At 34.2% G+C, this 138,853-nt stretch overlaps 17 protein-coding genes and 4 non-coding genes across 27 annotated transcripts; 8 read left to right on the top strand and 13 right to left on the bottom strand.

Moving 5' to 3' along the window:
- Positions 1–6,467: 6,467 nt before the first annotated feature.
- Positions 6,468–7,142, top strand: LOC126681374 (uncharacterized). Its single transcript, XM_050376915.1, has one exon. It carries the CDS (start codon positions 6,468–6,470, stop codon positions 7,140–7,142), a length of 675 nt encoding a protein of 224 aa, XP_050232872.1.
- Positions 7,143–9,718: 2,576 nt separating this feature from the next.
- Positions 9,719–11,641, bottom strand: LOC126681375 (extensin-like). The gene is made up of 4 exons (XM_050376916.2): positions 11,519–11,641; positions 11,047–11,442; positions 10,583–10,972; positions 9,719–10,491 (listed from the first exon to the last, which is right to left on the bottom strand). The coding sequence occupies exons 1-4, from the start codon at positions 11,624–11,626 to the stop codon at positions 9,823–9,825; spliced, it is 1,563 nt and encodes a 520-aa protein (XP_050232873.2). The 5' UTR covers positions 11,627–11,641; the 3' UTR covers positions 9,719–9,822.
- A 1,011-nt stretch (positions 11,642–12,652) lies between these two features.
- On the bottom strand, positions 12,653–15,487 carry LOC126680787 (uncharacterized). Its single transcript, XM_050375972.2, has 3 exons — positions 14,235–15,487; positions 13,707–14,153; positions 12,653–13,630 (listed from the first exon to the last, which is right to left on the bottom strand). The coding sequence occupies exons 1-3, from the start codon at positions 15,331–15,333 to the stop codon at positions 12,786–12,788; spliced, it is 2,391 nt and encodes a 796-aa protein (XP_050231929.1). The 5' UTR covers positions 15,334–15,487; the 3' UTR covers positions 12,653–12,785.
- A 1,962-nt stretch (positions 15,488–17,449) lies between these two features.
- LOC126680791 (F-box/FBD/LRR-repeat protein At2g26030-like) lies at positions 17,450–19,550 on the top strand. Of its 4 annotated transcripts, none has more exons than XM_050375980.2 (3): positions 17,583–17,714; positions 17,858–18,501; positions 19,262–19,550. In XM_050375980.2, exons 1-3 carry the CDS (start codon positions 17,678–17,680, stop codon positions 19,442–19,444), a joined length of 864 nt encoding a protein of 287 aa, XP_050231937.1. In that variant the 5' UTR covers positions 17,583–17,677; the 3' UTR covers positions 19,445–19,550. The 4 variants fall into 4 exon arrangements, with proteins under 4 accessions (XP_050231936.1, XP_050231934.1, XP_050231937.1 ...); XM_050375981.2 differs by having other exon boundaries at positions 17,906–18,501; XM_050375979.2 differs by having other exon boundaries at positions 17,450–18,501; positions 19,233–19,464.
- Positions 19,551–22,826: 3,276 nt separating this feature from the next.
- On the bottom strand, positions 22,827–25,861 carry LOC126681376 (uncharacterized). Its single transcript, XM_050376917.2, has 2 exons — positions 25,643–25,861; positions 22,827–23,318 (listed from the first exon to the last, which is right to left on the bottom strand). Exons 1-2 carry the CDS (start codon positions 25,859–25,861, stop codon positions 22,827–22,829), a joined length of 711 nt encoding a protein of 236 aa, XP_050232874.1.
- A 4,035-nt stretch (positions 25,862–29,896) lies between these two features.
- Positions 29,897–36,678, bottom strand: LOC126681377 (serine/threonine-protein phosphatase 7 long form homolog). Its single transcript, XM_056105831.1, has 6 exons — positions 36,545–36,678; positions 36,379–36,472; positions 35,910–36,305; positions 35,672–35,825; positions 30,402–30,444; positions 29,897–30,053 (listed from the first exon to the last, which is right to left on the bottom strand). Exons 1-6 carry the CDS (start codon positions 36,676–36,678, stop codon positions 29,897–29,899), a joined length of 978 nt encoding a protein of 325 aa, XP_055961806.1.
- A 38-nt stretch (positions 36,679–36,716) lies between these two features.
- LOC126680797 (serine/threonine-protein phosphatase 7 long form homolog) lies at positions 36,717–40,909 on the bottom strand. Its single transcript, XM_050375989.2, has 3 exons — positions 40,569–40,909; positions 37,379–37,479; positions 36,717–37,296 (listed from the first exon to the last, which is right to left on the bottom strand). Exons 2-3 carry the CDS (start codon positions 37,475–37,477, stop codon positions 36,739–36,741), a joined length of 657 nt encoding a protein of 218 aa, XP_050231946.1. The 5' UTR covers positions 37,478–37,479; positions 40,569–40,909; the 3' UTR covers positions 36,717–36,738.
- Positions 37,661–40,207, bottom strand: LOC126681378 (uncharacterized). Its single transcript, XM_050376919.1, has 3 exons — positions 39,094–40,207; positions 38,572–39,018; positions 37,661–38,496 (listed from the first exon to the last, which is right to left on the bottom strand). The coding sequence occupies exons 1-3, from the start codon at positions 40,205–40,207 to the stop codon at positions 37,661–37,663; spliced, it is 2,397 nt and encodes a 798-aa protein (XP_050232876.1).
- Positions 40,910–42,656: 1,747 nt separating the features above from the next.
- On the top strand, positions 42,657–59,914 carry LOC126681281 (ABC transporter C family member 13). Of its 2 annotated transcripts, XM_050376795.2 has the most exons (36): positions 42,657–42,765; positions 43,254–43,294; positions 43,392–43,479; positions 44,056–44,211; positions 44,304–44,435; positions 44,715–44,815; positions 45,825–45,888; positions 46,162–46,407; positions 46,617–46,686; positions 47,093–47,153; positions 47,718–47,805; positions 48,411–48,529; positions 49,393–49,490; positions 50,130–50,196; positions 50,669–50,786; positions 50,899–51,015; positions 51,601–51,681; positions 51,772–52,017; positions 52,502–52,603; positions 52,689–52,756; positions 52,973–53,104; positions 53,311–53,458; positions 54,721–55,004; positions 55,140–55,296; positions 55,876–56,051; positions 56,128–56,239; positions 56,342–56,395; positions 56,695–56,817; positions 57,101–57,199; positions 57,320–57,412; positions 57,539–57,649; positions 57,741–57,902; positions 58,019–58,206; positions 58,370–58,559; positions 59,003–59,170; positions 59,522–59,914. In XM_050376795.2, exons 1-36 carry the CDS (start codon positions 42,721–42,723, stop codon positions 59,600–59,602), a joined length of 4,386 nt encoding a protein of 1,461 aa, XP_050232752.1. In that variant the 5' UTR covers positions 42,657–42,720; the 3' UTR covers positions 59,603–59,914. The 2 variants fall into 2 exon arrangements, with proteins under 2 accessions (XP_050232752.1, XP_050232753.1); XM_050376796.2 differs by lacking the exons at positions 42,657–42,765; positions 43,254–43,294; positions 43,392–43,479 and having other exon boundaries at positions 44,085–44,211; positions 44,304–44,374.
- A 1,131-nt stretch (positions 59,915–61,045) lies between these two features.
- LOC126680295 (probable N-acetyltransferase HLS1) lies at positions 61,046–63,847 on the bottom strand. Its single transcript, XM_050375395.1, has 3 exons — positions 63,562–63,847; positions 63,267–63,400; positions 61,046–61,967 (listed from the first exon to the last, which is right to left on the bottom strand). Exons 1-3 carry the CDS (start codon positions 63,778–63,780, stop codon positions 61,106–61,108), a joined length of 1,215 nt encoding a protein of 404 aa, XP_050231352.1. The 5' UTR covers positions 63,781–63,847; the 3' UTR covers positions 61,046–61,105.
- An 11,119-nt stretch (positions 63,848–74,966) lies between these two features.
- On the top strand, positions 74,967–77,921 carry LOC126681071 (phosphatidyl-N-methylethanolamine N-methyltransferase). 3 transcript variants are annotated; one of them, XR_007641318.2, is made up of 4 exons: positions 74,967–75,417; positions 76,270–76,571; positions 76,760–77,218; positions 77,604–77,921. XR_007641318.2 is itself a non-coding variant. In XM_050376448.2 (2 exons), the coding sequence occupies exons 1-2, from the start codon at positions 75,173–75,175 to the stop codon at positions 76,517–76,519; spliced, it is 495 nt and encodes a 164-aa protein (XP_050232405.1). In that variant the 5' UTR covers positions 74,968–75,172; the 3' UTR covers positions 76,520–76,731. The 3 variants fall into 3 exon arrangements, 1 of the variants encoding a protein (XP_050232405.1); XR_007641320.2 differs by lacking the exon at positions 76,760–77,218; XM_050376448.2 differs by lacking the exons at positions 76,760–77,218; positions 77,604–77,921 and having other exon boundaries at positions 74,968–75,417; positions 76,270–76,731.
- LOC126681070 (photosynthetic NDH subunit of subcomplex B 1, chloroplastic) lies at positions 76,792–79,490 on the bottom strand. Its single transcript, XM_050376447.2, has 7 exons — positions 79,057–79,490; positions 78,597–78,747; positions 78,329–78,519; positions 77,949–78,206; positions 77,692–77,797; positions 77,282–77,367; positions 76,792–77,190 (listed from the first exon to the last, which is right to left on the bottom strand). Exons 1-7 carry the CDS (start codon positions 79,488–79,490, stop codon positions 77,025–77,027), a joined length of 1,392 nt encoding a protein of 463 aa, XP_050232404.1. The 3' UTR covers positions 76,792–77,024.
- A 1,237-nt stretch (positions 79,491–80,727) lies between these two features.
- Positions 80,728–84,510, top strand: LOC126683202 (uncharacterized). The gene is made up of 5 exons (XM_050379046.2): positions 80,728–81,346; positions 83,257–83,314; positions 83,447–83,530; positions 83,675–83,816; positions 83,954–84,510. The coding sequence occupies exons 1-5, from the start codon at positions 80,908–80,910 to the stop codon at positions 84,308–84,310; spliced, it is 1,080 nt and encodes a 359-aa protein (XP_050235003.1). The 5' UTR covers positions 80,728–80,907; the 3' UTR covers positions 84,311–84,510.
- Positions 84,511–85,848: 1,338 nt separating this feature from the next.
- Positions 85,849–87,458, bottom strand: LOC126679850 (probable WRKY transcription factor 40). The gene is made up of 4 exons (XM_050374857.2): positions 87,198–87,458; positions 86,779–87,111; positions 86,550–86,666; positions 85,849–86,384 (listed from the first exon to the last, which is right to left on the bottom strand). The coding sequence occupies exons 1-4, from the start codon at positions 87,330–87,332 to the stop codon at positions 86,016–86,018; spliced, it is 954 nt and encodes a 317-aa protein (XP_050230814.1). The 5' UTR covers positions 87,333–87,458; the 3' UTR covers positions 85,849–86,015.
- A 16,293-nt stretch (positions 87,459–103,751) lies between these two features.
- On the top strand, positions 103,752–104,980 carry LOC126682704 (uncharacterized). Its single transcript, XM_050378452.2, has 2 exons — positions 103,752–104,334; positions 104,414–104,980. Exons 1-2 carry the CDS (start codon positions 103,753–103,755, stop codon positions 104,888–104,890), a joined length of 1,059 nt encoding a protein of 352 aa, XP_050234409.2. The 5' UTR covers position 103,752; the 3' UTR covers positions 104,891–104,980.
- Positions 104,981–114,365: 9,385 nt separating this feature from the next.
- Positions 114,366–115,869, top strand: LOC126681380 (dehydrogenase/reductase SDR family member FEY-like). The gene is made up of 2 exons (XM_050376920.1): positions 114,366–115,480; positions 115,722–115,869. The coding sequence occupies exons 1-2, from the start codon at positions 114,366–114,368 to the stop codon at positions 115,867–115,869; spliced, it is 1,263 nt and encodes a 420-aa protein (XP_050232877.1).
- A 364-nt stretch (positions 115,870–116,233) lies between these two features.
- Positions 116,234–116,338, bottom strand: LOC126685250 (small nucleolar RNA snoR97). The gene has a single exon (XR_007643361.1). It is a non-coding gene; the product is annotated as a small nucleolar RNA snoR97 (small nucleolar RNA).
- Positions 116,339–116,467: 129 nt separating this feature from the next.
- Positions 116,468–116,581, bottom strand: LOC126685245 (small nucleolar RNA Z278). The gene has a single exon (XR_007643356.1). It is a non-coding gene; the product is annotated as a small nucleolar RNA Z278 (small nucleolar RNA).
- Positions 116,582–116,669: 88 nt separating this feature from the next.
- LOC126685241 (small nucleolar RNA Z223) lies at positions 116,670–116,758 on the bottom strand. Its single transcript, XR_007643352.1, has one exon. It is a non-coding gene; the product is annotated as a small nucleolar RNA Z223 (small nucleolar RNA).
- Positions 116,759–116,952: 194 nt separating this feature from the next.
- On the bottom strand, positions 116,953–117,104 carry LOC126685267 (small nucleolar RNA snoR134). The gene has a single exon (XR_007643377.1). It is a non-coding gene; the product is annotated as a small nucleolar RNA snoR134 (small nucleolar RNA).
- Positions 117,105–120,074: 2,970 nt separating this feature from the next.
- On the top strand, positions 120,075–121,983 carry LOC126683487 (CBL-interacting serine/threonine-protein kinase 25-like). The gene has a single exon (XM_050379398.2). It carries the CDS (start codon positions 120,433–120,435, stop codon positions 121,723–121,725), a length of 1,293 nt encoding a protein of 430 aa, XP_050235355.1. The 5' UTR covers positions 120,075–120,432; the 3' UTR covers positions 121,726–121,983.
- Positions 121,984–138,853: the final 16,870 nt, after the last annotated feature.

Raw genomic sequence — 138,853 nt, forward strand, 5'->3', positions numbered from 1 at the left:
TAAAAAGATTTTATTCTAATTAACTTTAATTAATTATAATTACCTCTAATGGAAACTTAATTAAAATTTTAATTAACTATCATTACCCTTAATTATTCTAATTAACCTAATAATCTAGTCTATACTTTAAAAATTGTAAGAAGAAACATAACAGCGGAAACACAAAACAGAGAAAAATAAGTGTTTTGACATATTGTGATACGAAATGAAGGTTGTAGTTTTTTGGACCGATTTTTATTAAAATTGGGTTTTTTATACTTTGGCAGCGTGAATTAATCCTCAATTTATTTATTATTTCAAAAAATCGGATTTTTTTGATACTTCGACAGCACTGATTAATCCTATGTTTAATTATTACTTATTAACTCTTGTAAATTTTATTGAACAAAGGGTAACGCGGCCCTTAAACTTATGTCTCGAATCAAAAGATACATTTAACTTTTTAAGTCAATTAGATCCCGAACTGTGAGTTCAGAGTCAACTTGATCATTTTAGTCGATTAAATTTTTAGATTAGTGTATCGGGTTCAGATAAATCCACTTTTGTGGTATACATTTTGGGATTACGAGATCTAAATTTAGAGGGTTTGGAAATTTAATTGACCGATAAAATTTAAAATGATTAAAATGATCTTTTAAACTACCAAAACACAAATTTAGAATCTAATTGACCTAAAAATATCTTATTTGATCTCGTAAATACAAGTTTGGTATCTAATTGACTCAAAAATTTAAAATATATTTATTTAACTTCGAGATATAAGTTTGAAGCCTGCATTGATTTTTCTTTAAATTTTATTCGACTACGGATTATTATTTACATAATTTTTTTAACGGAGATAAATTCATATTAAGGAAGAAGATCAAAGTACAAATATGAAAGTCATATAACAACAAACAAATACATTATCTTTCAAATACTCTAATCTAATAAGAAAATAAGGAACAATGAAAAATACAAGTAAAAGATAATAATCGAAAAAGAAAAATTAAGAACCAAATCCCGCTAAGGTAACGCAATGAAGAACAAAATTCCGTTGGAGCGGCGTCTTAACTTGATTTTCGATCGACTATGCCATTAAACCGCTTGATCCTTTAAAGCTTCAAATCTCGTAGACATATTCTTCATCGTGAATTTAAAGTTAGAAAACCATCAAAACAAATATTAAAACAAACAAACAATTAAAATAAAATATTAAGAAAGATCTTCAATATTTAAAGGTTCATGAATCATCATCTAGACATGAAGTTTTTAACATGCAAACCAAAAAACTTCAAAAATAAAGTATGAATTTTTAAAGTAAAGTAAGAGACGATGAAAAAGGTAAAAATTCTGTTTGACTCTTATATATTTGAAAATAATAATAAAGTAAAATAAAGTCTATAGAAAAGTTCAGTCAAAAATAATCCAACACCCCAATTTTATGGGAGTGGCATATGAGTGAAGAGGGTTGTAAATTTTTTTTCAACCCTCTAATTTTTTTAAAAAGAAATTGAATAAAGGATCAGCGCTCTCCCTAAATTTGTAACACAAGATCATTTAATTCAATTTTAATTTGTTTGATCAACTAATCTAAACTTTTTTTATTTTTGAGTTAAATGGCCTTATAATTGTATTTTTAAAACGCATTAAATACAAATTGAAGGTGATGGGATGTTAAATTTTTTAGAAAGTTCACTAAGTCTTGCAATAAAATTATCATAAATTTATTTTTTATAATAAAAATATAAATTATGGAATAACTTAACTCAAAAATGAAGAGTTTTGGAGTTAATTGTTCAAACAAATTTAAATTGAATTAAATGATCCATGCTATAAATTTAAAGGAGCGTTGACCCTTTGTTCAATTTTTTTTTATCAAAAGTCATTTAAATTTTCAAATCTGTGTCGATCTTTACTAACCCTCGTCAACTCTCAATTCAAACATAGTGTTAGGGTTTATAGGATCAGTCTTTTACTGTCTTCGGATTCAGTGAGGAAAACGAAAATGGATAGATTGAGTGAATTACCGGATTGCCTTCTTCATCTCATCTTCTCTTTCTTGGACACAACTGCCTTTGTTAGAACTTGTGTTTTGTCGAAAAGATGGAGCTACTTATATATGGCCTTCTTCTCCCTATCTTAATTTCACTTTCGATTCCAATTATTATTTCTCACAAGATCAATCTTCCACCAACCTTATCCACCAAGTTCTTCTGCGTCGAAATTCTGTACCCATTACCACCTTTTTTTACAGTACACCTCTTTATGACGACGATGCTAGTAGGGTTGAATCTTTGATCTGTTATGCAGTTAATCATCAGGTTCAACATTTTACAATGGACCTTGTTTGTCATGGAAAACCCCTTCGGTTTCCTAAATGTTTTTATGGCTGTGCGTCATTAAAAACTCTCAAACTGGTTTCCTCTGTTTATGATTGTATAGTGTTGCCTAAAACTTTGGAGTTGCCTTCTTTGAAAAATTTGCACCTTGGTTATTTTAGCAATTTTGATGGAAGTATTTTTTCGAGTTTACCGAATCTCTCTTGAAAATACGTGGTTGGTAGACACGCATAGTTTCACTGTTTGTGCTCTAAATCTTGAGAAGTTTGATTTTGTAAATACTGAGGAACCAGATTGTTTTTCCGGTTGTGAATTTGTTATTGTCTGCTCTACCAAAAATCTCTCTTCTCTAGATCAAATTGAAATTGATTTGCCGAGATGTAGAGGAGTACTGAATCTCGTCTATGATACTGATGAGGAAAAGGAAGAGTTTGCTCTCAAAGTGCTCCAAATGCTTAATGCATTTCATATTGCAAAAACCATCACATTGTCCATGAATGTCATTCAGGTGAATGTTTGATCCTATTATGCAATTCAAGACATCTCTATATCTGGTTTAAGAGTAGTTTGATTCATACTTACTTGTCTTTGAAGTCTTTGAAGGTGAAGTGTCATAACTTTTCCAAGAACGGCAAGATACCAAACTTTATATTAGATCACTTTATTAAGGACTGTTCATTGCTGGAAATTGTTGGTAATAGTTGCAAAAATCGACGTTACTAGGATTATACACTGATCATTAAAGGAAACCCTTGTTCTTGTAAGTCATTTTAACTTGTTTTGCTCAAATTATCGACGTTACTAGGATTATGCACATCTCTGATGTAATTTATAGTGAATGATTATTATGACTCTGGTTTGTATTTTGTTAATTACTATAACATATATATAAGTTGTCTTACTATAGACTTAAGTCCTTATTGTTTTGAAGTTAATAAGAATCTTACTCCTTGAACTGTTTGTTGGTGAAAATTGATCGAAGGCACAAATTCGAGGTAAGCACTAAAATTTATGGACTAAACTGCAATTGAAATTAGTATTTTAGGGATTACAGGTAAATTGAAAAGATTATTTAATTTCCATGGAAATGCTTACAACTTTTCTCGTTGATGTAAAAATAATGTATCAGGCGGCTTATTCTGTTTCACTCCTGTACTCCATATTTTTCATGGAATTACTCCATTTTGCTTATTTGATTACTTATTAACCAGTAAATATTTTCTTGGCTAATGCTCTGAAAAAACCTCCACCTTTTACCCCCTTTTCGTTTGCACCCTGACGTTGTAAAATCACCGATTACACCCAAATCAGCATCTTTCGTTTTCAATTCCACCCTAACCTAAAAAAATTGACATTGTGGCAGCCATATCAGCTAATTTCGCTTACTCATCAGCTGACATGGCTGCCATATCAGCTAATTTCGGTAGTGAGATTTGATGGTGGCTGGAGAAGATGAGGAGATGGTGATTGCAGGTAGTTCCGGTGTCAAGAAGATGAAGTGAGGGTAAAGAGCCAAAACCGTCCTTATATGTTTAGAATTTTAGTTTTAGGTTATGGTTTTTAGGATTTGAAAATTTAAGGCATTTTTAACACCGTGGCAGCCATGTCAGCTGACGAGTAAGCATAATTGGCTGACATGGCTGTAATAGTATCAATTTTTTTAAGTTAGGGTGGAGTTGAGAACGAAAGATGTAAATTTAGGTGTGATCGGTGATTTTAAAACGTCAGGGTGCAAACGAAAAGGGGCTAAAAGGTGGAGGTTTTTTCAGACTATTAGCCTATTTTCTTGGATGTTGATAAATTTTTTTATTATTCATAAAACTATCAAGGGTTGCTATCATTAAAGGAGAAATTTTTAGGTGAACCTAATCCAACACGTAAAATTATAAACTATCTATAAAATATATGACACGTGGCGTGATTATTTAAGCAACCAATTAGTAAAAGGAACATTCTCATTAAACGGCATACTTTATGCATGAATTTATATTCCTCAAATTTATGAATTGAAAATGGTGTGAGTAAGTATATATTCTAAACATAATTTAATTGCAATGAATAAGTACATATTTTTATTCTAATAAAAGATTTTGTTAATTATTAAGATGATAATTACTTTAATATTTCAGATGAAATTTACGTTGCCTTCATTATTCATTTGGATGAACTTGGTTAAATAATTTTGGCCAGTTACATTATACTTGGTTGTGTCATTTATTATTTTATGGTAATTAATTTTTTATATTTTATTTTTACAAAAGAAACATTGAACAAATTACCCTGAAGTTCTCCATATTTATTATAATTCATATTTTAGTTCCTCTTATTTGAAATATAAACGATATGGTCCCTTACTCTTGTTTCCGTTAACGATTTAGTCATTTTGTCTATTTTCGGTGTTAGTCAACCGATTTCAAAGACTAAACAAAAAAATTAAATAATAATAATTTGTTCTTCCACTTTTATTTTTGTCTACGAATTCGTCCCTCAAATTTAAAATTAATCTACCTCTAAGTTCTTTGACTTGGTTGACTAATACCAAATATTGACAGAGGGACTAAATTTCTGATAAAATTAAAAGTGAGGGCCAAATCATTTGATTTTTAAATAAAAGAGACCAAAATGTGAATTATGACAAATATGAGGGGCATTAAAGTAATTTTCTCAAGAATATTTTAATAGTTTATGTGTATACATATTTGTTTTAATTAGATCTAATAATTTTTTTTTATTTTGGATTTTTTTTTTCATGTTATGAATTCTCATATTTTAAGCGGCGTTTTAAAAATAAGACTGGACCGGTTGGTTCAATCGGTTGAACTAAAAACTGGAAGTTAGTCCTGTTTAATTCCTACCTAAAACCTGGATTTCAGGTTGAACTGTTGTAAATCGGAAATAATTATAAAATTCGGAAACCTGTGAAACTAGTTAACCCTTAAAATTGCATGGTTCAATGTTGGAAAAAAGAGAAGAAAAACAACGATAGTAGTTCTTTTTCAAAATTAGAAAAGATAATACTAAATAATGAAAATTAATAAACACGCAAAGAAGAAATTAAACCACATGAACAAAGAACTAAGAAAAAAAATAAAGAACCAATTGTTAAATCAAATGATTTTAAAAAAGGCATAGTGGTGAAAAAAATCTCAATCTTTACGGTATTGTAGATGTTCTTTTAGATGATCTGAGATTATAGTTGAATTATACTCACATTCCATATCTTTGAATATCCGCATCAGATATATATCACTATCGAACCCTCTGGAATTCGGTCTTTGCTTACTTAGACGAACCTATATGAATTTTATTTTAAGTGGACAAGTCTCATAGAATTTGATCTCGATTAGCATGAACTAGGTTCTCTTTGTCTTAGCATTCTTCGTCAATGTCATGAGGCCGAGAAATTCTTATGTAGACTCGGTCTACCACGTCATCCGTAGACTAACCTATCACATTATGACACGTCATTAAAATGATGGCAATCTTGTAAATTCGTTTTTTACTTATTTACACCTTTGAATAGTAATATTACAAGATTGTCATCATTTTAATGATGTGTCATAATGTGATAGGTTTGGTCTACGGATGACGTGGTAGACCGAGTCTACCTAAGAATTTCTCCTTGAGGCCCGCTTTTGTGGGCGAACCCCCTAAAATTCGATTCATAATATTACTACGTGGAATTGATTTTCATCAATTAATATTCGCTTTAATGTTTAATATGATGTAACTTTTATGTTCAAATAAAATATCATGTTATTTAAATTTCATGTACAGTTTATTAAAATTTATTATACTTATTTATTATATTTTTATCAATTAAAATATTTTAAATTAAATTATTAAAATTTTAATCAGTATTCAACAAAAATTCGAATTACAATAAATAATTAACTGTATAATTGTAACAAAAAGTCAGGGTGCAAACGATATATAGAGTTTACTTTGGAGAAATTATTGTCTACTTAGTAAGATACACCTTCTTTTCTTATATAAATCAATTTGATCATATCAATCTACTACTAACATTCTTTCTTCTCCCAAACAAGAGAAAACTTATTACCTCTCGATTTGTAGAAACCCTAGCCGCGATTTCTCACGACAGTAAACCCTTCCAATTTCGTTACCTTTTTGATTGAGAGAGCAATGTCACGGTGCTATCCTTACCTGAGGAACGGTGAGGCCGTGAGCGAAACCATTAAGACGGACTTGAATAAACTGAAAAAGAAAGACAAAAAAGAGAAGAGATCTAAGATAGAACAGAAGAAATCCACTTCTTTGAGCAAACTGGAGAAGAGTCTTTTGAAGCGAAAGGATGATGACGAAGCTGAAAGAAGTAGCTTGACTGAGGAACATGGGCGACCAATCTGTCATCAGGGTCTTTCATCAGACAGTGCTCGGAGCCGCAATAAGAGAAAAAGTGACGACGTCGTGCATTCTGCTTCTAATGCCACCGAAAACAATGGGAATGTCATTCGAGTAATACCCTTTGAATCATGTTCTGATGCAGGTTCTGAAAAGAGAGAAAAATCTTCGCGGCACCATGTTTCCGGAGCTGAGAAGAAGCTATTAAAAGCAGAAGCTTTATACGAAACGTTGTTTGCGGATTGGACTGCACCGCCTGTTGTTTATGATCAGAATAACTTTGATGATCAGAGTTGGCTTTCTGGCACGAAAATGCAAGATATTTGCCGTGGCAAGAGAACCAAAGTTTATCAGCATGATAACGAACCAGGACATGAAGCATCTTCCTTTTGGCCCTGTGCCCGGAATCTACCACAGGCTGATATCTATGCGTTACCCTATACTCTTTCATTCTAATGCTTTATTGTTAGGCAGTCTGGCTTTACTTATTGTTAAAACTAACTGATATTATTACATAACTCATATATAGTAGGTTGGCACTTAAATGTTTCGCTTGTTTCTAGTATAATTATTTGGCATAATACTTAACTCGCTAATATAACTATTTGAATTCCCATGGAAACGTGGCAGAAGCTTTATGCAATCAAAATTTGTCAGCAGCGTGCTCTGTTCATCTTTGTACTCATACATATGAAATCTCCAAAGCACAATGAATCGGTTCGATAAATCATGCATCAAGAAGCAGACTCCGAAATTTTCATGTTGTACAATGCGCAGCAAAAACATACAGTACATGATCATCTTGCACCATGGCACGTACTAGCAGCTTTTTTAGGGTCATTAGCCAAAATGGTACCCAACCTTCGCACCTTGTATCAAAATGGTACCCAACCTTTAATTTGTATCAAAATGGTACCCAACCTTCTAACATTTGTTTCAAAATGATTTTTTTAACATTTTTCAGCCACTTTTGATGACGTGGCAACCGGAAAAATAATTTTTTATTAATATAAAATAAGAGTTCGTTTTAATTTTTTAAATTATATAAAATCTTATTTGTCATGGGATGTGAAAAAAATATAAAAAAATTAGTTTTCCGGTTGCCACATTATCAAAAGTGGCCGGAAATTGTTTAAAAAACCATTTTGATACAAACGTTAGAAGGTTGGGTACCATTTTGATATAAATTAAAGGTTGGGTACCATTTTGATACAAGGTGCAAAGGTTGGGTACCATTTTGGCTAATAACCCGCTTTTTTAACATGTTCCGTTACACGCTTTCTTACGGATAATTATTGTCTCTCATATAATCTCGAGACTTTAACCTCTCGCATTGGATCAGTCTTTTCATCTGTTCCGATTCAGAGAGGAAAAGGAAAATGGCAGCCAACAAGAGAATGAGAAGGAAAGAAAGATAGAATCAGTGAATTACCAGATTGTCTTCTTCATCAGATATTCTGTTTCTTGGACACAACTGATGTTGTTAGAACTTGTATTTTGTCTCTAAAAGATGGAGGTACTTATAGGAGTGTTTTTTCGTCCCAATCTCGAGACTTTAAAACTTGAAAACTTATGCTCCGATGCAATTCAAAATTTCAGTGTTTCTGCTCTAAATCTGAAAAGCTTTGATTTTGAAAATGATGTGGAACAAGGTTATTTTTCCCATTGTGAATTTGTTATTGTGGCTCCAAAACTTAGGAAATTCAAGTTTGATGGTCATCCTCCTTTTGTCTGCTCACCAAAAATCTTTCTTCTCTAGACCTGTTTGAAATTGATCTGCCGCACCACTTTGAACTGGATATTGTCTACTCTACGGATGAGCGAATGCAGGAGTTTGCTCGCAAAGCGCTCCAAATGTTGAATGCATTTCATGTTGCAAAATCCATGACACTGTCCATGAATGTCATTTGGGTGAGTGCTTCATTCTATTATGCTATTTAAGGCATCTATATATGTGGTTTTGGAGTAGTTTGATGCATACTAACTTGTCAATTCATATATATAGTATTCATCTTAACTTATATGCATGCAGTTTCCCATCTTTGCAATTTTAGAATGGATTTCTGTTCGTTTTTTGTTCACATGTTTTGGTATATTGCAACTGTCCGATTGCTACTCTTAGTTAGACAGTTATAATTAAGCACTTTTGTTTATATGTTCTAAATGAAGGTTTGCAGCAGGTTCATTTGGCAATTTCTGAAGTTTCAATTGATTATTTTTTAAAGTTCTCCATTTATGATATAATTAATCATATCGAGCACAGATCAAAGGTATTATGATGTTCATATGGAGTGAAGATTTGTTTTTGTTTATATATATAATATAAATTATATATTTTCTTATAAAATTCATATCTTGGATTACTTTCTTAAGGACTCTTCATTGCTGAAAATATGTTGGCAATAGTTAAAAAAGGTAATTACAGAAACCCTTGTTCCCGTAAATTATGTGCACCAGCTGGTCTTGCATCAGCAGACCTGACGTGTTGTTCACGTCATATAATAGGGTTTTTGATATTTGGGTGCCTCAAAGGCACCCAAAAATCCAGTCTAGTGCCTCTTCTGGAATTAATTCCAGAAGAGTGCCTGGGACCACCGGTTCCGCATTCTAGGAATGCGGAACAGGTGGTGTTCCGCATTCCTAGAATGCGGAACGCTTTAATCAGCTGATTAATTAATAATCAGCTGATTAAAGCGTGTACCGCATTCTAGGAATGCGGAACACGCTTCCCCAATGATTGGGGAGACAGTTTTGTCTCCCCAATCATTGGGGCAGCAATGATTGGGCACTAAAATGCCCAATCATTGCTGATTATTAAATTTTTAAAAACAAAAAATTGTTTAAATAATTATAAACTAAAAATTAATATAAAATAATTTTATTTTATTTAACTAATGATTTTAACAGACGATATTAACTAATGATTTTAACAGACGATACTGAATTTAACAAACGCTTATAAATAAACGACAAAATTTAACAGACGATATAAATATTTATTTTATTTAACTAATGATTATAACAGACACTGATAACAAAATAACAATTATAACACACGAATATAATATACATAATATAGTAAACATACAACATATACTAAAATACAAAAATCGATAAATAAAGAAAAATATGAAATCTAATCCTCATATCTACGAGTCCTCGGTCTCTGTACCCTCAAACCGTGAGTCTCTCGTCGGTGCCGCGAGCTGTCTGTGATCGAGTGAAACTGTCTGGGTACCGGAGGGCTCTCGCCGCTGTCGGAGGCGTCCTCGTCCTGAGCTGAATGCTGAACGTCTGCTGCTGGTGGTGCAGTACCGGTCTCCTCCTGTGTGGGCGGTAGAAGTCTAAAAGATGGAGGTGTGAGATCCGGTCGTGATAAAAGCTCCTCGTACGCCTCTGAACCGATCTCCGGACCGAATAACCATGACTCTGACAGTGTAAAATGTAGCTGTGATGGATCTTGGGCCTGGTGAGAAGAAGATGGCCGCGAATGTGACGTCGACGGCTGATCATCCGAAGGCATCGTGGGACGGTAACACTGATCGAAAGACGTGAACGGTTGAGCATCTGTATATGGCGCTGGACGGTAATACTGATCTGATGCAGCAAACGGCGGTGGTGTGGTCTGCTGAAACGGAGACGCCGGTGGTGTGGTCTGCCGGAACTGAGACGCCGGTGGTGTGGCCTGCTGGAACTGAGACGCCGGTGATGTGCCCAGAGAAGTGGTATATGCTGTCTGTCCGTACGACGGCTCAAAAAACGGCATCGACGAAGGCGGGACCTGATACGATGATACCTGGGGTCCCTGAAATACAAAGTTAAAAACACAACATTTAAAATATATATTTAACTACGAGTTAAAAAAGCAATAAATTAAATTAGAAATGACATGAAACCTGTGGGAAATAGGTCTGATGCCACGGAGGCTGTGATGCTGAAGTGGAAGTGGAACCGTAGTACTGAGTCGGGCCATAGTACTCCCCCCGTCTGTCTGTAGTGGCTGTAGGATCAAAGTGGAAGTAGACCGGTGGGGGGATAGGGTCTGCCGGGCGCTCGCGAGGCGGGGCGGCTCTAGGCTGCCGTCTACGCGCTCCCCTGATGTGAGCCAGATCGATGGTCAGGGGAGGAAGAGGAGGTAGTACGTAAGCCGGAACTGCTGGCTCTGGTGGGGGCAGTGTGACGTCACGGCGCTCCTCTCCGTAAGCTAATTGAGAACTGCGTGCAGCAGTCCCAATCCTAGACGCACGCGCCTCTCTCTGAAGGGCGATCATCTCGAAAGTGTCGCGCTGTTTACATCAAAGAAACAAATTGTCAGTGTATACAATAATAAGAGAAATTTAATAATAAAATAAATACGTACACTCTGTCCGGCCGCTGCGCCCTCATGGGTAATCCAACGCCGGCTGCGGCTCCGAAACCACTCCATATACGCTGAATGGTAGTGAGGTGGACGCTGGAGCTGGTAACCCTGAACAACGTAAGCCGCTCTGTTGTTCCAAATCTGAATGTAATCTGAGAGCAGTTCATCAAAGTTGTAGTTCCCCTGATACTGGATGTTATGAAGGCGCCGATCTTGCATAGCAGGCAGGGGAATGGGCTGCTGTAAGCCGAACTGCTGCAGAACCCTATCCGGCTGGTGCCACTCCACGATGTGATAGTAGATCATTGGCACTCGGGCACGCCAAATATGTCGCCCTGTCAGGTACATCTGTGGGATGGACTGGAGAACGTCGTCGGAGTATGGCTGCCAAACGATCTGCGCACGTAAATTAGAAATTTAGTTAACATTTGTCAGGACGTTAGTTAAATTCAAAAAAAAAATTAAAACTTACATCGTCGTAACGCAGCCCGTCCAATAACAGTCTGAAGTGAGAAACTGAGTGTCTGGGAACTCGTGGTGTCCCCCGCTCCCGCTGTCTGGGACCCCCCCATCTGCACATATTATTAAATTATATTTTAAGTGTACTGAAAAACGTAAAATTAAGATAACTTCATACGAAAAATGTACCTGTCACCCAAAGGCAACCCCCCCGTGACGGTAAAGTCGGCCAAACGGGGTCGCAATGGCCTAAGTCGCTCGTAAGCCCAGAGCTGTAGAATCCACACGGCGCCCCCGATGTTCTGTCTGTCCGCCGAAGCAGATGCGCAGAGGCATAGCTCGTGGTACAAATACGCCAGAACAGCCGATCCCCAGCTAATATCGCGCAAGTGGCCTAAATCCGCCAGATGCGGAAGAATCCTCACGCCCAAGTGGCCACTGTTCAAGTCCGGAAAGCACAGACCCTGTAAAGCAGCCCAAAGGTAGCCTCGAACCGCCTGGTCAACCTGATCCTCTGTAGCACCCGCAGGCAATACCGTCCAACCACCAAACTGGGCTGACAACCAAGCACCACTGACCCACGAGGACCCCGGTTTACGGGGACGGCTGACCTCTAACTGCCCTGTCAGGATGGCCACGTCCTGCAGCGTGATAGTACACTCGCCCTCTGGAAACCAAAACGTGTGTGTCTCTGGTCTCCACCTCTCCACAAGAGCTGTGATAAGGCACAAGTCAACTGGAAACTGGCGCATCGCTAGAAAACCAGACATGCCAGTCTGAATAATCCCATTCCTGATGCGAGAATCTAGCTCGTGAAATGGAGTAAGTCTGGCGCTCGAACGTGACCCTAAGGAAGACTCGTCGCCCTGAAAATATAAAAATTATATAAAAATTAGGACACTAAAAATTATAACCAAATTAGGACAATAAAAAACAAGATTTTACCTGGTTATCCCAAATAACCGAGGATCTGTGATCGTCCTGCATTGTCAGAACGTCTGGCACCAACGGCCCAGGAGTGTAGTAGTCCCGACGTTCAGCCATAGCTGAAATAAAAAATACATACAACAGTTATTAAAAATTACAACAAACATTCATAAGAATAATACATTAGTGAATAATATTCGCAAGAATTACTAAAAGGAGATTCAAAAGAATAATACATTACTAAAGTAACATTCATTAAAACAATAACAATCATCACAAATACAATAACAGTCATCACAAATACAATAACAGTCATAACTACTTCCTGTCTATTACACGATAACAGTCATAATCTACTCATCTCGGATAGGATTGGTACAATCATTTGCATTGTGACCCCGGCGACAACATCTACTACACCAGTTAGGACTCGGATCTTCCCTGTATTCCTGATCCATCTCGTTCCTGAAGCGCTGGTTGACTGGACGCCCTCTTTTTCGACGCCATTCAGGGTTTGGAATGAAGTGGGGTTCGTCTACGCCGGACTTCTTCCAGTATGTGCCGGCACGTAACACTTTAAATGGAGTGTTCCAGCATTGAATTGCAAACTTGGTCTGGTAATGCCAATGCACAAACTCAAGAGGGTTCAGCTTCTCCTTTGCACAAACGGCCATAGCATGAGAGCAGGGCAACTTAAATTGCTGGAATTTACCGCACGTGCATTTCTTATGCTGAAGGTTTACCGTATGGGTATTTCCTCCTCTCCCATTTGAGCCGTTCTTCCTAGTTTCCACTTTGCATGTCATCGTAGAACGGTCGTACGTCTGACTTGTATGAAAACGGGCCTTCTCCCCCCTCTGCTTCAGTAGTTGGATGCATATTGGGGTGTAGTGAACGTTTGTAGCAATCAACTCCTCATACGTCTTCCAACGCGTGTCGAACATTTTAACCATCCGCGCAAAAATTGCCTCAAGCATTGATGTGATCGGAAGCCCCCTTATATTCTTCAGTGTCGCGTTGACAGACTCAGCATAGTTAGTTGTCATCACATTGTGTCGTTGCCCTTTTTTGTCATACACCCTTGTCCACTTTTCTTTAGGCCGCTTTTCTTGCTTAGTCAGCCATGCATACGCTTCTGGGCTTCTAACCTCGATCGCTGTCATGTAGCGTTTATACTTGTGCTTCTGATATGCTCGGCCTATGTGGCAAACCATAATATTAGCGCATAATAATAACCTATGTAGCGTTTATAATGACTCGTAAAAAATCATTACCTGCTTTATCTGCCAGCTTCTTCAAAACCTTGTTCCTAAACTTGGTCTGAAAATTACTACAGAAATGTCTGATGCAAAACTTGTGGGCGACACCGGCCCATTCAGGACGCTTCAGAACCGACAATATTCCAGCGTGCCGATCAGATATAATGGCCACCTTCCTTTCGCAAATCACGTGCTCACGCAAATGTTCAAAAAAGTACTCATAACTGGCAGTACTTTCAGATTCAACAAGTGCAAATGCCAGTGGCATGATGTGACTGTTCCCATCGATTGCCGACGCGATCAACAAGGTCATTTTGTATTTGCCATACAAATGAGTACCGTCGACGAACAAAACTGGCTTGCAAAAACGAAACCCTTCAATTGTCGGTTTGAAAGTCCAGAACATTCGGATGAACGTTACGACTTTCGGCTGAAGGATCCCGTCGGTGTACACCTCGGCGCCTACAAATCACAAGTTCAACAAAATTAGAATTATTACTTGAAGCAACTCGTTATATAACAAATTAGAGTTATTACGTATACCTTCTGCATCCCAGAAAGATCCAGGGTTGACATGCATCATCTCGTTCATGAACTTGTGAACCATACCAAATGATTCATACCAGCCACCGTAAACATCAGCTATTGCCTTTTCCTTTGCATTCCAGGTTCGTTTATACGGAGGCCTAACTCCAACTTGTTGCCAAATTCCAGCTCTGAGGGTATCGATCCGTATATCACGTTGCAGCTTTACTTGACCCTTGATATAGTCTGCGATTGCAACAGACCCAAAATTCCGATGGTTTGGATCAGGTAACAGCTGATTGCACGTGTGCGGGCCAATATATTTTGTCAACGTCCACGTCTGAGTTGCTTGCAGAAGTGTAGCGCGCAGCCACCATTTACATACAGGGTTCTGCCTGCAAGCCAACACTATTGTGGAGTTGGTAGTCCGGCGACCCTTGAACTCTCTTCCCACCCCGACCGAATAAGTAGTCGCACAAGCTCGGACGGCATCGCGATTTGGGAATACCATCCCTACTCGGAATTCCATCCCAGGATCCCACATAATCTTTTCATCAGCCTCCGGGGCGACGTCAAAGTCGCAAAGATCCGCCGTTCTTACATGCTCAGGAAGTTGCGACTCATATTGTGAATCTGCTCCTAAGTCTTCCTCGACATCCTCTTCGTTGCTGTCGTAGAAATCCTCTTCTTCCTCTTCTTCCTCTTCACCACTACCCCTCTCAGACCCGCTTGAATCACCTAAGACCAACTGATCGAGTAAAGTCTTGTTGCGAACCACGGCCTCGTATTCCACGTACAATTCCAAAATCTCCAGTTGCGGATACCGCACGACCTCGTTCAGAATTCCAAACACATGCTCGTTATTCTCCACAGAAAACAACGAGTACGACCGTATCGCACCCTCAACTATTCTTGGAAGCCGGAAGTAGATTTTTGAAATTTCTACTTCCCCGTCGGTAGAAACTGCTCTTCTACAAATATTTTGTAATTCTTCGAAACTCATTCTCTCGCTAAGCGCCATATTAACCGGACGACCCCCGTGGTATTCTATTCCACACGGAGAACTCACAATACGGCCATCACACCATATCAACAAAGATATATTTGGACTCGTCATTTCTAATTAATAAACAGCAAATTTTGACACCGTTATATTTAAAATGCAAATCTTAAACTTATAGCGTTAACATATCAATCGTAATTACCATTACTTTATTTCTAATATTTTTTTCAAATAAAAATAAATTAAACATATCCTAATATAATTGTATGAAATTTCTAATTATACACTTCCTTATTACATGTCATTTTTAATTATATACGTTCTAATTATATCCTAATATAATTATATTAAACATATTCTATTTTTTTTATATTATACATGCATTTCTAAATTACAATTAAAGTCTAATATTTTGCTATATTAAAATTAATTTTATAACAATTTTACATATTATTAAATTTCTAATATTTATTAACACTAAAATTATTTAAAGCAATAATTAAAAAAATTACATGTACTAACCTCTTGTAGTCCTTTAAAATAATTAGTATCGAATAAAAAATATAACACTTCACGAAGAGATCCGTTTAGCTCCGAAATATAATTTCTTCCAACTTTTTTCCGTTCAACTTCAAAATATAACACCTTGAAACTAATTTTTTTTCTGCCTATACTCTCATTTTTCACTCTCTTAAAATGTGATTCGGTTTTTTTTAGTAAGTAAAAATGGGGTTTTCAACCCTTTTTATAGGCAACCGTTGGGGCAGCTCCCAACGGTTACTTAAATGCGTTCCGCATTTCTAGAATGCGGAACGCATTTAATTTACCGTTGGGAGCTGGTCTCCCAACGGTAATGCGTCAGTGTTCCGCATTCTAGGAATGCGGAACACTGCTAATCAGATTAATTAATCTGATTAGCATGTTCCGCATTCCTAGAATGCGGAACTCCACATGTTCCGCATTCTAGGAATGCGGTGGATTTTTGGGTGCCTTTGAGGCACCCAAATATCAAAAACCCCATATAATAGGTATTAGAGCATCTCCAATCCTTGTCACCTTATTTAAATTAGGTGACAAATAAACTTCAAGAAGTCACCTAATTTAAATTAGATGACAAGGGTACTCCATCTCTCATCAAAATAGGTAATTCACTATTTGGAGTCACCAAATTAATATTCATTATTTTAATATTTGATTAAAGTATAATTTTGATACTTATAGTTTGTTTTTATTTAAATCAACACATTTATAATTAAAGACTTAAATATATATATATATATATGAATGTTATTTATTTTTAATATTATAGAATAATTTTACACATGAGAATAAAATATTAAAATCATTTATGTTTTCATAAATTATTAAAATCAATATAAAAATATTATATAAATAATTTTACGAGACAATAATTTAAAAGTATACATTACTAATTTTACGAGAAAATAATTATTATATATATTAATTGAATTAATATGTAACGAAAATAAGTTTATGAGTGTAGTTGATAAAAGTGTATAAATATTAAAATAAAAAAATGATTAAAATATTGAAGATAAAAAGAATATATTTTTTGGTGTAAGAAAAGGTGATTGTGGGTTGGAGTGAATTTGATGACAAATCACCTAATTGATATTTGATGACAAAAATTTGGCGATTTAGGTTGGAGATAGTCTTAGATGAATTTTTTTTACAAAAATTCGTACCGCATGAAATTTTTTGTGGAAAAAAGTACCGCATGAAAAATAGACTATTTTTTAAAATACTTATAACTAACTCTAAATGTGAGGAGTATCATAGTAATTTTCTCAGGTGTATTTTTGATTGTTGAAATCAATAATTTGTACTAATGAGTTAATTTCGAAGGAAAATAGTCAAACTAACCCGCAATTTATCACTTTAACATCAAATTCACCCTTAATTAATTTAATTAATTATAATTAGTTTTAATTTAATCTCTAATTATAATCTAATTGAAGCCTTAATTAATTTAAATTCTAAATTTTAATCCTGCTACCACCTTCCTCTCACACTTCGATAAATGAATTTTTCAAATATTTCATTTAATGAAATAAATTTTCTCGTTGTTCCACTATAAAATATTTAAATAAAATGAGTGCTATATAGAAATAAAAATAAATAAAAAAATAAATAAGTACTTATATTATTTAAGTAAAATATATGTTAAAATACCATATTACTAAATAAACTGAAAAATAAAATTGCAATTTTCAAAAAAGAGATAGTACATGAGAGTGAACTTTTGAACTGAGGGGGCAAAAATTTACTTTCTTCTCGCATTTTAGGGTTTATAGAATCAGTATTTTCCTCTGTTCCAATTCGGAGAGGAAAAGGAAAATGGCAGCTAACAAGAGAATGAGAAGTAAAGAAATTGACAGGATCAGTGAGTTACCGGACTGTCTTCTTCATCAGATTTTCTGTTTCTTGGACTCAATTGATGTTGTCAAAACTTGTATTTTGTCTAAAAGATGGAGGTACTTATGGGCTTCTTCTCCCTATCTTAATTTCAAATTTATCAACTTTTATAGCTCAAAAAAGAAATATTTCATCAACTTTATCAATCAATTTCTTCTGCGTCGAAATTCAATACCTATTCATAGATTTATCTATCATGTAGATTTTCATGTTGAAGCTAGTATGGTTGAATCTTGGATATGTTATGCAGTTAAACATCAGGTTCAACACCTTACATTACAACCCTTTTATCCTAAATTGGGCACGCGGTTTCCTTTTTATTTTGGTGGTTGTACATCATTAACAACTCTCAAACTCGATGCCTCTCATTATGAAAGCAGACCATTGCCTGAAAGTTTGGAGTTACCCTCTTTGAAAAATTTGCACCTTATTGGTTTTGAACGTTGTGATGGGAGTATATTTTCGAGTTTTCTGAATTTGGAGACTTTAAAACTTGAAGACATGTGCTTTAAGGGTATTCAAATTTTTGGTCTTTGTGCTCTGAATCTGAAAAGCTTTGATTTTGTAAATAATCCAGAAGAGCCTTTTTCCCGTTGTGACTTTGTTATTGTGGCTCCGAAGCTTAGGAAATTCAGGTTTAACGGCTATCCTCCCTTTGTCTGCTCTACCAAAAATCTTTGTTCTCTAGATCTATTTGAAATTGATCTGCCATACAACTTTGAATTCGAATTGAAGGACGTCTATTTTACGGAAGAGCTAAAGCAAGTTTTTGCTTGCGAAGTGCTCCAAATGATTAATGCATTTCATATTGCGAAATCCATCACATTATCCATGAGGGTCATTCAGGTGAGTGCTTTATTCTAAGATGCAATTTATGATATCTATATTTGCGGTTTTACAGTAGATTCATTCATACAAACTTGTCAATAAAATTTTATAGAATTCATCTTAACATATATGCTTGTTGAGGTCTCTTTCTGAAGATATGCTGTTTTATGTCTTCTTCATACAAATAAAGACCATGCTTGCATATTGTCCTATTGAAGTAAAAATACGTTAGTTGTCTTAGTCTGCATACTTCTCTGTACTTCCGCATCTCCATGGAATTCACTTTTATAATCAATTTTAAATCAGCTGATCAATTATGTTATTGAATTTTGCTAGTAGTTCTATTAATTAAAATGGAGAAATTTTAGAGTGGATTCTGTTCTTCCGTTTTTAGCTCACATGTTCTGGTATATTTCCAGACTCTTAGACAGTTATAATTAACCACTTCAGTGTATATATGTTCTAAATGAATGCTTGCAGCAGGTTCGTTTGGTAATTGCTGAAGTTTCTATTGATTTCTCCATTTATGATATAATTAATCATATCGAGCACAAATCCAATGGTATTATGATGTACATATAGAGTCAAGATTCTTTTTTGTTTATATAGACAATATATCTTTTCTATATTTCTCAATTCACATTTTACCAGTTATCATCGTGTCAAGCAAACTTCTAATTTTACGAATATTTTCTGTTTACATATGTAGTTGCCGATGTTTTCTTGAATTCGTTGTTTTATGCTTTTAGCTTATTAGCTGACGGTTCTATGTTTGAAGGTTCTATCCCACATTCCTTCTTTGCTGAAAGAGCGCCGTTCACTGTTTCTAAATCTGAAGTCTCTGAAGGTGAAGAGTGATAATTTTTTCAAGTACGTCAAGATATCTAGCTTTATCTTAGATTACTTTCTTAAGGACTATTCATTGCTGCAAATTGTTGGTAATAGTTACAAAGGTTATTAAAGAAACCCTTGTTCCCGTAAGTCATTTTAATTGATTTTCGTCAAGTTATCGACGGTAATAGGATTATCACTTTTCTGATAAAAATTATGGTGAATGATTATTTTAACTGGGTTGTTATTTTGATTACTTACTATAACATATATGAAAATTGTCTTACTATAGACTTAAGCCTTATTGTTTTGAATTTGAAGTCAATAACTCTCTGACTCCTTAAACTGTGTGCTGGTAAATATTGATCAAATGCATGAGTTTGAGGCAAGTACTAAAACTTATGGACTAAACTGCAATTGAAATTAGAATTTTAGGATTACAAGTAAATTGAAATGATTATTAAATTTTCATGGAAATGCTTATAACTTTTCTTGTTGATGTAAAAATTCAGTATCAGTTGACTTAAGCATTATAATTAATAATTTTCATGGAATTTACTACATTTTTCTTCTTTGACCAGTTATCAACCAATATATATGTTCTTGGATGATGATAAAAATCTTCTTATGCATAAAACTATCAAGGATTGCGATCATTAAAAGGGCATATTTTTATCTCAAACTTATGAATTGAGGTGGAGTTTTTATATTTCCATTTTGAGTCACAGGTTGTCCAGTAATGATATTTTATCAGCCGATAAATTTTCAGTTGTTATTTGCTTTCTTTACACATACGCAAAATATATGCAAAATGAATTTGTTCTAGTTTCGAAACGTATGTATTATGTTTGTAGTAGGTTAGCTACTTGCTTGCATGTGTCTCGACTTTACTTCCGCAAGAGCTGACTTCGTTTTCGAAAGCACAAATTACTTAAGTGTTTGATAAAGTAATACAATTAGCAATTTTTGCCTCTCTTATTTATTTGTCTAAATATATTAATACTTATAAGATTGAGTTTTTTTTGGGAGGTGGGGGAGAATATAAAAAGCTTGAAGGGGTTTTTTTAAAGAAAAAGAAAGTTGAGGAGGGGCAATAGTGCAAAAACTCAAAGTCAGTAGTGTAATTTTTAATATAAGATAATATTTGAGGTACTTTTTTCTTAAAACAAAAGGTTGGGAGGGGCCAGGCCCCCCCTCGGGCGAGCCCTGCCTAGCATAATTGGGGGAACATCAGAATCATGAATTGAAAAGTGAATAGAAAACTTGCAAGACCTGCTGTGCTCTATTTTGTTTCTGCAATGTGTTTTTTTTTTTTTTTTTTTGAGAATAATGAAAATTTTATTAATAGAGAAATAAAAATACAACTTGATCAAATATTGAATATATCAATACATTCAAGAGGTACAATAATAGAACATCAGTAAAATAACAAAAAATCATATCTAATTTCTTCAATCGCATTGACGGAGCTCTTTGAATGTGCAACTCGGCGATCCGTCCGCTCCACTCGAAGGTTATTTTAAACCACAGATCGACTCTTTGGTCTTTGAATGAGTCCGATTGAGAGAATATTAGAAATAAGATTTCTACTGATAGCACTTCAGATCTACGTTCCGTAGATAATTCCATCAAGGAAATAGCAAAACCCATAAAGGGTAAGAGCCAGAACTCCATTAAGGAAGACAAAACATCCATAAAGGAAGAAAGAAAAAACCAACAGATCTCGGATCTGTGATTATTGACGTAAAATAAACTAAATACGAGATTTAAAGAGAAAACGAGAAGGTAGGGAGGTGATTTTGAACCAAACAATGGCCAAAATCACCTCCCTCTTGTTGCGGCTAGGGTTTCTGAAAAGAAAGAGAGAGTTTAGAGAGATGAGAGAGAAACGTTCTAATGCTTGCACTTTTCTGCAATGTGTTTTAAGAAGGCTTAATTGCACAAAAAAATCACCAACTTTAGCGTCTTTTGGATATTTAACATGGATTTTATTTTTGGCTATTTCGGACACGAAGTTTCACATTTTTGCAATTAAAACACCACTTGAATTCGAATTTACTTATAACAGCCTGAATTCAATTAATCTAGATAGTTTTAAGATGAATTAAAAAAAATTAGTTTTAAAATAGTACTTTTCGGAGCGGTGTATGGATTTTTCTTGATTTTTTATTAAACCGAGAATCCAATTTTCCGCTAATTAGGAAAATGATTATAGAAATTATGTAAGTTCGAGTTCTTTAGTTAATAGACCGTAAAAGATAATTATATTCCTAAAATAAATTGTCTTAATCAATTAGTAAAAATATGATTGTCTTCAACATTAAATGAACTGAAAATAAAATTTAACTTCATAAATTATTAAGTAACCAAGCAAGAATTTTATTTTTCAAATAATAACTTCCCAAATATATATTTTAGACGGTGTACTATAATTTTGCATCAAGCGAAGGACTAAATCAGTAAACTAAAATACTTAATTTAATAATTGAATGTTAAATAATATAAATAATATAAGTTCTCTTATGTTTTGAAATATAAATACATAATTTTTTGAAATAATTGAAAAAACAAGATGTATGGTACAGCTAAAGTATATAATGCTTTTATATCCAAAGAGTGGAGAACTGATGTGGAATGCAAAATGAAAAAAGTGCATATCTTTGGATGGTACAATCCTTTATTTATTCCTTCTTTTTCAGAACCAAAAAGGAATATGGAATCTATAGCATGGGATTGGTAATAATATATTTTTATTTTGTATTTTATGCTTTCCTAGAGAAAAGTTGCCATTATTCATTTTCAAAAGAAACCTTGTTACGAGGGGTTTTTTGACGGATCTGTGCCTATGGGCTTTTAAAAATTACATTTTGGTGCCTGTATGGGAATTAATCCCAAATTTGTGCCTGGGCCCACATCATCCGCGATTTAATATTGCGGATGACGTTGCCATCCGCGATATTAAATCGCGGATGATGTTAACAGCACTAATTGGGGTAATTAACCCCAATTAATGCCATCCGCGATTTAATATCGCGGATGGCATCTCTCCCCAATCATTGGGGAGACAGTAATCTGTCTTCCCAATGATTGGGGAGAGACAATAATTGGGTTACCCCATCATTTTCTTTAAATTTTTTTTATAAAATAAATTCCGTATTTTAATTTATGAAATAAATTCCGTAATTTAATAAAATTCTAATAAAACATAAAAACTGTTTTTTAGTAAGCATTATATATTATTTTGTATATTTTTACTAGTTTATACAAAAATTATAAATTGCACAAATAATATAATTACAAAGTCGATAAAATAAAGTAAAAATTATAAATTGCACAAATAATATAATTACAAAGTCGATAAAATAAAGTAGGATTACAAAGTTGATAGTGTTTTACTAAAAACAACAAAATCATAAATAATCTCGATATCTAGTGTTCTTCTCCAGTTGAGTCCTCATATCGTACCCCATATCTTACCTGCGGCGCAGACTGCTCTCAGTAAGATCGCGATACTATCTATCACCCGGTCTGTCACCTGGCGCGCCCTCGCTCTCGTGATCATCGTCTAGGGATAGCTCCTGATCATCTGCAGCCGGTGCAGTAGTCGGTGCCTCCTGTGACTGCGGAAGGAGGCTGAAGGACGGACCCGAAAACTGAATACTACCGGACTGTAACGCCTCGAAAGAGCCCCCCTCCCCGAGACCTGGACTGTTCAACCAAGCCTCTGATATCGAAAAAAACATCTGCGACGGATCCGCGACCGGGGTGGAAGGGGAGGGACGCGAATGTGACGCTGACGGTTGATCGAGCCAAGAAAACACGGGCCGGTAACCCTGATCAGAGGGGGTAGAAGGTTGACCATGCTGAGGTGCCTGAAATGGGGGTGGTGTAGCCTGTCGATACTGAGCCGGCTCTGTCAGAGGAGTGGTATACGGCGTCTGTTCAGAGGAGTAAAAGAACGGCCCGGATGACGGTGGTACCGGAAACGATGAGGTCGGAGGGACCTGTAATAAAGAATAAAATTAAAAATATAAGAATCAACATTTATTAACTTGTATTTTAAAATAAAGTGAAACTATTATGCAAAAAAACATAATAAAGTGTCACGACCCAATCTCAGGGCCGAGACCGGCACTAGGGAATGGGAGTGGTTGCTCCGAAACCCGTAGCAAGCCTAAAAACGTAAAATAATTTTTCGCAAATATAATCGTCATGCATGACATAAATAAACACGCGTCATGCAGAAGCACACATGCCAGGCACACATATCCTCTGGCAGTCACAAAATAAATAACGCCGCAAGCGTAAAACGTTTAAAACTTTAAAACGTTAAAGTTATATTTACAGAAAACTACACATACAAGCTGACTTGCAAAACACTTATCTACTGCAGCTCTAAGAGTAAAGTACTGTTTCTTTACATACTCAAAAATACAGACTTCTGGAAGTAGGATAGAAGTCCGTTGCTTCAAAGCGTCTTTATCCTGAAAGGAAATTTGTGAGGGGTCAGTATATTGGGATATACTGAGTGAGTTCATACATTTACTAATAAGTATTCAAATAAAACATAAAATCGTAATCAATCATATGCAGCCAAGTACAAGATCCGATTGAAACCTTAATCCTCAAACATACTAATAATCAATCGATCAACCCAATCATAAATATCAATTGCGAGTCCAACTCGCTGGTGGCCCAGCCACTAGATACGGGGACTTCCAGGCTACACAGTAGCCGAGTTCACTCTGCGTATCTAAATCATAACCCAATCGTAAATCTCATATTCATCATCAGCTCCCAGCTGAGTCATATCAAAACTGGTGATCACACAGTCCTATTGTCGCCCAATAGGTAGCACGTTCCATCGGATCAATACCGGTTTCAAATCAAACATATGCGCAATTCATAAAAGCGTTTCGCATATAAAACATGCAATTCCAATATAAAGCAATATAAAATAGTTGCTTTGATAAATACTTTAAAAGCAAATCGTATAAACTCACAGAAAACGCTTATCCAAAAATACGTCGGGGCTTTAGAAACGTCAAGCTTCCCGAGCTCCTGGTCCAGCTCCTTCTTGCCTCGCTGGATCTAAAACAATTTCAAAACATTTGACTCACATCAGAATCCTATTCTAAGATTGACTCTAGACTCAAGACTCGACACGTTTTACTTTCATTAGTCGTCGTGCTTCTCACGCATACTCCGATAAACGGTATCAAACTCGTTTATGGATCGCAATTTACTTCCAATTCAATCTTCTTATAACCTCATTAGGTTAACTACTATTCGATTTCCGATTCAATACGCGTAATTAATTCAATCGAAGTACGAAGACTCAGGGTGCGAGAATCGAAGGGTGCACGCTCGTGCAGGGAGGTACACGTTCGTGTACCTTGGTACACGTTCGTGTACCATATGATGGTACACGTTCGTGTACCTTAGTACACGTTCGTGTACCATTGATGGTACACGTTCGTGTACCTCAAGTACACGTTCGTGTACCACAGTACACGATCGTGTACAGTCGTGCACGATCCCCCGGAATCGATTTCCGGGGTTTCCGACCTGCTATATACGTAAAAACGCTCCAAACTCAGCCAAAACGCGTATTCTAAGCTCAAAACGCTATATATCAATCATATACTCGATAAAACGATAAAATCGTTTCGTGGCCTAAAACTTTGGATCGATATAACTTAAAATATAATCAACGAAACGGTAAAACGTCAAGCTTACCGTGATTCGCCTCGAGAGTACGATCAATTCGAGCTATTAAACGTCGAAAATGGACGAGAAACGGAATCGAGCGATGGAACCGTATGAAACGAGCGAGAGAATGAAAGAAGTGAAGGAAGAGAGAATGAAGTATCTGGATCCTTCATCTGAAGGAAATGTTATATATATAACGGCTAATTTGCACTTTGGTCCTTGAAACTTTTCAAAAGTTTCAATTTAATCCAAAACCTATTTAATTAATCTTTCTATTAATTCATATACGTATTATTTATCTTCGAATAAATAATACTAACTCAAAAATACATATTTCCATCGAAAATCCTCAAATCTCTATTTTCGGGCTTAATTGGCTAATTTGCACTTTAGCCCCTAAACTTTCAAAATTTACAATTTAGCCCCAAAATACCTCCACATCCAAATTTTCAACATTAACTCCTTAAATCCCGCTAATTGACTCATTAAATTTATTCTTGAATTTCCGATATAATTAAATTAAATTCTCCTTAATTTAATTTATCGAAAATCTCGACACGTGGCACGACTTAATTACCTTAAAATATTTTGGGGTATTACATAAAGTACGCAATACCTGCGAGTGCTGCTGAAACTGTGAACCGTCACCCTGAAACTGAGTAGGCCCGCAATAGTTCTGTCGCGTCTGCGAGCTCTCTCCTGCATCGTAATGATAGTACACAGGGGGCGGTATAGGCTGATCTGGCCGCTGGCGAGGCTGGCGTGGTGTAGGCCGTTGTCTACGACGACCGTGAATGGAATCCAAGTCAACCGTCAAAGGAGGGAGAGGAGGCATGTCACGACCCAAATTATTGAGCCGAGACCGGCGATAGGGAATGGGAGTGGTCGCTCCGAAACCCGTAGCAAGCCTAAAACCGTTATAAATTTTTCGCGATTAAAACATATTACTATATATAATACATTATCAGAAATCTTTCTAGAGTAATATAAATCAAATATCAAAATATCGCATTCCTTTCCTGAAAATGTTCGCAGCACAATTTTTAGAAACCAGGGTCTTACCGAGCGATATCTCATATCCAGCACCGCCCTGTTTCTAGTCGCAAACATAACCAATTCCTCTTAAGGCAATTGGTACACAATTCAAACGGATAAAACGTCATCTTAATAAACAACTTATTTATAAAATTATACCAGCGTTTACTTTTCAAATACCGTTTGAAATTAAATCATAAATCTTATACTGACACCTACTGACTACTGCAGCTCTATAAAAACTCGCACTTTGTGTAAGCCAAAAGGCTGCCGACACAAAGGAGATGGTCTGTCTGATCCGACTCCTGTCACCTGAAAGGAAACACTGTAAGGGGGTCAGTATTTTGGAAAATACTGAGTGAGCTTGCAAGTTACTAACAGTATTAATATAAAAATATAACATCGCATCTTAAGAAAACAATAATATAAAACATATAAACAGGTATTTGATCCGTACGAAACTAATGTCCTAGCATGCGACACATCTCTCGAATAATCATATATCATTCAACCCAATCGTAAATATCAATTGCGAGTCCAACTCGCTGGTGGCCCAGCCACTAGATACGGGGACTTCCAGGCTACACCGTAGCCGAGTTCACTCTGCGTATCTAAATCATAACCCAATCGTAAATATCATATTCATCATCAGCTTCCAGCTGAGTTATATCAATTCATCACTCATATGCAAACATACTAGACCGACTCGGTACTGGTGATCACACAGCCTATTGACACCCAATAGGTAGCTAGTTTCTTCGGATCGCATACTAGTTCTCGTATATAGAAATTAAGTAAACATATAACATTTCAATCAATTATAGGTAATGCGATGCGTATAAACAATATACGTATATATATGAAGATAACTTTTATACTAATAATACGCGAAAGTAAATTGCCACTCACAGTGACCGCTATCCAAAACTGCATTATTATAATCCCGCAAGCGTAAGCTCCATGCGTTGTCCAATCACGTATCCATTCCCGCTAACTGGCTTGATAGCTTGTCGGTACGTCAGTTACTTAATCGAGTTACCTATACGTTTAATCCATAAACGTTGACTTAGTATCAAAACCCTAAGTTATAAACTTAGGTTAACATAATCGTACTTCAAATACGATTCTTAACTTTGATAATCTCTTAATCACACTTCTCCTTTAAACGTCCTAGTTTACGTTTTGATATTCAATCGAATCACGATTGATTACACGACTTGAAATTGTTTGAAATCGAGTTTCCGCGTCGCGTCAGGGCCCAGAAAGCCCAAATCAGGAATCCTCACTCGGCGAAGGACTGCACGTTCATGCAGCAGGGTACTGCACGTTCGTGCAGTACGCTGCACGTTCGTGTGCTCCACGTTCGTGTAGTGTCCTACACGAACGTGTACTACACGTTCGTGCAGTCTGCTACACGAACGTGTACTGCACGTTCGTGCAGTCTGCTACACGAACGTGTACTGCACGTTCGTGCAGCAAACGGCTGCCGATGTGCAGCTCCGGGGTTCATTCCCCGGGCCAATTCCGACGTGCTTAAACGTCCAAAATCGATTCTAGCACGATTTCCATTAATAACCATCTCAAATATCATCAAAAACGCCAATAGAAACGCGATTACGATTCGTTTGATTCGTTAAAACGAAATAACCCTAATTTCCAATTCTTACAATAAAAACGTCAAGCTTACCTCGGTTTGAAGCTTAACGATGATAGAGAATTGAATTCTGTACGAATCGATATAAAGAACTCGCGATTTGGACGAGAAACGGCGAAACCGCGACGGATCGCATTTGATCGTCGAAACCTTCTGTAGGTTTCTTCTTTCTCTGATCACTTTTCCCCTTTTCCTTATTCATAAGGAAAGAAACATATATATCTTGGTTAACTAGCCACTTTGGTCCTTCATTTCTTTAATTTAAACCATTTCTCTTTTAAACTTTCTAATTTAACTAAATGGTTTAATTATCCTGTTAATTCGATTACTTACGTATTATTTATATCCGATAAATAATACTAACTCAATATTTTATTTTTCCGTCATTAATCTTCAAATTGCTATTCTCTAAGCTTAATTGGCTAATTTATACTTCGGCCCTTAAACTTCTCAAAAGTTGCAATTTAGCCCAAAACGCATCCGCGTCCAAATTTTCAAAGGTCTCCGATTGACCCGAAACTTTTACCACATATGCTATAAGACCTCTCGCGGACCTTGGCGAAATAATTTTCACTTCGAAATTTATATGGCTAAATTACCATTTTAGTCCCTGTACTTTATTTTGCAACTTTCTTAATATTTTTCTTTTCCAATTCTAATTCCAACTTTAGAACTGAAATATAATATTAAATCTTTCGCAATAATCCTTTCGAGTCCGTCCTGCTAAAATTTAATATTTATCCTAATCTCTCGGAAATCTTTCTGATATCGCCACTCTAGCGACTTAACACTGGACACGTGGTTCAATTAAATACTTAAATATTTTGGGGTATTACATTCTTCCCCCCTTATAAAAATTCGTCCTCGAATTTTCATACACTTTCTTAACTTATCTTAATCCATTAACATCTTAAATTCTCTTCATAATAGGTAACCGTGTTCATTTCACAACGCTTATTAGTGCGTGGAATTATCATTCCAGCTATCTGCTTTTTGTACCATAACGTCATTCGTCATTGATGATCTTCATGTTACTACCTTCTTCTATCGTGACGTCAGGTGTATTTTGCTACCTCGTGATCCCTCATCTTTAATCTTTTCGCTTTAATCTATATACATGACTCTTTCATCTGTTCTTTGTTTAACATGCAATACTATAGGCTCTTGTCCTTGTAATTGAACTTTCAGTTTATGACTGAGGTCCAATGATAGTTTATCTTAATGATGTCTTTTCACTAAAGGTGATAATACCCGTCGCTCAATTTCTTCATTCGTTATCGATTGATGCAGACAACCCATTCGCTCGCATCTCTTATTTGTCGCTGACTGATGTAGACAACTCATTAATTTACATTTACGACTCTTCGTTCTTAATTCCTTACGTTTGTCCAATATATCTCATCCTATCATCGTTCCTTGTTGAGTGATGTAAACACTTAAATGACTTGTACTTCACTCCTTACGTAGTCTCTTTCGCATTACTTTTACCGTTATTTAATTGATATTTATTGTGGGGTTGGGAACTTAATCCCATTTCTATTTTCCCCGAAGGTCTTGTATTCTTACCTTATGTACTGCTTCCTTTGTCGTATCCTTGTTGACTTGCTTCCTTGTCCCTAAATGCGATGCACTAAACGTTGAAATTTCTAATTATCTCTTCTTACTTTACATCAATATGTTTCATCTTTCATTCGTTACATTCTTGGGTAACTGTCTTTGTTATTCCGTCCTCTACTCTACTTTACGATCATTGCTAACATCTTTTAAAGATTGTTAGTCTTACGTGATGTTTCTTTACACCATAGTTGCATGTGCATCATTACTTGATATCCTATAGGAAAGAGATGTTTAATCTCTTTGTGAACCTTCTTGGTTCAGGCACAGTTGTTACGTATACGATCTCCTTACTAGGAGAGCAACAATTGTTGTCACATTGGAGTTTTTATTCCCGATTTATTTTAATGCACCTTGTTTAATCCTTTCCAATGAGGATCCTTGATTCTCTTAACTCTTGTCATCGTGGGTTGATTTTTAACAGTATCGTCACTGTCACCATCACCGTGTATCGTGTATACTCTTATTGATCTTCAGATTCGTTAATCTATTATCTCATCTATCCAATTGCGTCCTCGTGTTCTCATGGAGATCTTTGTCTATCCTTCTAGCAAGCGTAACCATTCCTTACGACTTTTGAGGAATGTTGATTCTTATGATCATTACTGTATTCAAATCCTTGTTGCCATATTTGGCACTATACAATCTCGTGACATCAATCTTCTCTTGATATCCATTTCTCCTTTTAGTGAGTTTCTCACTATGCGTCTCGTTATAATCCATCCTTTGGAATTCCGATAGTAACTTTTAAGTTATACTCGTCTTTAATTTCTCGTTTACCTTTTTGTTTCATCTTATCTATGTTCTTTCTTTCAACATCGTATCTTAGTTTGACCTTTAATTCCCAAACTATTTCTCTTTTCCATATCGCGGTGTAAGGTTTACTCTTTACTGTCCACAATCTTGTTATTTTCACTTGTTACTCCCTTGACTTCTTGTTTTTAATTAACTAATAGGATTAATAGTCTTAATGCTATAACCCTATGGTATCTTTCTTGTGTTCCATATTCATATTCTTATCATATACCTCAATTGTCTTTTATTGCATTCTTGTTATTCTTCTTCATTATACCTTGTATCTCTTGTATTTCTTATTTTAACATCTTTAACTTCAACTATCAATAGAGGTTTGCAATTTATTTCCTTCAAATTACTCGATATGTTACGCTCTCGACTACGCACATATCCACTTATTGTACTCTTACTGACAGTTTAACTGTCAGTGGATCCAATCCTATGTCTCTGTCCTCTTTATTCTTCTTTGTTCCTATATATCCGCGACTACATAGAATTCCATTTCTCTAATCTCCTTGTCAACTTTCTACGTGACTTTTCTCTTTTCTTTTCTTCGGTCACTCTTATTGAATTTCTTGCGACATACGCAGGTTATCCGTACTTTCTTAATACTTTTTACCTTAACTGGTCTCTTATTATCCATAACTGACTTTTAAATCCTTATATCTTATTATGCACACTTCATCTCTTCTTCCACATGGGTACTTTCTTGTAGGTATCTTACTTCTACCTTTTGTCTCATATTTCGATCCATCTGATGTTACTTTCTTTAGTATAGCCCAGTTCTGACATTAAGTCTCTTCTTTACATCCTTTCACGCATTTCAATACTTGAAGTCTCAATCACATACAAAACAGGTTATATAATGTATCTTAATCCTTCATATAGTGTTTGCGTCTTTACTAAAGGATTACTATTAATTCTCCAAATCGATCGCATTATGCATTTCACCTTTTAATCATTCGAGCTTAAAGCTTGAGACTCTACACTTCACATACGTTCGTTACGTTTATAACTTTCTTGGTTTACTAATCCGCTTCATAGTTGCAATCTTGTAATGAAAGTCCCAACTCCTAATTCACTTATTGCAGCACTTATCGTTTATCTCTCTTTCCATTTGCTTTCATGGGGGGTTAATGTTGGCAATACTTAGCTGATCAACTCTCATACTTTATACCATTCAATTCCATACTCCGTACTTTATATTCTTGTTGTATGTCTATTTGGCTCGTCGCTTTTATCCATTCACACATCCATCATCGATACTCTTATGAAATCTACTTCACGTTCTCGGTTTGCCGATCGTAAGGGTTATTGCTTAGGTAACCATCTTAGGGATATCGTATCCCAATAAGAACTTGATCCAACGGTCCAATCAGAAGTTATCACGGTTTTACTAACCTTCACGATTCGTAGATCATATCTATAGCTTATCATGTCGATGCATAGTAAACTATGCGTGTTCCTTGCACTATGATACGCATCCGTCAATCTTTCGATTATATCTTCTTATATACTTCCTTCCTTATGTCGTAGTTTAATATCTTTGACGTCCTGTCAAAGAGATACTTACTTCCTAGCTTACCACTAATCTGGTATGCGTCACTTTCCAATACATCTGTGATTTCTAGCTATATTCTAGCTCGTTAACTCGAAACTAAGTTCATATCCTAAAAGCATAACTCCTATGTTCTCGCAACTATACGTATTCAATCTTCTCGTGGCCTTGATCGTAGCTTGCTCGCGAGCACTTCACTTCCTTCACAGAGTTCTGGTCTAGGTATACTTACATAAAAACAAAACTCTTTGAAAACTTTTTCAAATAAAACATCTCATTTCGAGATTTAAATCAAAACTCCATTTAAACCTTAGCAAAATTGTGCACTAGGGTGATGACGTCTCTCATCCCCAAAGAGTTGCCACAACTCACCTTTTCGTCTGAGCATAATTGTAATACCCCAAAATATTTTAAGGTAATTAAGTCGTGCCACGTGTCGAGATTTTCGATAAATTAAATTAAGGAGAATTTAATTTAATTATATCGGAAATTCAAGAATAAATTTAATGAGTCAATTAGCGGGATTTAAGGAGTTAATGTTGAAAATTTGGATGTGGAGGTATTTTGGGGCTAAATTGTAAATTTTGAAAGTTTAGGGGCTAAAGTGCAAATTAGCCAATTAAGCCCGAAAATAGAGATTTGAGGATTTTCGATGGAAATATGTATTTTTGAGTTAGTATTATTTATTCGAAGATAAATAATACGTATATGAATTAATAGAAAGATTAATTAAATAGGTTTTGGATTAAATTGAAACTTTTGAAAAGTTTCAAGGACCAAAGTGCAAATTAGCCGTTATATATATAACATTTCCTTCAGATGAAGGATCCAGATACTTCATTCTCTCTTCCTTCACTTCTTTCATTCTCTCGCTCGTTTCATACGGTTCCATCGCTCGATTCCGTTTCTCGTCCATTTTCGACGTTTAATAGCTCGAATTGATCGTACTCTCGAGGCGAATCACGGTAAGCTTGACGTTTTACCGTTTCGTTGATTATATTTTAAGTTATATCGATCCAAAGTTTTAGGCCACGAAACGATTTTATCGTTTTATCGAGTATAGGATTGATATATAGCGTTTTGAGCTTAGAATACGCGTTTTGGCTGAGTTTGGAGCGTTTTTACGTATATAGCAGGTCGGAAACCCCGGAAATCGATTCCGGGGGATCGTGCACGACTGTACACGATCGTGTACTGTGGTACACGAACGTGTACTTGAGGTACACGAACGTGTACCATCAATGGTACACGAACGTGTACTAAGGTACACGAACGTGTACCATCATATGGTACACGAACGTGTACCAAGGTACACGAACGTGTACCTCCCTGCACGAGCGTGCACCCTTCGATTCTCGCACCCTGAGTCTTCGTACTTCGATTGAATTAATTACGCGTATTGAATCGGAAATCGAATAGTAGTTAACCTAATGAGGTTATAAGAAGATTGAATTGGAAGTAAATTGCGATCCATAAACGAGTTTGATACCGTTTATCGGAGTATGCGTGAGAAGCACGACGACTAATGAAAGTAAAACGTGTCGAGTCTTGAGTCTAGAGTCAATCTTAGAATAGGATTCTGATGTGAGTCAAATGTTTTGAAATTGTTTTAGATCCAGCGAGGCAAGAAGGAGCTGGACCAGGAGCTCGGGAAGCTTGACGTTTCTAAAGCCCCGACGTATTTTTGGATAAGCGTTTTCTGTGAGTTTATACGATTTGCTTTTAAAGTATTTATCAAAGCAACTATTTTATATTGCTTTATATTGGAATTGCATGTTTTATATGCGAAACGCTTTTATGAATTGCGCATATGTTTGATTTGAAACCGGTATTGATCCGATGGAACGTGCTACCTATTGGGCGACAATAGGACTGTGTGATCACCAGTTTTGATATGACTCAGCTGGGAGCTGATGATGAATATGAGATTTACGATTGGGTTATGATTTAGATACGCAGAGTGAACTCGGCTACGGTGTAGCCTGGAAGTCCCCGTATCTAGTGGCTGGGCCACCAGCGAGTTGGACTCGCAATTGATATTTATGATTGGGTTGATCGATTGATTATTAGTATGTTTGAGGATTAAGGTTTCAATCGGATCTTGTACTTGGCTGCATATGATTGATTACGATTTTATGTTTTATTTGAATACTTATTAGTAAATGTATGAACTCACTCAGTATATCCCAATATACTGACCCCTCACAAATTTCCTTTCAGGATAAAGACGCTTTGAAGCAACGGACTTCTATCCTACTTCCAGAAGTCTGTATTTTTGAGTATGTAAAGAAACAGTACTTTACTCTTAGAGCTGCAGTAGATAAGTGTTTTGCAAGTCAGCTTGTATGTGTAGTTTTCTGTAAATATAACTTTAACGTTTTAAAGTTTTAAACGTTTTACGCTTGCGGCGTTATTTATTTTGTGACTGCCAGAGGATATGTGTGCCTGGCATGTGTGCTTCTGCATGACGCGTGTTTATTTATGTCATGCATGACGATTATATTTGCGAAAAATTATTTTACGTTTTTAGGCTTGCTACGGGTTTCGGAGCAACCACTCCCATTCCCTAGTGCCGGTCTCGGCCCTGAGATTGGGTCGTGACAATAATGCATATGATGCATGTACTATTAATGCATGCATTCATTTATTGTTCTTTTCATTAATAATGTATGTAGTGATGCATTTCTATTAATGTCGTGGCAATCATACATCTCTATATCGGGTCTAGGCACGTTCTATTAATGTCGTGGCAATCATACATCTCTATATCGTATGCATCACTACATACGATATAGAGATGTATGTAGTGATATTTATGATTGGGTTCATCATCAGTGTCCTACACGAACGTGTACTGCACGTTCGTGCAGTCTGCTACACGAACGTGTACTGCACGTTCGTGCAGTCTGCTACACGAACGTGTACTGCACGTTCGTGCAGTCTCCTACACGAACGTGTACTGCACGTTCGTGCAGCAAACGGCTGCCGATGTGCAGCTCCGGGGTTCATTCCCCGGGCCAATTCCGACGTGCTTAAACGTCCAAAATCGATTCTAGCACGATTTCCATTAATAACCATCTCAAATATCATCAAAAACGCCAATAGAAACGCGATTATGATTCGTTTGATTCGTTAAAACGAAATAACCCTAATTTCCAATTCTTACAATAAAAAAGTCAAGCTTACCTCGGTTTGAAGCTTAACGATGATAGAGAATTGAATTCTGGACGAATCGATATAAAGAACTCGCGATTTGGACGAGAAACGGCGAAACCGCGACGGATCGCATTTGATCGTCGAAACCTTCTGTAGGTTTCTTCTTTCTCTGATCACTTTTCCCTTTTTCCTTATTCATAAGGAAAGAAACATATATATCTTGGTTAACTAGCCACTTTGGTCCTTCATTTCTTTAATTTAAACCATTTCTCTTTTAAACTTTCTAATTTAACTAAATGGTTTAATTATCCTGTTAATTCGATTACTTACGTATTATTTATATCCGATAAATAATACTAACTCAATATTTTATTTTTCCGTCATTAATCTTCAAATTGCTATTCTCTAAGCTTAATTGGCTAATTTACACTTCGGCCCTTAAACTTCTCAAAAGTTGCAATTTAGCCCAAAACGCATCCGCGTCCAAATTTTCAAAGGTCTCCGATTGACCCGAAACTTTTACCACATATGCTATAAGACCTCTCGCGGACCTTGGCGAAATAATTTTCACTTCAAAATTTATATGGCTAAATTACCGTTTTAGTCCCTGTACTTTATTTTGCAACTTTCTTAATATTTTTCTTTTCCAATTCTAATTCCAACTTTAGAACTGAAATATAATATTAAATCTTTCGCAATAATCCTTTCGAGTCCGTCCTGCTAAAATTTAATATTTATCCTAATCTCTCGGAAATCTTTCTGATATCGCCACTCTAGCGACTTAACACTGGACACGTGGTTCAATTAAATACTTAAATATTTTGGGGTATTACAAGGCAGTACAAATGCCGGGACTGCTGGCTCAGGCGGTGGAAGAGTGACATCCCGACGATCCTCCATGTACGCCATTTGTGAACTGCGTGCAGCGGACCCAATTATGGAGTCACGGCTAGATCTCCGGACGTGGACCATCTCCGCCAGATCACGCTATACAAGGGAAAACAGTAATCGGTAAATATATAGAAAGTAGAAAATGTAATTGTAAATTTGTAAAAAAAAAAAGTTACGTACACTCGAACCGTCAGCTGCACCCTGCCAGGTAATCCACCTCCGGGTGTGTCTCCGATACCACTCCATGTACTGGGAATGGTAGTGTGGTGGACGCTCAAAACGGTAACCGCCAACGACATGTGACTCCCTGTGGAGCCAAATCAGTACGTAATACCCGAGGATCTCCATGTAGTTGTTGCTGCTCTTGTAAAGGAGGGAATGGAGGCGGTGATCTTGCACTGGGGCCAGAGGGATAGGCTGAATAAGCCCAAACTGCTGCAATACTCTATCTGGCTGGTGCCACTCCACAATGTTGTAGTAAATCAAGGGTACCCGAGCACGCCAAACTTCTGAACCCGCAAGGTACTGGGAGGGTATGGATCTGAGGAGATCGTCGGTGTATGGCTGCCAAACAATCTGCACAGAAAGAATTAGGTCAAAACATAAAATAAATTAAAATGAAAAGTATTGTAAAAAAAAATAAACTTACATCACCGTAACGCAGCCTGTCAAGCAAGAGTCTAAAGTAAGACAAATCGTGTCTGGGGGCCCCTCGGACCCGACGCTCCCTAGGGCCCGCCCATCTGTCAATTAAAAAATTTAAATGTCAAATTCATATATAACTATCAAATTAAATTAAACGTTATAGTAAATACCTGTCGCCTAAAGGAAGATGCTGTGTGATGGGAAGCGCAGCGTAACGGGGACGTAACGGCGTCAAACGCTCAAAAGCCCAAAGCTGCAAAATCCAAAGGGCGCCACCGATGTTACGTCTGTGTTGTGAAGCCATAAAACAAATGCAAAGCTCGTGGTACAGGTGGGCAAGCACGGCTGATCCCCAACTGATGGATCACTGATCCTCCAAATCCTCCAAATGTGGTAAAATCCTCAACCCCAAATGTCCACTGTTCAAATCAGTGAAGCACAGCCCATCCAAAGCGGCCCAGAGATACGCCCGAACAGCCCACTCCACCTCCATATCTGAAACGTCGTCGTCTAACTCTCGAAAATGACGGAACTGCTCGAATAACCACCCAGTCCCTACCCACGAAGAACCAGAAGTCGTCCCGCTCAACTCTAACTCTCTCCCCAAAAGGGCTACGCCGACGCCCTGGTAGTCGTGCTGTGGACCTCCGATAACTGCAAATCCATCTACAGGCAGTCCTGTCAAGATGGCAACGTCCTGTAGTGTGACTGTGCACTCCCCCTCAAGTAACATAAAGGTATGGGTCTCCGGCCTCCACCTCTCCACTAAGGCAGTCACCAGAGACATATCTACCTGATACTGTCTCATCTCTATAAAACCAGACAACCCTGTCTGTACGACCCCCTCTCGGATACGAGGATGGATACTGTTGAAGGGCGTAAGTCCAAGACTCATACGCGATCCCAATGGTCTCAACTCCCCCTGTCAATAAGAAATGAGATGCAGTTAGATTGTGTTAACATAAAACGTTAAATGTAAATGTAAAATATAAAAATTTACTTACCGGGTTGTCCCAAACAACCGATGAAACGTGATCATCCTGCATGGTCAACAAATCGGTCTCTACAGGACCGGGATCGTAGTACTCCTGTCGGGCAGCCATAACTGCATTTCAAATTACAAAAATACGTAAACACATTTCATACTAAGTAAACACATTCCAAACTAAACAAAATAAACACATTTCATAAAAGATAACCATTCATTCAAGTTAAATAGTACACAAATTACATAAATTACAACCAACATGAAATTGAAAAGTTAAACATTACAACTAACTCTAATTTCATGGGTTCCTAGCAGCATTAATACAAACTTGTGCCTGGTGGCCGAAACTAGAACATCTACTACACCAAAGAGAACTTGGATCTTCTCTATACTCCTGATCCATCTCGTTCCTGAAGCGACGATTAACCGGTCGCCCCCTCTGTCTTTCCCATTGAAGATTTGGAACGAAAGAAGGCATGTTAGGGATCCTCCAGCACTCGCGGTCACGCAATGGAATGAAAGGGGTGTCCCAACATTGGATTGCATTCTTCGTTTCATAGTGCCAGCTGACGTAGTCGTGAGGGTTTAATTTCTCCTTTGCACACAGGGCAATCGCATGAGAGCAAGGCAACTTCAGCTGCTGGAACTTACCGCACGTGCATTTTTTTTGACTAAGGTTGACAGTATGTGTGTTTCCTCCTCTTCCGGTCCTGTGGTTCGTCCCAGTGACCACTTGGGCTGTCATGGTGGTACGGTCATATGTCTGACTGGTATGATGACAGGACTTCGCAACCCGTTTCTTCAATATGTGGTCCAGGATTGGAGTGTATTGAACCCCCTTAGCAATCAACTGTGAATAGGTCGTCCTACGCCTTACGAACATGTCGACAAGCTTTTTAATTAAAGTCTCAAGCATTGATGAAATTGGAAGCCCCCTAATGTTCCTTAGGGTCGCATTGACCGACTCGGCATAATTTGTTGTCATCACGTTGTGGCACTGTCCTCGATGGTCGTGGGCCCTTGACCATTTTTCTTTCGGTCGATGCTCGTCGGTTAACCATGCATAACCTTCTGGGCTTTTTATCCTCATGACTTCCATATATCTTTTGTATTTTTTCTTCTGATATGCCCGACCTACACATTATTTGACATCAATGTAAATGCACATTAAAATATTATCAAACTACAATCTTATGTTCGAAAAAATACCTGCTTTCTCCATCAATATTTTCAACGACTTGTCCCTAAAGTGAGTATTGAAATTACTGGCCAAGTGCCTTATGCAGAATTTGTGCGGAACATCAGCCCATTCAGGACGCCTCAGAACTGCTAAAATGCCAGCATGGCGATCAGAAATAATGGAAACCTTCCGTCCAAGGATGACCTGTTCCCGTAAATGCCCGAGAAAATATTCGTAACTTTCAGTACTTTCTGATTCCACAATTGCAAACGCTACTGGCATTATATGGCTGTTTCCATCTATCGCTGACGCTATCAACATCGTCATCTTGTATCTCCCATACAAATGGGTCCCATCGACAAACAGAACAGGTTTGCAGAATCGAAATCCAGCAACCATCGAAAAAAAAGTCCAAAACATTCTAACGAACGTTCTAATATTCGGCTGAAGCATCCCGTTAATGTAAACATCATCGCCTACGCCAAATAATATAGAAAGTTTTAGAGTTAGAATATAAAATGTTTAATTCACCGTTAAACATGATTACATACCTTCCGCATGCCAGAATGAGCCCGGATTTACGTGAACCATATTATGCATTATGTCATTGATACATCCGAAGGATTCATGCCAGTCCCCGTAAACAGAAGCAATTGCCTTCTCCTTTGCATACCACATTCTTTTATATGGAGGTCTCACTCTATGTTCATCCCAAATGCCAGCAATAAGGGTATTAACGCGTATGTCACGCTGCTCCATCACTTCCCTCCGCACGTATTTCGCAATTTCTCGTGCCCCAAAATTTCTATGATTAGCATTTGGCACCAGCTCATTGCACGTATGCGGCCCGATATATTTTGTGCATGTCCACGTATGAGTTGCTTGAAGCAGAGTTGCACGCAGCCACCATTTGCAAATAAGATTATACCTACATGCAAACACAACAGTATAGTTGGTTGTCCGGCGACTTTTGTGCTCCCTCCCATTCTCAACAGAATAAGCAGTAGCGCATGCCTGAACAGAAGCACGATTTGGGAAGATCATCCCAACTTGGAACTCCATCCCAGGATTCCACATAAGGTTCTCATCAGATTCTGGTGCCACATCAAAATCATCCAAATTGACATGGTTAAAACCTTCTGGGAGTTGTGATTGGTACACTGTGTCTTCTCCAGAATCATGATCATTGCAATCCTCTTGCTCTTCTGCCTCTTCCTCGCAACCAAAAAAATCCTCTTCATCATCTTCATCTTCATCACTCCCTATCTCCGACCCACTCGATTCACTCAGAACCAACTGATCCACAGAGACATCGTGACAAACGACAGTACGATACTCAACGTAAAATTCTAAAGTATCAAGCCCTCGGTACCGCATCGTCTCTCTCAAAATTCCAAAAATATGCTCGTTGTTTTCTACTGAGTACAACGAGTAGGAGACAATACGACCACTTTCAATTTTTGGAAGCCGAAAGTAGATTTTTGTAATCTCCACTTCCGAGTCCGTAGCGACTGCCCTTATACAAATATTTCTCAATTCTTCAAAATTCATCCTATCAATAATTGGCATATCCGCCCGACGGCCGCCCTGGTATTCTGCTCCAGCCGGAGAGCTTACCATACGACCATCGCACCATATCACAAACGATAGGTTTAAGGTCGCCATTGCTACAAATTTTATCAAAATAAATATACATACAACTTATTTTAGCATTTTTTCAAATTCATTAAATAGAGTTTAATTTTTTCAGCAATATTTTTTTTGTCATTTTTTCACAATTTATACTATTTTTTTAAAAAACTTAATATTTAACTAAATTACAATTTCTCAATAAACTAGAATAACACCTACATTTTTGCTAACAATGACTAATTGAAAAATATAACATATTAATAATTTATACTAACACCTCGTATTTTTAACAGGTACACATACTTAATAAATAGTTAAAAACCTAACATTTAAGTTATATTAATCTATTTTTTTCTAATTTAATATAAAAATAAAAAATGAAAAGTAAATTTACCTCTTGTAGTCCTCCTTCAATAGTGCTAAAATAATAAAATTCTTCAAAAATAAAAATAAAATCCGCTCCAAAACCGCTCCAAATCCGCTCTAAAACTGCTTGAGAGATAATAATTGAGAGAGTTTCTTAAAGTGTGAGGAAAATGAGGGCGCTGAGCCCCCATTTTATAGAATGCAATCCGCGATTTAATATCGCGGATTGCATTCAATTTTTGACCGTTGGAAGCTGTGCTTCCAACGGTCAACAGATTCCCTGCCAATGGCAGGGAATCTGTAAATGCCATCCGCGATATTGAATCGCGGATGGCATTTAAGTAAGGTTAATCGAGAGATTAACCTTACTTACTATCATCCGCGATTTAATATCGCGGATAGCAACATCATCCGCAATATTAAATCGCGGATGAGGTGGACCCAGGCACAAATCTGGGATTAATTCCCATACAGGCACGAAATTGTAATTTTCAAAAGTCCGTAGGCACATATCCGTCAAAAACCCTGTTACGAGGACTACAATATCATAAGATGATTGGAACAATACTATTCTCTTTTTCTTCTTGTTAGGGTGTGTTTTTTTAATAAATTTAACAAATAATCATAAAGTCGTATAATAAAATTTGAATGTATAACTTTTAAAATCTAGATCTATAATTCTCTTGTAAAATAACAACAAATATAAATAAAAAATTAATCGAAAACGGAAAATCAAACTGTAAATCTCGCTAAAAATATTATCTTAAATCATAATGATATAAAATTTTGTTAATGCGAGGTTCTTAGTTTTAAACACTTCTCGATCCATTAATTTTTTTTTTTTTTAATTATCATCTATAAGAGCGGATCAGGGGTCGAGGAGGGTCGGCCGACCTTCCTCCTCAGAGAAAATTTAAGAATTAATAATGCTACAGTGCATATATACATATATATCTATATCTATACATATACATATATGTATATACATATACATATACATATATGTATATACATATACATATACATATATGTATACGATGATTTAATAAAAACTTCAAACTAAGTCCAAACATTCTCTAAATAAGAATCATTGTATCATCACTTATTCATTCAATAAGTAGAATGAATAACATTAAGGTCATTTTTATATCATATTCCTATAAACTTCAGTTTAGTATTAAATAAAGGTTTTATAGTCATTACCTAATTAGTTATTTAATTAATCACTATTGTAATTAAAGTCCTAATTAGAATAGGTAGCTAACTTATCTCCAATTTAGTTTTAATATGTAAAAAATAACTAAATTGTCTTCAAATTAGTAGGAATACCTATCTTTTAGTTTGATTGAACTACAAAATTAAAATACTGTATTTGGTCAATATATTAATATTTAAATTTCTATCGTATTATTATTTTTAAAGATATTATTAATAAAATTAAATTAATTATTTTAATTATGGTTATTATAAAATCAAAAGAAGAATAAATTCAGTATGGAACAAATTTAATAACCGAATATATTATATTTACTTTTACAAAAATTCTTAACTAATTTAATATTAATTATAAATAAAATATTAATATAATTATAATAAATTTACTAATATATTCATTGACGTGTTACGTTACGAGCCACGTGCATAGCACGTAATGCGAAACTAGTATATATATATATATGAAGTTTATAGGAATATGATATAAAAATGACCTTAATGTTTACTCTATGACTCACCTAACCCCCTAATATTTTTTGAATCTCAAAAAATGACCTTATCATAGTGGAACAAATATATTCTTCACCGTTAGACGGAGGATACATTTGTTTCACTTTGCTAACTTTAGGGTTATATTTATTCCACTTTAGTAACGTTATAGTCATATTTGAGACTCGACAAATATTAGAGCAACGACTAATTGTACGACACATCGGCTAGAGGGTATATTTGTTCCATTTTGTTAACATTGGGGTCATTTTTGATACTCAAAAAATATTAAGGGGCCAGGTGAGCCACATAATAAACATTAGGGTCATTTTTGTACCTTAACCCAAGTTTATAACACAAAAAGTGCCACGTGGATAACTCTATAAAGGGTTGCACACTCCGCGCAGTGGAAGAACCAAAGTTGGAAACCGTTTTATTTGGAGTTAGCTGCTGTTTTACTGCAATTGCAAATAAGAATGGAATTGAAGAAGATGAATCTTTCTTGCCCTAATTCTCCATTTGTACGCATCCTCTCTCCCTTGTACATCACTTACATTTTCTTTTGTGTCAATTTTCAGAGTTAAATCAGTCTTATAGAAACTATGTAGCTCTACGCATGCTAATTTATGCACTATAGCTATTTTCGTAATTTTAATTGGAGCTTTAACTCACAGCACTGCTTTTAGGACTCGGTTTCTGTTTGGTTGCTGAGAAAGTGGAGGAATGTGAGAATAAAAAATTTAAGTTATGTGTGTGCTTTTCTTTAGACATTTTTGTACGTTTAAATGAATGTGGATGAATATCTTATTTAAGGAGAAAAAAACTAGAGAATTTTACTCTGTTCTAGCTTCTGCTATAATCTCCTCAGAAAGCTTGCATGATAATGTGGTTTAAATCGTTTAGAGTATGAATTTTTTTGTTCTACTTTTTGTTTTTTAATTTTGTTTTTGATATCTATGTGGTTTTTATCAAACTTTTTGTTTTTGTTTTTGTTTTTTTTGGCTTGCAGGTTTGGGATGGAAATAAATTCTCAGAGTGTTTTGATAACTTATATCCTTTTGTTGAATGTTGCGTGTTTGTTTTCTTTTCTTTTCTGTGAGGCGAAAATTGCTTTTGTTATGTTGTGTTTGTTCTTGACAATGCATACAGTTTTCGGATTTGGTGCAAACGCAGCTACTATTCTTATGATTTTAGTTCTTGCAATTACTCGAAGAAATGCTAGAAGGATATACAGGGTATACTCTTTGAGCCTTTTTTTATCTGCTAAATGATTCATGAAGGGACTCCGGATTGTATATGCCACTCTGATATGCACTAACCATTTATTTTTTAGAATTTCATGTCAGATGTCACCTTTCAATTTTTCATGTAGTATAATCTACCTAATTTAATGTCCTTTTAAGTAGCTTGGCAAGTTAAAAGTTAGTATTTTCTATGTTCTTGAACTTCACATAAAATTACAAGATGAGTTATGGCAAAATGTAAGTTAAGTACAAATGGATCCTTGATGCCTGTTCGAGGTTTATTACTATTCGTGCTTTCTTCGACCATCAAAAATTTAGATAATGTTTGCTACAGTGTACAGATTGGAGTCCTTGTTCATGTTCTAAAACTGCACATGCAGATTGGAGTTCGTAGCATGATAATTTATTAATTTCTGCTACAGTATACATACATATGTTACTATGCACTAAATGTATGAACATTATGCATAAAGGGTTAGTGCTAATTTTTCCTTACCAAAGTTAGGATGTATGTTTTTTGTTAAAACAAACTTTAAATATACTAATGATTTTATACGAATTGTACAGATGAACTTACCTGAGAGGGTTACATTACAATTTCTACCTGCCGTTGGCGCATGTATATCATTTATGGACATTCTTTTGCTTTTAAATAAAGAGCTTCATGGAGAATTTGTTGTGTATCATGAATGGCTTTTCAGAAGTTCTCAATTGATAGTCTGGGTAAGCTTCTCTATGCTGTTCGCAGTGCTGTCATCGTTTGTTGTGCTCATTCAAGATTATTAATTAGAGTTTCCCCTTTAACAAATGTGCAGACAATCATCATATTTTCTTCAAACTGGGTCTTCTTCAAAGATGTATTTTGTCATCGGCTTCTCTGTTTCTGGTGGGTCATGAAATTAATACTGGAAATCATCCATCTCCACAGAGCATTTGCTTCAGTGAAGGTGCTGATTTCATCTTCTTTCTCTCTGCATTTGGTTCTGAGATGCATCAAAACTCGATGTACTTTGGGAGAAATTTGTTCAATCCTTAACAATATAACCAAATCATATAGGTACCTTTAAGATGAGGATAATGGACATAGTATTCCTTTTGAAGAACAGAAATCATATTTATTTTAAAATTTACTGGATCATTTATGTTGTATAGACTTTTAATTGCAATATTTCATTGTTTCTTCCTGGGATGGTAATCTTTGTACCTTGTAAATTCCACATGCCCAGGTTTTTTCATGTTTGAAGGACAGTGTAATTATTTGTTTGGATATCACTTTTGGCATATCTATCAATATTATCAGCATGAAGGAGGCATCTTTAAAGAACAGGTATCGTATAATTACTTGATTGTTTGCTTACAATGCCTCTATTTCTTTTATTATAACTAGTTAGTGTTATTATAAACAAGGGAGGTGATGATGTTTATCATTGACTTGTTTGAATGGAGTTGTGTGAACCACTTAAGAATTTAGTCGTGAAACTTTATGCATAAAAGTAGCAATTTCCTGATCATGATTTGTTTCCTTATTACTGTTAGTACTAACTCTAGTTCATTTTAGCGATCATCCGTATGTTTTTTTTTAATGATTAGCTATTATTTTTTCAACTTTACCTCTTAGTTTCCCTGTCGATTACTTCATATGATGCCAGCATAGGCATTTTGCATTGAAAATGTAATAACATATGCCACAGTAGATATTATTTATTATAAGTTGCCAAAATTTTCTATTTCCTTAAAATTGAGGGAAATATTGTAAGCAATGTTCATTAGTTAAAATGGTTTAACAAATTATTGTCAAGTTATTTGTACTCTTGTTTTTAAATGGACTAAAGTAGATTTGAGAACTGACAAATTAGTACAACGTCGTATCACCATGGATATTCCCATTGTTGCAGAGTGTCATGATAACTGAAAGATGTTCTGCATGAAAGTAATACATCTATTTGAGTCGGTTATTAAGTAAGCATTGTCGTGAGTGTCCACCATCTCTGAAAGAGGTGCAAAGAGACACTTGCAAATGTGATTATGAATACAAGTTCTCAAGCGCATCTGTTATCAACAAGTATCATTTTTGAGCCACTTATATTTGTTATGTTGCTATTTGCTAATTACCCTAGTATAGCTGATCTTCTATGCTTCAAGTACTAAGGTTGAACCTCTTTTTGTTGAGAGTTTGTTTGCTGAAAGTTATCATTAGCATTTGAATTTGTCCTCTAATAAATACTTGTTTACTTGAGATTTGTATAACTGTAAATAAGTAAAAGGTAATGGTTTATATTCGGTATTCCTCTAATAATAAAATTTGCTGACTGTATTGTTAATTGCATGAGCTATAGCTCTGTAGAAGATCCACTTCTTCCTGCTGATATCGATGTTGAGGGAGGTTGTTCTGTGAAAAATGTAAGTAATATTTCACCATTTCTATATTTCTCTGTGAGATTTCTGTCTTCTTTACATATATATATCTTAAGAAAGGAAAGATCAATGTGGTAAACTGTTCTTGCCCTTATGAATCAGTTAATCATGGTTTCTCTTCTATTTCATGAGCATAATTTTTGTGTTTGAAATGAAACAAACAATTGCAGAAATATTATTTTCTGTTGCTGTTTCCTCAATTCTCTTTCTCTAAAATCTACAAAAAATTGACGGCAAATGATTGTGCCTTCTTTAAAGGGAAATATGCACAGCTGGTGGGATCTCATCACATTTAAACCTATCACCTCTGTGATGAAGTGTGGTGTTATAAAGCAGCTCGGCTTTGAAGATTTGCTTTGCCTACCTGATGATATGGATCCTTCAAACTGTCATGACAAATTGTCATGCTGCTGGCAAGCTCAAGAGACTAGCTCTAACCCATCCTTGTTCAAGGCAATCTGTTGTGCATATGGATGGCCTTATTTTCGTATTGGATTATTAAAGGTAATTTTTTTTTGGTATTTTATCTCATTTGCTTGTTAAATAATTTGCTTATGATAACAAAAATAAAGATGTTGGACTGGATGATACTTAGTACTCATTATAACAAATGCATCAATTCTGGAAAGAAATTGATTGTCTAGTCTCCATTGATTATTCTACTGCTTACTTAGATAACAATGTGCCAATAATATCTAGTTTTACTTTTATAGGTGTTCAATGATTGCATTGGTTTTGCGGGACCATTGCTTCTCAATAAGCTCATTCGGTTTCTTCAACAAGGTCTGAAACATTTTGATGGTTTTTAGTGGTTCTTCAAATGTTGAATTACCAGCCATAAGTTTTGGTAGATATAGAAATTAATAATTATTGATTATTCTACCCTCTTATATTGTTTGATTTAATCTATTCCCTGTTGAAAGGGTTCTTTATTTCACTGATCAGTAAGTTTTATGGTATTTTATGACAAACTTTGATGTAACTGGACGTGTGGATGTGCTGGAACAATGAATTTCAGTACTTGCATTTAATGTTTTTGTTAACTTTAGATTCTTATTTAAACCTCTGATGTTTATTTGCTGGTTTGAATGCATTCTGCCAATTTTAATTTTATGGTTGCTGCTTACTGCTTAGTGATTTCATTGTGCTGGCAAAACATATTTTTGAGAAATTTGGTGTGATGTTTTAGGTTCTGCACATTGGGATGGATTTATTCTTGCATTATGCTTAGGCTTTACTTCTATCTTGAAGTAAGTATCACTTCTAGTATCTAATAGCATATATATATTGGTCTCTTTTGCACTTCTCCTTTTGTTAGTTGCTGCCTTTTATTTTGTTCTTCTTAGTGCATTATGAGCATTGGTCTCCTTGATCGCAACTCTTTGTTGAAATTCTGACAAAAAAAGGTTTACATGTAAATTAAAAGAAGCCGGGAGAAACTAAAAGGCTCCCATAACCGTTTTTGTCTTGAGAAATTTCCTTTAAATTAAGATTGACGTGAGCCCAAAGGATGCAGAAAGGGCATATTAATCCCTATGTTAAAAACAAGGGAGACATTCAAAATTGCTCTAACTTTAGGAGAATTAAGCTCATGAGCACGCTATGAAGTTATGAGAGAGAGTGCTAAAATGTCATTTAAGGTGTATTACATTGGTTTCTAGTAACCAATTTGGTTTTATGCCTTGTCGATTAACCATGTTGACGGACTTACTGTTCTTGTCATTTGGAGATTATTTCTCTCTTTGCAGCAGTTGTAATTTGCTTGCTGACTTTTTAACAATAAATTTTGGCTGAGAGTACTTCCAAATTTGCAGATCTTTTTTAGATACACAATATACATTTCATCTTGCAAAGTTGAAGCTGAAGCTACGATCCAGTATAATGACTGTAATATATCAAAAGGTACATATATCACGTGTTCTATGTAACCTGCATGTGAAGTGCATTGACACTCGTTCTTTGATTATGCTGGAATCATTGTGTTGACACCTCTATTTACCATTTACATGAAATCTGGGTATTCACAAACTCCGTTTTTAACTAGTAATATTAATAACGGACTACTAGTCTGTGACATTCAATAGTCCCAATAGTTTTTTTGTCGAGCAATAAAAATTTCATTTACCTAAATTATATTTGAGTTTATGACTACATCTGGAATACCACTGTAGAATATATAGTAATGACAAAAAAATATATAGAAGGAAAAAACTATAATCGAAATTGTATGAAAAAGAAAATCATTTGACCACATTCCTTTGTAGTCTTCTGTCACCAGCCAAACAAAGAATAAGACATAAAGCTTAACTTTCCAATTTGTGCTTCACACTTTGAGTTAGTTTGCTGCACTACTTCTGCGTGTCATTTTTATTTTTTGATACTATGAACTTCTTATGGGTTCCATTTTTTATTCTTCTTTTTGTGACATAGGCCTTCAGTTTGCGCTGCATGAAATAAGTTTTCTATGCTTTATCATCATTATTACCTTACTAATACTTTTATCTTAGTGCCTTTGTGTTACCCTGGCAGAGCGATCCAAATTTTCTGAGGGGGAAATACAAACATTTATGTCTGTAGATGCTGATCGAACTGTCAATTTGTTCAACAGTCTCCATGATGCGTGGAGGTAAAAGTTTATCTTATATGCATTCAATGCTAGTTAAAGACAAAATTATCAAAAAAACCCTTATTTCTTATCATATGATCATTAAATATTAAAGAGTATTGTGGGAATATAATAATAAATTAACTATAATTAACCAAGTTCTTAATCTTGTGAAAGTGCAATTTTTCCTATCTTGGGACGGAGGAAGTATAATTTCTCCTCAAATTATCAACTTAGTGGAACAATGAATTTGAAAGTTTGTTCGGTTAGCGAAGTTCTTACTTTTATATGGTCTTCATTGGTATTCGATGTTTTTATTGATGTTATATCATTTATCAATTATATGGAACTGCCTCTCAAAGAAATTGGAAAGAGGCTGTAGCTATCTGTTAAGCTGCCAAGGAAAGGATGCCTGTTAACTAGTTATTGATGGCTGTTGCATGGAAAAAGTGTTCTTGATAATTGGTACTGCAAACGAAATGACTTTCGCTATGGAGTGATACCCACTTAAATATAAACAAGTACTAAAGGTGGAAATTTATTAATTGTATTAAGCGGAGTTAGTGCCCTTTAAGTGTATAGTTTTCTGTCTCTTTAGGTATCAGCTGGAAAGTTAGTTTTTTCGTTTTTACTCAGCATTTGGTAGCACAAACATGGCAGGTAGATATTCACCCTGATGATAGGACAGAATCGTGAATATTTTTTTTGGTTTGAATCTATAAATTCATCTCATTGGATTTCTTAACAATGACATTTTGATTGTCTTTTCTCTATATTTGTAAAGAAAATAAAATTTCTTGGTAGCATTTTATTCACTTATCATGCCTCCAAAGGGGAACCTTTTCTGCATACTATAAACAATCCATTGCTTTTGATATTTTCAGCTTGCCTTTACAAATTGGAGTGGCACTCTACCTTTTATATACACAAGTTAAATTTGCTTTTCTATCTGGAATGGCAATAACCATTCTATTGATTCCAGGTATTTATGCTCTTAATATCTAAGCTGTTGCAAGAAATCTGCCATGTGAAGTGTTTTATAACAATGCTTCAATAAATATTAGTTGCTTATCATGAATGTGTACAAAGTTCGATATCATTGTATGCGTTGAACCTTAAGTTAAAATGTAGACTCATATAATGGTTGACTGTTTGTAATTCTCCATAGTCCTGATGAAGTGCATATTATAAGAGAATCATTCTGCCGTTTCTGTGCTATTGTCACTGTTTGATGGTGGGTGAAGATAAGGCTATTCAAATATATTATGTACAGCACGTGCCGTCACTATCCCCCTTTCCATAATCTTCTTTTCTCTATGTGAACATGTATTCTGGATGCTGATTTTATATTACGTAACATGCAAGTCCTACTTCTTTAAACGTTGTTATAGAACAAATATGCGGTTCTCTTATTCTGATTTTAGTCTCTTTGTTGTTTACCTTCGTCCCCTGGAAGTATGGTGTTAAGCAGTAAACTCCACAGGCATGCATATCTTCTTTTTTTCAACATAATCTTGCATTTTTATTTAAAAGATGGACACCTGCAGTATCAGACATTTGGATGCTCTTGATATTATCACCCATATGCTTTTATCTTATTATTAAAATGTTTTGCGTGCAGTGAATAAATGGATTTCTGAATTAATTGCAAGTGCTACTGAAAAAATGATGAAGCAAAAGGATGAGAGGTATATCTAACATATATGCATAATTATTTATCCTTTATTGCATCAACAAATTTCAAGAAACAAACTATGAAAACCAGAAGTGTGATTGCCATAACCTACCCCAATGGTGTTGCTTTCTTAGCTATATGCTTGATGGCTTTTATGCTGTACAATGATTTTTCTCCATGTAGGTCTAATGAAGTTAAGTGGTCTTTATTTTATATTAGTCGTAGTGCTTGGTGAGACTGTCTTTATGTGCTTGCACACATTTTTCTTGTACTCTAAATATATTCTTTAACAGAAATAAGAATTGCTCTCATACGCAACTATCCTTCATGAAAACTTGTTCTCATCAAATGGTTACATCAAGAGCAAGAACAGTTAACTGTGATACTTCTTGAAATGACATGTCAGATTATGAGAACAAAAAGGTTCGCCTTTGAACTCAATCTTGATTGCCATTTACATAATAATATGTTTGTTCCCTACTCAGGATTAGCAAGACAGGAGAAATTTTGACACATATTCGCACTTTAAAAATGTATGGATGGGAGCATATTTTCTCTAGTCGGTTGATGGAGACCAGATCCTCAGAAGTGAAGCATTTAGCTGTATGCCACTGTACTTATATAATTTTGTGGTCTAAGAACTATGCAACATGCATTACTCCTTTTTTGAATTATTGAATAATTGTAAATCATTAAATTTTCCTTTTTTTGTTAGACACGGAAATATTTGGATGCGTGGTGTGTGTTCTTTTGGGCTACAACACCAACTCTCTTCTCTTTTTCCACTTTTGGCCTTTACACTTTGATGGGGCATCAACTTGAGGCTGCAACGGTATATGTGCTCACATCTTATGCCATATAAACAAAAGGCCTAATGTCTTAAAAAACCCCGACCTTTTAGCCCCTTTTCAATCATACCCTGACGTTGAAAAATTGTCAATTTTACCTTATTTTGCATTTTTGTGTTTCAATTGTACCCTGAAAAATTAAATTAACGTCTTTTGCGTTTGGAAATTTGTTTAAAACATTCTCCATGTCTCGCATATATTAATTGTATATTTTTAAAATTTATTTAAATTTAGTTAAATTAATTAAGAATTTAAATTAGTGTTAATTTGATTATGGTTTTTAGTTAGTTTTTAAAAATAAAGGACTTATTTGTACTTTTTTGAATAAAAAAGAATTTAATTTCATGTTTAGACTTAATTAATTGAATGATTTCATCATTTAAGTAAAAAAATTAACAAAAATTAAAATATTGGGGTACAATTGAAAACGGAAAATTCAAAAGTGGGTTAAATTGACAAATTTTCAACGTCGGGGTGGAATTGAAAAAAAGTTTAAAGGTGAGGGGTTTTTGAGTGATTAGGCCTAAACAAAAATACCTTTCATTCATTTACTGAGAAATTTTTTGCAGGTCTTCACTTGTCTTGCTCTGTTTAATAATTTAATCTCTCCTCTCAATTCATTTCCATGGGTCATCAATGGATTGATTGATGTGAGTTTTGCTTCTTACCTACTTGGTTTTTCAAGTAAAACTATTCGCCATATAGTAATAATAAAAAGCTGTGTTTTCTCTTGCAACCAGGCCTTTATATCAACCAGGAGATTGAGCAGATTTCTCTGCTGTTCAGAGTTCAAACATGAATTAGAGAAAAAAGTTCATTCTTTTTATCCTAATTATCAGCCTGATTTTGTATCTGATGACGCGGCTGTTATAATGCGTGATGCCTGTTGCACTTGGTCAAGCAGCGATGATGAGACACAAAATCTGGTGTTAAAGAATGTCACTTTCACGGTTCCAAAGGGTTCATTCATTGCAATAATTGGAGAGGTCATAATTCAAGTCCATGCCTGAGCTTTTACAGTTCTATATGATCTCAACCATACTTTGGAATATATTTTGTTATCTTAAAACAAAAGTAGGGCCCTCATCCATTCTTTCATTTAGGCAATCCAGAAACTATCGAATATTGATTATTTCCCCTCAGAATAAAAAAATTATGCTTGAATGCTGTTTGAAAGATACATATCAAGTACATTAAAAGGAGTTCTCCATTTGTTACATAGTTGCCCGCAAGTAAGTCATATTCACAACTTCAACTACAATTGACTGCATTGCTATTTGCTAATAACTTTTTCTGCTCCATGTCAAGTCTTGAAGTAACAAAAACACATGGTAACAAGAATAACTCATTGTAATTAGGCAAATAGGGGATAAGAAGATTTACATTTTACTGAAACTACAATGATGTCTCTTTGAAGGATTATATTTCCACATCTAGTCACGTGTCCTTTTGCTAATATTGTTTATGCAGGTTGGTTCAGGTAAATCATCCTTATTGGGCGCAATATTGGGGGAAATGCAGTTCATCCGTGGGTCAGTTCATTCCATCAGATCTTGTGCATATGTGCCACAGGTTTGTTCAACTTCTCCTTGGTAAGAGTTTTGTCACTAATGCATAATTGATGGTACACCTGTATTACTCTCTGCTAAAAATTCAGGTACCATGGATTTTGTCTGGAACAGTACGTGAAAACATTTTATTTGGGGAAAAATATGACTCAGAAAGGTATAAAATGATCCATATTTTAATTTACTTGACTTTATAAACTTAACTCCTTGTTCAACTACAAGATGTTTTAACATCATTTACAAGTCCATTGGGAGGGAGTTATAAAAGTATGGCTAAGTGAAAATTGTGGCTTTTTTCCAGAGCTTGCTGGGGGATTCTTTTGCTTTCCAATGTTATTTAAACATTTCTTATTAAGTTTTTACTGCTTGGCAGATATTTAGACACTATAAAAGCCTGTGCACTGGATGTTGATATTTCATTAATGGCTGGAGGTGACATGGCTTACATTGGCGAGAAAGGAGTCAATTTATCTGGCGGGCAGAGAGCTCGGCTTGCTTTGGCAAGGTTAAGATCCTCTCCGTATTTAAAATTTTAGCTGACCAGATTGAACTTTTTTGTCTTGTTATAGTGGTCCTATATCTCCATTACTTTTTTTCGTCTCAATTCATTTGATCGTTACTTCTGTCTATGATTAGAGCATACCTTTCTTCTTTGTAATTTTCCTCTTTCTATAATGATTTGCATCTAAAATTAGAATTGATGTGGAACAGGGCTATTTATCAGGGATCAGATGTATATATGCTTGATGATGTCCTCAGTGCAGTTGATGCAGAAGTTGCCAGGTGCATTTTGCAGAACGCTATTTTGGGTCCACTTTTGGTTGAAAAAACTCGTCTTCTTTGCACCCACAACGTTCAGGTAGTTTTCATGAATCCTTTTAGATGTCGTCATTTTCTTCAAAAAAAATACTTGATTTAAAAAAAAATATGAATTTTCTTGGATTTTTGGATGCTAATATTCTGAAAATAATTTCTACATTGTTAGGTGTCTGGTCACTGGATTGCATAGAAATTTTAGTCGAATGGAAAAGCAATTGAAATAAGTACCAAGCACTTTCTTGTAAAAAAAATCTCATGGATTTCTTTAATGAAGGAAAATCATTGCTTTCTGTATCCTGTTTCAAGACACCAGAAAATGATTAGTGATCGACTTTCAGTGTTACAACCAAACAACGAAAAGGGAATTCTCTTCTCAAAAACTACTATTTCAAGATTGGATAGGATGCCACATGAAACTTTTAGCTTTAATGCTTAGTTTAAGAATGAACTGTTGTGCAGATAATAGAAGAGACTTATATCTAAATGCAATTTAGAAGTAAAAAATACCTGGCTTATCCCCTTAAAAACCCCTCACCTTTTACCCCCAATTCATTTGCACCCTCACGTTGCAAAACCACCAAATATATCCAAATTACGACCTTTCACTTTCAATTGCACCCTCAAGCATTAAATTGATCTCTTTTCACTTGAAAAAATAGGTTTATTTTTGTTTTAAATAAAATATTAAGTCTTATTTTAAAATATATGCTAAAATTTAAAGTATTGATTTGAACATTTTTTAAGTGAAAAGATGTCAATTTAATGCTTGAGGGTGCAATTGAAAGTGAAAGGTCGTAATTTGGGTATATTTGGTGGTTTTACAACGTGAGGGTGCAAATGAATTGGGGGTAAAAGGTGGGGGGATTTTAAGGGGATAAGCCAAAATACTTACTGGATGAAGCCTATTTATGAGCAGGGTGATAACATAGGACTTAATCTAATACAAAATTATCGATTCAAAATTTATTTTTATTGAAGGAAGAAATTCTTGGTGTCCGGCTTATGTCTACTAGATGCTGAAATTGCTGCTGTTCATATTTTTAATCATTGCTCTGTTTAGTGTTTAAAATGGAAAGCTATTTCTTCACCCTTTAAAATTTACTGCACAAAACTTTAATCCACTCAACTTGCTAGAGGACCAAACCTTAATTGGTGTTTATCTCTCTAGAAGTAGGCGGCTTTGCATATGATAGTATTATCTGTTATGGAATTGAGGGTGTCATGGATTTGGTTATGGTTGTCTTACTGAACATTATTAGGAAGTATTTCATGAGTCTGAGTGGAAGTGGTAAACTCTGGCAGGCAATATCTTCTGCTGACATGGTAGTTATCATGGAGAAAGGACATGTGAAATGGATTGGAAGTTCAACTGACTTGGCTATGTCATCATATTCAGCATTCTCTCCACAAAATGAATTTGATACATTGTCTTATGTTCAAGAAAAGGAGCTCATCGCAAATACTTCTAGTGAAAGCAGAAAAAGCCCTTCACTGGACGAAGAATCTATTAAGGTTTCAGAAGGAGCACAAGAGATTTTTGAACCTGAGCAGAGGAAAGAGGGTAGAGTTGAACTTTCTGTATACAAGTATGGTCATATATTCCATAGCTTACAATAAATAACAGTTACAGCTTTTCAGTTTTCTTGCTGGTTGATAATTGACCTAGTTTCTCCTGACTTGCACTAAAAGTGTTTACAATTTAATTCTTTTTTTTTCCGCAGAAGTTATGCAACTTTTTCTGGCTGGTTCATCACGACTATAATATGCCTTTCAGCTATTTTAATGCAAGCTTCACGTAATGGTAATGACTTGTGGCTTTCATATTGGGTTGACACAACACGAAGTAGTCAGGAAGGATTCTCCACATCCTTCTATCTGGTAATTCAATTTCCTGTTTAATCATGATTTATTGTGTAAACCTACTACCTTATGGATAGCATGATCTTGTGAAACATTGGGGTTTCTTGTTTCTGTATACTACTATTTTTTTCTTTCTGATTCAAGAAGTATACTACTGTTAATCATTCATTTTAACTAACTAAACTTACAGGCCCGGAATATACCCCATATCCTTTCCTATTCACAGACTTTAATGCAATCAATGAGTAACGATATTAACAAAATTTGATCTGGCTTTCCAATCAATGGCTTTCCATAATCTTTAATAGGAAGCTCATATAGTGTATCAGGAGTTTGTTGAGACTGGGAAATTACAAAGTTGCATTTGTCCGTTCTTTGCTTTTTCCTTTTGAGCTGTAAACTTGTACCATATATTTTCCCAAATATACAATATATTGTGTAAGCTCATATAGTAGCTAAGCTAACTGCCTTAACTGCATCATGTCATGTAGTTTTAATATGACTTGTTGAGTGAATTTATTGGAACAAGAAAGTGCAACATATCTTTTCATGCGGGAATGGTTTCAGTCTTCATTGACTTGGCAACTGATGATGCAGGTTGTACTTTGCATCTTTTGTATTGTAAATTCATCTCTAACATTGGTGAGAGCATTCTCTTTTGCTTTCGGTGGCTTACGTGCTGCAGTTGAGGTGCACAATATGTTATTTTATAAGCTTGTTGATGCACCTGTACAGTTTTTTGACCAAACACCTACTGGAAGAATACTAAACAGGTTAGAATGAGTGCTTAATAATTACATTTGTAATGTTTATCTGCTCTTATGCCAACATATTTAGTACATCTTGCAGGTTGTCTTCAGATCTCTATACAATAGATGATTCTCTTCCATTCGTTCTCAATATTCTCCTTGCAAATTTTGTTGGCCTTCTGGGAATAGCAATAGTTTTGTCCTATGTTCAGGTATTGGCAAAAATCGTCATTTTGGTTTTTTGGTTTATGGAAATGTCTGATTCCTTTTCTGCTAGAAGATTACTGGTTATAATTGGCTTTATATATGTGCAGGTCACCTTCTTGCTTTTAATGGTGCCATTTTGGTTTATTTACAGCAAGTTACAGGTATATATTGATTTGGAGATACCAGTCTCTTAAATTTCATTATTTCATCAACAAGATGCACAAAATTTTCATGCTTTTACACATCAGGAATTTGGGATTGCAGAACTCAGTAAATTATATTGTCCATAATCTGAGGGGTGAGATGAATGACTGCAACGAAAAGGAAAAGAATAGCAATTTTCTTAATGAATTAATAATAACAGAATTAGGAGACTTTTCATTTTGTGTACATTGTTATACATCTAATTGTGGGGAACTATTTGAATTTGGAGCTTTGTACTTAGCAAAAAGTTCTGCAGTTCTTCTACAGATCAACATCCAGGGAACTGCGAAGGCTGGATAGCGTTTCTCGTTCTCCTATATATGCAACCTTTACAGAAACACTTGATGGATCGTCCACTATAAGGGCATTTAAGTCTGAGGTATATCATTTCTAAGAGTGATTTGTCTTAATTGTTGCTTGTTAAGTCTGCTTTTCTTCAGCTGACATACATTAGGATACAATCACTTTGGAGAGAACAATGATGTTCAGCATAATTATGGAGAAGTCATATATTATTGTTCTCTGTTAGAATGTGTAGCTTTACTATATCTTAATGTTAAAATGTGTAGCTTTACTATATCTTAATTCTTATTGATTACTGCTAAAAGAATATAATTAAGTGAGAAATCATATAGTCACTGACCGATGCTGGTTACAAACAGGAGTGTTTCTTGGCCAAGTTCACTGAGCTTGTGACCTTGTATCAACGAACTTCTTACTCGGAAACAATTGCGAGTTTGTGGCTTGCCCTGCGCCTCCAGGTATTTAGACAAGGGATGAGGGGACTATAATTTGGTACAAGATAGAGTTGTGTGAAACAAATCATTGCATGACTATACATTATTTTTCTAGTTATTCTACTGACCAGTGATATTTATTAGTTGTTAGGAGCATTTGTCATCTCATTTATTGCTGTGATGGCTGTTGTGGGATCCCGCGGTTATTTGCCAATTAGCTTTGGGACTCCTGGACTGGTGATTTCCTTATCTTCTATTTCGGCCTCTCTCTCTCCCCCCTCAAATACAAGATGTTTTAAGCATTTTATGAACTTCACTTGTTCTGGATCCAGGTAACAACAGAGGTTTTGTTTGCTTTTACAGGTTGGTTTGGCTCTATCATATGCAGCTCCAATTGTGTCGTTGTTGGGAAATTTTCTTACAAATTTTACTGAAATAGAGAAGGAAATGGTTTCTGTTGAAAGAGCTCTTCAAGTACTAATTTATTTTCTGATATCCTTTATTACTTTTCTATTTTCTCCATTCTTACATTTCTATCGCCACTTGTATTATTCACTCTTCATAGTACATGGATATTCCCCGAGAAAATCTTGAAGGATCGCAGTCACTGGATCCTAATTGGCCTTTTCAAGGATTGATCAAGTTTCAGAGTGTTACAATGAGATACAAGCCATCTTTGCCACCTGCTCTAAATGGTGTGAATTTCACTATCATAGGAGGAACACAGGTCAGTGCATGAAGCCTGTTGTTGACTAGAACTTAATTTCCATTTGATGAGTTGTTTTAGGAGTCGTAGATTTCCGGTAGCCAAATTTTCATATTGTAAAAGTTATATTCAAGTAGGTGGGAATTGTTGGAAGAACAGGGGCTGGAAAATCCAGTATCTTGAATGCCCTTTTCCACCTAACTCCAGTAAGCAGTGGTTGCATTCTGGTAGACGGCCTGAACATAGTTGATGTCCCTGTTAGAGATCTCCGAGCACACTTTTCTGTTGTGCCCCAGAGTCCCTTCCTGTTTGAAGGATCATTAAGGTATGCTTTTATTTGGTTATTTTGACAGCAACCATAATAGGATTCTACACTTTCTTGGCAGTTAAGTTTGATTGTTTACTTTGCAGCACGAAATCATTTGATAGTACAAAGTTGTTTAAAAGTTAGTTTTTGCCTTTTTCGTATTTTTCTTGCAAACTTCCAGGGATAACCTAGATCCTCTCCAGATGAGTAATGATTTGAAAATTTGGAGCATTCTAGAGAAATGTCATGTCAAGGAGGAAATAGAAATGGCAGGTGGACTGGATATTCATGTAAAGGGGTCTGGATCATCATTTTCCGTTGGGCAAAGGCAGCTTCTGTGCCTTGCTCGTGCTCTTCTCAAGTCATCTAAGGTAAAAGAATATTATCCATGTTGATCGATCATTCTTAATAATATGATCTACAACAGGACTGAGTAATTCTGCTATGCTTCTGAAACATGTTGTATTTAGTTTATTCATGAACAGGAATAATAATTTATTGATATTTGTCCAATGGAGTAATTTGTCTATTAAGGAATTGAAAATTTTATTAAAACATTATTTTTATAGCTTACATGAAATCACCAAATCATCTGATTTATTATATAGAACTAGCATTAAGTTCTCAATATTCCACTTATATCATATTGATAAACCATGCAGAAAAATACTTATTTCTGAGTTAGTAAAAATCTGTCAACTGAATAATTTTGAAATCAAACATTGATAAATGCATGGGAAAGAATGAATCTATATGTGTTGTGTGCGTGTGCATTTTCTTGCTGAAGGGTTACTAACACACTTTAAATTTTCAGGTACTTTGTTTAGATGAATGCACAGCTAATGTTGACACTCAAACAGCTTCAGCGCTACAAAATGTAATATCTACTGAATGCAAAGGCGTAACTGTGGTCACAATTGCTCATCGCATTTCCACTGTTGTGAATATGAACACCATCCTAGTTCTTGACCATGGCAATGTGGTATGGTTCTTCTTCTCTCATCCTTTCTTTCATGTGTTTTTTTTGCAGCTGGTTTATTCACCACTTGCTAATGAAAGCAAATTAATAACATTTTCCATAATCAATGGTCGGATAACATTGCAAATCTTCCACTTTGAGACCTTCTCAATGAACATAAAATGGAATCGAGGAGATAAAACTGTGAATTGAAATTGTGGAAATGTCATTTTTTTAGTACTGGTCCATCTATTGCTTCGTAAATATTACATTTGATCTAGAGGGACGTATTATTATAGTCGTGGCTGTTTGACAGTTCATTTCTACTTGACTCGAACCGCATGAACAATTAAAACTATTTTCTTGCCATGGTAGATTGAGCAAGGTAACCCACAAGCTCTTCTTCAAGACGAGTTCTCAAGATTTTCAAGTTTTGCGAAAGCTTCTACCATGTGATTCCTCGACTACTTTCATAGGTTGGTATAAACTCAATATTTTTCTGGATGTAATATCGTTTGTTCATTGTAATTTATCCCCGTCTTCAAACAAAGTTATCTCCTAGTCGTGCTAACTGCTAACAATGGACTTTGACCACTTATAGAAGCGTGACCAGCTAGCCGTCTGTAGTTAGGACTGATTCTCTAAATGATGCCTATAATTTAAATCAGGAAATGTTAACTTGTAGGTTTGTTGGAAATCTTATTGTAGTAATTCAATGATTTAACGTGATGTATTACCTATGTTGTGCATTTGTTTTCTTCTGTGAAATCTTGTAATCCTGAAAATCCTTCATACTGCCTGGGGTGACTGTCAATGACCATGTTAAGCTGATGAGTTTCAAATTTGAACCGAACACGTAAGGAATTATATAGCACGAAAACAGAAACGAAAAACGAAAAAATAGATAAATTAAAATATAGAATTCTGGAGTCTCAAATGCTTTCAAGAAATGAACATCGGACGTAGAATTTGGAAATTTTCCGTGCAACTTATGTGAGATGTTTGTTTTGCTTTTATCTTATAAATATGCGAATTTGGCGCAACGGATGTGTGAGATAATTTTTTGAAACAAAAATAAGAAAGTGAATAGTTGATGCATTGATTAAAACACAAATGTTAGGCTGGTAACTACTAGTGGGGATTAAAGTGGATGCTTGACTCGTAGGTAATGCCCATTTTCCAAAAATTTACATACTTCTACATAACTTTTAATAGCTAAAGTTGCAGAATTTGTGTTTTAAGCCGAAAGGATTAATGCCTTTTCCTCTTCAATGACTATGGTAGGGGACCATTAAAAAGGTTTACTTGTATAATGCCACGATTGCTATTCTATTTAATAGTTTCATTATGCATAATTGTACATATTAAAAGATCACAAACTATATATGATCTAAAATTTCTAATACATAGCATCTAAATGTAGATTATAGTATATGTTATTATTATAATTGATTTGTTAGAGAATAATGACACTACTTTTAACACTTTTTTTTTTAATTATTCTGTCAGATTTATTATGTAGTCTCTAGAATTATGTATTTTCAACGTGACAAAAGATGATGAGCCTTCTTATATCAATATCTTACTCAATGTTAAAGTTTGTTGATTTATGATGTTTCAGATCACTCGAACTAAGATTACATGCTAGCCATTAAACTTGGGAGAAACCCTTGACCCTTTCAAAAAAGAAATTGGCGATATGGAATTCTTGTTTAGACCGAGTTTCTTTTTTATGAATCACTCATAAAAAATTTGCTATCTTTGAATAGCGAAGTTCACTCATGTCAGACTGATACGCTATGAATTCGATTTAGGTAAGAATCTAAGTTTTCATAAAATGTTGTAAATGCCGCAAATGGATTATGGATTAATCTACAGTGTGTTAGAGAAAAAAAAGTGTACAACTAAACTGACTAGCTATTAACATTTATCATTTGCATTATAAAGAGCAAACATAGATCAAAGATCACGAGGGTCAACATAAATAACTTTTGAAGGTCTTGATTTCACCCAATCGGACGGCTCATGATCATCATCATCATCATTACTAATTTTCTTGATGCACCATAAATCTTCCGCCCAAGAAAATTTCCTCCAATGTGGGATCACATCTCTAACCGGGTCCCCGTGGCCCACTTCAGCCACCACAGCCCCACACCCATCATCATCTCTAGCCATATTATGTGCAAAGCCACATAGAGCCTTCATGAGCCGCGGTGCATGTTCACCTTCCATATGCAAGCCATGCAAGAAATAAACTCCAAATTGTCTAAAAACATCAGGAAATGAAGGCAACTTTAGCCATGGCATACATGAATCAAGAACCCTAGAACCTTTACAAAATGCATATGTTAGCTTTGAAACTCCTTTTACTTGTAATTTGAACACTTCCTTAGTGTTCCATACACTTAATATCGCAAAACATGACGGAAGACGATCAATTTCTGTGTTCGGATTCCATTTTGAGAGATTTTTTTTGGGTATGGCCATAAATGTGCCTAAATTTAGGTTATTTGATAAAATTGAACCAATGTCTTGAGGGAAAAATTCTGCGTTGGCAAATGCTCGACGATAAATTATTTCCGCCAGTTTCGGAGTTAGTCTGACGATGGTTATGTTGGAGTTTAATGGTTTGTAATGGGCGTGAACCGGTTGCACTAACATGGAAAGAGCACGGAATTTTGAGTAAGAGCATTTTCTAGTAAATAGATTGACGGAAGGCTCATTGGTGCAATCTGTTGCGATATATGTGTACTCAACGCCTTTTTTCTTACACCAATTTTCCGTCTCTTGCACTAATTTGATACCGATGCCTAGTCTCCTGCAATCAAAAATATTTTTGGTATATGAGAAACTAACAAAACTATAAAGTGAATGGCATAATTAGACGGACAATATATTAATTTAGATGATTAATTGTGATAAATTTTATGTACATTATAACATAATCAACAAATATATTTTGTTTTTGCTTTTAATGTTGGTTTTTGTCCAATGTACGTTGGATACGTACCTGAGGTACTTAATTAGGTTAATTGTAGATTGTTTTTGAAAAAAGCAAGGAACATTTTAGAAGATAATATAATAAAAAAGATTCTTTGAATTTGAAATGCTCATTCTTTGATCATGGTCACATCTAGAAAAGGCTTTTGCCTAATTTTTATTAGACAATCCAAAATAAATAACGTTAAATAAAAATAGTGGGGTTTTTTCTATTCATTTCTTTAAGAAAATATATCTTATATATACATATATAACTAAACATTTGATATACTTGTAACCTACTATTAAATTATAAGCAGTATGTTAATTAATAGACTCTCATAAATTTACATGTTATTTCAAAAACTTGCATGTCGTACTAATAGTGAAACCGAAAACGAAGGAAAATGTGAGAAAAACTACCGATAAAAAATTTAAAATAAAATCATTCAAAATAATATTAATAAAGAAAAATCGAAAACAATCAGTGATTGACGGCTAGAAGGACAGTGATTCACTTCGCACTTTAGTTCCGCCTCTTAGTAATAATATATTGTAATGTATTAGAATAAAAGTTGAAAATATTGGAAATAAAAACCTAGGTAGCATGAAAGTAGACAACAAGATACAAAGAACAAATAGTTTCTCTTTATGGTCGAATCTAATCGTGTTTTGTGAGGGTGAAAATGCATGAAATAAAAGAATTGTCGTTTCTTTTTTCTAAAAATAGAGGGACCACTCACATAAGCAACTTTTATACTAAAGATAAAAAAACATTTCGGAATTATGGATTTCAAATTTCAAATACACGTCACACTTTTATTCCTCAAAATGTAAATAATAAAATAGATATGATTCTTAAAATATGGTTGCAAAATGTAAGGAAACTGAAAACATTTTGTATGATAAGGTAATTATTGTCATGGAGAATTTTCTTGGAGAATATATGTAACGGCAAATCACTGAAAAGACTTTTAAAAATAATCATATAATAATAACCGAATTTAACCATCAAAAGGTCAAAAGAGATTGAATTAAATTAATGATTAATAAAAATGCAATGATAGGGCAAAAGTAGTTAAGAAACTAATTAAAACATTAAAATAATAATGAGAATAATAAAAAGAATAACAATAACCTGTGAGTAGGAGAGACCCTTAATCCCAAAATGTAAGCCATATTTACATAACCTAATGAATTTCCTCTTGTCACTGTTTTAATGCATACTCTTATTACTCCAACTATAGTTTTTTCTTCTCCATATTCTGCTATCTGAACACAATATATACATATACATATACATCATCTATCTCGCAAAATTATATTTATATAGCACGGAAATAAAATATTAAAATTAAAAACGTCTAAAACGAAGAAAAGAATAAAAAAATATATTACTTGAAAAGTTTACGTGTGCAATAATTAACAAGTACCATCATAACATGAGATGGAAAATGACGAATGCGACATATCGGGTCGCCCAAAAGATCAGTGACAAGAGAAGGTTTTCCTTTCTGACCAACTTCGCATCTCTTCTCCATCTCCTCCACCGCCGCCTTATCTCTTTCCTCATCGTATTCTCTCACCGTCACCGCCTCCTCAGCGTTGATCGGACAAATGGGAAAAGTCTGAGCAGCCACTTTAAACGACATGGCGTAAGCAATAGCTATAGAGAGTGAAGTGAATTAGTACGAAATAGCTACAGAGAATGAAGTGAAGTGAATTAGTTTATATGTATTTGTTATGTGCAACTATGCACTTGTATATATAGTAGGGGGATTGCTGACGTGGCATCTTCACTAGTCTAGGTGGAATTGTTTTTTGTGGCTCTTTAAATATTATATTCATTTATATGAGTGATATAGCCGTCAAGATGCTTAATTATATTAATGTAAATGTTGATTATGATTATAGTATTAGATATGGTTCTAATTATTGCTTCATATGAGATACTAAGGGTCTTTTTATCATGGGTAATATCATTAGCTCTCATGCCATATTGTATATAATAATGATTAGAATATGATTGCTATTATTTAACGATATCGTATATCTGCAATAAGAATATACATAACTGATCGATTAAAAAATATAAATCAAATTGAGTTAGAAATTAATATTTGATTTAGTTTGGCTTTTCATTTTACTAAAATATAAAGTATCTTTTTGAAATTTTAAATAAAAAATATAAAAATATTATGAAAATAAAATTAGTGCCCAAATCTATATACATGAGATGATTTTTAAAATATATTTAAAATAATTTATTTTGATAATTTTACCTTTAAAACAATTATTATAATTTTCACAATTATTTAATTGATATATGACATGTTGTATTGTTTAAAACTGTCAAAGTTAGAAGGAAATTTTAAAAGATGCATATTTAAATTCCTCTAATTCATTATTACAAATACAAAATATATATTGTTAATTGAATAAGAAGACAAAAAGTTTTAAGTCTTTTCACCATTAGACCTAAAATACAGATATTATAAAGAAACATGCATATAATTGGAAGTTAATTAAATGGAGTTTTTCTCTTATTGTATCCTTAAACTTTCCGCCTTCTTTCATAGAGGTTAAGTGAATGATTGAATTTGGGTAGTTACTAGAATTAACCTAATTATTACTTAGCCACTTAGTGGTAAATTGTAATTGAGCTAATAATGTATTTTTAATTTCTAAATTAGCCAATAATTTTAAAATTACCTTTAACTATCTATTCCGAGATAAAACAAATTGATTATTAATTTAATTTGTTTGAAAGATTGATCAGTCAAAAATAAATTATATATTTTTTTATTAAATCGGTTCAACTATTTAAAACGGTCAGATTTACTTTTTGAAATATCGATAGAAGCAATCAAATCCAATTAATAACTTTCTGACTTATTGATTTTTTTTTGTAAAGGTACATTTGGAACAAGAAACTTGAAACTTATTGAATGAATTATTAATAGCATGATAATTGTGATTATTAATTTAGGGTAGAATGGAAAAAATGATTAGTAGCTTGAAACTCTTTTGAATTGAGAAGCAAAAAAATGTGATACACCCAAGGCCAAGGACCAATTGAATTGCTCAAAAACGTTCACACCAATTATTGGTGAAGGTGGTGAGAATCATGATGATTTGTAGTCTGTAGGTAGCAGCGCACCACGTTTTCCTGTGAACATGTTTCTGATCATCACCATCACTAGGGGTGTAAATGAACCGAGCCGAGCCGAGCTTTGCAGTGTTCATGTTCGGCTCGTTTAGCGAACAAGGTGTTCATGTTCGGTTCATGTTCAGTCGAGCTTTGAACAGAGTGTTCATGTTCGGTTCGTTTAAATTTTATAGTGTTCATGTTCGGTTCGTGTTCAGCTCGTGTTCGTTCGTTTAGCCGCTAAACGAACAAGTTCACGAACGAGCTCACGAACGAGCTCGATAAGTACTAAACGAGCTCGTTCACGAACAAGCTCGCGAACGAACTCGATAAGTACTAAACGAGCTCGTTCGTGAGCCCGCTCGTTTAGCGGATAAACGAACGAACACGAACTTTTAAACGAACAAACACGAATATGAGCTGAATAAATTAAAAACAATCTAATCGAACTCGTTCACGAATATGAGCTGAATAAATTAGAAACATAATTGTACAAATTAATCTAGATATGAATTAGTTCACGAACACCTAATCGAGTTTCTAAACGAGCTTGTTCGTGAACTATATACGAGCTCGTTCACGAACTTGTTTACGAACTCTTAGTCGAGCTCGTTCACGAGCTTGTTCATGAACTCTTATTCGAGCTGTTCGCGAACATAAACGAGCTGAACACCACTATGTTCATGTTCGGCTCGTTTATATTAACGAACATAAAATCAAATTCGAGCTCGGTTCGTTTAGAATACGAACGAACATGAACCGAGCTCTTGTCGAGCCGAACACCGAGCTGCTCGCGAACGGCTCGGTTCATTTACACCCCTAACCATCACTTAGTAATACCAAGCTAGTGCATTTTTTCTTTTATTTTCACTTACTTTTCCTCTTTTTAATTTTCTAAAAATATTTAAAATTCATTAAACTATATATAAAATACAAACATAAAAATCATATTACAGATTTTCACATACAAGCTTCCAAATCAAATCAAAATAATAAACAATATGGGAAAAATTAATCAAAAGGATGGATTAAACCGTTGATATATAAAAAGTCATAGTGAATAAAATCCATTAGAAAAATAGAATCTAATTACTAATCAATGAAATGAATCACATTTCCGTTAAAAAAAATTACTAATCTCGTTCGATTTGATCGTTTCCGGAACTTAATCTATTATATTAACCATTTCGAATAAATAACCAAATAAAAGTTTTAAGAGGCAAAATACAACTAAGATTTTATCTAAATATCTACATAATTTCTATCTTTTAATTATCTATAGAATCTTGATCAAATTAAAAAACTATCTATAATTCAAATAAATCAATCAATCTAATGCAAATCTAAAAGACTTTGATTAAACTTTGATCAAAAATTTCACATTCTTTTCTTAATTATTAACCTAACTTTAAAATTTAAAACATCAAATAATTTTTTTCTAAAAGAATTGATGTGAAACATAAAAATATATATTATTGGTCCGTCCATCTTGCTTCCCCCTTGGTTCCCCCCTGAACATGTGTTGGATAAGCAGTAACTAAGACAAGTGGAAAAAGTACCGTTTTCAGTGAAATTTATTCGAATAAGGACAGACGTGTCCACTTGTGTTTTATTGTGGATTAAACTTTGCCCTAAATGGTCCAAACAATATAATGCAATTCTGCTCAATTTCTGTTTCTTTATCTCTTACATTTTATTTCAATTACTATTTTACATTTCTAGGAACCTCTACACTGTACATAAACACGCTTCTATTTTCAATCGAAGATTCTGAATTATCAAAAATGTGTTCACATTAAACTAAAAATATTAAAATATTATATTCTTTATTCAACTCATATTATCATATAGTCTTGATTCTGTTGAATATATGTCATATCGAATAATAGAATATAGTAATTGATTATTACCATAGATCTTATAACTTTAAATTAAACAAATCCACTATTGAAGACACCAAGTTAACAACTTAACATCATAATTAATTTAAAATTTTGAAGTCTTTTTCAATGAAAACAAACTTTATAAAAAGTAAAAGATAAAATAATTTTTATTCACAGTTTTAACAAAAATGTTAAAAGAAAACTTTTATATATATTTTCGCTACTGAAACCTATCATGTTAGAATTGATCCATCGATAAAAAGCAAGCGGCAAAGAATTTACCTGACAAAAAAATTTCCACGGCTAATTTTATTAATAAAATTGACTCCAAATTGATAATAAATTATACTCCATATAATTACAACTTAAACAATAGATCGATAATGGTTCTGATAAGTTATTAAATCATTTACTACTAGATGAATTAAAAATATTTTGAGTTTCTTCAAATTTAAGTTTATTGATAGTGTAAGTACTATTTTTAGCATACATTATTATTTGACGGTGTAAGTATTATTTTTAGAGCAAATTATTATGACATCCCTCACATTTGACATAATTCATAGTTTAGTCCCTCTTGTTAAAAATTGAACTACATAGCCTCTCACTTTTATTTTTGTCAACGTTTTAGTCCTTCCGTCCATTTTTGATGTTAGTCAACGAAGTCAACGAAACTATATGGTCCCTCATTTTTTATTTTTCTCAACGATTTTATCCCTCACTTTTGTTTTTGTCAACGATTTCGTCCCTCAATTTTGATCATTAATTTACGCATAAGTATTTTAACTTCGTTGATTAACACCAAAAATGGATGGAGGGACTAAAATATTGACAGAAGCAAAAGTGAGAGTCCACATAGTTTAATTTTCAAACAGGAGAGGCCACATAGTTTAGTCTCTCCTGTTTGAAAATTAAACTATATGGCCTCTCACTTTTGAAAATTAAACTATATCTTAGATAGAGGCCACATAGTTTAATTTTCATAGTAATTTGCTCTTACTTTTATTCGGCATTGCTACTTTATAAAAAAAAACTAGACAAACATCTATATAAAACAAGCTAACATATTGCTAAGCTAATTTTATTTTTTATTTTTGGCTTAATCACCAAAAAAATCCTCACCTTTTAGCCCTTTTTCAGTTGCACCCTGACGTTGCAATTTTGTCAGTTGCACCCTAATTCGCACCTTTGGATTTCAATTTCACCCTCAAAATCAAATTGGACTTTTTTTTACTCGGGAAAAAAATCATAAAAACCCTTATAAAGTACTCGTTTGAACTTTTTTCCACATAAAAAGTTAAAAATTGATGACTTATTTAAAATTTTTCAAATGAAAAAGAGATCAACTTAGTACTTGAGGGGGGAATTGAAAACCAAAGGTGCGAATTAGGGTGCAACTGATAAAATTGTAACGTCATGGTGCATTTGAAAAGGGGCTAAAAGGTGGGGTTTTTTTTTGGTGATGAAGCCTTTATTTTTCTATTATAATACTTTGCTATATTATATTTAGATTTATACCGGTTTAAATATTAGAATGATTTTAGATGATATAACCCGGGTTTCACCTATATCCTAAGTCTTTTCTTGTAAAAAGATTGTTCCTTCATTGAAAAGAGGATCGATTACAAAGTTTGAAATCTAACTACACCATTTGAAGGAGAGGATGATCTCGGATGTATTTGATAGGAGTATTTTTACTCCTATCTTTAGCGTCGTTTCCGCATGCTTTATTAACGTTTTATCACGGTTTTATGGTATTTCGTATGCCTTATTACGTGTTTTAGTATTTCAGGTACTTAGGAGCATTGCGGAAGCATTTTGGTGCAAAAGTTGGAAAAGACGACAAAAGCGATGCGGAAGCTCATTTGCAAATCTGAAAAGCTGACCCCGGGGCACTAATTGACCAATTTGGACTAGCTCGAAGCCTCAAATGAACTCGTGATCTTCATGAAAGTTAAAGTAGACGTCCTGAGATTTCCAACGGTTCAAGAATCGACTGAATCGGACATTTCTACACCGAGTTACGAAGGTTTGAAGATCGAGATTTGGAGCAGAAAATGGCAGCTCGAATCGGGCTTCTCATTTAGCCCAAGGAGCTCTATTCGAACTTGGGCTTGCTGGAATGAGGAAATCTTAATTCAAGATGCATTAAGGCTTTATTAATTTGCTATTTTGGGCCCAACACATGTGTAATTGAATGTTTGTCTTTTTTCTTCTTTTGTAAGTACTATATATATGGGGCCTTATCTCTATTTTAGGTATAGAAGATTTTGCTAGACATTATTCTATTTTGTACTTTTGAATCTTCTCCTAATTTTAGAAATCCCCAAGTGTAGTCCTTACCTTCTTCAATAGAATTTCCAGATTTTCATATTTTCCTCCATTGTTGAATACTTAAGCTTTTTCTATTGAAGATTTATTCTCATTTTATTATTGAAGTATTATCTTCTTGAATGTTATTGGCTTGGGTTTCTACAAAGGTAACTAGATCTATCTCTCAATGATTTATTATTCTATTTGCTTGATGTTTGTTGTTTTAGCCATGGTTGGCTAAACCCCATGTTTGGGGGTTAATTTGAATCTTAGTTGTGTATGATTGGGTTAGGGTTTTGGGGTTGTGTTGATTGTTCTAATTAAGGAACCTAAAGCTTGCTTAGATTAGCTACCTAAGTATTGTTCTTAAATTAATTCTCACCTTGAGAGAGGGTTTATTAGTTGGATTTGATTAATTAGAGACTTAATTAGTAACACCATGAGAGTGGGTTAGTAATTAGGTGGCCTATGAGTTGTGATTTATTTGTTAATTGCCTCTATTTGCGTTTGGTGCTACGAGAGTAGGTTAAGCTCGATTAGTTGCGGTTTTGTAGCTCCTTGAGGCTCGAGAGAGCGGGAGTTGCGGTCTAGAACACTCGGTCCTCGTTTAGAACCCTAAACCCGATACCCTTGATTGCATGACCTAAGAGGATTATTAGCTCCCAAACCTCTTTATCACTTGAATTTCGTTAATTATTATAGTGTTTACTCGTTTCTTTAAATTAGTAATTTGTTAATTCCTAGATAGCATAAGTTTTTAGTAGTTGGTTGATTGGTTCATTAAGAAAAACACTTATTCTCTTGCTAAACGAATTGAATCGCAACTAAGTTCATTCTCATCGATAATCACTCTTGAATTCACTCCTTGTGGGATCGATAACTCGGACTTAGGTCCACTCTATTACAAGTTGGGTTTTTTCTCAACAGTATTCCAAAAGCAATATAAACAAAACAAAATTATGAAAAAAACTTTTTTTATATAATATATTCTCCCCAATTCTTGGATTCTCTAGAGAAGTTAGTGATTTGGCTCATAAAAAGGGTTGCATACCAAAACAATGCGACACAGAACCTGCAAAACTGAAAAGCAAATAATGGCTGCAAACAGAAATGGAATCAATAGGATTGGAACATATATACGTATTAATTGGTAGGTAGATAAGAACAAGCTAGTAAATCATGCACCAACATGAAATGATAAACCCTAGTTGATGCATTGGATTTGACATGTGTTATAATTCTGCATTTTTATCCTGTGCATGTCGGATTCACTATTCGAAAAAAGATATAAAGTTTTCTTATCTTGTCTCAATAAATTCAGAAATTATTCACCCACATTCTTACTTATAATCATATCCAAGGATGAGTAAGCACTTTAGTTTAAAGGAATAGAAATATTAATGAAAACAATTGCAATGTGGTTATATGTTATTTCACATATAATTAGTAACCGACTTTCATTTTTTGACAAATTGATACACCGACCAATCATGCAATGACACGTGGCGATACATTATAATGTCCACATCAATGGTCTTTTAGATCGGTTTACCAATTTGCCCAAAAAATGAAAGTTGGTTACTGACATTGCCAAATTTTAAAGTTCGTGTCGTAATTACAAATTAGGATAAAGTTCGTGATTTAGTTTGTAATTAACCCTAAAATCTATTAGCTTAATGTACATTCAATGTTGGGTATCTAAGTTTGTGAGTCACTAAACTTTCATAACATTTCACCATGACTATGATACTCATTTTTAGTGATTAAACTCTTAATTTTCTTAAGACAATGAGATTTTGTTTGATTTTAGATTGAATATATGCGCATGCCATCAATGTTGAATTATTTTATAAGTGTTATGACTAGAATACAATATTATAAAAGTTCAGTGATTGTCACATATGCTATGTAGGTAATATTTGACTTACAAGTAGATAAATTTTATAAGTAAAATTAAAATTTAGTCACTAAATTGGCCTAAATCAAAATATTGTGATTAAAATGAAATATGATAAAAGTTCAGTGATTTCGAAAAGTAATTATCCCTCAATATTGGAAAGAGATAATAATAATAAGTGCAATCAAGCATATTCTTGTTTTCAATATCAACTTTTGTTGTAAAAATTGTATTCTAATATTTGTTCTTCTTAAAAAATTCATCATATATATACCCTTCTTTGCATCTAACTTTTGACATATATCTCTTGATTATCTTTTAAACTTTCCCAAGTGATAACAAGTTAATTAATTTAAGAGTTGCTTAGTGCAATCTTAGGTTCATTCTCATCCCTTACCCACTACTAAATATCACTCATGAATCCAAATCATATCTAAAAAGAAAACAACCTTTCTTCTTTTTATTCTTTAAACTTGTATCAATCTTGCTATTTTGTGTTTCATCCTTTCATTCTAACTTAAATTTTGACATAATCTCGATAAGTAAAATATAGCATATACTGAATTTAACATTAAATATAACATTGTATTAGAGTCAGAATTAGAAACAAAATACTAAATTCTAATACTAACATGTCATTTTAGTATTGTATTCGGAATGCTCTAACAGCTCACGTCAAATTTTTTTATAACTTTTATTGATATTACCTAAAACTAGATATCATTGTAAACTGGATTATTATCAATTTATATAGAAAAAATAACTAAATCTTAAGTATTCTTTGACCAAATGGATTTTTTTCAATTGAAGAATCAAACGTAGCTTTCTTAATCAAGAATAGATGCAAATTCCCTTACTGAACCTATACTTTGTATATGTATGGTTCATGATCCTACTTCTAAAATAAATAAGAGTTTAAAAGAAAAAAATCTAACCACTCAAAAATACTCCATCTTTTTAATTTTTTTATTTATATTTCAAATTTTTAAAATCGTCAATTCTATCAGATTTTTCAATTATCAATTTTAATTGTATCCATTTTTCACATTAGAGTTTTTTGCTCTGATAAAAGTTCAATTTTTTTTTCATATTTGACATTTAGTCTATATAAATTCTTAATATTCAAAAATGTACTAAAACTGAAACTATGTTTCAAATATAAAGGACATCTAAATCTTTTTTCCAATACTTAAAATTTAATTTAAAGAAATGAGTTCATTTGAAATTGGGAAATGAGGTAAATTTTCCGATTATATAAAGTTCACAAAATAAAGAAAAACTAAAAAATGTGTAGTATTTTAAAATAATTAAGCTTAAAAAAACTCTATGTTTTATGATGATATAGAATTTAGTCTTCTGAATACAATAGTCAATAGGTTCTTCATCTTTTTTTACACACATACGTGCGTGTGTGTTTTTATGAAGATATCCTTTATGTAATTTGGCTAGTTGGATTTTATAATATAATATGGTTATATATTTTCATTAGCATTATGCCGTTTGTCTAGATATTTATAATATAGTTCAATCCCTTAATTTATTTTTATTGGAGACCACTCGGCATTCTTTTATCTGTCTGTAATATTCTCTTGGAATCGTAATAAATTTCTTGTCAAAAACTTTAAATATGACATATGACCTTAAAATTTTATGAAAATAGCGGACTATGTTGTTGTGAAGTGACATTATTAGGTAACCAATTGTTTAAGAAGAACAAATATTTAGAATACAATTTTTAGTTATTAGTTATTGCTCTTAAAGTGTAATGGTGATCAATTTTATATTTAATAAATTTAAATTCTTAGATAATCTTATTAATTTAATTACTAATAAATATGTCATCTTAATTCTATTTTTTCTATCTTAAAATGATTATATAAATTTGGTTAGGACTATGCAAGAGTAGAGAAGTACATTCATCCTGGTCAAAAGTGGTTGGAAGCGCACTTTCAAAAAAATGCTCCAATTCTGAACTATGTAATTAGTATAAAAAAATCATCTATTGAAATTTAATGTTTTAACGTTCGTCACCGATTAAATTTCTTGACCATGCCACTGGAAATATTCATAAAATCTATAATTTATAATAGTTTTATTTTAAATATATAATTTGTTCTTAGTGACGATAACAACAACTAACACAAATCGACCCGAATAGCCTGAGAAGCTTCGATATATGATGATTATAAAATTTAAAGAGGATACCAAAATCCAATAAAATATGGTGGGAGAATAGATCCAATAAAATATGGTGGGAAAAGGATTTATGTGAATTTCTGTGCTTATTATTGAAGTAATTGTTTTCTTGTATTGTCTTATCATTTTATTGATGTCACTTGCTTGACATCAACTCCATGACATCTAAGTTGTAGCCAATCAAGAACGCAAATTCTAAATTTGTCCTAATTATTGAAGTTTTATAACTATAATTATTCCTTGAAAGTGTAGTTTAAGATTCTGTTTTAGTAAGACCAAAATCTTGGGTAGCTTCTTGACCCACTCTAAGGTTAAGTAATAAAAAAAATGAGTTGTGAAAAATGAAAATTAATTAGCAGAACACAACTCATAAATGGGCCAAGCCGAGATTGAATTAGACCAAGCGTGACTTCTGAGTGTGTTACACAGATTTTATTTATTTTAATTAATAAATTTTTAATATGCGTGAAAATAAAAAAAAAGGACGAAGAAAGCAATATACACTAACTTGAATTTTAAATAAAAGACAATATAAAGAGATTAATTTTAAGAATTATTATTAATAAAAAATGAACAAAATTTTGAAGAGTAAAAAATGAACAATATTAGCAGTGCGGAGGGAGTATTATTTACTGTTAAAATTTAAAGTAAATTATAAGATGTGATGTATCTGATTAGTAGTATCCTTGAAAATATTGAAATAGAAAATATTAAAAAGACAGAAAATAATAATTTATAAGATGATTAAGTATTTTCTAAAAAAAGAAATGAAGTGTCCAAATTGCAAATTCTATAAATTTCCGTAGCTGAATGGACCGTAGAAATTGAGATCTAAAGTTCAAAAGTCCAGCACTTATATAACATCTGTAGGCTCAGCCCATAATACCATCATCTAGTTCAATAAAAAGTGAACAGTCTAGGGTTCTGTATCGGTCGATTCGGTCTTAGAATCGGCCAAAACCGACAAACTGAAATTTGATAAAAATACAAACCAACTGAACAGAACTGTAAGTTCAGACCGCATCAAACCAAATGAAAACATTTCGATTTATTTTGGGTTGGTTAATAACTGAAGTTAATATTAATATTTTTTATTTTAATGTTAAAAAAAATATTGAAATTATTTAAAATTTGTTATTCATTTGTTGGTTATGTTTTTTTTATGACCATAAAGTGTACTAAACGAATTCCAATTATCAAACAGCATTTTTGAATCTTCCACATTTAGATAAATTCTCAATTGAGCCGGCTAGGTTCTTTAAAAAAAGAAAAACTCTAACCCTAATGGCTGTATATATAAATACGGTTTCAACCTATAATCTCATTTAACTTAGGAGAGCGCCTTACCGACTCACCTTGTCAGCGGACATTAAGTAGTATCAAAATAAAACCGAAAATCAAACTTTTATGTTAAGACAAACCTAACCAAGCTGTTACCAAGTTTTTTTTGTCGGAAGCTGTTACCAAGTAACTGAACTATTTTAGGATTTAGATTCAGTTTGGTTGGATTGAGTTTTTGCACACCCCTGAACACTAAGCATCATTACCAGAGGAAATCAGGAAAAGATTGAAACTTTCTCAATAAAATCAGCAAAAAGTACAGGAAAATGGGTGTTTTAGCAGCAATTGGAGTGTTAGTTCCATTCCCATATTACTACTGGCTATGGACAAACCCACAAAAATGGGTTAATCTGTGTGGAAAAGGGAGGGACCCATGTAAGGTTATGGCCTATGTTTCTCATTTCATGAAGCTGCTTCAGTTCATTTCACTCTACTCAGTTTCTTCTCTTTCTTGGCCCCCTTCTCCATATTTCTGGCCTTTCTTTGGATTTGGTCAGTTTCTTAACTTCAGGTCAGTCATCAAATCTTCCAATCATTTAAGGGTATTCTTCAAATTATCAAAAAGTTTTAATCTTTTAGCATTTTGAATATTTTGTTGTAATTTCTTTTTTTGGTGAGTGTAAATCTTGATTCATGGTAGCATGGCCATTTGTTTACTATTAGTTTACTATCGGTTTACTATTTATTTAGGTTAGACTCCCACACTCCGACCAAGTTGTCTTGTGCTCAAATGTTTAATTGACCAAATGTGAGTGTCAATGATTGAACTTTGGATTTTTCGATCATGGAGGCTCTGATATTTTATGTCGAATAGCCAATTAACTCGAAAAGTTTAAGTTGTTAGATGAGGATGTGACTTTTGTTTTATAATCTCAAACAATATGTGATCTTCAAATGGAACTTTACATGTGTTTGGAACTTTATTATTTTTCATTAACATCTCTGATAATATTTGATCACAAAAATGAAGCACAGATAGAAGCAATTTCAGTTAGTTTCTAGTCACATGACTTTCTGCTTTGTACTAGAAGAGCTAGCTTAAAACCATGAAAAAACCTGCTTCAGGAAACATAAGGAGTGTGCTCACTCTCATATTATTTTTTTGCTGATTTTTGTTGTCAAATCATTTGTTTAAAATTTCTTTCCGCGAGAGCTTTGCTTGTGCAACTCTCAAAATTATTCAGAAACTTGTGCCATTCAGTTTGGTGAGGTGAAACAACTGTGCAATTCTCGTTTTCATTTAGCAGAAATTCAATGAACTATGTTCACGTAAGTGTTTTAGCTGCTTCTGTTCTAAGTAATTTGTTTGTACATTGATGTGGATTATATGACCTCTATATGCAATTGATGGCTTTAACAACAGGGTATACCAATTGCTTGGTGAATCGGGTACTTATTATGGTGTGCGTTTTGGAAAGAACATCCCCTGGGTGACACAGTTTCCTTTTGGGTTTATAAGAGATCCTCAGTACGTTGGAAGCGTTTTGAGTCTTCTTGCCTGTCTTTGTTGGATCCCCTTCCCATACATTCTTCTGTGGTGTCTGGGATATGTGTTCATGATATATGTGGAATCAAAAGAGGATCCAGCTTCTCGCGCAAAGTTACTTTCTTGATTACAGTAGTCGCAGTTCACTACGAAAGCTAATGGCATAAACAAAAATGGAGGTTTTTTTTCCTTCTTTGTCTTGCCTTTTATCTAGTTTTGAAGCATTACTGAACAACACATTTTGTACCATTATCTTTCTTTTACAATAATTTGGATTGGATTGCCAATAATTTTGTTTTGATGGGAATTCAATAAAAAGGTTGTTCCTTGTTCCGCTTATGATTTGTTTTTTTCACGAGAATTGCAGAAAAGTAGACCTTATTTATGTGGATGAGGCACTTGCAGCAGCAATGCTTGGCTTCATCTGTTAAATAACTTGAGCATTAATATACGTTGGCCCTGTTCTCTGAGATCTTTTGTACAAATTGACATCTGTTGATATATCCTTCTAATGATTGGAGTGTCATGTACATATGGAGACTAAGATTGGGGAGAGGAGACAAAAGAAAATGGGAAAAGAGAAAAAAAAATTGAAATTGGAAAAATTAATATCGATTAGATCAAGTCCTCTGCTATGCAAGAGCTAGGGACAAATCCAAAATCTGCATTGCTTGTTTGATTTCTCCAAGATCAATGTCCTTTAATTTGCCAGTTTTAGACGAGACGATAGTGCATTTCTTCTCCTCTGCATTAGGAATAAATAATTTACCTTTCTCTTCAGAGCCGAACAGGGCAATGCTGCAAAAGATCCACCACAAACACCTAGGTGAGTATGACAAATTCCTAGTGCTTATACATAATTTTGAGCTTTTAGTAACTAAGAATTTACCTAGGTTTCTCTCTTGCATTCGCAAGTTGGATTGCTGCTGTATTTGTAGCGATTACACCAGCCGAGTCATTAATGAGTGCTGCCAGCTGGGACAAAAAAAATGCTTTAGTTTAATCTATTTTCCTAGTTGATTTCATGCATTTTCTACATCACACATGTTGGTGCCACTGCTTGTTTGACTGTAATCTTAAACTGATGATGCTGTTCTAAAATTTATGTGAGATGTGAAGTTAAAATAATCTGCAACCAATCGTTGAACAAACAATTGGTATCATTGGCCTTTTTAGTCTCTGAATTAATGATTAAACCTATTTTCTTGCAGCTACGTCTAACTGTCGCTTTTCTAACTTCTCCCCAACCTTTCTGCGAAACATCTTGATTATCAGAATATCAATAGAAGAACAACATACCTGTCCTGGAGTAGTGATGAAGACAATACTGGTTTTATCTCCTACTATTTCCTCCACGTTTTCTCTTTCTTTCTCATGTGGAATGACGAAAACAGGCTTATAACCCCTGCTTGCAAGTTAACCATTAATGTTTGTATCGACAGAATTCTATATCTATATCTCCCTTTAGACTATTTCTGCTGAAACTAATGGATACATTCCAAATGCAATTCCTGCACTTTTAACATCTATGTAATGAAACTGAGAGAAAAATTTACCTTATAGCTTCAGCTATTTCAGCCCATGTTTGTAGAGACAACAAGCTATCCATATCCCCTCTAGACTGCATTGACGCCTTTGAATCCGATTCTATCCCGTGAATTACAATGTATTTCCCTTTCTCTGCACCTGCTGCTCTATATTTTGCTTCTACAAACTCTTTCAGCTTTCTTGATATCGATACTTTTAGCGGAGGCACTGGTTGCCTAGGCACGCTTCGGAAAGGTCTTCCAAGCCAATCAAGCATCTGACGATACCTGAACGAACCATATCCGATTCATGAACGAAACTAGAACAAAACTATGTCCGATTCAAATTCGCTGAGGTAAAATTCTACTAATTTCCCATTTACCGTATTGATTTAATATCAAATACTTACATGTGAAATCCATCTTCTGAAAGATTCATCGTATTAGCAGTAAATGTTTGTGTTAAAAGTAATCCTGCCCCTGCTGAATTGACGTTGGGGTAAACATAGCTTAGTGTATCGCGAGCCGATGTCATAAACAGAAACGTTGCATGACCGAGACCTGCGAGTTTTGTCGACAACACCATGTCATAGTACCTATTCTGCAAGCAGAATATAGAATACCTGTTTAAACCCAGTCAAAATTAATACTGCCTGGAAATTTATCAGAAAAACTAACCTTAAGTACTCCAAGCATGTCGGTGTACTCTGCAGGCTCAGGCCAATCGTCGTCAAGGTCGTATTCATTAGCCCATCTCACATTCTTGTTCATCTCATAAGTCTGTTTCCCTCTTGCTGTTGCTATCACATCAATTTGAACACCAGGATACCTTCAACACATTGCTACACTAATTAACCAATAGCTTTTCTGCATGTTGGACGAAAACACCAAAACAAAAAACACGGAAACGAGAAACTACAAAACAACATTGTTCACAATAACAGAAAGTTTCAGATTTTCTTAAGCATTTCTGAAAACATGAAATGCTGATACATAGGGCAACCCTGAAACTGGAAACTTTCAAGTACAGTTTTCGTAGTATCCTGTTTCATGTTTTCAAGTTTCAGCATTTCCGAATCCGTGAACCTATCTATATAAGGAAGAGCTAAATAAAACCGATTGATGATGGTTGTAATACCTGTCCTTGATCAACTGAATGGTCGGAAAGAAAAGCAGGTTCTCATAAACACCACCATTAACGAGACAGCAACACCTCCGAACATCACCTCTAATTTTCAAAGGCAAAGAAGCAACTTCCACCATAAAGCCCTTAGGAAACTTGAGAAAGCCATAAGGATTGTCAGGACTATCGGGCGGTCTAGGATCCTCCTCTTGCTTGCCATCGGCAAACATTGAGCCGTATTCCATTTCAGGGTCATCTTGATCACCAAAAAGGTCAAGCCATGGGTTCTTTTTCTTTGCATAAGTGATGCTAGCGGTTAACCTTTTAGTGCATTGGTGATGGTGGTGGTGGTGGTCTGGTGATAATGATGATGGCTTGGTAAAGTGAGATGCAAATAGTGAATTGAGTAAGGGAGATATGGTTTTGGGCAGTAGAGAAGTTGAAGCCATCAAGTTTTAGGGAGTTGGTATGTTCTTTTTTTTAGTTAATGATAGATGGGATAATGGAAGCTTTGAGTTTGAATGGGTGGAAGCTAGGTGGGATAAGTGGGTCCATACTTCAATTTTTTTTTTCTTTGGTATTTTTGGTAATATGTGGTTACAGTTGGAATCAAAATATTTTAAAAATTGTCATCTACATTATGAAATTCATTTGTATGAATTATAGTTTTAATATATATACATTTTAAAAATTCAGCATAAACTATGGAAAAAGTATTTTAGATAAAACTTTTTTTTATTATCTTTTTTTTCCACCCATTTTTTTTTATTATCTAGTAGTATATTTTACAATGTAATCCATCCATACTCCAGAAATGAACAATCTCTATTTATATGTACAAATAAACGCAATTTTGCTATTTTTATTTGAAAATTTAAGTGTCGCCAAAAAATAATAATTGAATATTTAAGTTAAAATATTAATTTTATTTATTTTAATCATCATAAACTATTATTTTATTTAATAGTTGGTGCTTATAAATATATAATTAATAATAAATTAAAAAAACAGAAATTTATAGAAAAATATGTAATTTAACTATTAATTTCTATTTTTTTTTGCAAAAAAAACTTTAATAATATTTGTTGGACGGATGAAAGTAATATTGTTTACTGTTCTTCGCCATTTGTTTTAAGATTCAATGCCATATTAAATGTGATCACTTTTGACAAAAATATAATACTAAGAAATAAGCCTCAAATAGAATTTATCTTAAAGATATTTTAATTTTGTTTATTCAAATAATTGTTTTTGAATCCATTTATTCAAACGATTAATAAACATAATAACAATTTGTGAAAAATTAGGGAGATGCTTGCAAGTTTAAACAACATTTTTTTAATTTGTGAAAAACTTAACAATTAATGTATGCCGTAAAATATAAACGAGTTAGGATATCTTTAAGTTGATCGAACAATAATTTAAATTCAAAAAAGTTTAAACAATATTTTTTTAGATCATGTTCAATCAATTTGAAATAATTTTATCCAGACTCCAGTATAAACTTATAACTCAGATTTACATGGAGTTTCAAATTTATGATTTGGTTTCAGATAATCAATTGTTTTCAACAATAATACAAAAGAAAAAAAAAAGCAAAATCAAAGCTTTTAGCAAAGGCCAGCTCTTAAATGATGAGGTGGCAGTGTTTTGCTTGGCAATCTAACTCTCCTCTATTCTGATTCGTTACTTTCTTAAAACAATTAACCAAAGTCTACTTATTAATAAACTTTCCTACTTCACCAACATTTTCTCACTCACCAAACACACCCTTACTCTCACTCTAACTCACAAACCCGCCATACCCAAACCCACTCTCAGCTTCACACGAAGCTCAAATAAAATTACCAACCAAACCCATCAACAATGTCTGGCGGGCCACCGCGAGTTCGGCCGATGAACATCGCCGGGCCGGAGAACAAGGCGCCGCAGAAACCGGGGAAAAAGGCGGAAACTGAGGCCAAGAAAAATGGGAAAGTGACGGCGGTTTTGCGGCAGAAATCCATGAACGGTTCTTGCTCATCGGAAGCCTCATCGGACTCTTCGCACAGCCGAGCTTCGTCCTCGTCGTCTTCGAGGTCCGGTGGGAAATTGGCTGCGGCTGCGGCGGGGCGGAGGAATGGAGTGGTGAGGAAGAAGCAGTGTGAGGTGGCGATGAAGATAGAGAAGGGCGGCGGCGGCGATGATGCGGCGGCGGAGAATGGGAATGTGGTTGGTGGTGGTGGTGGTAATGGTGGAATGTTAGAGGATAAAGTTGGTTGCTTGGAAGTTAAAAAAAGATGTTCTTGGATTACACCTAGTACAGGTAATTTATTTTGTTTAGTTCAAAATTGTGATTTAATATTGTTGAATATTATTATTCTTGAAGTGTGAAAAAAATCATAATTTAGGGGAAAATTAGGAATTAGGGAACAAGTCATTACAAGTTGAAGTGGCTTTAGATCATATTTTGAAGTTCTGTTTTTACAGTTTAAACATTAGGCCATATAGTTGGCGAATGATCGTAAGTCGTTTCACTCGGTAATCTTTATTTTTGTGTTGTGAGTATCGAATTAGAGGCTTTAAAATGACAATTATGACATGTTGATCGCCTGATCGGAGAAATTAACTTCGTAAGCACACTTTAGCCACTGGCCAGGATATATAGTAGAAGTGTAGGGCTGCCTATGTTCATGTCATCTTGTGCACATGAGATGGATATAATCCATAGTGAGAATGCTTCTATTGCTATGTGAGTTGGTGCATTCTATTAACTGTTAGACTGAAATTTTTATTTAGTACAACTGATAAAACTCCTACTGCCCTTAGTTATGTAGCCAGTTTTGTGATAGTTATGGAAGAACTGTGGTTGATGTCTAAGGTGTAGTGAATTAGGATCCCCCAAAAGTGAAAGTTGAGCTGAAATTGACTGATGCATGATCCACCATTGTTGATGATTAGAAGGAAAGTGTAGTGTGATCATGAGGAAAAGAAGTAGATTGTGAATGTGCAATGTGTTTCGGAAAATGATGCAGAATAAATTATGGTATCATGAGGAGAAGAAATAGATAATGAGTGTGCAACGTGTTTCGGAAAATGATGCAGAATAAATTATGGTATCATGAGGAGAAGAAATAGATTATGAGTGCGAAACGTGTTTCGGAAAATGATGCAGAATAAATTACGGTATCATGAGGAGAATAAATTGTGGTATCATGAGGAGAAGAAATAGATTATGAGTGTGCAACGTGTTTCGGAAATGATGCATAATAAATTACGGTATCATGAGGAGAAGAAATAGATTATGAATGTGCAATATGTTTTAGAAAATGGTGCAGAATATATTACGGTACCTTGAGGAGAAGAACTAGTTACTAGAATATGAATGTGCAACGTGTTTCGGAAAACAATGCAGAATAAATTACGGTATCATGAGAAGAAGTAATAGATTATGAATATGCAACGTGTTTCGGAAAATGATGCAGAGTATACTACAGTATCATGAGGAGAAGAAATAGATTATGAAATGTGCAACGTGTTTCGGAAAATGATGCAGAATAAATTACGGTTTTCCTTAGGAAAATGGCAAGCAAGTGACAAAATTCTTCTGAACTCTGATACAGTACCTTGACAGAAAATGATAAGTAGCATTTTTATTAAACCACATAATGTTACTGTGCCGGTATTTATACTGTAACGTAATACAGTTTGATTACCTATTGTATTATTACCTCTCTTTCTCTGATTTTATCTAATGTAATTTCTATTAGACTAGGAAATGTTTAAAGCTTTATGTAATAACCTTGCTACACTTGTTAAAACTTAACCTCGATTCTAAAGACCATCACACATGAAAGTTCTTTCCTGGAAATAATAATCAGCAGAAATAATATTTATTGAAGCTTTTTCTAGTTTCTTTGGCAATATCTGTGGTGGAATTATGTAGTTGTGAACCTAGAAATGGTATTCGAATTGAGAATCTTTGGAATATCAGATTTAGTTTGGTAAATTCTGATGGTCTGTTTGCATTCAGCTGAAAAGACTGAAGAGTTATACTTGTGGTTGTGTAGCTTTGCATATGTCTCCTCTCTTGCATTCAGTTAGAGCTCCTTACCTTTATTTCTCTCACATGCAATTTTTGCTCTGTTGCTGTACTGCATGAGATACCGCCCCTGTCAATTTAAGTATTAACTACTAAATTGAGCTGACTTGATATGTTTCCACTTTCACCTACAGATCCATGCTATGCGACTTTTCATGATCAGGAATGGGGGGTCCCTGTACATGATGACTGGTAAGTTACTCCGAGAATAGTTTGATGAATATTTTAACTGCATAAGATTGTTATCTGAAAAAATAAGGGAAAAAGAAGAAGAACCTTCATCTGCTAGCTTCTTCAACCCTGATTACTCCTTTTAATATGCAGGAAACTGTTTGAATTGCTAAGCCTATCAGGTGCTTTGGCTGAACTTACCTGGCCTGTCATTCTTCACAAAAGGAACATGTTTAGGTAATGGTTATTTTCGAAGTATGTCCGTGAGTACATGAATGCAGTGCTCAATTTTTAATAATTTAAACAGAGTGTTAATTATGAAAGCTAAGATTTGATTGATTTATCATTTATTGATGCGGTAAGGTCTTTATCTGTGTCCAGGGAAGTTTTTTTCGATTTTGATCCAATTGCTGTGTCAAAATTAAATGATAAAAAAATAGCTGCGCCTGGAAGCCCTGCCAGCACACTATTGTCTGAACTGAAGCTACGATCCATCACTGAAAATGCCCGCCAAATTTGCAAGGTAAAGTTTTGAGCCTTTTATAAAACCCTTCTCCTTCTATTCATATTGCAAACAAAGGACTTGTACTGAATTGTAATGTTGTTGGAAAACTGCATACACCCATGATAATCTAACACTTGCGGTTCGTCATAATGCAGGTCGTAGAGGAGTTTGGATCGTTTGACAAGTATATTTGGAACTTTTTAAACCACAAACCCATAGTTAACCAATTCCGATACTCCCGTCAAGTTCCAGTCAAGACGTCAAAAGCAGAGTTCATAAGCAAAGATCTAATAAAAAGAGGATTTCGTAGCGTGGGGCCAACAGTTATTTATTCATTCATGCAAGTGGCGGGTTTGACAAATGACCATCTCATCGGTTGTTTCAGATACCAGGACTGTGTTTTTGGAACTGAAGTAAGAGAAAAGGATGATGGCCTTAAATTTAAGACGGAATCAAAGAATACAATCGATGTAGGATTACCAATAGTTTTGGATTGCTATAACTCCTCGTAATAATCAGGTAATGTTTGTTCAGTCGTTGTCTATATTATGGGTTGTTGAGTATTTTGTACAAAAGGTTACCACTATTAATGTAAGTAGCTGCAAACTCTGTATTTTTGGTATGCAATTATTATCTGAGATGGATTGACTGTCCTGCCATATACGATATTATTTTCTTCATTCAAGTTGATAATATGTTGAAAATTATTACATTTGTGAGTTGTACAATGTGAAAGTATCTTCTTTTGGCGGCTAAATATAAATCTATTAAAAAAATGAGGTGCATATGTTGAATATTATCCTTTTGCTTTTCATCTAGTAGCTGATTTGGTTTGATTTATAGCCTCATGTATGGTCAAGCCAAGAGGGTGAGCGCGACTGTGCATCCCAGTCTCCCGCTATTCCTGTATTCGGGGGCGGAACCAGGGCATTTTTCTCGTTTATAGTCTTCTCTCTTTAAATTGTTGGTTCTGCCACTAGAACCACTTGGTGAGCCAATTGAGCTATTTATTGTACCAGACGAAACTCCATTTTCGCTGGAGGATTAAAGTCTAACGTATACGACAACGGTTCACTATCACTTGCATGAACATAATTTAATATTCTTCTACTTGTAGATATGTCTGCTGCCATTTGCAATTTTCTAAAAGTGGTTTTTCATGCAAGCAATAGCCATTTGTTGCATCCAAAGTTCTTGGACTTGAATTTTCAGTGAATCTGAATCAATTCTTGGTGCATGAAATGAGAAAATTCAGAACAAGATCACTGATAACTTTAAAAATTGCTTAAAATGTAAAAACAGAGAGCTTCTAGGTTTCTTGACTCGATGAACACAAAGAATCTTGATAAGTCAAAAGTAGATAGCAGGTTCTACTTTGACTAGTGATACATTACGAGCAATAAAATTCAGAATTTGCAGCCTGTATGAATGGAATATTTCTACTTCCTGCAGAGCACAAATGCTTAATCTATCAACAATACAGCATTCAAAGTCTCTCATGGCTTAAAAATAATAATAGAAGTATATTACACGGGCCGTCAAATAAAGTTAAAATTCTCAGAAGACGTTTAATCTATCTGAACATACATAGTTTAAGTGATAGGAATGTTATATCTAATTTGACAGTTTTAAATTCGGTTTTCCCTTTCATTAAAAAGAAAACTCCTAGAGAAGTTCAATTTGTCTCCGTAGGCATATTAATATTTTAATTTGGGAGTTTCGGATTTGATTTTTCTTCCGAAAAGAGAAAAGGTTTGATCTAGTGGTCCAGTAAGCAATCAATCTCTTCAGTCATTTGGCAAACTAAACTCCTTGTAGTCAATTTTGGACAGCAATTTCTGGTGACCAAATTACCTTCCTTAATTATCAACTTGTGTTTGAAAATTACGTACTTGATCGGCATGCAAGAAAAGAAATCGACACACTAATCTTAATACTGGAATCAAATTCAATACAGAAAGAGGATCTTATTATCAACTCAAGAGAACTAATTGATCGAGTAGAGTTGAGTCGAATTCAACTGCGTAATATCTAAAATTGACGACAATCGTAAGGAAATTCAACTTTTTTCATTAATCTTTTGCTTCCACAAGTAACAAAAATCTAAAAAAATTGCTTTCTCACTTTGTATATACAACTACACTGCAAATCTCAAAATGGCCTAATGAAGATTACAATATTCTTCGTAACAACTCGAGCTAAACCGAAAAACAAAAATCACCACTTTTCTTTGTGATTCTGCTGCAACATTTTTCCTGAAATGGCAGCTGCTAATGCTGCCGTAAAATTCGGATCTTTCGTCAACGAAGACGCCATCTGTTCTACTAAAAACTGCTTTACTTCAGGAGAATTATCCATTCTTGGTTTTGAACTTCTGGCATCATTATTGGTGGTGGTTTTGGATTTCGTCAAGTCAAGAGTAATGGTCGGTCCGGATGATCCATGGGAGGCTGAGCACGGTACTGAACCAAGATTCAGACTCCGGCTCGCGCCTGATGTTGCCTCCATTTGTGATGGATGGGGATGATTGTGTTCTCCTTCATAAGTTGCAACTAATACTGATTGATCTTCAATGCTTCTTTGAACCTGAATAGCAACAAATTGTGAAACAAACTACATTAGAAACTAATAAACTACATGCCAATGCACGAAAACAGAAACGCTGAAACAGGAAACGTTTATAGTTTTCGAGTTTCGGAAGTATTTTCAGAAACAGAAACGAAACGCCAAAACGAAAAACTCGACAAGTACCTTCTTTTTGACAGGGCAGGTAGGAGCAAAAGAGCATTTGAAGTAAGCTCTTGGAGAAGGGTTATCTCTAGTAACCTTTTGTCCATATTTCCTCCATTGATATCCATCTTTCACTACCTGCAACAATCATTCACTCAACTGATAAGTTAACAGATCAAATCGATATGCTAACGCGTATAAACGCTCAAACAAACGTATAAATTCAACTTCAAATTAAGCCAAAACTTACAAGGGTGGTATGATCAGAAGCATCAGTTTTGCTATAAATTCTTGAAATCTTAGCTTTGATAACTTCTTCTCGTTGTTTCTTGCATGATTCTTCATCAGTTGAGCTACTTTCAGAATTACCAATGGTATTATTATTCAAATTATTAATAACATTATTACTGGTTTCGGATTTTCTTTTTCTTGAAGGGCTCAGCTCTTTCTCAGAATTCTTGTTCATGTAACCCATCAACTGACTTCTCAGAGCATTGTAATTCTCACACATAACAGTTAACATTTCCGTTAGTTTCTTGTTCTCTGCACTAACTCTGTTCAGTTCCTCCATTAAAGCTCCAGACTGAATCAAAACACAGCAAATTAATAACAATTTTGATGTCAAATAAACAAGAAAGTTCAAGGAATTAGAAGTTTATTAAAACTAACCTCTTCTTTAGCAGAAATATTTCTAATTCCTAACTCCATGAAATCATTTTCTTGAATGGAAACTTCATTTTTGATACGTTTGGGATTGAGATTAAGATCCAAGGAAGTGTCAACCCAAGAAGAAGAGTAATCCATAGGATAGAGTTATGAAGTTAAAAGTTGGAAATCTTGATGAAAATTATATGAAATCTTGATATGCAAGAAAGCAGAAATATATTTAAAGAAACTGAGGAACCCTAATCTTGAATTGAAGATGTGAAATTGATAAAAAAGAAGTTGGGACTATATAGAGAGGAAAAATAATTGAAAAGAGTTTGGATTGAATTTTGAGTAAGAGACAATGTCGGTTGGGTACAACAATTTTGTCAAAGTCAAGACTCAAAGCGCCCACCAAAATATCAATAAACTATGGGATGTTACATGTGCATATCTATCGTCATATATATTGTTATTATTGTGAAATTTATTATTTTATATATTTCTAATTTTAACTAGCTTTTTTTATATAATTAAAAGAAGGAGCGTTTGTGGGAGAAATTAAACTCACGACCTAACAAATTGCTGATAATTTAAAATGATTAAATTTTAACGAGTTAAGATTAAATACAGAATTTATTAAAAAGATAAAATAGAATACATATTTGTTAAAAGATTTAAATCTAATATGTTGCAACTATTAAGAGTATAATATTCTATTTAAAACATAATTACGTAATCGTGTTTGATTTTTTAAAGCTATTATTTAAGAAATAAAATATAAATGATTTAAATAAAATAAAAGTCAGGTAAAGTTATTTTTAAAATAAGGCCAAACTGTCAAAAAATACCAAACCTTTACGATTTTTGTCAGTTATGACCAAACCTTTTAAAAATTACAAATATAATCCGTTTTAGCAAATTATGTTCCTTTTATAGCCAAATTCGAATCAAATCGATTTTTTGGCAACATGACAACCATATATATAAGATTAAAAAAGATTTAATCACAATAAAATATCAAACATTTATGTGTTGTGTCATAATAAAAGGTTTAATTACAATAAAAATCAAACTGATTCAAAAAATGGCTATAAAAGGAACATATTTTTCTAAAACGGGTTATATTTGCAAGTTTTGAAAGGTTTGGTCATAACTGACAAAAATCGCAAAGGTTTGGTATTTTTTGAGGGTTTGGCCTTAAAATAAATTAGTTAATATTTATTAAAATATTATATTATTATGCCATTTCTGATCTATTTAGTTAATTTGTTACAGTATAAAATTGAGTTTTTCAAATAATTAATTTAATATTAATTGTGACAAATTAGTTTTAAATTTGGTCAACATACATTCCATTTTTACATATATAAAAAATTAATTAAGCCGATTTGAAATAATAATTTAATCTAATTAGATTTATTTTAGACTAAACTGATAAAAAAATAATAAATTAATATTATTTTAAAGTATAGTAATTGCTTCAGTTAAAAACAATTTATATATTAAATGGATATATCTGAAAAAATTCAATTTTTGATTATGAATGATATAAATATTAATTATTTTAATTTTAAAAATCCTCCATTATTATAAAAGTAAAAGCATATTGATGTCTTGCTAAAAAATTCAATTTTTTTTATCAATAAACTCTGGATATCTTGATATTATATTGAATTAGAGAAGATTAGAACTTTAAATGTTGACCAAATATGTGGGTAATGGGTAGATACCCTCCTCTCTCTAGAAATAAAATTAATATATACAATGTCCTTTTAATATTCTTTTGTTTTCTAATAATGGGGTCTACCAGTAAGTAATTTGAAGTCCTCATGTAGAAAAATGATTTCTTTGCAGTCACGTTTTCAAACATTTTCACGTTTTATTATATTGTGCATTCATTAATACGATTTAGTTTTCAAAACAATTAACAAAAAATGAAAAAGCCTTTGTTTTGTTTCTGTTCTGCATTTTCGTTTGAGAAAATGATTTGTCATTATTTACTATAATTCTAGTTCAACGAAATATTTACTACAAATGTCTTATTAAATTTTGAATTATTTTAAACTTTTATTTATGTCCTCGATTTTTTTCTCAGAAAATAGGCAGTACATTAATGTGATAAAAATTGCAAATATACTAAAGAGGTACAATTACAAAATTGTTATATTATACAATGTTTAACCTCTTGTGATTTTTTTCAGCAAAGTAAAAACTCTCTAAAAAAAAATTATTACCCCTTCTCTTTAAAAAAAAGCCTTCTTCATCTTCATCTTGTTGAGGGTGAGAGAAGGTGATTTTTCCAGTTATAGTCGAAAAATCACCTTCTCTCCGCCTATGTTACTATTTTAAAATCTTTATTTTATTTTCAATAAATCTTATTTAGAATGTTTATCTTGTTGTGGTTTTTTCTTTTAACTCTAATAAATCTTTAAAGATCTTATGCTCTTTTTTGTTCGATCTTTTAGATCCACCAAAAATCTTTAGTGTTTATTCGATCTTCAAAATCAAGTTCTTGTAGATCTAAAAGGAGATTTGTGGATCTAATTTTATAGATCTAGATGAAGATGATTTGTTGGCAAAATATTACGCTACAACGGACGAGCGGATCTTTCGTCTCATCGGAAGAATGAGATCGAAATACCCGTCCAACGAACTTTGTTCATCATTGTGTTAAATTTACGGGATCCACGCCTAGATTTCTTTTTAATCTTTGCTTATATCTTGGTTTGTTGCCTTTTATTTGGTTGTTCTAATCTTGAAAGATCATAAAGAAAATTCTTATTATATGACTTTCATCCTTATGCTGTAATCTAACACGGAATAACCGTCCATGGCTGCTGCTCCTATTACTGCCAGCTAGATTACAGCTGGATTACAGCTCATCAACTTCCTCCTCCTATGTCTATAAATACAACATTAGGTGTTAGTTTAATTCTAGTTTTTTGTAATTAAAAACTCATTCAATACAGTTTTAGTTTCCAGATTGTTTTCTGTTATAATCTTCATCAATGTTTATCTTTGAAAAAAAAAACCTTTTGTGCTTAGTTATATGCCTCTTTATTAAATTGTCTACTAGTATACACAATATTATATTTTTGAAGCTGTTGTTGGAGAGCAATATATCCAAACAAATTCTCCAAGCCTGATTGATTTGCACAAAAGAAGAAATAGACCGAGATACTTTAAAAGTGTCCGTTTTCAAAAATATATATAACTAACTTTTGAATTTCCCACATAAGAGGTTCTCTAACAGCAAGAAAATTCAAAAATAACAGAATTCCAAATCCATCAAAAAACGAAATAAAAACTACCAGTTTTGTCATCTGTATCAGATAAAGTCGTTGCAGCTACAATTCCAAACTTATTATTTATGGATGTAGTTGCGTCTACTTGAGTCGAACCGTACCAACTGGAATTTACAGGGACTGAGTATGATGATGATAATTCACATTAGTGGCATTAGAAAGCATAATTTAAGAGAGGCAAGGACTGAGCTATTCTGTATTCAACATGAGCTTGATAAACCTCACTTTCAAACCGTGTTTCATATTTAATTTTAGAAGTTAGGGCGAAACCTTGAAAACCGGATGGGCTTACCAAACAAAAAAAAGCATCCATTAATTTCAAATCAGAAGTTAGGTCTGATAAGAATGTATATAAATTTACCTGCGAAGCAACAATCTATCCAATGCCAAAAGAGAAGAAAACCGTATAAGTTGCACAAATGAACAGTTAAGCAGTAAATGTGGAATGGATTCTTCTTATGCACAGAATGAGAGCATAATAAAGTGGTATGTAATCTTGCATTTAAAACATGTCCTACAGATAAACCTTGACGAAATACATGCCATAAAAACTTTCTTTTTTTTGGAGTGATATCTAACTTCCACATATGTTTCCAATTAAGGCAAAAATTGTTCCAAAGAGGACCTGAGCAATAGGATGTGGCTGCCACATAGTAACTAGATTTAATATAATTGATAATTCAATAAGGGCGACGTAAATTCCAAAAATATATATAACCAACTCGCAAAAAATTTAATCCCGGATAAAGACTCTTCAGTCCGGGACTGTCTTATGTCTCAAACCAGACCACTATCACCAAAAGAGGGATTGAGCCATAAATCTCATTACTTGTAAAGTAAGACTGAAAGGCCACGTTAGTCAAGGTATCACATAAGATTCTATAACAAGAGAACACACACCACACCGGCCATGCTCAACACACATACGTTAAAATAACTGAAAAGACTAGTTCAACATATAATATAGGAGAACATCATAAAAGCCAGGGACGAAGCCATAATTTATTTTTGGAGGGGTGAAAAAAGAAAAATTTAGATAATTGGAGGGGCATAAAAATTTAAAGAAAAACTTAAAGGGTCAAAAAAAGTAAAAACAAATTTTTTCAAGGATGAAAAAGTAAAAAGTAAAAATTTGGGGGGGGGGCAAATGGCACTACAAACCCCCCCTTGTCTCCGTCCATGATAAAAGCACTAGTGAAGAAGAAAAAATATACTATATAAATAATTTTATCCTTAAACACGGGTGTTCCTTTTTAATGTCTTGAGTAGGGATGGCAATGGGGCGGGGTGGGGGTGGGGAAGCTATCCCCATCCCCGTCCCCACTTCTATGGGGAATCTCCATCCCCGTCCCCATTTATTTGATGGGATTAATTCATCCCCATCCCCATCCCCATCCCCGTAGATTCCCCGTCCCCATGGGGTTCTTCACCTCCCCGTATAATTCTAATATAAATATTTAAATATTTTTATTATTTTCATGAAATATTTGACAGTAGACCTTCTAATAATTAATACTCAATAAATTAATAATTATAATAATTAATAAAATTTTAGGGAACCAAATTCAAGATTACGTCCTATATAATATTCAATAAATTAATAATTCTTATATTTAATAATTTTTAAGTCACCATATATATATTAATTATTAGAGGTTTGACTGTATGATTTATTCAATATTAATAATAATAAAAAATTATAAATTAAATTATCCCAAAAATTAATTAGTCATCTAAAATATTCAGCAATTTTAAATATTAAAATAATATAATTAAAATAAAATAAAAAATCGTTAAAAGTCATTACTTAATATCCTGATAATTAAATAAAATTATAAACAATATATTAAAAATTGTAACAAATTATGTAAAAGTAGATCGGGTCCCCACGGGGACGGGGATGGGGATCCCCATGGGGTGGGGACTACACTCCCCGTCCCCTTCCCATCCTCGTGGATGGGACATAATCTTCCCCCATCCCCGTATCCATGGGGACAATTGGTGGGAATTCCCCGCCCCATTAGGGGCGGGTCCCCATGGGGATCGGAGAATCCCCTCCCCATTGCCATCCCTAGTCTTGAGCAACAATAGAAATTTATGCCCTATTGAAATAAAATATTTGAAATGCAATATTTCATCAAAAAGTATTTCAAAGACGAAGTTAAAATCGAGAGTTAATTCTAAGAAAAGATATATGGAAAAACATATGGGTTATACAAGAGTGGGTGGGTCTATGTGATAATATGAAGGCTATAAATGACTAAAAAATATTAAATTTTTCATGAATATTTCACAAAAATTTAAATCTTTCAGTTTTATCAAATTTGTCCTGAAATGTATGATTTCGTTTTAATTATATCCAATTACACAATTTTACTTATGTGGTGCAAAATTACATGTATTTGGTTATTTTTCTAATGAATAATTAAAGCTTTTTTATTTTTTAAACATTTTGATATAATTAATGAATATATATAAAAAATAAAAAAGATAAGTTACTGCTATGTTATATGAGAGTATAATACTAATTTATTTTATTTAGAAAAATTCTTTTTCTAATATATTTATTTATCATAAAAAAAATTGAATCGATTTGAGACGGATGAAGTATTATTTGAGATTACTGTTAAGCAATTTAGCATACTTTGAGTATCTTAGAATTAATTATTAAAATCTAATTTCTTGTCGACAAGATGGAGAGCATGTCAAAGTTGGTTGGCTTAACATTTAAATGAATAGAGAACCACAGAACAAGATTATTCTCTTCGTACACTTAATATTTCAACACTGCAGTTGGACATGAAGGCTTGAACCTTGGTTCAGGCACGCTCTTTTCATTTTTTTCTTTTCTTTTTCTTTTTTTATTGTCCATCCGATTTTTAAAGTTTTACTGTGACTAATTCGGATCCCTCATACCCGGCATGGTAAGTGTGTCTGCCAGCAAAAATTTTCTGCATTCACAAAACTCGAATCCGAAATTTTGTTTAAATGATATCAAGCCGTTTACTGTTTGAACCAACCCATTGGCTTAATTGTTTCTTTACAAGTACTATTTTGAAAGAATTTAGCCATAGGTGGATAGCTTTTAGTTATATTCATGATAAATAATTACGATTATTTGCTCGTGTGTGTTAACAATTCTTAAAATAATTAACTTACTACCCTAAAATTCACTTCTACAACACGAAGTTATTCGCCATAAATCTTAATCCTATGTATTGTGAAGTCTATATTGACTCTATCCACCACTCAGCAGTTACTCTCTCAATCTCATAAGTAGACAATTTTTTATTTTAGACGTTTCAAGGTGTAGATATTTTTATTTTATTTAAAATATCAATATTAATAATCATTTTTAATTATTATATTTGATATAATAATTAATATAATCTAGGGTTGCTCTTTTTTGGAGGCTCATAGTCGTAAATAGCAATAATAACGTAAATTACATAAAAGATAGTAATAATTTAATTTTCATATGCATCATTTCCACCTCCATTAATATTCATATATAAAAAAGGATTTCAGAATATTGTTATAAAGTAATATAATATTTTTATTATGTATTTTTATTTAGGTATATATTTATAAATAGAAACAATATTTATTAATTTGATTAAGTAAAATTAACTATAGTAAAATATATTTATTTAAATTTTTGTTAATTTGCTATCAATAAAAATTAATAATTAATAATTTTTAAATAAATATATATATATATATAATTATATTAAGATATGAATTGTTTAACATAATAAATAATACATAATGGTAATTCTTCTAAAAAAATTATAATAAAGTCTATAATTGAAAATTTTATTATAAATAAAATAACTTTAAAATGGAGATTAATTGAAGATAGAAACGAGAAAGAATTACTTTAAAGTTATTGAGAAAAAATATTGGCTTTACGTATATTTAGTTCATGTACTATCATATTTTTAATGAATGTGTCTATATACTAAAAACAGTTTGCATTTGACATTATAAATTTTATTCAAATTAATTTTTTTGCTTTTGTTATCTATATAAGCACATTGATTTCATTTTTAACAGAAATGGATTAAAAAATTAATGTGTTTATAATTAATATTATAAAGGCTTAATATAATTTTTTAATATATAAATCTAATCTTTAAAAATATAACAGTAAAAATATAAAATGCATTATAATAATAATATTATTAGGACGGTGGAGGTTCCATATGAAGGCAATGATGTCATGGCATTGCTCACTAAAAATCCCACAAAAATGTTGAGAAGTCAGTCACCTAACCTAATCAAGACTCGACTATTGCATTTTGAGACTCAGAAAATTGAAAAAGGGCAAGTTGGTGGGTCAGTCCAATGAACCTGAAATTCATAAATTCCAATATGTTCTCATTCATGTACATAATTCGGATTCGGATTTAGCTTTTCTTTTTGTTATTTTAATTACCATAATTTTAGTAAAGTACATGAATTTCTTTTTTTTTTTCTATAAAATAACATTTTCTGTACAAAAATTCAGAACTAAATTAATAGCAAATATTTTATTTTTTATTTTTAATTATGAACAATCATTTATTATATAAATTATTTATTATCATATATATCCTTGTTAATTACAGTAGAATGTATTAACAAAAAAATAAAAGTTAAAAGTTAATTTTTTTTACTACATTACATAATAATAAATGTAATAAATTTTTTATAAATTAATTTATTTATTTTTAAATAAACTTATTTTTGTTTTTATCTTTGATTGGTTATTGATTTAGGATGGAATGAGTATATAACTAGGAAAAAAATATTTATAGATAAATTAATAGTTTTATAATTCAAGTGAGACAATACAAAAGTCAAGATTGTATAAAAGAAAGATTAAAAACAAAATTATTATACTTAGAAGGAATTCTAATAATGTGGTCTTACTTCCAAAAGCACATGTTTAAGACTAGAACATGTACTTTTCAACCACTTGCGTTTCAATGTCAAGTCTGGGTGACATTAGAGTGACCCATTATGTCTCCAAATACTAAATGAAAAAGGCTGAATACATAGTTTGACCTCTGAATTTGTACCCTTTTATCCATTTAACCTCCAAACTTAACGTCTCACCTATCGAACCCCTGAACTTGTTAAATAACCCGATTTGACCCCCGAACTTGATAAATACGTAAACATTTAACCCCTCCGTACACAATTTCTTTTAAAACGTTTCAAGTGACAGGTGGACACGAAAGGTTCAATACTTACATATTTATCAAGTTCAGGGGTTAAATCGGATTATTTAACAACTTCAGAGGTTCGATAGGTGAGACGTTAAATTTAGGGGTTAGATGGGTAAAAGGGTAAAAGTTTAAGGGTCAAATTATGTATTAAGCCAAATGAAAAATAGAGACAATTACTAATTTTTTTCTCATCCACGTAACCATCATATGTGAACGAGCGGCCGTGGACTATAGGCTGAGCCCTAGTTATAAGTAGGGTGAATAAAAATCGAACCAAATTGTAAATCCGAAATAAACCTAACCGATTAAGTTTAATTAATTTAAATGAATTCCAAAATGATATTTTTAAGAACCGAATCAAACCAAACTGCAAATTTGAACTAAACCGAACCAAATAAGTTTAAAATGTTTGGTTTTAAAATGCAAACAAAAAATACTAATTAAATATTAATTTATAGTTCATTTCTTTCAATTATTTTTATATATTTATTTAAATATTATTAATAATCACTCTACTAATAGAATAATAGTGAATTTAATCTTTTAAGATATGATATAAATTTCAAATGATAACGTGTGAATGTACGACTGATAATTTTGAAAATGCTAATATAGTTGAATGGGGTGAAATCAGATTACTAAAACACTTTTCGATTCATAATATTCGTCATATAATGCTATTTTTAAATTTGACTAATATTTGTAGTCTTGATTTTTTTTTAAAATAGCAATAAATACTTCTTTGATAGTTTAAAGTGATAAAAAGTATGGACCATTTTTTTTAAAGACAAATATTACGCATAGGTGATTAGTAAATTAACTACTATTAATCACTAGAATCATACACGTGCACTAGGGTTAAATGGGTATGTAAAACCTAATGCTATCAAATTAGTAGTACTAGTAGATTAGTTAAGTAATCATTAAAATGATACACGTGCACATAGTGTTAAATGGATCATGAGAAAGTAAACAATATTTCTAAAACTTTTCTTGCTTGAAACGTCTCTTTCTTCTTTTTGATATGCTTTCTTCCTTCTCAATAGCACTTCATTTTCAACACGGTTTCCTCATTCAATATTCTATCATGAAATGGAGTTGCATGCATTTATTATAGTCAAGGAAAATCTCTTAATCAAAACTAGTAAGGTCTCACTTTGCTTCCCTTTTTTTTTTTTGATCTGATCATGAGGTGTCCTGAACGGATTCCAACTATGAAACGGCACCTTTAAGCCTTTCACATTCAGACTAATCCCCACTCGAGCCGGGTAGGTCCCTTGCGGGAGGCAAAGCTCTGGCCCCAAGTTTTAAACGGCTGCATACATGAGTACGGTTCGAACCCGCGACCTCACTTAAGCTAGAAGAGCGCCTTACCAACTCATCTACGCCTTGGGGTTACGCTTCCTTTCTATTAAGAACTAATTAATTGCTTAATTGTTAATGGATGGCACTATTAATTGTTAAAACAAAAATTGTTATTTCTTCCGATCTACAATATATATCGTATTTAAAAAATTGATATATACTACTCCCTCCGTCCCACTTTAGAAGTCCTATTTGACTTTACACACAGATTAAGAAAACATTAATTATTCTTATCTTTTCATGTTTTTTCATGTTTTACCTATTAATGATATTGGAATTTTCCATATAACTCTTTTAAGATAATTAAAATAAGGGTAAAATAGGGTATTCAATGGAAAAATATTTTAAAAATAGTAATGGGACTTTTTAAATTGGACATCCCAAAATAGAATATGGGACTTCTTAAACGGGACAGAGGGAGTAACATTTATCACTTTAGAGTTTTAAAAAAACATTAATTATTAGTTTTTTTAAATTTATTTTTAATACTCCCTCCGGTCCATAATATTTGTGGCATTTGTCGTTGACACAATAACTAAAAAACAATTAATATGTCTTTTATTAAATTAATCCTACGTTGAAATTTGTTTACACATATTCCAAAATGACAAATATTATGGATCAAACAAATTTTTCAAATAAGCGCTAAGCAGTAAACTGCTAGGTCGTGGGTTCGATTCCTCCCACAAACGCTCCCCCTCCCCAAATTATCAAAAAAAAATTAGTAGTAATTAATATGGACAATTTAATAAAATTATATACAAATCAAATATATTGGCCTAAATGCACCAAAAATTACAAATTTTTCGCGTGTTTTTGATATTTAATATAATCTTTTAATTTATATTTAACATAAAATTTCAATTTTTTTGCAATTAAAACTACAGTTGCGTTTTCTTTAAAAAATTGTGTTGTTTTACACCCAAATTGTGTCGTGTCACACCGAATCGGTGTCGTTTTACATTCAAAACAGTGTCGTTTTACATCCAAAATGGTCTCATGATTTTAATTGCAAAAAATTTGAAAGTTTATGTTAAATATGCTAAAATTAAAAAATTATGTTAAATACTAAAAACACGGAAAGTTGGTGATATTTGGTACATTTAAGGCAATATATATTTATTAGTTTCTTAATTTATGTGAAATAGACGAATGTAATAAATATTATGAAACAGAAGGAGTAATAACATAATAAAATAATTTTTTTATTGAGGAATCGCCCTTTACTATCAATAAAAAAAATACTAATAGACAAAAGAGGATTATTTTATCAGAATAAAAATAGGTCAAATCCATTCTCAGGTTCCTATACTTTTCACTTTTTTTTCATTAGATCCCTATGTTTTAACTTGCCATTTTTAAATTCATGTATTTTATTTTTTGTTGTTTTTATGCCCCCATACGCATGGAATGTGGAGAGTGTACCACACTTTCCGTTTAGTAGTAAACTCTGTTAAATAATGGCGTTTCAAAAAAATATGATTAAGATTGAAGGACCAAACAGTACCTTTTTTTAAAATTAAAAAAATGTCGGAAAAAATTGGCCAGCCGCCACTTTTTTGTGGTGGCTGGCTGAATATTTTTTTTCGACATTAAAAAAATTCGATATAAGTTAATATATAAATAAATTAAAATTAAATTTAAGTAAATAGAGATTTAATTAAATTAAATAAATTTATATGGTTACCGATCGGAATGCGGAGAGAAGAAGACAATGGGGGACTAAAATCACGGACTAAATTTTATTTTAAAATTAAATTAAATTTTAAAATAAATTAAAATAATAAATTAATTTTAATTAGTTAAACTACACTATTAATTATTTGTAAATATAAGAATTTATAATAATACAATTAATTATTTTAAGAAAAATTGGGATTGATTTTGATTTGTAGACTAAATATAAGGATTTTACTGTATTATAGATTAAATACAAGAATTTTATAAGTTAAAGTTACTGTATATATCTTTTTACACTCTCAATAACACTAAATTCCATTCATAAAAGGGTATAAAAACAACAAAATTAAAATTTAAGGGATCCGTAAACTTTAAATTAAAGTAGAGGGATTTATTAAAGAAAAAGTGAAGAATAGAAGGATTTTGAGGATGTTTTATGAACCTTAAGCAATTTGATTTGTCTTTTACGTGGGTACTGGTGCCATGATCTTCTTCTCGAAAGCTTGAGAATTTGAATTGTTTTGTGGTATTCATCCTTTCTCTGCTCTTTTTTATCGTCGGTGTTGGAAATAAGTATAAAGTAACCTCATAGATTTTATATGCTACTACTATCTATTTTATTAATAATATTATTTAAATAAAAGAAAATAATTACAAGTTTAATTAACAAACGCCTAAGAAAATACATTAAAAAATTATTATTATAAATAAAAAAACATAACCTAATAACTTGAGGTTTTCAATGAATTGATTATTTCACCGTCTAAACATATGCATAATAATAATAATGTAAAAGACTTAAAAAAGACATTTTAGCATTGAGCGTTGAATTATAATTTCTGATTTTAAAATTCAGTTTTGTAGGTTTTTTAATTGGCTTAATGGCAAAAAAAACTCAAACCTTTACGACTTGTTGCAATTATATCCAAACCTTTTAATTTTTGCAATGATATCCAAATTGTATTATTTTGTTGCAATAATATCCAAATTGCACTTTTTATGTGATTTTTTTTGAGTTTTTTGCCATTTTTTGGGACTTTTACTATATTATTATACATCAAAACATAATAATAGCCTAATATCTTAATTGAAAACAACAAGTTTAGCCATCAATTTGACTATTATTGCTATAAAAAATGCAATTTGGATATTATTGCAACAAAAAAAATGCAATTTGGATAGTATTGCAAAAATTAAAAGGTTTGGATATAATTGCAACAAGTCGTAAAGGTTTGGGTTTTTTTTACCATTAGGCTTTTTTAATTTAGGACTAATTGAGGACAAATAAAATGTAAACATGATTTTGTTACTGTAAACTGTAAATAGGCACGAAATTGTCAAGTGAGTTTTCTGGCTGAATTACAGACAAAATCACCTTTTTAAAGATATTTTAGGGCGCTAGTTTTTTTTTAAAAAATAGTGCAAAATACACTATCAACCATGCCATGTTCAAGACAAAACAACCATAACTACTAGTATTAATTTGTACCGCACTCTACTAAATCATCCCACTAACATCTGTACATAATTGTTAGAAAATTTTCAAAAATAAAAAATGCATAAAAAGTGTGTTATTTTTACAAGATACGTTAACAGTTATGAACGGATTTCAAGTAAATTAATTTTCATTTGAACCGTATAAGATTACTGGAGGGGGTAAATACACTTACTCAGACAATAATATTAACATTTAAAATTAAAACTAATTATAAATGTCAAATTAATCGGACAACGCGCGGATGCAGTAATTTGATAAGGGTGATAGTTAACTCTTCACCCCCTCAAAAAATTATGTATCCTTTGAATTTGAAGTCCAATCCAATTCAGATAATGCAAAGACAAATAAATTTTACAATTCATTAAAAAAACCAATAAAGTTCTGTCATCAAATTTATAAAATGTACCTGTGCCGTCTAAAATTGAAAATTAATCCCTAAGATGATGCTTGAAACATAATTTAATCTACTTTGTCTAAACAACAAAATGAGAAATTTGGATTAGTTTATGCAACTCGTGTGCTTTTGACCATTGTTCAAATGCTTGACATAAGAAGAAAATTATTTCATTAATTAATGTAGCATTCTAATGGTATTTTAAATTCTGCACATGTATATAGACTACTAGTATATCATTGTTCAAAGCTTCAAAACAATTACTTTGGGACTGATCTATTGACCTAAATATTAAATATTGACTAAATATATATAATTACTACAGGTCACGGCCTGCATTTAAGTCATGAACAGTTGAATATTCTTACAGTCTGACTATAGAGTAAATAGTAATAAATATACTGATCGTTCATTTACCCATTTATTTGACTCTAATACTAATTATAATTAGTCTTTTAATTACTATAAAAATTTAAACTCGCATATGTTCATTTAACTAAAATACTAAACATTTTAAAAAATCCCAGGGATTTTCTTTTTCCCTACTTTTTTATCAAAAAATTTAATCTTGCTATTGTAGAGGGTGATTCGTTTTTTCATTATTTTAGTACAAAAATTTTAATTATATAAATACAGATTTTATATTTGTTATACTTTTTTTTATAATTTTTTTATGGATTTCTATTTTCTAATGTGGAATTTTTCTTTTATGACTTTTCTACTTCATTAATATTAATGGATACATAGATGCAGCAAAAATATGAACTGTTTATCAGTAAAATTTTATTTATAGAGTAAGTAATCAATTTATAATTTAAAATAATTGTTGAGTAGAGTGGATGGATTGTCGAATTACACATTTAAATATCATTACGTGTACGATTGAAAAACATAAATATAAATTTTTGTTATCTAATTGAAATCTTCCTTTTTACTTGTGGAGAGTATGTTTTCATAGAATTTTTGATAAAATTGTACTTTAATTTTTTATTAATGACATATTTTTTATAAAAAAAAATAAACATTAAATAATGAATTTAATTAGTTTAACCCTACAGAGAATCTTGTACTTTATCACCTTTGTGTAAAAAGTATTTATCTCGGAAATGTTATCTTTCCGGTCATTCTATTTGTCATTTTGCAATTTTTATACTCTTTTCGGTGTTTTTCGGTCCTTTCTATTCATAATTTTTTTTCCTCTAGACACCAAAAAAGACATAAAAATCTCAAAATAACTGATGGAGTCTGCCTTCTGAACCGGTGAGTGAACCTGCAAAACAGGGTAGAAGCTAACCGGACGGTGGTTGTCCGATTAACTCTCCGATGCTAAAGTCAGTCTAGAGCTTTGAGCAGCGTTTTGAGTATATGAATGTAATTGTGATTCTAGGCATACCTCGTGCTCCTTTTATAGTAGTCGAATATACCTAGTAGAGTTGTATTAGGCAAGTGAATCCTACTTTATAGGGATTCGGCAATATCGTAGGGATTCTCCTGATTTGTCGTGATCTACCTTAATCTGATAAGAGTCCTATTTAGGAACGTCTTCCTAAATAGTCTTATCTTCCTAAAGTAGAGCTTATCCTTCCATATGTAGTGTTTGTGTCCAAATAGGACAATATTTCCATATTTAGTCGTTTACCCGAATCCCGGACTCGAAGCGCTCTCGGCGGGTCACGCGGGATTCGGTCTTTATGTCACCGAATCTAAGGAGATTCGGCATTTCCTTCATATCTTCGGATCTTCAGGGGGAGTCCGGTATCACCTGAGAGTAGATCTCCTGTAACTCGGCTCCATGATACTTTCAATAGGATTCGGTATCCATCATTAGCCCCCCCGCAAGTGAGCTGAAGTAGTTTGGCATTTATGCCTTAGTGGATTTTAGCTCTTTTGGAGTTGAGTTCTCTTATACGGGCGAGTCGTTTTGTATTCCGGGCGAGTCGTTTCATATGTTTGTGGGTGACGTTTCTTCTTTAGTAAGATTCTGTGTTGCCACGTGTCGGCATTTAATGATTCAACGGTTAATGATTCAAAAGCGTTTTGTATTTAATCTCTTTGCATTTCTTCTTTTCCCTCTTACTTACTTTTCGAATTTACTCTCATTTCTTGTAGCTATTTCCTTTTCGTTCTTCGTTTGATTATCTGATTCTTCGTGACTTGTTTTCTCCAGATTTTTCAGGTATGTTTTCTTTCGTCGTTTGGATGTTAATATGGCTTTCTTCTTTGTGTATATTCTCCATGGTTTATATTCTGGAAATTCCTTTTCTGTACTTGGTGTTCTTCGATGTGTTCTTCAACGTGTTCTTCAATATATTTTTTGTTTGATCCTTATTCTGTGTTTATGTTTGTGATTTCCTGTTCTAGGATGCCTCTTAGTCGAGTGGAAGATGCATGCGCTGCTATGGCTTTTACCCGATCAAAGCTTCGTAGGGATGAAGTCTTAGATATCTATTTTAAGTATAGCTTTCCTTTTGATTATAGGGTAATATTACCCGGGGCCGATATGGCTGCGTCCGATTCTCCAGGATCTTCTTGTAGGGCGGTTCTCTTCGAAGAGCAATTTGCTGCTGGTCTTAGGTTTCCTTTAGATTCATTTTTAGTAGAAGTGTGTAGGGATTTAAAGGTTGCTCTGGGGCAACTTTACCCTGGTACGATTAAAGTAGTGCTCGCCTTTTCGGAGGCATGTAGGCTCCGGGGCTGTGCCCCTTCTCTCAAAGTGTTATATCATTTTGTAGACTTTAGGAAGTGTGATGGTTGCTTCGTTTTCGCCCTTGGCAGAGAAGGGCGATCTCGTATTTATCTTCCTTGCCTAACCAGTCGCTGGCGAAGGCGTTTCTTTATTGTTTACCATAAATTTGCTTTTCTTCATTTTTCGGATGGTTTTTCTTCTCATCAAGTTCGGAGCTGTCCTTCTCCTTTAAGTTTATCCGAGTCAAAACTTGCTTTCGACATATCTTCCTGTAGTATTGAATCGCGTCCCATTCTAGATGTCTTGGTCAATAGTCGTCTTCGGCGTCGATGGTTTCCTTTGGAGGATCCTCCTCGAGGCTTGGCGGATCTTTGCTACTCTTTTGTTCAAGGTATATTAATTTGCTTAAGTTCTTTTTAATGTTTCTTTTGTAGGATGTCTTCTTCTTCTGACGATTTCCTTTCCGGATTTCAAGTAGATTTGGACGTTCCGATGGGTGGTCCTGACGTTTCTATTGCCAACATTATTCCTGGCGACATTGACGTGGATGGGGCTCCTGTTGATATTCCCATAGCTCCCGCCGAGATAGCGTTGCCTGAGGTTATTGTTGTAGATGATGATGATGACTTGGCTGATCCGGTAGGTGACGAGGCGGTTCCGTCACTACTTCCCCCTCTAGCATCATTTACCGTCTCGGGGGGAGTTGGGGGTGTGGCTTCAGAGGGGCCGGTTGTTGCTGATTTGGGAGAGATTTCTCTAGGTCGAGACCCGGATTCTCCGTCTAGGAAAAGACGTCGAGTTGGCGATGGTTCTCCATCGAGGGAGAGTTTTCCTGGAAACTCTTCTTCTGCTCCAGATTTGGTTCAGTGGGTCGAAGGTCAGGATCCTGCTAGTTTGCTGAATCCTAGAGTGTTGGCGGAATATATTCGAACTCTGGCGATTCCTGATGATGTCACGTGGTTCTGTGGTAGGCCGGGTCAGGAGCTTTCCGATCTGGCTTGTTTTCATGGTTTCTCTGTAAGTGCTTTCTTTCTTGAGTATAATATGTTTTTTGTATTCAGTTGTTTTCTCATTTGTTTATTTCTGGTGTGTGTAGGCTCTTCAATCTGTTCTGGTATTGAACGACCGCCGACAGTGTGCCGAGGAGGAGGTCGAGCGTCTGTCTTCTCTTTTGGCGACTTCCGAGTCTGAAAGGGCGAAATTGAAGGCCTCTTTGGAAGAGCATGATTCCCTTCTGGCGCAGCTCAAGGCGCAGGATGCGATTAATGATCGCCAAGTGAAAGTGATCGAGAAAAAGACCGATGATTTGACTCAAGAGATTGAGGAGCTCATTCGGATCAATTCCCTTGTTGGTGGGGAGAGGGACAGTCTTAGATCGGAGGTTGAAGGTCTTCACATCCGTCTGCTAGATACGAAGGCTTTTTACTCTGCTTTGATAAGCGAGTATCGCCTTGCGATTGGGAAGAAGCTTCTAGAGCAGAATCCTAATATTGATCTTTCTGGGGTTAACGGGTTGGATCCCCAGGCCATCGCCCGTGATCTCCTCGTCAAGATGTCTAAAGACCGCGTCTAGTAGTTTTTCTTTTGATTGTATTTGCTGATGTATTAATTTTGCTTTTTGTAATTCACAATTTATGAATATATTTTCTTCGTGTTTCTTCGAAATGTGCTTTCGCCTTATTTTTATGTACTTGTCTTGCCTCGAGGGTTATTCTAAACCCTGTTCTTGGCGTTGCTTTTTATAGAGTTAATTTAAACTCTTTTTATTTTTGTTTTTGTTTCGAGTTAATCTAAACTCTTTGTTGGCGATTTGCCTTTTCTGAGTTAATTTAAACTCATTTTTAGCCTTTTGTGGTGATTTGCCTGGTTCGGCGATTTTGCTTTGAGTTAATTTAAACTCATTTTCTTGGCTCTTAGCCTTTTGTGGCGATTTGCCTAGTTTGGCGATTTTGCCTTGAGTTAATTTAAACTCATTTTCTTGGCTTTTAGCTTTTCTTGAATTTGATCTTGAATTTATTTTTTCTTCTTTCGTCTTTGATTTAGCCATTCGTGGCTGTTCTTGATTTTTATTTCTTTATTGGTTCGTCTGGCTAATCAGATGGTAGCAAAATTGAATTTTTATTGATAAAAAGATGGCATACAAAATATTAAAGATAGATTTGACGCCATCTGGTAAGACGGAAAGTCGTTACCGGTGATGGGTCGTTTTCCGTTCCTATTCTTCCTTCTTTTCGGTCTTGTTTTCTTGGAGATCCACCACTGACTCGTCATAGCACTTCTTGGCTATTCCTTGGTCTCCTCTCAGCGTCACTACTCCCTTTTCGGTTGGTACTTTCATTGCCAACGCTCTTATGCTGGTTACTGCTGCCGAATCATGGAGGAAAGGCCTTCCTAGGATGGCATTGTATGTCAGTTCCATGTCCACTATGTTAAATAGTGACATGATTTTCTTATTTATTCCTCTTTCTGGGCCGATTATTACTTCCAAGGTGACTGCTCCCAGTGGAGTGATGGAGGGGCCGCCGAGTCCTGATAGCGGAATTGGGACTCGGCGTAGCCTTGACGCTGTTCCTCCCAGCATTTTGTATGTTGCGTTTGTCATCAGGTTTACCGCGCTTCCTTCGTCGATTAGGATCCGCTCCATGTTCCAATTTTCAATGATAGTAGTCACTACCAAAGCATCGTTGTGGGGTGCTTTGACGTGTTCATAGTCTTCTACATCGAAGATCACTGGCGGCATGTGAGTTTCTCGTATGTTCATTACTTCCTTCCTCTGCTTCCTCCTAATCGTAGAGCTGCTATGCCCTCCACCGTTAATCATGTGTATGGTTCCCAGAATTTTGGATGGGCGCTCGTCTTCCTTTTCTTTCGGCTTGTCTTCTCTGTTTCTTTTTTCTCCCTTGTCATTGCTCTTCTCTTTTCGGGCCACAAATTTCCTCAGCTCGCCTGTGTCGATCATTCTTTCGATCTCGACCTTCAAGTCCCTGCAGGTATCCGTTTCATGTCCGTAATCGTCGTGAAATTTGCAGTAATTTCTAGTGTCTCTTATCTCTGCTTTTATCTTTGGTGGCCATACCACGTTTTTGACGTTTTCTTTGATCCACATGAGGACATTAGTTCGGCTGGTGTTTAGCGGAGTGAAGTTATTCTCGTCATCTCTGGGATCGTATCTCGATTCATATCTTGTCTGGGGGGCGAATCGTCTGCTTTCTTCGGGTCTTCCTCTCCTGTCATCAGGTTTGGACTTGGTTTTTTCTCTGGATCTCTCTTTCGATTCTTTTCCTTTTGCTTCCTTTCCGCGAATCGCCCTTCGCCCTTCGTCTAACTCGAAGTATTTCTGGGCTATGCCCATTAGGTTCGAGAAAGTTGTGGGTTTATTGACTAGCAACTTGTCCACCAGCTTTCCGAATCGCGTCCCTTCTCGCAATGCTTCTGTCGCCATGTCGACGTTCAGGTTGTCTATCTTCATAGCTTGCTTGTTGAATCGTTCGATGTAGCTTCGCAGGGTTTCTCCTTCTTCTTGGATGCAGGCTCTCAGGATACTGGTAGTGGTTTTAGCTGGGATGTTCGTGAGATATCTATTAAGGAACTCCGTTGAGAGCGAAGCGAAGCTTTTGATCGAGCCTGGTTTTAATTTGTTATACCATCTCTGGGCCGTGCCCGTGAGAGTGGTGGGGAAAACCCTGCAAAGAATGGCGTCTGATACGCTGAGTAGCCCCATGGTCGCTGTGAACCTAGAAGTATGGTCTCGGGGGTCTCCTTCCCCATTGAAAATTGGCAGGATCGGCAACTTCATGCTGTGCGGGATAGTTTCCTCCATGATCTCGGGCGAGAGGGGTGATCCTTTCAACCTGAGGTCGTCTATATCCAATTCTTCAGATTTTAGTTTTTTGAGCGCTTTGGCGATCTTCTCTTCCAAATCTTCTTCCACCACATATGTGGCTTTGCTTTTTTGGGGTGTCTCTGACGATTCGCCCTCTCCTTCTTGGTGTTTTTTCTTAGTTTGCTCTTTCCCTGCATCTCTTTCCTGTCGCTTACTCTTTGGCGGGGCGTCTTCTTTTTCCTTCTCCCTTCGTTCGTCTCTCTTTGAATTCAGACCGCTCCGGGCGTCCTCCTGGTTGTGCTCATTTCTGGGTGTCTCCGGTGATTCCTCGTTAGATTTGTCTCTGTTCGGACTTTCCTCGTCGCTGGTTCTATTTTCTCGCTGGTTTCTTGCTTCGTTTCTTTCTCCGTTCCCTCTGGTTCGGGGTTCCTTGCTTTTATTGTTTTCTGCCCTTGCCTCTCGTCGGCCTGGGTTTGCATTTTCTGTTCTTTCTCTTCTTCTGGGAGCTGTAGGGCTGAAGTTTTCCCTTAGGATTTTCATAGTTTCTTCGTGCCTGTCGTTTGTTCTTTTGGCTTCGCTAGCCAACCTGTCAAGATTTGCCTGTACAGATTCCAGTATCTTCTTCAGCATTTCGTTGTGTGAATCTTGTGCTGCTGCATTTGGTGCTTGTTCTTCAGTGCCTAGGTTGAAAGCAATTGGGATGCTTCCCCTTATCGGATTAGTTTGGTACTGGGGTGTTGAGAAAGAGGGCCTTCCGGTGTTGCTTTTTTCCCCGGAGTTGTGAAGCCCGTCTTCCGTCACGTTGATTATCTCCGGAGTGCTTTTTGGGTCCATTGGTTGTTTGTCTTTCAGGTTTACTCTTTCAGAAGTCATCTTCTTCAATGAGATTTGTATTTGAGTTCAGAAAAGCTCCTTCTTTTGAAGTTTAGTTAAGCTTTTCCCACAGACGGCGCCAATTGATGGAGTCTGCCTTCTGAACCGGTGAGTGAACCTGCAAAACAGGGTAGAAGCTAACCGGACGGTGGTTGTCCGATTAACTCTCCGATGCTAAAGTTAGTCTAGAGCTTTGAGCAGCGTTTTGAGTACATGAATGTAATTGTGATTCTAGGCATACCTCGTGCTCCTTTTATAGTAGTCGAATATACCTAGTAGAGTTGTATTAGGCAAGTGAATCCTACTTTATAGGGATTCGGCAATATCGTAGGGATTCTCCTGATTTGTCGTGATCTACCTTAATCTGATAAGAGTCCTATTTAGGAACGTCTTCCTAAATAGTCTTATCTTCCTAAAGTAGAGCTTATCCTTCCATATGTAGTGTTTGTGTCCAAATAGGACAATATTTCCATATTTAGTCGTTTACCCGAATCCCGGACTCGAAGCGCTCTCGGCGGGTCACGCGGGATTCGGTCTTTATGTCACCGAATCTAAGGAGATTCGGCATTTCCTTCATATCTTCGGATCTTCAGGGGGAGTCCGGTATCACCTGAGAGTAGATCTCCTGTAACTCGGCTCCATGATACTTTCAATAGGATTCGGTATCCATCAATAACAAATAGATGACCAACAACATAATATTTTTGAAATAGGATTTGTGAAGAAAAAAAAAAAGTGTAGAGTATGAATTTGACTTTTTGATTAAATATAATATCAGTTCAGGATATCATAGTTTTATGTAAAAATTAAATATTCAAACTTAATAATGTTATCTAAAGTATTATTTATTCCATTATAATGAAAAAAATTAGTAATTTTTTTTTTATAGTATAACTTTCTTTGTAACAACTAAACCCTTAAAAAAAGGAAAAATTATTGCACACAACCGTTGCGCCACGTCATTCGTGCAACAAACCAATTGTGCGTTAGCTATATGGAAAATTGAATGATAAAAAAAATAAGTAATAATTAAAAGATTCCCTATCGCAAATGTTCATTGGCTTGATGTAAAAATGACGTGGCGCAACGGTTGCATGGGATAAACACTCTAAAAAAAGTCATACTTATGACCAAAAATTGATAAGATGTAGGAATAGCGTATGGATCGTGTGGTTGACTTCAAGACAAAGTCCATTGCCGCCAAGGAAGATGATGCCATCCATGATCTCATCTTCCCCACGAAATAATCGCTCATTAATGTTCATTATAAGACTTATTATAAAACAAAACTACTTATCACTTTCAAAATGTTTGTCAATTTTATTCGTAGAAGACATTATTACACTTTAAAAGAAAAAATTGTATATCATTGGTGTTTTTTGAAATTATTTTTCTACAATTAATATCATAATTTTCTAAAAAATTATCAGACAATTGTTTTTAGTTTTTATCTGATCTTCAGTGTACTAGAAATACAAAATAAGCTCATCGATATTTTTTTTTATAACTTAAAACGTTTACCTAAACGTTTCTAATTTATTCATGTTTATATCAACTAACTTTTTTGGCTTATAAGCTTTACCTCAAGCAGCATGTGTGTCGGACAATTTAAAAAAAAATTCAAAATCGAATTCCTCCAAATTATGCGCCAAGATATTAAATTATATAATAATAAATAATTTAGCAATTCATATTCACAAAAAAAATTATAAATTTCATATATAATTCTCATGACTTATAAATTCATAATTTTCATAAATCTTTATAAAAGTTTTTGATCTGCCAATTTTCTAATTAGCAACGCTAATAATTTTCAATCAAACATTTTATAATATTTGAAAATATTATAATTGAACTTGAAAGAAATTTTTAAATTTGTCTTTGATTAATATAGTACTAGCTACTAGGGGTGGGCATGGACCGGTTAACCGGTTCATGATGATAATTTGTAAACCGGTCCATTATAACACGGTTTTTAAAATTAAAAATATAAACCTAAAATTTTAAACGGTTAACCGGTAAATCGGTTAACCATAAAAAACGGTTCGGTTTTTCGGTTTTTAACCATATAAACATTAGAAAAATTAGAGACAAAAAAATAAAATTTATAGATAAAATTTTAATTCTATTTAATTTTGTTAGCAAACAAAAAGAAACTATAGAAATACAAACTATATTCAAAAGTATAAATTTTAAAAATTTATGAGTAATATTAAAGCTAGATTTGTATTTTTTGAATTGTTTGTTGTGTTGTTCATGTCCACTTTCTACTATTTATAATCTTAAATATTCCTATTTCTGTTAACTAAGTATTTTAATAAGGAAAACAAATTTCTTACAAAATATTTTCATATATAAATTCTCTTAAAATATATAAATATTCCTAAATAAAATATCCGTCATATATTCTTATATTTAGATTTTATTATGTATATATTATAAAATCCATATTATTTTCACAGAGTATAAAATATATTTTATTAATTATTAAGAAATGTATGAATATATATTATATAAGCCGGTTAACCGGTTAACCACGATTTTTAAAAATTCAAAATCTAAACCTAAACCATTAACCATAAAAATTAAAAATCAAAATCTAAACCTAAACCGTTGGACCGGTTAACCACATTTTTCGGTTCGGTTTTCCAGTTTCGGTTCGGTTAATCGGTTTGACCGGTTTATTTCACCACCCCTACTAGCTAGCTACTTTTAAACTCAAATATAATATAATTAAAGTAGGATGACTTGAATTTTCTTTATAAAACATAAATATTACCAATGAACGTATTTCAACATACCAAGTTTGCACTAAATGAAATTTTAAATAACTGAAAAGAAAAGTGAAACATATGACGAAGGCATTTTCAGCAATTAAATATGCATGTGTTGATCATTGAATCACACTTCCTACTTCTTTAATCAAGCTTTATAAAGAAGTTTTCTATTAAGATTGATTCAAATTCAAAAAATTGAATCTTATCATACATTTTTAGTAATTTGGTAGATAATTATTAAGAGTTTTTAAAAAATTATTATTAAAATAATTTTTTATTATTTACGTAAAAGTGCATGATACCCATACTATATTAATTTACTTATGTATTTTTAATAATAATACTAATAATAATAAGCTTTTAGTCAAAATGATTTCAAGAAAGTCTAGGTGATTTTCAAAATAAACTTCTGAATTTTAAAAATGGCTAAATGTATTTTGAAATGTGGTCTATAATAAATACAGCCGAAATAGGAACAGTAAGATAAGAATAGTTGGAAAATAAGATTGCGGTATTTTAATTGACAATTGCTAAAACAAAGTCTCCCCTATTGTTGGAGTTGACAAGACTATTTTACTTAAACTACACTTCAACCTTTTTTTAATTTATTTAGTTTTCCTATTTTTGGTTTGTTTTCCATGACAAAATATTTCATAAGCAGCATTGAAATGTTTTTTTTTTATTAAAGTTAATAGGCTGAAAAATTATCAATTTTTTAATAGCACCCCAACCTTATAAAACGGTCAATTTTATCATGTTTTGTGTTTTAACTTTCAATAACACCCTAAATCATCCAGTTGAACTATTTTATTTAGAACTTATTTGAATTTCATTTAAATTAAAGAATTTGTTTGAATTTATTTAAGTAGAAAACGTGTGATATGACCTTTAAATGTAGTTGCTTTAAATATTTTTATCCTCATAGTAATAAAATCATCTAATTTGTCCAAATTAGGGTGCTATTGAAAGTAATACATACAAAATAGGGAATTGCCGTTTTATAAGGTTAGGGTGCTATTGATAGAAAAAAAAAAGTAAAGGTCGGTAGTTTTTCAACCTATTAGCCTTTTATTAACGTAAGTATAATGAATGTTTGTATTTCTTAGTGCAATTTAGGGTTTTTGATGAACTACATTTATGAATTTATTATAATTAATTGTTTGATAAATTAAAAATTATGCAAAATCGTGATTCTTTTTTTAAATCACCATTGTTTATAATTCATCATTTAAAAATTCAGTTTCTAAGAGGGAGAATCTAAATCCATCATTTTTATTGTAATTGATTATAATAATATCTATTATTTTAAAATTGTTCTTATAAATTTATTTCATTATGTTTAATTTAAATAATTAAATTTTTAATCATGAGATTAATATTTTATAAGTTTTATTTAACCTGCAGATTAAAAAAATAAATTCAAATTGTGCTTTATTGATTTATTTCCCTTTCTTTTAAGTGTGATAAGCAAAATAATCAAATGGAGAGGTGGGCTCATTTCTGCCAGAAAATAGATGGATATTAGCCCAAAAAAGAAAAGGCCTAAGAAGGTTCAGAGTGGAGACTAGGGATAATTTCAAAAAGGTCAAATATACAATTTTAATACTTATGTTTGTTTTGAATTTTAATTTAAATAAAATTTACTTATTTTTTTATTGATTTTAAGATTTTAAGATTTTTTAGATTTTACCTAATTGATGTTTAATATTATTAATGTTATACACTAATTAATTTAATCAAAATTAGATTGTGTATATATTTAAAATATTATACCATATATATATATATATATATATATATATATATATATATATATATATATATATATAATTGCACGACATATAAATTTATAATTTTTTCGTTATTATTGTTATATTTTCAGCATCAATTTTAATTTTATTAACAATTGCAACATTTTAATAGAAGTATATCAATGAATATTAGACTTCGACAAAAAAACATGCCATAAGGTTTATTATTTTTGTATGCTATCAACATTATATATTTAATTTCTTAAAATTGGTTTTTGCAGGTTTAAATTTTATAGACATTATGTTTCTTCACCTTGAAAAAAAGCGCATGTACTCTGAGTCTTTAGCGGGACTAAAATAATTTTTTTATTTGAAAATTAAAATAAAGTAGTGCTAATTTTAGAAAGGAAAAAAAAACACATAGTAGTTGGAATTAGATTAGATTATTCATTTGTCTTCCTAAACTTGAATCTGAGAGGATAAATTTTAACCAAACCTAGTTCAGATAACAAATATTTCTAAGTTACATGTATTTTTATTTCAGGAAGAAATTGATCAGTTGAATTAAAAAATTAAACAAAATAAATTTGTCTACAGGAAAATACAATTTATGATGCCTTAATAAGAAAAGATTATGATATAAAATGGTGGAAGTTGTTGAACAGTACCTGTAGTCAATCATCGGTCTAGTTTCCCCCAAAAATCTCTCTTTCTGGTTAGATTAGACCCCGGTCATCTTGGAACCAACCAATTTCAGATGGATGCAATTGCTCAAATTAATTAAAATGTAACAAAATGAGACTTTGTTTTATCTTTCTTTTTTTCAAATAACAGAAAAGTACCAAATAAACCTATCATGTGGTTTGACTTCATTTCAAGAATAAATTTATAGTTTATTTTGCAACAATTTATTGACATTTTATTATCAAATATGTTTACAAAATCAGTTGGAACTAATTTAATTTATGTTTTTTTCACTTTAATACCTTATTTTTTGTTTTTGTAATATTTTCATACCCCGCCACAATTAATTTTAAAATTTTGATATCAAATATAAAGATAGAAAGTATTACCAAAACAAAATATTATATCACAAAAATTGTTTATGGAATGTTTGTGTTAAATTATAGAATATTAATGATACTATTCATCAAAAAATATTAATGATACTAAGTAAAGGTAAAAGGTAAAAAAAAAAGATTAAAGGGTCAGCTCGGTTTGCAAATTCGTGACTCCGGGTCAAATGACCCACTCTCAGCCATTTTGATAAATTAAGGACAATAATCTCTAATTTTAAATAAGGACAAAATTATACGATATGACAAGTCCATGGACAGAGATAATGCAATTTTTTTTTAATTGAACAAAAAAAAGAGAGCACTATCGTTAATCAACAAAAAAAATGAAGAGTGTTATCACTAATCGATTAAAACGACTAAAAGTGAGTTATCTGATTTGAAATTACAAATTTAAGTATCAAGATGACCTTTTACTTAAAAAAAGTAAATTCATGGTATAAATGTACAACAAGGTACCATTTAGAGCATACAGGAGTAACAACATTTTAGTTCTTATTTCTTGTTTCACATTCAAACTTATCAAACCGTAACTTAAATTTTCCAAGAAATGAGGAGACTACATCTGCCAATCTGTTACTTGTTTATTGAATTCATTTATTAACTCACCTTTTTGTGACTTCGTAATTCATAATCAAATTGCAAAAAACTCGGCGGATTGAATTTTACGATAAATATTTAGCTAAGTCGGACAAAAACTATATATAAAGATCGAGGATTCGGAATTATTAGAATCAAGTTGCAAATTATGAATTCGCTATTGGTCGGAAAGATGACGAAAAGACGGCCATGGTGGTTGGAAAGCTTTAAAGGATGGTCTTACGTCGCGTACGAAATGTTATTTCAGAAAATGTGTACATGGCATCTGAAGAATCCGTTGCCATTGCCTTGTCTGAAAAACATTAATAGTATTGTAACTGGTTGTACTAGCGGAATTGGACTTGAAATCGCCAAGCAATTAGCCTTTTCAGGAGCACATGTAGTTATGGCTGTCAGGAATATTTCTTCAGCCTACGAATTAGTTCAGAATTGGCACGACGAATTGCAGGAGGAATGGTATGGTACATCGACACTAAGTATCGAAGTATTGGAGCTGAATCTTCTCTCTCTGAACTCGGTTATTCATTTCGCGAAGAAATGGAATTCGAATTCGAAACCTTTGAATATTCTCGTCAATAATGCGGGTATTTTCTCCTTGGGAGAGGCTCAGAAATTTTCCAAAGATGGATTCGAAACGCATATGCAGGTTAACCATTTTGCGCCTGCATTGCTTTCGATTTTGCTATTACCATCTATGATATCTAATGGATCATCTCTGAGGAGGATTATCAACGTGAACTCGAGTTTGCATAAGATGGGATTTGTAAATATAGACGACATGAATTTCGTCCTGAATAAACCGAGATTCACTAGCACAAAGGCGTATTCAAATAGTAAACTTGCTCAAGTTATGTTTAGCGGTATCCTGCAGAGACACTTGACGTTCCAATCGGGTGTTAGCGTTGTATGCGTTTCGCCCGGAAGTGTACGGACCAATGTGACAAGGGGTCTTCCTGAAATAATAAAACTTGCTCACAATTGTATACCTTATTTTCCATTTAGTCCTCGGCAAGGTGCGAGAAGCGCGCTTTTTGCAGCTACGGATACAAAAATTCCGCAATACTGCAAGCAATTGAAGATTAAAGAGCCGCCATTCGGCGTTTATATTTCATTGAAATGTAATCTGGTAAGGCCTTCAAGAAAAGCTAGAAATTTATTTGTTGCTAATGCAGTGTGGAAGAGAACATTGGATATGATTGGCCTTCCTCTTGATGTTGTGGAAAGGATTCTAAAAGGGGAAAAAGTTATGTCTTGCTTATACAAGTAATAAAATATGATCTATGTGAGGTTGGTACCTGAACTAATTTTACATGTATTTAAATTTTTTGGTCGTGTCATGTAATCTTGTTATAAGGATGGTTACCATTTTTCTGAATCTAGCCTTCTAAACATTCTCATGGATAGCCATCTTATTGAATAAAAGCTGATGTATTAATCATGATTTATAAAATATACTTAAATATAGTTTTATATTCCGAATGATACTGCAAGTGTTTACATTCAGAAATGTATCTGCATGTGTTCATATTCAAAATGAATCTTCAAGTGTTCTTATTCGGAATGAATCTGCAAGTGTTCATATTCGGAATGAATCTGCAAGTGTTCACATGCTGAATGAATCTGTCCTGTACCAGTTAAGAATGAATCTGTAAATGTTCATGTTCACAATGAATCTGCATTATGTGACCTAGAAATTGAATTGAATTTCTAGATAGTAAAATGTATTGAAGATTGAAAAAAAAATAAGGAACTGAATTTTATCATTTCTCATTTACAATTTACATCATTTGATTAAGAACAGAGAAAGCAATTACAATGTCATTTCATTCCTTCTATCCTAATTTTCGGATCATTTGATGTCTAATCAATAATGAAAAAAGTATATTCTTCAAGGAAAATCCGCTTCCAAAAATCCATCACCACGAGCAATCTGAAGCATTCATAATCATACGTAAAACTAAGAAAAACAAAACCAGAATAAATCAAACAAACATGGTTCCAAAACAAATGGTTTGAGAATTAACTGCTGTTATTCAACTCCTAGCTCCTGAGCATGGGAGATGAAGCCTATGACAACACAAACTTTACGAGTTTTTTCAGACCATATTCCGATCACAAAGGTACGAGAAAATAGTTAAAACTCAAATTCAATGAACACTGATGCTAAAACATGAATAAACAGTTAATCTTATACAAAGACATTAAATGCAAACATTGCAAGTAATTAATCAAACAATCAACTAACACTTAGGCTCAGATAATCCAATAATTTCATGAACAATGCAGTGATCTCAAGTAGGTTCTTCCTGTAAACAGGAACTTAGTACCAACTACACCTCAAAACATGGATATCTCATCACCACCAAACTTGTTAGCCATTTCAGCAAAATAAATAGCAGAAATTATCTCACAATCTATCAAATTTAATGAACAAAAACATACTGAATCTACAAAAAGGCTCAGAGAGTCAACAGCTCTATCAATCAAGAATTTTCTGAAGCAGAACTGGCTAAAGCTGTGTATAGATCATCACAGCCAACTTAACAATTAGGACACCGTGAAACGGTGTTATTTTAAGGTTTCAATGTAAAAAATGAAGTTCCGTATCCAAAACGCAAGTGTCTTACTTACACGCTTCTAAAACGGGAAACGTTAATTGACCTAGCTTAACAAAGATGAACATATCAATACAAAAAAAAGTCAGTGAGGCAATTCAACAAACACTTAAAAGTATAAAATTTAGCAGTTGGTTTGACACAGATGAGCCATGGAGAGAAAGGTACAGAGGCTAAACTGCAACACTAAACGGCACAGTTTTAGCACGAGTTTTGGGGCTTTCAAAATCATTCAGAATTAACTTCAGAGAAGCCCGGGAGACTCTGTGCAGAGATTTATTTACACCAAGAACTAAAATTGATTGCTTAAAACATACAAAATTAACAATCTTTGTGACAATTTTGCTTATCTGTGAACTGTAACTCTGATTCTGGTTTATATAGAGAGAAATATTTTAGTTCTCTTAAAACCCTAATACTCTGGTTTTAGGCAATTTCGGATCAAATAATTAATGGGCCGGTTTCATGAATAACCCAAAACAATTTACAACTGATAGATAATGGCAAAAAGCCTCGCTCACAGTAGCCCACCTCAGTAATTTCCTCTTATGAAAAAGGAACTTGCTGTATATCGAGGTTGTGAACCCGATTCATAATTTTCGCTAACTTCTCGCTAACGATCAGATCTATTTTATATAGTACGGATATTTTATTCAATTAAAGTGTTTCGTTTCGGAAATTTTTCGGACACTTGATATTTCTGACATGAAACTTCATTCTCTACATAAGAAATCTTCAAATAACACCGTTTCGCCATATGTTTCGTTTTCCCATGTTCATATCATTTTCCATGTTACTTAGGCTATTTTTACTATAAAAAGAAGAAAGAAAAAATGTGGACCTATTGATAGTGAATGGGAAGTGAGGGATGCATCAACATTTGTAGTCCAACTATTATAGCCAATAGCAAGCATGCACCTAGCAATTTGGGGTTATTCCTAATAATTTTCTTATTTTTAATTCAATAGACTTATCCACTATTATAAAATCAATCAAATTAATCCAATACCCATTTACATTTTTTATTAGTTTAGACCGTTTGGTGATATAATATGAGAGAATTTTCAAGTGCAAACTTGTGTCCCATAATTAATTTGACCAATTAAAATTAAATTTTAAAAAACTCTAAAATAAATTTATATATCCAAATTTAAATAGAAATAAAATTCTTTCATTGATCTATAATTATAAATTATAAATTAATTTGATTTGAATTTTTTTTGGTATAAGAAAAAAGGCAAAGCCTAAATAAAATTATAGTTGAATAAACAAACTATAAAAACTCCGTAAAAATCATGAGAAATCCAAGGAATATACTATCCGGCATAGTATCAAAAGCAAAATTCCCTATCATATCTAGAGCTGTCTGAATATCAGGAGGAATCGGTTCAGAAGAACCAATCTCCATATCATCTCCTGTTGTAGGCAAACAAGCAGAGTTGTATGAATTGTTTGCAGAATCCTTCTGATACATGTTGTTGTACGTGACCGTTACGACGGAATGCTTAGTCCTATCCACATTGATTTGATTTTGATATAGCTAAATTTTAACCTAACTGATGGAAACCGAATTCTAGAATATATAATAAGCCGAGTCATATGGGATTTGCACGTCAAAGTGAACTCGGAGACTTGCCCAAGCAAGTTATAGGATTTCGTAGATCTTAGTAATCAAATCTAGCATGTCTAGCCAAAGATCTTGATTACGTGTACAATTCAAATACCATAAAAGGTTCTAAAAGATCTAGATCTCACAGATCTTTGAGATATTTTTCTATTTAGAAGTATGTTTCTATTTAGAAGTCTAATCCTATTTAAGAGTCCTCCTAAATAGGACTCTTCCTAAATAGGAATCTTTTTCCTATTTTGATTCACATACTGAATATAAATCACTTTTCTATTCCAACTCTATAATGTATCCTCCATACTTACTATAAAAGGACTAGAAGTTTGCCTACACACGCAGAATTACATGACGAGTTCCCTTAAACTTAATATAATACTGACTTAAGCATCAGAGTGCTCATCAGACAACTACTGTCCGGTCAACCATTTATCTTGTTTTGCAGGTCAATTACCATTGAGAAGGCTGACTCTATTAATTGATGTTATCTATGGAAAAAACTTGACAATTTCAATATTGAAGGAGATTTTCTGAACTCAAACAAATTTTATTAAAGGTTGATTTTCAAATGGAACTGACCCAAAAAAAACAACCAGCGAAAATTAGCAACTAAAAAAAAAAATTCTTTTGGAATGCAAAGGAGCAAAAAATAAGAAATAAAAGAATCATTATCAAAAATACATATGATAAACAATGTAAGTAGCAACCATCAAGGAAAAAGACAAAAAACAAAGATGTTGGGCATGAAAGAATCCCCCCTACCTACAATAACGTTAATGAAAAAGATTTCAGACGAAATAATGGGTTTATGTTTTGGTATTGAGTAATGAAATGCGGAGAGAATCTTAATAGATGAAGGAAGCGCGATAAATTTAATGCGCAAAAAATTCTATAAAAATCTCGAAAGAATAACTGTGGAAATAAAACGAATTACCATCCCACTCATGAGATTCGAAGGACTGCTCATCAAACCCCCGAGAACGATAACCCTAGACGTGAAAATTGGAAGAGAAAAGAAGGGTAAGGAAATGCCTACACTATTCAACATAGTGGACATTGATTTTTCTTACAATGTCATTTTGGGAAGACATGTTTCCCATGATTCGATGGCTGTCACCAGCGTAAAAGCAATCATGATGAAAATTCCAACTGACAAAAAAATCGTCACAACAAAAGAAGGCCGGAAGACAACCAAAAAAATGCTATGACCAATTAATAAAGGAATCTTTCGGACTGCCAATCGAAGAAATCCTAAATCATGACATTGAAAAGAAGTACTCTGAATCCAAAGACGAAATATATTTTATAATTAACGATTCAAATTTAATTCTATAAGAAATAGCTCATACGGTTGATTTTTTTATTAAAATTTAAAAAAGTTTAGAAGAGTTTAAAATAAGAATTATTTGTAAGAAAATAAATTTAAATTGAGAATAGAATATAATTTTCATAAATTATAAAATTGGTTGATCAAATTAGCATATAAATAATTTTTAAATATTTATTTTTTTATTTAGGTTAAAAATACAAATATATAAATCTTTTAATTATTATTATTTTTTAATTAAAATTGTTAATAATTCTATAATAAATCACTACCTGATATTTCTACACCTTGGTACATGCACCTCAACATCATAAATCATATCCACCAATCCCTACCAGACAAACCACTTCCTCCTCTCAATTTCCTACTTTTCCTCCTAGCCAAACACCAATTATTTTCCTGCACTTTCCCACGCTTTCTCCTTCTTCTCAATTAACCCCCTTAATTTTCTGTACTTTCTTTAATTTTCCAGGAAAATTCCTTTTCTTCAGTTCATCCATATAAACATTTTTTTCAACCAAAAAAAATGTTTCTTGGATCTTGCAGAATTTTCCTGGAAAATTCCTTTTCCTTGTCCTCATTCTCCTCCTCCTTCTTTGTTATATAAATTTAATAAAATAATCTTTAATTATTTTTTTCAGAAAGAATTATGAATAACAATGGAGCAAGACATATTCTTTTTGGGAAATATGAGATGGGGAGATTATTAGGTCAAGGTACCTTTGCAAAGGTGTATAAAGGGAGAAATCTTGCAACCCAAGAAAATGTTGCAATTAAAGTTGTGAATAAAGATCAAGTCAAGAAACAAGGTTTAATGGAGCAATTAAAGAGAGAAATTTCTGTTATGCATAATCTTGTCAAGCATCCAAATATTGTGGAGTTAAAAGAAGTTTTGGCTACAAAATTAAAAGTTTTCTTCATTATGGAATATGTAAAAGGTGGTGAATTATTTGCCAAGGTCAAGAAAGGAAAATTGAAAGAAGATATAGCAAGAAAGTATTTTCAACAATTGATTAGTGCTGTTGATTATTGCCATAGCCGCGGAGTTTCTCATCGCGATTTAAAGCCGGAGAATCTATTATTAGACGAGAATGGAGATTTAAAAGTTTCGGATTTCGGGTTATCGGCCTTGCCGGAGCAGAATTTGAATGATGGATTGTTGCATACTCAATGTGGGACCCCTGCTTATGTGGCTCCTGAAATCCTGAGGAAAAAAGGTTATGATGGTGCTAAAGCTGATATTTGGTCCTGTGGTGTTGTTCTGTTTGTTCTGCTTGCTGGGTATTTACCATTTCAGAATGAGAATTTAATGAAAATGTATTTGAAAATTTTCAAAGCGGATTACGAGATTCCGCCCTGGATTTCAAAGGATTCGAGAATTTTAATCTCCAAGCTCCTTGTTGTCGATCCTGAGAAGAGAATTTCAATTCCGAACATAATGGAAAACCGTTGGTTTCGGAAAGGTCGTCAGGAAAATAGTATTACAGAAGAGAGAAAATTGGTATCAGAAACTAAAAACAATAATCAGAATTCTCCACCATTCTACAATGCTTTTGAGTTCATTTCAGGAATGTCATCAGGATTTGATTTGTCAAGCTTATTCGAGACCAAGAAAAGATCAAGCTCTATGTTCACTTCAAAATCCCCTGCTCCTGAAATCCTGACGAAGTTGGAATCCGCAGCGAACGAGTTGAATTTGATTCGAGTAGCGAGTGACTCGGAATTTAAGGTGAAGTTGCAAAGGAAAGTACAAGGAAGAAAGGGGAAATTGGCTGTTATGGCGGAGGTTTACGAGGTGGCACCGCAGGTGGCGGTGGTTCAGTTTTCGAAGTCTGCCGGAGACAGCCTTGAGTACAGTAAGTTTTGTGAAGAGGGTTTTAAGCCTGCGCTCAAAGACATAGTTTGGAGTTGGCAAGGGGAAACTAATACATTCAATAATTAGATGATTAAGGAGAAATAAATTTAGATTAATTATTAGTTAATTAGTAGCAAAACTATAAAATTATATTGGCTAGGCTTGTTTGTTAATTATTTGGATTGGGATCCGAATCCTAATTATTATTTTTATGTTCTGTTGAGGTTATAGGCATTAGGTTGGGATGTTTTGTGTTGTTAATTCTTGATTTAGTATAAATGGGGGATTTATTAGGGAGAATTAGTTATTAGGGATTTCTTAAGTTAGTTTCATCTTGTTTTTCTGTTTTATTTTTCTATTTGGAAAAAAGTATTGGAAAAAAGTGAACTAATATTATTAATTTTAGGAACAATAATTTCTCTAATAGTGCTCGAATTCTTTCGTATCTACTAATTTAATGTTTGATTTAATTTTTAGGCACTTTAGTTATTACAAAAAAATTATGTCAATATAGTTATTTTAATTGATATATCATATAAAATTGAATCTCAACGCCCATTAATTGATTGTTTACTATATAAAATCGAGTTCTATTATCTCTCAATGTAGAGGTGATAGAGTAAAAGTAAATTGTAAATATAATAGATTAAATCACGATTTTGTATCATTAGCAATTCATGACGCTAAATCAGCCAAGAATATTTACGTTAAAAAATTTAGTAAGAGATGAATTTGCTAAAGAATGCAGATATTGAACTTCAAGGCACAGTTAATTGGTAAGGCTGAGGTTGCGTGTTCGAACTGCACTCATATATGCAGTCGTTTAAAATTTAAAGACAAAGTTTGTCTCCCGCAAAAGACCTACACTATTTGAATGGATATTAATTTCAATGTGGAAGGTTTAATATATCGTCTTATTATAGTTGAGAACCCTTTAAAATACCTCATACATTTTATACCGAAATAAAATGCAGACATTGTATTGGTAAATTTGGTAAATTGAGCTCTAACTAGATCAACATCTCCAATTTTGCATATTGAAAAGGCAAAATGAATTGGCAAAGAGCATCATATATTCATATTGGTACTTCAATTTTTAAAAACTTAATAATTGACTCGACTTAAAAATAATTCAGAGACTAAATGGATAAATTGGTAGAAGACATATATTCCATTATTAATGACCTAATTGGAGTCATCATAACGTATTGGGAATGCAAAAAAGAGGTGGTTGTGTGGATGCCTTGCCTTGTGTTAGTTATTTATTATCCATCATGTGTGATGATAGAGTGAAGGTTGGGATGATTGAATGATGAGGGGCTAAAAGGAGGCTTTTGCATGTGAAGAGTAGGAAATGGTGATATCAATCCCACCAAAAATGCCTATCTTTTTCAACCAACAATATATGTGGGGGATATGTCTTTACTTTATATGTTTTAGAGGTGATTATTACACGCAATCAAAAGCCATGCCAAAATTGAAAGAAAGTGAAAAATTTATAAAGCCCCTAAATGATGAATCAGCCGAGAATCATTTTTAAATCGAACAATCAAATGAAAACAAGAACTAATTAAAGATGCCTTGAGCCATCACATGAACTCACAACATTAAAACTACTCAAATGAACTCATTAGATGTTCAATTCTCAAAACATTTGATCTTTAAGACATGCTAATCCTTTATAAACAACGGTAAATGCAATTCAAATGAACAATGTTACAAGTGTATATAGTAAAATTACAAAAAATCAAATTAATCTCACAGAATTCTCTTTGGTTCACAAATGTTTAAATGGGTAAAAAGTAAACTCTTAAATCAACACATGCATATCCTACCATAAATTTGTCTTTAGTCCACAATTCTACTATTTAACTAATCAAATTACAAAAATCAAAATGGACTTAAAAGGGTGAAAATGAAGTTTTCTTTATTTTTTCTTTTCCATTCACTTGAATCTCTTCCGTTTCGTCGCTACAGTACATGTTGATTGGATGGATTATGTCATATTTAAATTTTTTTTTCCTTTCGTTTCAACTCATTTATATTTAATCTATTTTTTTCTAGCTCGGCTATGTAAGAGTATACTAGAAGGTAAAACAAATGTGTAAGTAGCTTGACAAAATCTGCAGTACAAAATAAATCGAAAACTAGAATATCAAATACATCTAACTCTATAATTAAATATTATCTATTTTCAACTTCTTATGCCTTAGAATATCATTCTCTTTTATTTTTTTATTTCTTTCTCTTTTTTTCTTTCTTTTTCTTTTATTATCAATAAGCACATTTTTCTATTTTTATTTTCTTATTTTTTCCCAACAATTTCATAAGGCAATTACACATACGTTCAAAACTGAAGAGATGTCCAAAAACACAAATTAGGATGTATTAGACATCCTCACGCTTGTTTTTAAAATTCATATTCACCATTGTTGCAAATTTGCTGCTATTTTTGCTGCAAAAATGCTGCTGTTTTGGGTGCAAAATTATGTACAAGTTGCTGACTTCAAGGCTGAAATGGTTCTCTCAATTGCTTTTGATGCCTGTAAACAGTTGGTCAAAATTGATATTTCTTACCGCTGTAACGTGCTTCATGATAACGTGATTGGTTAATTTGTTGTTCAATTTTTTTTTTGTTATGCTTTATTGCGAGATGAGAATGTGCAACAAGCGTATATTTTGAGCATTAAAAGCTAATATATAATTGTTTACTATGGTCTTGGGTTTGAAGAAGAGTATGACAAACTAAACTTCATCCATATTGATGTCGCTCTCTACTCCTCAAGTCAGCTGTTTTTGGTGCTTCTACAAAGTTGTTTCAAGCTGAATATATAAGATATATGTTCAGTTTGAGGGGGGATATTAGAACATATTGATGTTTTTGGTGCTTCTACAAAGTTTTACTGCTCAAGTCTGCTATTTTTGGTGCTGCTGTGTGCCTGCTCTAGATCATCAACAAATGTGTTGCTCCAGCTAAGGTACGGCTCAGCTCCAGTTAAGGTACAACTCAACAACATAAGTAGGCACGGTTATATTCTGTTTTGTATATAAATAGCTTTAGGCTTTATTTTTCAATCTAAGTTTTGTAATCTACAAACTTCAATCAAAGCTCCGTTATTCTGTCAAATTTTGATACATTTCGCAAATTTCAAATTTTCACCCGAGTCCTATTGATTTATGTCGGCTAAAATAAGCAAAATTACTCAATTATCATTCTCAAAAGTTGTTTATAAGTAAATGTAAATTCTTATCCAACTCATCAAATAGGAGAAAAGTGGAAAATAACATTCTAAGAACTTTGACATGGCAGTCAAATATGACAAAGGCATTGGTATACAGTTCATAAGTCAAGTATAAGAATATCGGAACAAGAAAACCAAAGCATACCCATAACATCCATATAAATCTCACCAAAATTTCACAAAATTAAAGACAAAAATAACCTAAATAAGATAAAATGAAAACAAAAGAAAACACACAAAAGTAAAAACAACCTAGGCTAAAAATAAAAAACAGAATGTTTTCTTCGTCTTCACACTCATCAATGTATTGTTTTATATTTGATTTAATGAAGTTTGATGAATAAAAAAAATTGAAAATAAATAGCGTGTTTAGAATTGTTTCGTAATTTTCCCGCATTTTGATTTTTTCTTTTTTTTCTTTTTTTCTTAGTTGTTGCTATTATATAAGGATTCCTAACATTATCTGCATATCCGATCTGGGCTCAAGCCCGTGTTGTACTGCACATAAGGCTTACAGAATTGTTTGATGCTTTCAGGTCCATGAACAAATAATTACGTCATGACCACAGAAGTTTTGCAGTTTTAAGAAGGAAAAAAGAAGAAGAATTGCTCGACTTTTTTGTTCAATAATTATCAATAAGAAATGTGTGAAATTCTGATTAGGGTTGGTAATGAGTAGGGTGATCAAAAATTTAATTGAACTGCATTAACCAATTTATTTTTAATTCGGTTGATTTTTTTAATTAATTTAGTTAATTAGATCGGTTTGGTTAATAACAAAATTCAGTTTTGTTAAGATTAAAAGTTTTAAAAAATTTGATTAACTAAAAAACAATTTGTTTTAATTTTTAATGATTATTCTTTATACTGTTATCGGTTTAACCTTATTAACCGAACTTACCGACAAATTTGGTCGGTTTGATTTTGTATTTAGAATTTTGGTTAAATTGATTAATTTGGTCCTTTCGAAATTGGGTTTGTTAAAAAACGTCTAATTTGGTAACAGATAATTCAATTCAATTTTAACCAATTAACAAATTGTTCACATCTAGTAATGTCTGTAAGTAATTGCTGACATTGTCTTATATATATAAATACGACCCTTTGAATTTATGTTATTACTAATAGATCGTACAATTATTTTAAAAAGTAAATTACATATGGGACCGTTTGGATTGAAAATTTTTGAATCCATAAATTTCACTAAAATTATGAATTTAAAATCCATAAAATGTAAAATCCATGGATCTAAAGTTCCACTATTTAGAATTAAAATAAATACATGAATTTTGAATTTTTTTTATAAATAATAAAAGTTTACAATAATAATAATAATACTGAATTTTAACTTTTCAACCTTTTATGTGGAAAGTCAAATGAAAATTTTTGAAGGATGAGAAATGTCAAAAATTTATGAATTTTTAAGATTTTTATTATCATGTCAAACAATAATTTGGTGAAATTCATAAATTTATGGTTTTTTCCCTTCTAAATCTATCACCCTATGTTATATGTTAACTTCATCAACGAGCTTATTTAATAAACAAAAAAATTTAACATAACCTCTCAATTTATTTTTTAATCTAAATTAATCTGAGATTATGGCAATAATTTTTTTTTTCATAATTCAATAATTTAATAAATGACGATTATTAAAACTAGTATAGTATCTGATAGGAGTAAAATACTCCTATATTACGAGTCTCTTTCGCATCGCTTTGTATACTTTTGTGCATGTTTCGAGTGATTATATCGCTTATTACGTGTTTTAGTGTTTCAGGATAAACGGAGCATATGTGAAGGGTTTTGAGTCCAAAAGAGCAAAGAATCGATGATATGTGGAAGTCGAGAGATGGATTGAAGCAAGGGGCGAGGTAAAAATCAAAGAAGCCCTTCTCATGCATGGTCTCGATCGAGAAGCACAATTACACCTTGCTTCTCGATCGAGAAGAAGAGCAAAAATCGGCAGAGTTTTTGGACATCAAGCTTCTCGATCGAGAAGCTGACTTTAATGAAGCTTCTCGATCGAGAAGGGCCAGAATTCAGCATCTCAAATCAGTTTTGGGTCTTGTGCTCTCTTGGCCCACTTCCACTTTTGGACAAACAAGCTTGTAATAGGATGTTTTTTATTTCCTTTTTGGGCTTTACTATATTAGGACACCTTATGTCACATTTTAGGGTAAGCCTCTTTTTGTAGCAACATTTATTACTCTAGCAATTATTCTCTTAGTTTTGTGTGACTTGTTCTTGGAGATTCCTCCATTGTTAAGGATTTGAAGCTTTTATTTCCAGATTTTGGGTTTTGAATTCATCTTTAATACAAGCTTAGTTATTGAATCTTCATTATCTTGTTCATGCTTTATTGTTCTTCATTGTTATTTGAGGTAAGCTTTCTCACTTTTATTATGTTGATTTACTATTGCTTAGTTGTTGTTTTTACTTTAATCATGAGTAGCTAAACTCCTAGTCTAGGGGTTGTTTATGATTGCTATGTTTGGTTGTTAGATGATTGGTTAGGGTTGTATGGGTTAGGGTTTTGTTGTGTTTAATGATCTTAATGCTTGGATTAAGTTAGCTCCTTAATTGATGATTTGTGTTTGATTAGTGAGGACGAGAGTTAAGCTAATTGAATAGACCTCGTTAAGCATAAGCTTAAGACCTAAATGCGCGAGAGTGATTTAGGGATTTAGCGGTTGTTGAGTTTGCGGATTAATCGGATTGATTGTTGTAGTCGACATCCACTTGTGCGAGAGTGATTTGGATTTCGACTCATTAATCAATTGTCGATTCGTCAAATCTCCGGCTCGAGAGAGCGGATTTAGATACCTTAGAATGGCTCGACCCGAACCAACACCCATTTACCCGACCTATTACCTAGGAATCTCAATGGCATGATTAGCAACCCTTAGGCGCTTTTAATTATCGTTTTTAATCCTTTGATCAATTAGTCGTTTAATTCTTAATTACTTCTTAGTCTAATCAGTGATTGTTTAATTTTAGTTCCGCTGTTATTAATCAAAAATCCAACTACTCTTTGCTTTCCGAATTGAAAATCAAAGTCAATTTCATTCACTTTAAACCCCTTGTCTCCGTGGGATCGACATCCGACTTCCGGATTACTACGAGCTGGCATTATTGCGTGAGCATTTTTGTCAACAAGTTTTTGGCGCCGTTGCCGGGGACTAGGTTGCGTTTAATTGATTGAAAGTATTTTGAAATTCGGTCAAGTTAGCGTTAATTTCTGTTTTTACTGTTATTGTTCGTTCTTGCGTTTTCGTGATTTACGCTCGGTTCTCTTGTCGTTGTTTGTGTAGGAATTTACCCTTTGTGTATGCATAATACAAGGCGTGCTAATCTCCCACTTGAACCTTTTCAAGAGGATCTCGGTAGTTACGAAAGAGGCGTGAGAAGAAGAGCCCGGATTCCTTTAGTTATGGAGGGTGACGGACATGATTATGAGGTAGAGGAAGGATTCCATCCTCTAGTGGATGAAGGGGAACAACAATATCCACCCCCTCCTCCACTTGAGAATGTGAATCAACAAAGGCAACAAGAGCGACCAAGGGAAGTTCGCCCTCGGGTGCAACCGCAAGTGCAAAATCAACCAAGGCAAACTTTGGGCGAATTCTTCTTGCCGGATGTGGATAATGCCACGTTTGGATGTTTTGCTATGCCGGTTCAAGCGGCGACTTTTGAGATCAAGCCGAGTACTATCCAACTCTTGGAGAACCGTTGTGCTTTCTTTGGGTTGAAGCATGAGGACCCAAATGCCCATATAGCCAAGTTCTTGGGGGTCCTTAACACGTTCAAGCTTCATGGGATAACCGCGGACCAAATCAAGCTCCGGATGTTCCCTTTTTCTTTGAGGGATAAAGCTAGTTTGTGGCTTCAATCTCTACCCAATGAATCGATCCATACCTGGCGGGAGTTGGCTCAAGCTTTCCTTAACAAGTACTTTCCACATGGCAAGACGACAAAGCTAACCAAAGACATTCTTGAGTTTGTGCAATTCGACGGGGAGTCGCTCTATGAAGCTTGGGAGCGTTTTAAGGATTTACAAAGGAGTGTTCCCCATCATAAGCTTAACAAGGAGCATGTGATTCAAATTTTCTATGATGCAACGAATGTCACCACTAGAGCCACTATTGATGCGGCTTCGGGGGGGTCTTTGATGCAAAAGACGTATGAAGAGGCTCTTGAGTTGGTAGAAAAGTTGGCCATGGTTAGTAGCACATGGGGGCCCACGGAAAGAAGGGCACCGGCTAGTCAAAAGTCGGTAATGACGCTTGACCAAGTTAGAGAGATGGAGGCCATCAAGGAAAAGAATGCTTCACTCCAAGCACAATTGGATGCTTTGAAAAAACAAGTTGCGCCTAGAAATGCTCCGGTGGCTTATGTTCAAGTCGGATGTGAGTTTTGTGGTGATTTCAACCATTCGGGGGGAGAATGTCTAGTTACGGGGCAAGCTTTGAGTGAGCAAGTAAACTATGTCGGGGGTCAAAGGCAAGCAAATGATCCTTATTCCAACACCTACAATCCCGGGTGGAGGAATCATCCAAACTTCGGGTGGAGAAATCAAGAGGGGCAAGGCAATGCTCAAGGGTCTAATCAAGCGGGTTCAAGCTTTCAAAGCAATAATAGGCCTCCACAACAACAAGGTCACTATCAAGGAACCCCAAACCATGGGAACAATTACGGTGGTAGACCACAACATCCTCCCGGTTTTCAACAACCACGGAATACGGATGAGGGAAATGTGCTTGCCAAGGTGCTTGAGAAATTAGAAAAAATGGAGCAAAGAGAGAAGAACCAAGCTTCCACTATTCACCATTTGGAAACTCAAATTTCTCAAATGGCTATCTCACTTCAAGGTAGAACTCAAGGAGGGTTGCCATCCACGACGGAAAATAATCCTAGAGAACATGTTAAGGCGGTAGAGCTCCGAAGTGGGAGAAACCTTGAGAAGCTCAGAATGGGGGAAGATGACGCAAGTTTCAAGGGTTGTCTTCCATTCCGATGATCTTAGTGATGCATACACCGAAGATGATGAACCTAAGCCGGAGAATTTGAGCAAGAACGATGGTGTGACTCCTCCATCCTCCGAGTTACCACCAATTGTTGAAATGAAGCCACTTCCGGCTCATCTCCGGTATACTTTTGTGGGGGAGAATGAAACTTTACCGATAATCATCTCCAACAAGCTTTCTACGGAACAAGAGAAGAGGGTTGTGCAAGTAGTGAAAGAGCATGTGTTAGCCATGGGGTGGCAAATTTCCGACATTCGAGGCATAAGTCCTCAAGTGGTGATGCACAAGATCCACCTTGAGGATGAAGCCAAGAATTGTACTCAAAGGCAAAGAAGATTGAACCCTAATATGAAGGAGGTTGTGCACAAGGAAATAGTAAAGCTTCTAGATGCCGGGATTATTTATCCGATCTCCGATAGTGGTTGGGTTAGTCCGGTTCAATGTGTACCTAAGAAGGGAGGAATGACGGTAGTGGAGAACGAGAAAGGGGAACAAATCTCTACACGAACGGTTACCGGGTGGAGAGTTTGTATTGACTATCGAAGGTTGAACGCGGAGACTCGGAAGGACCACTACCCGCTACCATTCATCGATCAAATGCTTGAAAGGGTGGCGGGTCACAAGTACTATTGCTTTCTCGATGGATATTCCGGCTACAACCAAATCTTGATCTTTCCGGATGACCAAGAGAAAACAACGTTCACATGTCCCTATGGTACCTTTGCGTACCGACGAATGCCCTTCGGTTTATGCAACGCACCCGCCACATTTCAAAGATGCATGACCTCGATATTCAATGATATGGTGGAAGATATAATGGAGGTATTCATGGACGATTTTTCCGTTTTTGGTGACTCGTTTGATGGTTGTTTGGCAAATCTTGAGCGTGTTCTAGCACGGTGTGAGGAGACCAACTTGGTGCTTAATTGGGAGAAATGCCATTTCATGGTAGAAGAGGGAATTGTGCTCGGGCATAGAATCTCGGAAGCGGGTATTGAGGTAGATAGGGCAAAGACGGAGGTTATAGAGAAGTTGGTGGCTCCGGTGACGGTTAAAGGAGTCCGGGCATTTTTGGGCCATGCGGGTTTCTATCGCCGGTTCATCAAGGATTTCTCATCCATTGCGAGGCCATTAACAAGTTTGCTAGTAAAGGATGCCCCGTTTGAGTTCACCAAGGAGTGTCAAGAGGCTTTTGAGAAATTGAAGGAGGCCCTTGTGACCGCTCCTATTATTTCATCTCCGGATTGGAACTTGCCTTTTGAGCTTATGTGTGATGCAAGCGATCAAGCCTTGGGATGTGTATTGGGTCAACGGAAGGACAAGAAAGTGCATGTGATCTATTATGCAAGCCGGACAATGGCGGGGGCCCAACTCAACTACACCACTACCGAAAAGGAAATGTTGGCGGTAGTTTTTGCTTTGGATAAATTTCGGCAATACTTGCTTGGGTCCAAGTGTGTCATCTACACCGACCATGCCGCTTTGAAATACCTCTTTACCAAGCAAGATGCCAAGCCAAGACTAATCCGATGGATCCTCCTAATGCAAGAATTCGACATCGAGATTCGGGATAAAAAGGGCACGGAGAATGTGGTGGCGGACCATTTGTCAAGATTCGAGAATCCGGAGCCAATTCCTCTCGGTATGGAAATCAACGAGTGGTTTCCGGACGAAACACTTATGGTGATCCGGGAAATGGAAACTCCATGGTATGCCGACATTGCTAACTTCCTTTCATCTAAGGTAATGCCTCCGGATTTGACGCACCATCAAAGGAAGAAGTTCCTTTCCGATGCTAAGAGGTTTCTTTGGGATGAGCCGTATTTGTTTAAGGAGTGTGGAGACGGAATGTTGCGGCGTTGTGTCGCTTTGAAGGAAATGATGTCCATCTTGGAGGCTTGTCATACATCCGATTACGTCGGTCATTATGGAGTGGCGAGGACCGCCGCCAAGGTGTTGGAGAGCGGATTCTTTTGGCCTACCTTATTCCGTGATGCTAAGGACTTTGTGAGCCATTGTGATAGGTGCCAACGGGTTGGGAACATTTCTAAAAGGGATGAGATGCCGTTGACTTCCGTGCAAGAGGTAGAGATCTTCGATGTTTGGGGGATTGACTTCATGGGTCCTTTTCCGATGTCGCATGGGAACTTATATATTTTAGTTGGCGTATGTTATGTATCGAAATGGGTGGAAGCGGAAGCTCTACCTACCAATGACGCCAAGGTAGTTTTGAAGTTCCTCAAGAGGTTGATGAATCGGTTCGGCACCCCACGAGTTATTATTAGCGACGGTGGATCTCATTTTTGCAACCGGCAATTCGATGCATTAATGAAAAAGTACAATGTGTATCACCGGGTTGCTACCCCCTATCATCCGCAAACAAGTGGGCAAGTTGAGGTCTCTAACCGGGAGTTGAAGCGGATATTGGAGAAGACGGTGAATGGGACTCGCAAGGATTGGAGTTTGAAGCTTGACGATGCATTATGGGCATATCGCACGGCATTCAAAACGCCATTAGGTATGACCCCTTATCGCATTGTGTATGGGAAAGCATGTCATCTACCCTTGGAATTAGAGCACCGGGCCTATTGGGCGATTAAAAAGTTGAATTTTGATCTAAAAGCGGCGGGGGAAAAACGCTTGTTGCAATTGAATGAATTGGAGGAATTCCGGTTCTTGGCTTATGAGAATGCGAAGCTCTACAAGGAGAAGACCAAGCGGTGGCACGATGCCCACATTTCCCCTAAAACTTTTGAAGTTGGAACGTATGTATTGGTGTATAATTCGAGGTTAAGATTGTTTCCGGGAAAGCTTAAGTCCCGATGGAGTGGACCATTTAAGATTCGGAGTGTGGCGAATCATGGTGCCATTGAGTTGGAGAATCAAGGAGGTGAAACGTTTAAGGTCAACGGACACCGTTGCAAGCCTTACTTGGGGCCTTTAACGGATCAAAAGGGGGAACAATGTTATCTCGACCCCGCCTCATGAGTTCTACAAGCAAGAACGGTCGAGCTTTTGACTTAAAACAAGCGCACTTGGGAGGCATTCCCAAGCGGTTAGATTTTCTTTCTCTTCACTTATTTCTTTCGTTTTAGTTATTTACTTTGAGAAAATTTTCATTTTTGAATTAGTTTAGTTTTGTTTATATCTTTTGTTCTCTTTAATGCCGGGGTGTTCATGTTGTTGATGTGTAGAAAATAGAAAAGCACGGAGCTCATTTGAGTTGGGAAGCATTGGACAAGACTTAATGAAGTTTTGAAAGAAGTTGTGCAGAAATCAGGGGCTTCTCGATCGAGAAGCCATTTTTGCCTATGCTTCTCGATCGAGAAGAGAAGGGAAAATTGGCAGGGAATTCCTTCAAGGAGCTTCTCGATCGAGAAGCCAGTTTAAATGGTGCTTCTCGATCGAGAAGCATGAAGAATCTGAATTTGAATTTCGAATTTTTTGCCAATTTTGTCTTCCCTAGGTCCAACATTTGCACATGGGGGTGTGAGGTGGTTCATTCTAGGCCCTTGGATACATCAAACACAAAGCACAAGAAAGGGAATGTCATTTTCAAGGAATATTCAAAATTCAAAGTTGAATTTCTATCTTTAAAAAACCCCAACACTTCATCTTCTTCCTTCATCTTTTCCATTTCAAGCAAAACACCATAACTTCTTCTCTCTTCAAGCAAAAATTCGGCCACCCCCTATCACCACCTAAACCACCACCAAACTTCAACCTAAACACATATTTACCCACCCTTTTGCCTATAGTTATCATGGCTGGAACCTCAAGGGCAAGCAAAGGAAAGTCCGCCGCCACCGCATCCGCCCCCGTTCCGAGACCTCTCCGAGGAAAGAAGAAGACCGCCTCCGGTGCATCAGTTGTGGGACCCAACACACCGGGTTCCCTCACAAGGAAATATGAAGCACCCTTCGAGATCCGCTCCGACGAGGAAGGCAAGCGTTTCCTAGAATTGAAGAGCCAAAAATTCGCCATTCCCTATCAAATTAATTGGGAAGATATGGGCCGTTTGGGGTTAATCGAAGAAGTGGAGCAATACTTGGAGCCGTTGGGTGTGCTCACACTCGCTAAAGCGCCGGAGGTAGGGTATGAGGAATTGACTTGGGAGTTTTTCACAAGTCTTAAAAAAGAGGAAGGGTACTCTAATTCGTTAATCGTAAGGTTGTTTGGAGTGGAATACGAATTAGGAGTATCCGCTCTAAAAAGGAAGCACGGAATGAAGGCGGATGGATTGCGCACCAACCCGAGGCAATTTGACTACAAAGGGGTGTGGAAAGAAGTATCGGATTTGGAGGGCTATCAAGCGAAGACGGCCAAGGTGAACGACATCAAGGACACCGCTCTTGTGGTGGCGGTGAAATGGCTTGGCCATACTTTCGGGGGGCGTCACGAGTACAACAAGGTGGGGGAAACCGAGGTTGTGATGATGAATGCTATGATGCATCCCGAGGTGGCCGATTATCGGATTGACTCCGCCAACCGCCTAATTACCACTTTTCTCGATGTTCCGGAGGCGGGCACAAAGCTCGGTTTTGGATGGTTGGTCACCCGAATAGCCAAAGAATTTGGCGTCCCCAATGAGAAGTTCGAAGGACTCACACCGATACCGTCTCGCTCCATTGATATCAAGCATCTTGACAAGGCCGGGTATGTTCACAAAGGGAATGTTGTTCCCTATTTCAAAAGAGGCCCATGGCTAAAGGCGCACGGGCAAGAAGCGGCGAGACAAGCGGAATTTGGAGGTCAAGGTGGAGAAGAAGAGCATGACGAGGAGGGTGATCAAGAGCTTGATCAAGAACAACCGGCACCTAGAAGAGAAAAGGAGCCGGTAAGAAGAAGAGAGAAAGCACCGGAGGAACCGGAAGTTCAAGAAGAAAGGGCCCAATGGGGCCAACCATGGGCCACTAGCTCACATGGGGGAAGTAGCTTTGAGGATGAACAACGCCAATTTATGGCGGAGCAAAGGAGAATTTGGAACGAAACTAGATATGAAATGAAGCGGCTCCGTCATAGGCAAAGAAGGGAAGCGGAAAAATTGCAAGCATACTTCAATGCCCAAGGAGGGCCCCACTACCCGTCACCTACTCCATCCCCCGAACCCCCGGCGTTCGACTAGCGAGATTTGCATTTTCTAACCCTATCTCTTACAATTTCTTGTTTTATTTTATTTCTTGCTTAAGGGACTAAGCTAGAAATAGTTTGAGGAGGGTAGTGAAATTGTATCTCGTTTCTATCTTTTATTGCTTTATGTTGTGTTTTATTTTTGTTAATTTTAGTTGCTAGAGTTTAGTTAGGTTGTTGTGTCGCCTCCACTAAAGCTCTTGTACTAAGCATGTGAAATGAATCGAAAATGAGAATTAGTCACTTGGCAACGTGTTGAACCATATCAATGTGTATTATCTCTTGTGCCTTATTGCCATAATGCATTTGTTTAGATTTAACAACTATGCTTAAATGCTTGCTTAATGGATGTAATTCGATATGACATGTGTGAAGGGATAGTGTTTAAATTGATCTTTAGTTATTAATCTTTGGATGTGATGGTTTAAACTTAATACGGTTGCATGATGTGCGAAATTGTGAAAAATTTGTGTTGGCATAATTTGGGCATAATTGGCATGAAAACATAGGGATTGAACAATAGGCATAACACCACATTTTTTCATATTGAGTTATTTCGAGCCTACTTGTCTTTGTGAGTGTTGCCTTGTCCGGAATTCCTAGAATTTGCTTGGTGTCCATTCAAAATTGCATTGTTGAGTGATTGATAATTAAATGACTATGGCATTAGGTGTAACCATTCTAGAGACCGCTTAAAAAACCTACCTTTAACCTTTAGATAGCCAATTTTGAGCTTAGACCTTTGTTGATTTTACCATGTTAACAACACAATCCCATTCTTAATTTTCCACTTTCATTCACCCAACTTGACTTGACAACTAGTGTGAGGAGGAGAGGGTAGTAGCTTGATGAATATAAAGAAGAGTGAACTTGAACTAAAAGTGAAATTAGTGCCTAAGAAAGAAAAAGAAAGAAAAAGAAAGAAAAATATAAAAATATGCAAGGGAAAGAAAAATCCAAAAAGAGAAAGATAAAAAAAAAAAAAAGATAAAAAAAAATAATAATAAAGGCATGAGATTGAGTTAAGCGTTCAAAAAGAGTTCAAAAATGTAAAAAGTCCAAGCTAGCCCAAGTTCTTATTAATGTTTTAACTAGTTTCAAGTCAAGTTTTAGCCTAAAGTATCAACTTTGATCTACCCCGACCTTGGCCACGTTACAAACCGTGCAAGCCCATGAGATAATTGTTGATCACCGAGCTAAGTAGTGGAGTTTAGGACTATGAGCAAACCTATGAGAATTCCGTGTTTGTGTGCTTAATTTTCTTATCTAAACACTTGTGTGTTAGAGTGATACCTAGTGAGGATTTTGATGCCTAGGTTCAATTGTTTATGTTTGATTATTGCCATGACTTGTCCTACATTGTTGCTTAACCAAATAATCGCATGTCCCGTAAACGATGGTGATAGCTTGAGTGTCCAAGATTAATGTTAAACTAATGCAATTGTGTTCTTTTTGCCTTCGCATTATGTCATTACAAATTGCATTGCTCATTTGTTTGCATTGATTATAGTTGTTGACATTAGACATTTGCATTTGTACAATTTGGTAATGGGAGTATGAGTATTGATGTGTGTTCAACCTTGCCAATGTCACTAAGTTAGTTGTGGTTTAATGCATTTCTTGCTTGAGGACAAGCAAGGTTTAGTGTGAGGAGGTTTGATAGGAGTAAAATACTCCTATATTACGAGTCTCTTTCGCATCGCTTTGTATATTTTTGTGCATGTTTCGAGTGATTATATCGCTTATTACGTGTTTTAGTGTTTCAGGATAAACGGAGCGTATGTGAAGGGTTTTGAGTCCAAAAGAGCAAAGAATCGATGATATGTGGAAGTCGAGAGATGGATTGAAGCAAGGGGCGAGGTAAAAATCAAAGAAGCCCTTCTCCTGCATGGTCTCGATCGAGAAGCACAATTACACCTTGCTTCTCGACCGAGAAGAAGAGCAAAAATCGGCAGAGTTTTTGGACATCAAGCTTCTCGATCGAGAAGCTGACTTTAATGAAGCTTCTCGATCGAGAAGGGCCAGAATTCAGCATCTCAAATGAGTTTTGGGTCTTGTGCTCTCTTGGCCCACTTCCACTTTTGGACAAACAAGCTTGTAATAGGATGTTTTTTATTTCCTTTTTGGGCTTTACTATATTAGGACACCTTATGTCACATTTTAGGGTAAGCCTCTTTTTGTAGCAACATTTATTACTCTAGCAATTATTCTCTTAGTTTTGTGTGACTTGTTCTTGGAGATTCCTCCATTGTTAAGGATTTGAAGCTTTTATTTCCAGATTTTGGGTTTTGAATTCATCTTTAATACAAGCTTAATTATTGAATCTTCATTATCTTGTTCATGCTTTATTGTTCTTCATTGTTATTTGAGGTAAGCTTTCTCACTTTTATTATGTTGATTTACTATTGCTTAGTTGTTGTTTTTACTTTAATCATGAGTAGCTAAACTCCTAGTCTAGGGGTTGTTTATGATTGCTATGTTTGGTTGTTAGATGATTGGTTAGGGTTGTATGGGTTAGGGTTTTGTTGTGTTTAATGATCTTAATGCTTGGATTAAGTTAGCTCCTTAATTGATGATTTGTGTTTGATTAGTGAGGACGAGAGTTAAGCTAATTGAATAGACCTCGTTAAGCATAAGCTTAAGACCTAAATGCGCGAGAGTGATTTAAGGATTTAGCGGTTGTTGAGTTTGCGGATTAATCGGATTGATTGTTGTAGTCGACATCCACTTGTGCGAGAGTGATTTGGATTTCGACTCATTAATCAATTGTCGATTCGTCAAATCTCCGGCTCGAGAGAGCGGATTTAGATACCTTAGAATGGCTCGACCCGAACCAACACCCATTTACCCGACCTATTACCTAGGAATCTCAATGGCATGATTAGCAACCCTTAGGCGCTTTTAATTATTGTTTTTAATCCTTTGATCAATTAGTCGTTTAATTCTTAATTACTTCTTAGTCTAATCAGTGATTGTTTAATTTTAGTTCCGCTGTTATTAATCAAAAATCCAACTACTCTTTGCTTTCCGAATTGAAAATCAAAGTCAATTTCATTCACTTTAAACCCCTTGTCTCCGTGGGATCGACATCCGACTTCCGGATTACTACGAGCTGGCATTATTGCGTGAGCATTTTTGTCAACAGTATCTTTAAAGATAACTAAATTTATTAATAATGATTATAAATCTTCGTAAAATATAAAGTAATAAAAAATTTAGCTATAATATTATTATACATAATTAAAAAAGACTACAAGGGTATATATTATTTTCTTAATTCGATTTTTTTTTATAGAAATCCGCTCATCAATTAGGATAATAAGAATATTTTTTCCCCAAGACTAAATTTTCCATTTATAATAACGAAAAATACATGAAAGGGTTCTCAGCACATTAAGTCAACTATTCTAGAGAAAATGACGAGAGCTTTAAAAATACAGTCATCGAATAGGGAAACTAACCACTAAGGGTCACCTAAATATATAGGCTAAAATAACTAGATCTAAAAATTAAATCTAGACTTAAATATATTTACTAAGAATATTACTAGTATTAAATATATGGGTTAATGTCAAAAAAATTCACGAACTTTACACGTTTTCTCATTTTAATCACGCAGTTTAAATTTTCTCATTTTCATGCACGAACTATCACTTTTTCTCAAATTCATGCACGGTGCTGAGGTGGCACTCATTCATTGGTGTAAAATAACCTCCACCTCAGCAAATTACACCAATAGAGCCGTGACACCTCAGCACCGTGCATGAAAATGAGAAAATTTAAACTGCGTGATTAAAATGAGATAACGTGTAAAGT

Source organism: Mercurialis annua, linkage group LG5 (assembly GCF_937616625.2).
Source record: "Mercurialis annua linkage group LG5, ddMerAnnu1.2, whole genome shotgun sequence".
In the NCBI taxonomy this organism is placed as follows: domain Eukaryota; kingdom Viridiplantae; phylum Streptophyta; class Magnoliopsida; order Malpighiales; family Euphorbiaceae; genus Mercurialis; species Mercurialis annua.

Coding starts and splice junctions, on each gene's coding strand:
- LOC126680791 (XM_050375977.2), top strand. CDS start 17,578: ATGGCAGCTAACAAGAGAATGAGAAGTAAAGAAATTGACAGGATCAGT. Junction 18,502..19,261: donor TATCCATGAGGGTCATTCAG/GTGAGTGCTTTA, acceptor CTATGTTTGAAG/GTTCTATCCCACATTCCTTC.
- LOC126681281 (XM_050376795.2), top strand. CDS start 42,721: ATGGAATTGAAGAAGATGAATCTTTCTTGCCCTAATTCTCCATTT. Junction 42,766..43,253: donor CTTGCCCTAATTCTCCATTT/GTACGCATCCTC, acceptor TTTGGCTTGCAG/GTTTGGGATGGAAATAAATT. Junction 44,212..44,303: donor GTTCTCAATTGATAGTCTGG/GTAAGCTTCTCT, acceptor ACAAATGTGCAG/ACAATCATCATATTTTCTTC.
- LOC126683202 (XM_050379046.2), top strand. CDS start 80,908: ATGTCTGGCGGGCCACCGCGAGTTCGGCCGATGAACATCGCCGGGCCG. Junction 83,531..83,674: donor CACAAAAGGAACATGTTTAG/GTAATGGTTATT, acceptor ATCTGTGTCCAG/GGAAGTTTTTTTCGATTTTG. Junction 83,817..83,953: donor ATGCCCGCCAAATTTGCAAG/GTAAAGTTTTGA, acceptor GTCATAATGCAG/GTCGTAGAGGAGTTTGGATC.
- LOC126681377 (XM_056105831.1), bottom strand. CDS start 36,678: ATGGCTTCACAACACAGACGTAACATCGGTGGCGCCCTTTGGATTTTG. Junction 36,473..36,544: donor CATCTTCCTTTAGGCGACAG/GTATTTACTATA, acceptor TTTAATTGACAG/ATGGGCGGGCCCTAGGGAGC. Junction 36,306..36,378: donor ACAGGCTGCGTTACGGTGAT/GTAAGTTTATTT, acceptor CTTTCTGTGCAG/ATTGTTTGGCAGCCATACAC.
- LOC126681071 (XM_050376448.2), top strand. CDS start 75,173: ATGGGTGTTTTAGCAGCAATTGGAGTGTTAGTTCCATTCCCATATTAC. Junction 75,418..76,269: donor GGTCAGTTTCTTAACTTCAG/GTCAGTCATCAA, acceptor CTTTAACAACAG/GGTATACCAATTGCTTGGTG.
- LOC126682704 (XM_050378452.2), top strand. CDS start 103,753: ATGTCTTCTTCTTCTGACGATTTCCTTTCCGGATTTCAAGTAGATTTG. Junction 104,335..104,413: donor CTTGTTTTCATGGTTTCTCT/GTAAGTGCTTTC, acceptor TGGTGTGTGTAG/GCTCTTCAATCTGTTCTGGT.
- LOC126680295 (XM_050375395.1), bottom strand. CDS start 63,780: ATGTCGTTTAAAGTGGCTGCTCAGACTTTTCCCATTTGTCCGATCAAC. Junction 63,401..63,561: donor TTCCATCTCATGTTATGATG/GTACTTGTTAAT, acceptor TATTGTGTTCAG/ATAGCAGAATATGGAGAAGA. Junction 61,968..63,266: donor AGGGTCTCTCCTACTCACAG/GTTATTGTTATT, acceptor TTTTGATTGCAG/GAGACTAGGCATCGGTATCA.
- LOC126681374 (XM_050376915.1), top strand. CDS start 6,468: ATGTCACGGTGCTATCCTTACCTGAGGAACGGTGAGGCCGTGAGCGAA.
- LOC126681375 (XM_050376916.2), bottom strand. CDS start 11,626: ATGTGCAGATGGGGGGGTCCCAGACAGCGGGAGCGGGGGACACCACGA. Junction 10,973..11,046: donor GCGCAGCGGCCGGACAGAGT/GTACGTATTTAT, acceptor TGATGTAAACAG/CGCGACACTTTCGAGATGAT. Junction 10,492..10,582: donor ATCAGACCTATTTCCCACAG/GTTTCATGTCAT, acceptor TTTGTATTTCAG/GGACCCCAGGTATCATCGTA.
- LOC126679850 (XM_050374857.2), bottom strand. CDS start 87,332: ATGGATTACTCTTCTTCTTGGGTTGACACTTCCTTGGATCTTAATCTC. Junction 87,112..87,197: donor ATATTTCTGCTAAAGAAGAG/GTTAGTTTTAAT, acceptor GTTTTGATTCAG/TCTGGAGCTTTAATGGAGGA. Junction 86,385..86,549: donor CCTGCCCTGTCAAAAAGAAG/GTACTTGTCGAG, acceptor GTTGCTATTCAG/GTTCAAAGAAGCATTGAAGA.
- LOC126681380 (XM_050376920.1), top strand. CDS start 114,366: ATGAATTCGCTATTGGTCGGAAAGATGACGAAAAGACGGCCATGGTGG. Junction 115,481..115,721: donor GTTATGTCTTGCTTATACAA/GTAATAAAATAT, acceptor GTTTACATTCAG/AAATGTATCTGCATGTGTTC.
- LOC126681376 (XM_050376917.2), bottom strand. CDS start 25,861: ATGCCTCCTCTCCCTCCTTTGACGGTTGACTTGGATTCCATTCACGGT. Junction 23,319..25,642: donor AGTTTCAGCAGCACTCGCAG/GTATTGCGTACT, acceptor TCTTTATTACAG/GTCCCTCCGACCTCATCGTT.
- LOC126681070 (XM_050376447.2), bottom strand. CDS start 79,490: ATGGCTTCAACTTCTCTACTGCCCAAAACCATATCTCCCTTACTCAAT. Junction 78,520..78,596: donor ACATGCTTGGAGTACTTAAG/GTTAGTTTTTCT, acceptor TTCTGCTTGCAG/AATAGGTACTATGACATGGT. Junction 78,207..78,328: donor TCAGAAGATGGATTTCACAT/GTAAGTATTTGA, acceptor TGGTTCGTTCAG/GTATCGTCAGATGCTTGATT.
- LOC126681378 (XM_050376919.1), bottom strand. CDS start 40,207: ATGGCGACCTTAAACCTATCGTTTGTGATATGGTGCGATGGTCGTATG. Junction 39,019..39,093: donor CTCATTCTGGCATGCGGAAG/GTATGTAATCAT, acceptor TATTTGGCGTAG/GCGATGATGTTTACATTAAC. Junction 38,497..38,571: donor AATATTGATGGAGAAAGCAG/GTATTTTTTCGA, acceptor AATAATGTGTAG/GTCGGGCATATCAGAAGAAA.
- LOC126680787 (XM_050375972.2), bottom strand. CDS start 15,333: ATGACGAGTCCAAATATATCTTTGTTGATATGGTGTGATGGCCGTATT. Junction 14,154..14,234: donor ATCTTTCTGGGATGCAGAAG/GTATACGTAATA, acceptor TGTGATTTGTAG/GCGCCGAGGTGTACACCGAC. Junction 13,631..13,706: donor GAAGCTGGCAGATAAAGCAG/GTAATGATTTTT, acceptor TTTGCCACATAG/GCCGAGCATATCAGAAGCAC.
- LOC126680797 (XM_050375989.2), bottom strand. CDS start 37,477: ATGGCTGCCCGACAGGAGTACTACGATCCCGGTCCTGTAGAGACCGAT. Junction 37,297..37,378: donor CGGTTGTTTGGGACAACCCG/GTAAGTAAATTT, acceptor TCTTATTGACAG/GGGGAGTTGAGACCATTGGG.
- LOC126683487 (XM_050379398.2), top strand. CDS start 120,433: ATGAATAACAATGGAGCAAGACATATTCTTTTTGGGAAATATGAGATG.